The sequence below is a fragment of the Coregonus clupeaformis genome, chromosome 27 (genome assembly GCF_020615455.1).
Source record: "Coregonus clupeaformis isolate EN_2021a chromosome 27, ASM2061545v1, whole genome shotgun sequence".
NCBI lineage: Eukaryota > Metazoa > Chordata > Actinopteri > Salmoniformes > Salmonidae > Coregonus > Coregonus clupeaformis.
The window spans coordinates 37,732,322-37,869,125 of NC_059218.1; the positions used below are offsets into that span (position 1 = coordinate 37,732,322).

The following is a 136,804-nucleotide window of genomic DNA, read 5'->3' on the forward strand; positions in this document are numbered from 1 at the left end:
TTCTCCTGGTCCATCCTAATCTCACCCCTGGAGATGATGTACCCGAGAAAGGATGCTCGTGTGGGCGTGAAACTCGCACTTCTCGGCCTTCACGAACAGGCGATTCTCCAATAATCGCTGCAGAACCTGCCGGACATGCTGGACGTGGTCGGAAGGTTCCTTCGAGAAAGATCAGAATGTCATCCAGGTAAACAAACACGAAGAGACCGATATATCTCTCAGGGACGTCGTTCACCATACTCTGGAATACCGCTGGAGCATTGGTCAGTCCAACGGCATCACCTGATACTCGAAGTGCCCCATCGGTGTATTGAAACCCGTCAACCACTCGTCCCCCCTCTCTGATCCGGACCAGGTGATACGCATTGCGTAGGTCTAACTTGGTGAACACCGTAGCACCCTGTAAAGAGTCGAAGGCAGAACTCATCAAGGGCAGGGGATACTTGTTCTTGACCGTGATGTCATTCAACCCCCGATAATCAATACATGTAAGAAGCCATCCTTCTTACCCACAAAGAAGAATCCTGCCCCCAGGGGTGATGACGAGGGCCGAGCGAGACCGCAGCTAGGGACTCCTTGATGTAGGTCTCCAACGCCTCACGTTCAGGTCGGGAGATACTGTATAACCTTCCTTGGGGTAGACAGCTCCAGGAACCAGGTTGATGGCACAATCATATGGTCGGTGGGGGGAAGTGACAGAGCCTTCTGCTTACTGAAAACTTCCCCCAAATCGTGGATATGTCTCGGGAACCAGGGACAAATCTGGAGGTTTAGCCTCAATCACCTGACTGGTAACCGAATGAGGGCAGGCAGTCTTGAGACAGTTAGCATGACAATCCAGGCTCCAACTTCGTTACCTTGCCCGTCACCCAATCGAACGTGGGATTGTGTTCCTTCAGCCAGGGGTATCCAAGGACCAGAGGAACATGGGAAGACGGCAGAATGAAAAAATGAAATCATCTCAGAATGATTCCCTGACAACCGCATCTTAACCGGTTCAGTCCTCATCGTGATACGTGCCAGACTACTGCCGTTCAGAGTGGTCGCTTCAATGGCTTCGGCAATTGCTCCTTGGGAAAGCCCCAGCTGCTCCACCAACTCGGCATCAAGAAAGCTTCCATCGGCACCTGAATCGATAAAAGCGTTAGCGCTAAGCTCTGATTCCTGTTCACAAGGGTAGCCGGGAAGCGGGGGTCCGACAGAGGTACTGAGAGGTTGAAACTGGCTCGCTAAAAGTCCTCCCAACTTTGCGAGGCCGGGCAGTTTGACGACCGCAGGGGAGCAAGTGGAGATGTAATGTCCCGGCGAGCCACAGTAGAGGCAGCAGTTGGTCCCTACGTCTATGTTGGCGCTCCTCCTTGGTTAACCCGTGCCGACCCACTTGCATGGGTTCAGAATCGGGAGAGAGGACCTCTCCACTAATCCTTGGTGGAGAGAATGATCGACGTGTTCTGGGCCACCACCCGACCCGACTGGGAACTGAGAAGCTGATCGATTGGATGGACCCCATTGCTTCTCCCTCCTTCGCTCACGGACTCGATTATCCACCCGAATAGACAAGGCTACCAAGCTGTCCAGGTCACTAGGCTCCGGATAGGAGATCAACTCATCCTTGAGCTGCTCCGACAGACCCTGGTAAAGGCCGCTTGCAAAGACTCCTCGTTCCACCCCACTCTCCACAGCCAACGTCTTGAACTCGATCACGAAGTCGGCCACGCTACGAGTTCCTTGGTGAAGAGAAAACAGGCGCCTAGCTGCGTCCCTCCCTCGGACGGAATGGTCGAAGAGCTTCCTCATCTCGGCCGTGAACCCCTGGTATGAGCCATGCAGGGATCCTGTCGTTCCCAACGGCTGAAGCCCACTCTAGCGCTCGACCACGCAGCAACTCAATCACAAAGGCTATCCTAGCCTTGTCTGTGGCATAAGAGTAGGGCTGTAGATCGAACACTAATCCACACTGCATAAGGAAAACGGCATCCTCCCAGCTCCCCCTCATATTTATCCAGCTCGGAACCTTGGGCTCACGGAGGACACAACTTCCAGAAGCGGCAGGCGAGATCGGTGAAACCGGTAGTGGATCCTCCACCGGACACTGGCGTTGGTTCTGGACCTCCATCAGGCCGGTAGAAAGGTTCCGAACTGACAACGCGATCTCCTGTGTACCGTGCTATGATGGCCCAACATCTTCTCCTGCTGGGTAATGGCATGGCGAACGGAGTCCAGGTCCGCTGGGTTCATAATTGGCCGGATCGTTCTGTCACAGTTCCCTCAGCCAGAACCCAAAAAGCAGACCAGGACAAGGAGAGTTGAACGAAAGTGAGGGTTTATTCGGATACAAACAAAGGTGCAGAATATTCCAGGGACAGAGCGGGCGGCGTGGATGAGTTGTTGGGGTTTGCAGTGCAAGGTCCAGTGATGGCTCGGCAGCCGCCCGACCATCAGGCGAGGTGGGGGTGAAGGTTCCCGGACGTGTGACTGCAGGTGAAACAAAAACGGAGGTAAGGACACAAAACTCAACAAAAGTACAAAACAACAAAAAACTCACGCTAGATACTCTAACTGATACGCAGATACACCTACTGTTCATGGCTAACGATCCGGCAGGAACTGGATGTTGGGCCAGAGCCTAAGAAAGGTGCTGATTAGGCCCAGGTGTGCAGATTGCTAATGGGAAGCGGTGCGGAAACCAGAGCGCTCCCCGGAGCGTTCCCGAACCCTCGGGAAACTGGAGATTCCGACCAGGACCCGACTCAGACAGCCGGGATCGTTACAGCGTCTCCTTCCTGAGCGGTTTGACGGCTGCGTGGTCCCATGGTGTTTATACTTGCGTACTATTGTTTGTACAGATGAACGTGGTACCTTCAGGCATTTGGAAATGGCTCCCAAGGATGAACCAGACTTGTGGAGGTCTTGGCTGATTTCTTTAGATTTTCCCATGATGTCAAGTGTAACCGGTGTGAAATGGCTAGCTAGTTAGCGGTGCGCACTAGTAGCGTTTCAATCTGTGACGTCACTAGATCTGAGACCTTGAAGTAGTTGTTTCCCTTGCTCTGCAAGAGCCGTGGCTTTTGTGGAGCGACGGGTAACGGTGCTTCGAGGGTGACTGTTGTTGATGTGTGCAGAGGGTCCCTTGTTCAAGCCCAGGTAGGAGCGAGGAGAGGGATGGAAGCAACACTGTTACACAAGCAAAGAGGCACTGAGTTTGAAGGTAGGCCTTGAAATACATCCACAGGTACACCTCCAATTGACTCAAATGATGTCAATTAGCCTATGAGAAGTTTCTAAAGCCATGACATCATTTTCTGGAATTTTCCAAGCTGTTTAAAGGCACAGTCAACTTAGTGCATGTAAACTTCTGACCCACTGGAATTGTGATACAGTGAATTATAAGTGAAATAATCTGTCTGTAAACAATTGTTGGAAAAATTACTTGTGTCATGCACAAAGTACATGTCCTAACCGACTTGCCAAAACTATAGTTTGTTAACAAGAAATGTGTGGAGTGGTTGAAAAACGAGTTTTAATGACTCCAACGTAAGTGTATGTAAACTTCCGACTTCAACTGTATATATGTGTGTGTATGTATGTGTATATATATATATATATATATTTGCGAGAGAAAAAAACATATGGGGGATTGGAAGTAATGCAGACAATTACATTGATGGATGTTACAATCTATCTGCAATATTAAAGCTGATCTACCCCCCAATTTGTTTTTTTAAATAACTAAATATTAAATAATGTGGGATGCATACCAGCAAAGCCACTACACAACACAACACTAAACAATACATGAATTGCACTATAACGGTGACAAACGGTGCCCACAAACTGTTAGGGCCTACATAAAGCTGTCCCAACAGCAGTCTCAACACCTAACCACTGTTACACCTGGCTATCAGCGAAGCCTTGTCTGGCAGCAAAACAGTTCATTCAACCTATTTACTGCCATTTAAAAAAACATAGCTGATATGGCTGACTTGCTCAAACAAATGTGTTTTTTTTACTGAAAATTGAGATGTACAAACTATGGCATAAGGGGACGACAAGCGTATAAGAGGCAATCCGTAATTTCAATGAAGACATTAATGAGCGAGCTAGGACGGACGTAGTCAATATAACTATTTGTTCAGCACTTTTGAAATGCACAGCGACAGAATTCAGAACATGGGCCGTTCTTACAGTGTTCTCCCTGTACACCAAGTCAGAACCATAGGATAAATAAAGGGGGCTTATAAGCAGACAATGTGAAAGTCAGGTGATTCTTGAAATTCTGGAAGATCTTGAATTTCTTGGATGTTCTTGGAGGTCTGTCCCTCCGCTGAGGGAAAAAGCCAGAGCACGTAGCTCATCAGTAGCATTCCCATTGCCATCGTATTCTGGCCAGCTCCATCATCCTCAGCTCCCTCATCTCTAGGTTGTCAGTTTCCTTGTGTACTGTGTTGCAGTGGTTTAGATGATACCAGGTTGATCTCCCCTCTATCCGTACATCCGTTGGTGTAGCCTGGGTGATGATGTATGGTCCCTTTAGCTCTGAACCTTCTTCGGTCACTAGGGTCTCGGATCATGCAGAGTCCTTCTCCATTTATCAACATCGTTCTGTGGAGTGTGTCCTTCTGGCAGCGTACCAATAGGGAAGTTGAGAGTCCCTGCTGCAAAGACACACAGACATAGACACAGAAGAAAACAATGCTCCTCAGTGGCGGTGCCATCTTCCTCCTCTGGGGTTGGAACACTCCTACAGTGGGACACATGGATGCAGTTATCTCTCTCTGCTACTTTCCCCTACATCGAGGTAGCCAGTAACACCTAGTACTGACCTCTCCACCTAGGGTTTGTCCATCTCTTACTTCTGTAATCCTTTACCGCCAGTCTCCAGGGCGCAGACAATGCTCATATTCTCCTGCTAGGTTGGGCAGAGAAGCCTTCATCCGTGGGAAGAAAGTCTTAAGAACATTGTTAGGTGAGACACTGTATGCTACTATACCCTGTCTTCTTATCAGTCAGGAGAAGCCTTGAGATTAGGAAGTTCACATTCTTGCATCTTGTTGCAGTCCACTAGTTTCATAGACAGGCCGCCTCTACACCCTGCCTCCTACCACAAATACATTTGCACATAAAACGTTTAATCTAACCCATAACAGATTAATTACTACTGCTCATATTCTTAATACAATTTGCATATTTACCAAAAAGACCCATGCGACCAGTAATTCCCTCCTTTGGACACAATGCAAATTGTGTTCCCTTAAATGAGCCATGGTCCAGGCTAGGAGCTAAACCGAAGGGCCCGATCTGTTCCACCCCTTCTGCTCCGCCTCAGGATGCCTGGATTGCTGTCCGGGGAGTAAAGCACTCCAGGAAACGGAATCCATCAAATGTTTCGGAAGTGCTACAATTGGGGAGAAGATTCAAGGTCCTGGAAGACCTGGAAGTGCATTCCAATCATACTGTACAGGGTCCCTCCGCTACATCTCTACTGCTGCCGTCTCACTCTCAGGTGGAAGTGCCCAAGCACACTCATCTGCGCTCCTTGCCTACCGCTAGGTCGTCAGTCTCAGCTGCTAGCCCCCCTCAACCTGCTAGGAGGCAGATCACCCGGGAGAGGCTCCGTCATTTACCCAATAAACCCATCTGTAGTCCTTCCGTTCTCGTGGTGGGTTCATCCATGGTCCGAAACGTTTCAATCCGGAAAGCTGAGACTTTCTGCTACCCTGGCGCTAGGATCCCTGACCTAAATTCCATGCTACTGCTACTTATTAGCAAGCACTCCGCCGCTTCAACTGTCATGGTCCATGTTGGGTCAAATTACATTAAACTCCAGCAGTCAGAGAAATTGAGAGACGATTTTAAAACATTGATAAATACGCTGCTGGAATCTGGGAAGCAGTGTGTTGTTTCCGGTCCTTTTCCATCCCCACGCTACACGGATATGTTTTTTAGTCGTATACGCCAATTACACACCTGGTTTAAGGGATACTGCTGCACGATGGGAATTCCTTTTGTGGATAACTTTGCAGCTTTTACAGACCGACCAGGTCTATTTCTTCGGGACAATTTACATCTTAACAGGTATGGCTCCAGCATCCTCTCCACCAACATGTCTCTTACTCTTGCCTCATGTAGAGCCTTTGATACCTGACGTTGTGTATTTTCGGGGGTTGACTTTTGGGATTGTACGCTCCCCTATCAGACTATGTTCAATGCTCCTCTCCCAGTTTCATTAATTAGTCCCTCAATTGCAAATATGGAACAAACTTCAGCTAACAACCTTTCTGCAATTCCTAGATTATTGTCCAATCACCGTATTGCGAATACTACTTACATGCAAGAGGTATTGTTAGTAGTAATCTTGTCCCCATAAAATTGAGCTCTGTCAATTGCCCGAAAATGGTTTATTGCTCATTCAGTGCAGCTTCAGGTGCTACCTTGGATACTCCATCTGATATGAATTCCAGTAGCAATGGCATTGGAATAATTCATTTGAATGCTAGAAGCCTGATCCAAAAGTTGGACTTTATTGAAATTTTGGTCTCACAATCAAATGTTGACGTACTGATTGTATCTGAATCGTGGCTGTGTGATTCTGTGCCTGATTCAGATGTTCAGTTGATTGGGTACAATATTTATAGAGCTGATAGAGTTGGTAGAGGTGGTGGTATCGCGATTTATGTAAAATGCTGCTTAAATGTTTCTGTGTCCATATCAACCTCTGTCCCAAAGCAATATGAATGTCTAGTTTTAAATGTGGTACTTGGTAATAATGCTCATTTAACTCTAGCAGGGTTATATCGCCCCCCCCTCAGCTCCTCCTTGTACTCTATGCAAATTATCTGAAATACTGTCTAACTATGCAAACTCTGAATTACTGATTTTGGAAGATTTTAACCTGGATTGGCTTTCACCAGTATACGATAAATTAAAATATATTTGTACTGAGCTAAATCTAACTCAGCTGATAACTAAACCAACCCGTCCCAACTTTAAGAATCCAGTAAAATCTACTCTACTAGACATTATTCTAACAAATACCCCCCATAAATACACAGCCAGTGGGTTTTTTTCAAATGATATCAGTGACCACTGCTCTATTGCTTGTATTAGAGATACCAGGCTGAAACACTCTGATCCCTGTATAATCTGTATAAGAGAAATTATAAACATTTCTCACAGCAAGCTTTTATCCTTGACTTATATCACTCTGAGCTTTTATCCACTTGCTGCTTTCTGGACCTGGTTTTAGCCCTTGCTTTTTTCTCTTCTATTGTTACCTCTATGTCTGATAAACATGCCCCACTTAAGAATCACAGAGTAAGAAACCGAAGCAGTTATTGGTTCTCTCCTGAATTGTCAGGTATTTTTCTGCAAAAGAATTGGGCCTGGGCCTTGGCGAGGAAAACAGGTACTCCAGCTGATTGGCTGTTTTTTAGGCAATTGAGAAATAAATGTACTGCAGCTGTCAAAAAGGCAAAATCAAATTACTTCCTTAATGCTATGACAGATTCTGCAGGAGATCCTGCAAAATTCTGGAAAACCGTTAATTCACTGAAACGGGGGAATTCTGCTGTTTCTCTTCCTAAGCAAATTATCTCAGACTCCTGTATTCTAAGTGAAAAAAATGATGTTTGTGATGCTTTTAATAAGCATTTCATCTCTGCTGGTTTTTTATTTGAAAAGAAAAGTGGCCATTGTGGTACTGGCCAGTTAGTTGATTTTTCGTCTTGCTTTTCAACTGTTACTCTGAAAAATGGTAACCCTGTTTTTAGTTTCCAGAAAATAACTGAAGCAGAGGTTCTAGCTGCCCTGTGTGCCATTGATACTAAGAAATCCTTAGGCGCTGACAATTTAGACCCGTACTTACTTAAGTGTGCTGCACCTATCATTGCTGGTTCAGTGACACACATTTTTAATCTAACATTAAGCACAGGAAATATCCCTAAGGTGTGGAAAGCAGCTTTTGTTCTGCCATTACATAAGGGAGGTGACGGTAGTGATTTGGATAACTATCGACCCATCTCTAGGCTCCCTTGTCTGGCAAAGATCCTAGAATCTATAGTCAACAAACAGTTACAATCTTTTCTTTCTGTTAACAGTATTTTTAGCCCCAATCAATCTGGTTTTAGATCTAAACACAGTACCACATCGGCCACTATGCTTGTTGTAAATGATATTGCAAATGCCTTAGATGATAGAAAGCACTGTGCTGCGTTGTTTGTAGATTTGTCAAAAGCTTTTGACACTGTAGACCATGCTATCCTTTTGAGTAAGCTGTCATCTATAGGACTGGGCACTGATGCCTGTCGATGGTTTTATGACTATTTTAAAGATAGAACTCAGGCCGTCATGGTCGACGGGGTCAAGTCTGACCCCTTACAGTTACTTAAAGAGGTCCCTCAGGGTTCAATAATTGGCCCACTATTGTTCTCACTTTATATAAACAACATTGGTGGTGATGTCAGATATTGTAAATTCCATTTATATGCAGATGACACAGTGATGTAGTCTATTGCTCCAACAGCGGACCAAGCTTTAATGCAGTTGGAGTCTGATTTAAGGATACTACAGGGGTCTCTTTTACAGCTTAAACTTGTTTTAAACGCTAAGAAAACAAATGTCATGTTTTTTTCTAGGTCTAAACTCTCAATTAGAAACACTTTTGTAATCACTAGCTTGGATGGTACTCAAATCAAATAGGTCTCTGCATATAAATACTTAGGGGTATGGTTAGATGATAGGCTTTCTTTTAAAAAACATGTTAATGAATTGGGAAAAAAGCTCAAATTCAAGATAGGGTTCCTTTACAGAAACAGGGCTTGTCTGTCCGTAAATAGAAAACAAATTGTGCAGGCTACTTTTATGTCCGTTTTAGATTATGGTGATATTATCTATATGCATGCATCGGCAAACACATTAAAACCGCTGGATGCTATTTACCATTGTGCACTCAGGTTTATCACGGGTTATAGTTACAAAACTCATCACTGTATCCTATATCAACATGTGGGTTGGGCCTCTCTATCTGTGAGGCGAGAGCAACATGCTCTCTTGTTTATTTATAAAGCACTTCTTTTAAAACTACCTCCATATACAGTGGGGGAAAAAAGTATTTAGTCAGCCACCAATTGTGCAAGTTCTCCCACTTAAAAAGATGAGAGGCCTGTAATTTTCATCATAGGTACACGTCAACTATGACAGACAAATTGAGGGGAAAAAATCCAGAAAATCACATTGTAGGATTTTTTATGAATTTATTTGCAAATTATGGTGGAAAATAAGTATTTGGTCACCTACAAACAAGCAAGATTTCTGGCTCTCACAGACCTGTAACTTATTTTTAAGAGGCTCCTCTGTCCTCCACTCGTTACTTGTATTAATGGCACCTGTTTGAACTTGTTATTAGTATAAAAGACACCTGTCCACAACCTCAAACAGTCACACTCCAAACTCCACTATGGCCAAGACCAAAGAGCTGTCAAAGGACACCAGAAACAAAATTGTAGACCTGCACCAGGCTGGGAAGACTGAATCTGCAATAGGTAAGCAGCTTGGTTTGAAGAAATCAACTGTGGGAGCAATTTATTAGGAAATGGAAGACATACAAGACCACTGATAATCTCCCTCGATCTTGGGCTCCACGCAAGATCTCACCCCGTGGGGTCAAAATGATCACAAGAACGGTGAGCAAAAATCCCAGAACCACACGGGTTCTAGTGAATGACCTGCAGAGAGCTGGGACCAAAGTAACAAAGCCTACCATCAGTAACACACTACGCCGCCAGGGACTCAAATCCTGCAGTGCAAGACGTGTCCCCCTGCTTAAGACAGTACATGTCCAGGCCCGTCTGAAGTTTGCTAGAGTGCATTTGGATGATCCAGAAGAGGATTGGGAGAATGTGATATGGTCAGATGAAACCAAAATAGAACTTTTTGGTAAAAACTCAACTCGTCGTGTTTGGAGGACAAAGAATGCTGAGTTGCATCCAAAGAACACCATACCTACTGTGAAGCATGGGGGTGGAAACATCATGCTTTGGGGCTGTTTTTCTGCAAAGGGACCAGGACGACTGATCCGTGTAAAGGAAAGAATGAATGGGGCCATGTATCGTGAGATTTTGAGTGAAAACCTCCTTCCATCAGCAAGGGCATTGAAGATGAAACGTGGCTGGGTCTTTCAGCATGACAATGATCCCAAACACACCGCCCGGCAACGAAGGAGTGGCTTCGTAAGAAGCATTTCAAGGTCCTGGAGTGGCCTAGCCAGTCTCCAGATCTCAACCCCATAGAAAATCTTTGGAGGGGAGTTGAAAGTCTGTGTTGCCCAGCGACAGCCCCAAAACATCACTGCTCTAGAGGAGATCTGCATGGAGGAATGGGCCAAAATACCAGCAACAGTGTGTGAAAACCTTGTGAAGACTTACAGAAAACGTTTGACCTGTGTCATTGCCAACAAAGGGTATATAACAAAGTATTGAGAAACTTTTGGTATTGACCAAATACTTATTTTTCACCATAATTTGCAAATAAATTCATTTAAAATCCTACAATGTGATTTTCAGGCCTCTCTCATCTTTTTAAGTGGGAGAACTTGCACAATTGGTGGCTGACTAAATACTTTTTTTCCCCACTGTATATCATCATTAATTTCCACTAGATATACTAATTTTAAAACCAGATCACAGATGTGGATTACATTAGAGACTTCTGTGGTCTCCCCCGAGTTGGGTAGGACTGCCTTCAGTTCCTTTGCACCTTATTTTTGGAACAAACTGCAGATCCAACTTAAGTTAGACACTCTGGTGTCCCTTGCCCATTTAAAAAATGTTATGGAGGATCAATATGATGTTGTCTGTGATTGTTTCTGTTGAATTGTGTTTTTGTTTTTTATGTTTGAAATGTTCTTGTCTGTATGTCTAAAACTGTACATGTCAACATGTTTACACAGGGCACAGCCGTAAAAGAGATCCAGGTCTCAGTCTGTTTTTCCCTGTTAAAATAAAGATAAAAATAAAAATAAAAAAACATGCCGGTTAAACCAAAATAATACATGAAATTAAAATGACAACCTTTGATAATACCTTAACTTAATTGTATCCCATAAGGTAATTCAATGAATAGTAAAATTGACTAGCGACAGGTGCCCCTCATTCAGGACTAGCTCTCTCACTCTGTCCTTGTCATGGTCCGAATCATATATAAGACTATTGCCAAATTATAAACTTCTTCATAATTATCAGTATTATAAATGACCCTCAACTCGGTATAATAAATTACCTTAAATTCCTCATCCTATGTCTCTCGGTTTTCCAGTGTGGGTGATCAAATCACACTAGAAAGTCAGGACAGAGTTCAGAGGTCATTCAAACCCTTCAAAGAAGTGTTTCATTCTATAGTAGACTAATCATTAACAACAGTCAAAACATTTCATACATTTTGTATCCGAAGTGTACAGTAAGTCCTCATTACATTTCTTCTCAAAAGAAATCACGTGTTTACCCAAAACTCACTCAAAAAACAAAAACTTCAGAAAATTCCATGTACCCCTTTAAGATTTATCATCTCTAATGTACAGTGGGGAAAAAAAGTATTTAGTCAGCCACCAATTGTGCAAGTTCTCCCACTTAAAAAGATGAGAGAGGCCTGTAATTTTCATCATAGGTACACATCAACTATGACAGACAAAATTGAGAAAAAATATCCAGAAAATCACATTGTAGGATTTTTAATGAATTTATTTGCAAATTATGGTGGAAAATAAGTATTTGTCATAATTGACGTGTACCTATGATGAAAATTACAGGCCTCTCTCATCTTTTTAAGTGGGCGAACTTGCACAATTGGTGGCTGACTAAATACTTTTTTCCCCCACTGTATCTCTATCAAATGATCCATTAACGGCACCAACTCAGGAAACATTAATGAATTGTTTCCCATCCCTTACGTATGTCTACGTTTGGGTGAGCAAGTTAATATATAAATATTATTCTAATTGTTACTTTATCACCTCTCTAGTAATCGATTACACACACATAAAATTCATCCTATTTTCATATCTTCACATAATCCATATAGAACGTTAGAAATCCTTAGGTACTCACATCAAACAATCCCTTCGTGTTTTTTTAACAATTCTCAATCGACACAAATCAACTTCTTCAAACATACTCCCAGCAGAACCAAAAAACAGACTGTAGTTTCCCGGACACTGACCTTCTTGTCATGGGATCCTCAACGGTTCTCTAACCTTCCGGAAACCCTGTCAAAGTCAAGCCTCCCAGAAATATAGACTTTTCCACTACTCTCTAAAATAACCTCACGCTCTCCGTACCACTCCTTGATATTCTATGACCTAATTCTGTTATATATCGAAACTTCTTATCCAAACTTATATCAAATTATCATACACATTCCTATAACTTATTATGCACCCTTCAGATTAAAATTACTTTCTGCTCTTTGTTCATAAAATAGCCCATGTTGTTTCATTCAATTACTTAACGTCGTTAGCTGACTTTTGCTCCTTATTAATTATATTTCCAGGCCATCATGCGCTCATTAAATCCCATTTCGTGTTGCTTACGGCGAAGGAGCAACGAAGGAGTGGCTTCGTAAGAAGCATTTCAAGGTCCTGGAGTGGCCTAGCCAGTCTCCAGATCTCAACCCCATAGAAAATCTTTGGAGGGAGTTGAAAGTCCGTGTTGCCCAGCGACAGCCCCAAAACATCACTGCTCTAGAGGAGATCTGCATGGAGGAATGGGCCAAAATACCAGCAACAGTGTGTGAAAACCTTGTGAAGACTTACAGAAAACGTTTGACCTGTGTCATTGCCAACAAAGGGTATATAACAAAGTATTGAGAAACTTTTGTTATTGACCAAATACTTATTTTCCACCATAATTTGCAAATAAATTCATTAAAAATCCTACAATGTGATTTTCTGGATATTTTTTTTCCATTTTGTCTGTCATAGTTGACGTGTACCTATGATGAAAATTACGTTAAGTGGGAGAACTTGCACAATTGGTGGCTGACTAAATACTTTTTTCCCCACTGTATATTAACCCCAGCTGTACCAATCTAAATGCTAGGCTGGAAGCAAGGGGAAATAATGTGCGAGTTGAGATGAATGCAAGACATGATTCGAACAGCAACATGAACATGATATTCTTATGGAATCGCAGTGATCATTTTCAGATGGAACTGTTAGAAGGCATAGGTGTGTCTGTGACGGCCAGTACAGCTTGGAACGCTGCTCGTCCAATCAGCATCCACTTTGGATGGTGTATCAATACACCCAGTCACTACAAAGATACAGGTGTCCTTCCTAACTTAGTTGCAAGTGAGGAAGGAAACTGCTGAGGGATTTCACCATGCGGCCAATGGTGACTTTAAAACAGTTACAGAGTTCAATGGCTGTGATAGGAGAAAACTGAGGATGGATCAAAAACATTGTAGTTACTCCACAATACTAACCTACTTGACAGAGTGAAAAGAAGGAAGTCTATACAGAATAAAAATATTCCAAAACATGTATCCTGTTTGCAACAATTTTAATCCCATTTTGTAACACAAGAACATTTAGAAAAGGTCAAGGGATGTGAATACATTCTAAAGGCACTGTATCTTCAAATACAAAAGTATTTAGTCAGCCACCAATTGTGCAAGTTCTCCCACTTAAAAAGATGAGAGGCCTGTAATTTTCATCATAGGTACACGTCAACTATGACAGACAAAATGAGAAAAGAAAATCCAGAAAATCACATTGTAGGATTTTTAATGAATTTATTTGTAAATTATGCAAAACATCACTGCTCTAGAGGAGATCTGCATGGAGGAATGGGCCAAAATACCAGCAACAGTGTGTGAAAACCTTGTGAAGACTTACAGAAAACGTTTGACCTGTGTCATTGCCAACAAAGGGTATATAACAAAGTATTGAGAAACTTTTGTTATTGACCAAATACTTATTTTCCACCATAATTTGCAAATAAATTCATTAAAAATCCTACAATGTGATTTTCTGGATTTTCTTTTCTCATTTTGTCTGACATAGTTGACGTGTATCTATGATAAAAATTACAGGCCTCTCTCATCTTTTTAAGTGGGAGAACTTGCACAATTGGTGGCTGACTAAATACTTTTTTCCCCACTGTATATCACTATCTTATGGTGTTGCAAGCATAGCATGAGAGGATGATATATTTTGAGATTGTGAAAATGTTGTACACTAATATTCTCCCCTCTACTCTTAGATGTGTGAGTGGATGAATACTTGCAAAGGAAACACGGGAATAACAGGGTCAATTACATCTCTACTCATCTTGTTATCTACCCTGCAACTGGCTGAAAATGTAACTTCGGGTAAGAATACTAGAAATGTTGATTATTCAGAAATGTTTGATTGCAATAAAATAACATTAACCTCTGGAATCCAAACTGCTATTAAATAATATCTAAGCATTTCTATTTTTCATGTCTTTCCTCCCAGTCTCTCTGGTGACATGTCTCTACTCTGAGGACTGTGTGCTGACATGTAGCTTCAAACCAAATGAAGAAGAGCTGGTTCACTGGTATAAACAACAAATACCCGTCCATAGTTACTACTATGACAATGACCAGTTACAACTGCAGAATGGACATTTCAATGGAAGGACATCTTTGTTCAAAGACCAGCTTGTTCATGGAAATGCATCTCTCCTACTAAAGAGGGTAGATGTTTCAGATGAGGGCATATATGGCTGTTACACCAGCACCATTATGGGTAACAAGGAAACCTTTGTGGATGTTAAGGTGAAAGGTTAGTTCCTACTGTTGCTGTGTGAGATACAGTGAGCTCCAAAAGTATTGGGACAGTGACACTTTTTGTATTTGTTTTGGATCTGTACTCCAGGACTTTGGATTTGAAGTGATACAATGACTATGAAGTTAAAGTGCGGACTGACAGTTTTAATTTTAGGGTATTTTCATCCATATCGAGTGAACCGTTTAGAAATTATAGCACTTTTTGTACATATTCCCCCCATTTTAGGGGACCAAAAGTATTGGAACAAATTCACAAATTCACTTACATTTACATTTAAGTGTAAATACATGTGTATTAAAGTAGTCAAAGTTAAGTATTTGGTCCCATATTCATAGCACACAATGACTACATCAAGCATGTGACTCTACAAAATGGTTGGAGGCATTTTCTGTTTGTTTTGGTTGTGTTTCAGTGCCCAATAGAAATTAATGGTAAATAATGTATTGTCATTTTAGAGTCACTTTTATTGTAAATAAGAATATAATTTTTATGGTGCACAAAATAATATGAAACAACCAAAACAAACAGCAAAGGCATCCAACAAAATTGTAGAGTCATAAGCTTGATGTAGTCATTGTGTGCTATGAATATGGGATCAAATACTTAACGTTTGACTACTTTAATACACATTTGACTACTTTAATACTTTTAGTCCCCTAAAATGGGGGGACTATGTACAAAAAGTGCTGTAGTTTCTAAACCTTTCGCCCGATATGGATGAAAATACCCTCAAATTAAAGCTGACAGTCTGCACTTTAACCTCAAAAGTGCTGGAGCACAGAGCCAAAACAAAACAAAAATTGTCACTGTCCCAATAGTAAGTAGTGCTTTGTTTCATCATGCGAATTAAGAATTTTCATTTTACACTTTTTTTCAGAGGTTGTTAAAGGTCCAATGCAGACGTTTTTATCTCAATATCAGATCATTTCTGGGTAATAATTAAGTGCCTTACAGTGATTTGTTTTAAATTAAAATGGTCAACAAGAAACAAAATGGCTTCTCAGCAAAGAGCGATTTCTCAAGCAAGAATTTTGCTAGGACTGTCTGGGAGTGGTCTGCGTGAGGAGGGGAAAACGGAAAACTAGCGGTTATTGGCAAAGAGCTTTGGAACTCTTTCTTGTTGGTCTATTAAAGGAAAGTTCCACCCAAAAACTATATTTTGGTATTTGTTTCATTAGTCCATTGTTGATATAGTCCCAATTTTTTTGGCATGTCAACAATCAAGTTTTCAAGTATATAACTTTCAAAGTACAGAAATATAGCCGGTATGGTGCATGCTGCATCATATGATGCAAAACGCAGCATCATACAATGCAAAATGCATCATACCATGTATTTCTGTATTTTGAAAGTTATGCCGCATTCGAAACTAGTCGGAACTAGGAAACTCTGACATTTCTGACTTGCTGATTCGTTGAACATATATAACTACAACCAGTTAGCAAGTCAGACATTTCTGAGATTCCTAGTTACCGACCAGCACGTGAACGTGGCATGATATATTGTATCTTGAAAACTTGATTGATGACATGCAAAACATTCACCATGCAGGCTAATACTCAATCCCACCAAAACAGGCTGAAATTTCAGTATTTTTAAACAAGATCACAGTATTATTCCAACCTCGTAGTGTATAAATATACACTACATGACCAAAAGTATGTGGACACCTGCTTGTCGAACATCTCATTCCAAAATCATGGGCATTAATATCGAGTTGGTCCCCCCTTTGCTGCTATAACAGCCTCCACTCTTCAGGGCTCTGTGCAGGCCAGTCAAGTTCTTCCACACCGATCTCGACAAACCATTTCTGTATGGACATCGCTTTATGCACGGGGGCATTGTCATGCTGAAACAGGAAAGGGCCTTCCCCAAACTGTTGCCAAAAGGTTGGAAGCACATAATCATCTAGAATTTCATTGTATGCTGTAGCGTTAAGATTTCCCTTCACTGGAACTAAGGGGCCTAGCCCGAACCATGAAAAACAGCCCCAGACCATTATTCCTCCTCCATCAAACTTTACAGTTGGCGCTATGCATTGGGGCAGGTAGCGTTCTCCTGGCATCCGCCAAACCCAGATTCGTCCGTCGGACTGCCAGATGGGGAAGCGTGATTCGTCACTCCAGAGAACGCGTTTCCACTGCTCCAGAGTCCAATGGCAGTGAGCTTTACACCACTCAAGCCGACGCTTGGCATTGCGCATTGTGATCTTAGGCTTGTGTGCGGCTGCTCGGCTATGGAAACCCATTTCATGAAGCTCCTGACGAACAGTTCTTGTGCTGACGTTGCTTCCAGAGGCAGTTTGGAACTCGGTAGAGGACAGACAATTTTTAAGCGCTACGCACTAAAGCACTCGCCGGTCCCGTTCTGTGAGCTTGTGTGGCATACCACTCCGCGGCTGAGCTGTTGTTGCTCCTAGACGTTTCCACTTCAAAATAACAGCACTTACAGTTGACAGGGGCAGCTCTAGCAGGGTAGAAATTTGACTAACTGACTTGTTGGAAAGAAGGCATCCTATGACGGTGCTACGTTGAAAGTCACTGAGCTCTTCAGTACAGGCCATTCTACTGCCAATGTTTGTCTATGGAGATTGCATGTCTGTGTGCTCGATTTTATATACCTGTCAGCGACGGGTGTGGCTGAAATAGCCGAATCCACTAATTTGAAGGGGTGTCTACATACTTTTTGTGATGTAGTGTATATAAAACACAGGAAAAATCTATTTTTTTGACTGCACTGGGCCTTTAACTCTTGTGACTTAATTTATTAAACAGAGAACACTTCTTTCTTTTTTGCAGCTCTCATCCAGTCAGTGAGAATGGAGATGACTGGGGAGGTGGTCTCCTGTTCATCTCAGAACATCTATCCTGCCCCTCTGGTGGCATGGTTCACAGACCCATCGTCTGGCCCAGAAACACTGCAGAACTCCACCGTTAAAACCCCAGACTCCAAGGGTCTGTACACAGTGGAGAGCACAGTGAGGATTCTGGGTAATGTCTCTGACCACGCCTACTTCTGCTCTGTCATCTCTGCAGACAAGGCCCAGGTGTGGACCACCTCCATAAAGCAGACAGGTATTCAGATCCTTCACCCATTTATCAAAGTCCACCATAACAATATAAAGGCCAAAAAAAGTTGGACAAAACTAGCCAGTGACACTTGAATGTGTCTCTATTTCAGAGGAATTTATTGGAGAGGCGGGGCGAGAGCTATCCATACCCTGCATCGCTCCACAGAACCTCAAGAACTTCTCCCTTACATGGACCTTCATCAGAACCAATGATCCCACACTCGTCCTCAGCTACGACAGCAAAACCAGACGGATCTCCAACTTCTGGGAGGGCCAGGCTGGACTGGAGCAGGACCAGGTTCTGATGGGAGACGGATCCCTCCTTCTTCACAACCCAGAGAGTCAGGAACACACAGGAACCTATACCTGTACATTCACAGGCTTCCAGAGGAGACGCATGGTCCAAACCCAGGTCAACATCACAGCCAGACGACTCACGGCAGGTAACATGTAGAAGGAACAATCAAAGATATAGAGGATGAACATCAAAAGTAAAATGACCATGATATTTCCAATTACAGGTATAACCAAGGTGATGGCTGATCACATGCTGTGGATGATTCCTGCAGTGTCAACGCTTCTATGGCAGTCCCTGTCGAACTATATACACTGAGTATACCAAACATTAGGAACACTTTCCTTTTTCCCTCAGAACAGCCTCAATTCGTCAGGGCATGGACTCTACAAGGTGTCGAAAGCGTTCCACAGGGATGCTGACCCATGTTGACTCCAATGCTTCCCACAGTTGTGTCAAGTTGGCTGGATGTCCTTTGGGTGGTGGACCATTCTTGATACACACGGGAAACTGTTGAGCATTAAAAACCCAGCAGCGTTGCAGTTCTTGACACACTCAAACTGGTGCGCCTGGCACCTACTACCATACCCCGTTCAAAGGCACTTTGAAAGGCAATCTTTTGTCTTGCCCATTCACCCTCTGAATGGCACACATACACAATCCATGTCTCAAGGCTTAAAAATCCTTATTTAACCTGTCTCCTCCCCTTCATCTACACAGATTTAAGTGTATTTAACAAGTTACATCAATAAGGGATCATAGCTTTCACCTGGATTCACATGGTCAGTCTATGTCAGGACTGCCCAACCCTGTTCCTGGAGAGCTACCGTCCTGTATCTAGCACACCTGATTCTAATAATTAGCAGGTTGATAAGATGAATCAGGTTAGTAACACCTGGGGTTGAAGCGAAAACCTACAGGAGGGTAGCTCTCCAGGAACAGGGTTGGGCAACCCTGGTCTATGTCATGGAAAGAGCAGGTGTTCTTAATGTTTTGTATCCTCAGTGCATAAATAAATAATATATTTGAGGTGTGATTTCACATGGATGAAATAACACTTTGGGAGAGCGGTTAGATGCCAGCAACCTTTTTTTACATGGTAAACAATGGCCAGACACACATTTACTCTCAGGCACAGTTTTATGGCACAAGTTGTATGGTTGATAAGTCTGTGAACTCAATTACTGTGGCCTGGCTTAATGGAGTAATGTGTAATGAAGCAGACAGCAGGAGGTTGGCCTGGGTGGTGTGCAGGTTAATGGAACAACTGCTTGAATAGTTGCACAAAGTGTATACCACAGGCGGCCAGTGGCACCTTAATTAGGGAGGACGGGCTCATAGTAATGGCTGGAACGGAATCAATGGAATGTTATCGACACATCAAACACATGGTTTCCATTAACTTGATTCAAGCCATTATTATGAGCCGTTCTCCCCTCAGCATCCTCCTGTAACCAAGCCAGCCATGACAATGAAAATAGTATATTCTGAATGAGGGGATGGTGGAGAACAATCCACGCTTCTTTTTTTTCCCTCTTTGTTTTCGAATAAAAAAGTAAGAAATCACAAAAACAAGGTGTGAATTGTTCTCCATTCACCCCTGATTCAGAATTGTCATGGCATGCTTGGTTCAATAGCTATTGATGAGAGAAAACAGAATATCCAATATAAAACTAATTTTACCTCAGTGCCAAACCAAACCATAAAACAACCCTCAGAGCAGATTAAGTTCAAATTAAATTGTATTCAATATTCTGGCTTGCAAGGAACATTTACACAATTTTGCACACAAACATTTCATGCTATATATACCAATTAATGATGTATTAAAGCCTGATTAATCAGACTAAACTAATGTCTACACATGGTTAGGCAGGTTAAAGTTTTACTTGCTTGGTTAATAAGTCCTTGTTTCATCAATGTAACAGCCACTTTGACATGGATTCACACACACACACAGCTCATTACACACACACACACACACACACACACAATACTAACAAATAGAGACTAAGATCTGGACACAGACCCTCTGCGATGGCACTGACACATGGACCTGCCACTGTGCTCCTGATCTTTCTGTGGACATTGTCTATGACTGACTCCAAAGGTACAGTATGACTTGACCTCCTCTCTCTCGCTCTCTAAATAGAACAGTATATTTCAGGGGAGAACTGTCTGATCTACTGTAACTAAGCTCTAAGGAGGCGGTGTTATTGGTGCTCTATGTTTATCTCTCGTTTTAGAACATATTTGACTTGTCCATTTGGTGATCCACAGAATGTCCTAACGGCAGGGAGGGTGCTAATGGATTCTACTTTATTAGGACATTCTTTCCCATTTCCATTAAGAGGGTTTTTGTTGCGATGAATGTCGATAAAGTAACTATATGGTTTGTATGTGTATTGATCTTATATTGAATGGAATTTACTGCCAGTACATAGTTTTGAATGAGAATATCAGTAAAACTATCCCAAGCAAAGATAAGAGATATTTATTTTGGAATGACGATTCAGGTAATAGCAAGAAACTAAATGTAGTTACTTGTTCATCTAACCTTCCTGAATGTATTTATTGAACATCACCAGAGAAATGATCGATAGATGCTAATATGTTGTTGTGGACTTTTATTCTATATTGTACATCTAATTATACTTGTACGTAGATTCATGTACATTTTGTCAAGTCTCTGCTGTGAGAAGAGACTACATGTTAAATAACACAAGATAAATGATTTGTTTGGGAGGAAAACATATTTGGGTATTTGCTGTTGGCCATTGAAAGTTTAGAAGGGAGAACATGAATTATGCTGTAATATTCTGAAAAGGCAAGTCGATTGCATGTATTTTACTTTAATCAACATGCTGATATTCTGGTCATCTTACTGTTTGGACATGTTCTCACCATCCATAGATGGTGAGGTATACTGTAAGTGTTCCTCAAAACCACTGCTTTCTGACTTTCAAACATTGCTTTTCAGAGGCTTATGTGACCTGTTTATTCCATGAGGACTGCATGCTGCCCTGTAGCTTTAAACCCACTGGTGCCGTGGTCATCCACTGGTACAAACAGCAGATCCCTGTTCACAGCTACTATTACAACAAGGACCAGTATGGACTGCAGAATAAGAACTTCAATGGAAGGACATGCTTGTTCAACTCCCAGATTGCCCATGGCAATGCATCGCTCCTCCTGAAAAGGATAAAAGTTCAGGACAAGGGAAGATACAAGTGCTACACCAGCACCAGGAAGAGGAACCAGGAGACCTTTGTCAACCTGGGGGTGAAAGGTCAGTGAAAAATCTCCCTATTGTCTCCTAGTTTATTCCTCTTGCATGCAACATTTATTGATGGACAGTTCACACAAACCACTTTCTATTCATCAGTATGATTCCACGTTTCAAATCCTGTCCAGACATTTGTAAAGCATTAAAAAGCTGGCAGGCTTTGATAGCCATGCCTATCCCTGTCTCACTATCCCTATGTTAACTGTGTCCGTTTATTTGTTGTGTAATAAGATAGACCTCTGTAGGAGAGCCAAGAGGAGTGTGGTTAGTCTGTAGTGTTTCATAAAAGCTTAGGCCTAGTATTGTGTATAACACAGTTTTGTGGGACCATGTTTGTTAGTGCCCTTTAATTCATTAGTCTACCCTCATTCACGGTCGTGACTGCAGAAGGGAATAAAGCTGTCTCTATTTTCCACTGTAACACTTGACTGGGCCCTGCCTGCAGTAGTCTACAGGGAACACCATGTTTCCACTGGGACTGTGGCTTGGTCATGTGATAGGACCTTAGGGGGGAGTTGGGGTAAGTTAAGCCACTTTTTACATTCAGCATCACTCCATCAAGGGAAATAAAGTATTATTTCTAACAAAGATATCTACATATATATTTCAGGATGTTGTGTATCCCTGGATATAATCTGAATGCATGTAAACATTACAGTTTTGAAAACATACTGTAGCTTGTCCAAAAAAAGTGGTCTCTTGGCACAACTTAGGGTTAGTCATTTCTGTACTTAATGAAATATTACCGCTAACTTAAAAAAAAACATGTCTATCTTTATATCCCAAACACAATTCAACACAATTACAATAACTTTGTCTTTTAATCATTCTAAGCATATTTTAAAGGCCCAATGCAGCCATTTTTGTTTCAATATCAAATAATTTATGGGTAACAATTAAATACCTTATTGTGATTGTTTTCAATTAAAATAGTCAAAAATAAAACACACATTTTGCTAGGACTGTCTGGGAATGGTCTGAGTGGTGAGGGGAAAACTGAAAACTAGCTGTTATGGCCCAGCGGTTTGGAACTCTCTTTCTTATTGGTCTATTAACTAATTTACCGTCTGGTGATACAGTATCACCAAGCAGGCAAAAGCTCCATCCCACCAAAACAGGCTGAAATTTCAGGCTCTTTTCAAACAGCTCCTACACTAAAATGGCATTATCATAATTTTCACAATTTCACAGTATCATTCCAACCTCATGGTGTGGATATATATACAAAACACAGGAAAATCACGTTTTTGAGTGCACTGGCCCTTTAACACAGGCTTAACACCTAATAAACACTTTGAACTTTTTAAAAAACGCTTTTAACATAGGCCAGTCCCTGGTGTTACCTAATTTCCCAGCAATAATGCCTTGTATTACGCCTGGGAAGAAAACACTTCAATTTGATCAACTTGCCATTGGCTCAATCATTGGCTCAACTTACCCCAAAGCAAACATTTTGATTTTATTAGCCCACACAACTACATGAATGCTCTTTCATGTTACGTTTAGGACCACATATTGAAGCTTATAGATACCCCAAATGAAGTATAGAACAATCTTAAAATGATCTACAGTGGGGGAAAAAAGTATTTAGTCAGCCACCAATTGTGCAAGTTCTCCCACTTAAAAAGATGAGAGAGGCCTGTAATTTTCATCATAGGTACATGTCAACTATGACAGACAAAATGAGGGAAAAAAAATCCAGAAAATCACATTGTAGGATTTTTAATGAATGTATTTGCAAATTATGGTGGAAAATAAGTATTTGGTCACCTACAAACAAGCAACATTTCTGGCTCTCACAGACCTGTAACTTCTTCTTTAAGAGGCTCCTCTGTCCTCCACTCGTTACCTGTATTAATGGCACCTGTTTGAACTTGTTATCAGTATAAAAGACACCTGTCCACAACCTCAAACAGTCACACTCCAAACTCCACTATGGCCAAGACCAAAGAGCTGTCAAAGGACACCAGAAACAAAATTGTAGACCTGCACCAGGCTGGGAAGACAATCTGCAATAGGTAAGCAGCTTGGTTTGAAGAAATCAACAGTGGGAGCAATTATTAGGAAATGGAAGACATACAAGACCACTGATAATCTCCCTCGTTCTGGGGCTCCACGCAAGATCTCACCCCGTGGGGTCAAAATGATCACAAGAACGGTGAGCAAAAATCCCAGAACCACACGGGTGGACCTAGTGAATGACCTGCAGAGAGCTGGGACCAAAGTAACAAAGCCTACCATCAGTAACACACTACGCCGCCAGGGACTCAAATCCTGCAGTGCCAGACGTGTCCCCCTGCTTAAGCCAGTATATGTCCAGGCCCGACTGAAGTTTGCTAGAGTGCATTTGGATGATCCAGAAGAGGATTGGGAGAATGTCATATGGTCAGATGAAACCAAAATATAACTTTTTGGTAAAAACTCAACTTGTCGTGTTTGGAGGACAAAGAATGCTGAGTTGCATCCAAAGAACACCATACAGTGGGGGAAAAAAAGTATTTAGTCAGCCACCAATTGTGCAAGTTCTCCCACTTAAAAAGATGAGGCCTGTAATTTTCATCATAGGTACACGTCAACTATGACAGACAAATTGAGAGAAAAAAAATCCAGAAAATCACATTGTAGGATTTTAATGAATTTATTTGCAAATTATGGTGGAAAATAAGTATTTGGTCAATAACAAAAGTTTCTCAATACTTTGTTATATACCCTTTGTTGGCGATACACAGGTCAAACGTTTTCTGTAAGTCTTCACAAGGTTTTCACACACTGTTGCTGGGTATTTTGGCCCATTCCTCCATGCAGATCTCCTCTAGAGCAGTGATGTTTTGGGGCTGTCGCTGGGCAACTCAGACTTTCAACTCCCTCCAAAGATTTTCTATGGGGTTGAGATCTGGAGACTGGCTAGGCCACTCCAGGACACTGAAATGCTTCTTCGAAGCCACTCATTCGGTGCCCGGGCGGTGTGTTTGGGATCATTGTCATGCTGAAAGACCCAGCCACGTTTCATCTTCAATGCCCTTGCTGATGGAAGGAGGTTTTCACTCAAAATCTCACGATACTGGCCCCATTCATTCTTTCCTTTTACACCGATCAGTCGTCCTGGTCCCTTTGCAGAAAAACAGTCCCAAACCATGATGTTTCCCCCCATGCTTCACAGTAGGTATGGTGTTCTTTGGATGCAACTCAGCATTCTTTGTCCTCCAAACACGACAAGTTGAGTTTTACCAAAAAGTTATATTTTGGTTTCATCTGACCATATGACATTCTCCCAATCCTCTTCTGGATCATCCAAATGCACTCTAGCAAACTTCAGACGGGCCTGGACATGTACTGGCTTAAGCAGGGGGACACGTCTGGCACTGCAGGATTTGAGTCCCTGGCGGCGTAGTGTGTTACTGATGGTAGGCTTTGTTACTTTGGTCCCAGCTCTCTGCAGGTCATTCACTAGGTCCCCCCCCGTGTGGTTCTGGGATTTTTGCTCACCGTTCTTGTGATCATTTTGCCCACGGTGAGAGTCTTGCGTGGAGCCCCAGATCGAGGGGAGATTATCAGTGGTCTTGTATGTCTTCCATTTCCTAATAATTGCTCCCACAGTTGATTTCTTCAAACCAAGCTGCTTACCAATTGCAGATTCAGTCTTCCCAGCCTGGTGCAGGTCTACAATTTTGTTTGGGGTGTCCTTTGACAGCTCTTTGGTCTTGGCCATAGTGGAGTTTGGAGTGTGACTGTTTGAGGTTGTGGACAGGTGTCTTTTATACTGATAACAAGTTCAAACAGGTGCCATTAATACAGGTAATGAGTGGAGGACAGAGGAACCTCTTAAATAAGTTGTTACAGGTCTGTGAGAGCCAGAAATCTTGCTTGTTTGTAGGTGACCAAATACTTATTTTTCACCATAATTTGCAAATAAATTCATTAAAAATCCTACAATGTGATTTTCTGGATTTTTTTTCCTCGTTTTGTCTGTCATAGTTGACGTGTACCCATGATGAAAATTACAGGCCTCTCTCATCTTTTTAAGTGGGAGAACTTGCACAATTGGTGGCTGACTAAATACTTTTTTTCCCCACTGTACCTACTGTGAAGCATGGGGGTGGAAACATCATGCTTTGGGGCTGTTTTTCTGCAAAGGGACCAGGACGACTGATCCGTGTAAAGGAAAGAATGAATGGGGCCATGTATCGTGAGATTTTGAGTGAAAACCTCCTTCCATCAGCAAGGGCATTGAAGATGAAACGTGGCTGGGTCTTTCAGCATGACAATGATCCCAAACACACCGCCCGGGCAACGAAGGAGTGGCTTCGTAAGAAGCATTTCAAGGTCCTGGAGTGGCCTAGCCAGTCTCCAGATCTCAACCCCATAGAAAATCTTTGGAGGGAGTTGAAAGTCCGTGTTGCCCAGCGACAGCCCCAAAACATCACTGCTCTAGAGGAGATCTGCATGGAGGAATGGGCCAAAATACCAGCAACAGTGTGTGAAAACCTTGTGAAGACTTACAGAAAACGTTTGACCTGTGTCATTGCCAACAAAGGGTATATAACAAGTATTGAGAAACTTTTGTTATTGACCAAATACTTATTTTCCACCATAATTTGCAAATAAATTCATTAAAAATCCTACAATGTGATTTTCTGGATTTTCTTTTCTCATTTTGTCTGTCATAGTTGACGTTTACCTATGATGAAAATTACAGGCCTCTCTCATCTTTTTAAGTGGGAGAACTTGCACAATTGGTGGCTGACTAAATACTTTTTTCCCCCACTGTACTTTGGTTTAGATACAAGCATCATGAAACCTCTAACAATACATTAATTTGACTTTTTTTACCTAACTTGCTTACCATTTTTTCCATGTGTTTTTTTACTTCACAGACTCCATGAAATGATGACCTCTCCCTAAATATTGGGTCAAATTATTAATTTTGTGTATGGTTTCCTAGAAACAATGGGTGGCTCAACTAACCCTTTCACTCAACTTACCCCACTCTCTACGATGTCATATATCCATGAATGCCGAAGTTGTCATACTAAAAATGCAATAGAACAGTAGAAAATTACTGATATGCCATGATTGGACATGTAAACCCCTTCTAGAGGGCTAGTAAATTAATGTTATCAATGTTTGAAAAAAACCTCAAGCTTCATACTTTATTCAATACTATCAAGAACAATGTTTTCTCTTTTTCAGCTCTAATCCAGTCAGTGAGAATAGAGATGACTGGGGAGGTGGTCTCCTGTTCATCTCAGAACATCTATCCTGCCCCTCAGGTGGCATGGACCACAGACCCACCGTCTGGTCCAGAAACACTACAGAACTCCACCATCAAAACCCCCGACTCCAAGGGGCTGTACACAGTGGAGAGCACAGTGAGGATCGTGGGTAATGTCTCTGACCACGCCTACTTCTGCTCTGTCATCTCTGCAGACAAGGTCCAGGTGTGGACAGTCTCTCTGAGGCAGCAAGGTATGGATCAACATCCTTGGACGCAGTGTTATGTTTATAAAACCAGGTCTCTCAGAAATTCACAGTGAACTAGCTGTTCTCTCCTTGATATAGTCTCAAATGCATTTTACAAAGAACTGACTAAGCTTGTATTTGAAATGCTCCTTGGAACAGGAACTAGGTAATATAGCTGTGAGCAGCAATGAACGGGGTTAACAGGATGACAGAAAGGACAGAAGATCAGTTGGATAACAAAGCAAGCACTGTACATGTAGGAACTCTTCCTTTATGTACAATCAGTGAAAGCATCACCATGTTTATCTCTCAATAGCACGAGGATGGCGCAAGTGAAGTTTAGTCTAGTGCTGTATGACACGTTTCAAGTTGATAGGCCACTGTAGAGTGGATTTACAGTGATTTAAATGGACCAAAATCAGATTTGTTTTAATTTGTCAATAACTCAGCCATCTTTTGACCAATCCCTTAGCTGTTCTCAAACTAAGTTAAGACATGTACCATAGGCCATTTGGTGTCATTTGCTCCTATGGTTCATGAGAAGATTTCTACATTATTTTAAAAGTATTTTTGCATGTTAGCGTACGCGCTAATATGCATCTACTGGTATAGTGTGGCCATATTTAAATGCATCAATGTTATTTTCTCAAACTCTTTAGGGACTATTGTGATGAGTCCAATTACTAAATTTATAGTCCATGAGATTAAGATTTTTTATGAATATCTTAGGCTTTAGCGTTACATTGTCAAAAAAGTGAATTGTTAAGTGTCCTTATTTTTTAATATGCCAAACTTAACATGGTTCATAATGCTTATGTCTTTGATGACCCTAACATTTTTCAAGTTGATAGGCTATTGTGGAGTGGATTTTAAAAGGATTTAAATGGACATGTAAAATCTGATTCCCTGATTTATCAATAACTGAACCATCTCTTAACCAATCCCTTAATTTTTCTCAAACTAAGTTAAAAGATGCACCAAATGTGGTGTTATTTCCCAGATGGAGCAAAATCTACCCTGCTGCACCTCATGGGTCCTTGAGGGAAAGACACCTACATACAAAGTCTCTAGGTCAAACAGGGCAACGGATATGAGAGTTTATAACAGTACCCGGGTGCTATTATTTTTTACCAAGTTACTCATAGCCTCTAGTTTCTGTGTGCCAAATTAGAAAAAAAAGTTAACAATCTACACTGAGTTTACAAAACAATAGGAACACCTTCCTAATATTGAGTTGCACCCCCTTTTGCCCTCAGAATAGCCTCAATTCGTTGGGGCATGGACTCTACAAGGTGTCGAAAGCGTTCCACATGGACGATGGCCCATGTTGACTCCAATGCTTCCCACAGTTGTGTCAAGTTGGCTGGATGTTCTTTGGGAGATGGACCATTCTTGAAACACACAGGAAACGGTTGAACATGAAAAACCCAACAGTGTTGTGGTTCTTGACACACTCAAACCGGTGCGCCTGGCACCTACTACCATACCCCGTTCAAAGGCACTTAAATATTTTGTCTTGCCCATTCACCCTCTGAATGGTACACATGCACAATCCATGTCTCAATTGTCTCAAGGTTTAAAAATCCTTCTTTAACCTGTCTCCTCCCCTCTACACTGATTGATGTGGATTTAAGAAGTAACATAAACAAGGGATCATAGCTTTTCACCTGGATTCACCTGGTCAGTCTATGGAAAGAGCAGGTGTTCCTAATGTTTTGTAGACTGTGTATGCTTGAGCTATTTGACCATGTCAAGGATTTATTTTTAATAAGAATTCAGACAATAACTATAGCTTTGCTGTGAACCCCTAATTACTGGTCAGTCTGTTCTTTTAGTGTCTCTAGAGAAAACCAACATGTCCGGAGATATAGTGACATTTAAAGAGATGTAAAATATGTGACTCATAAAAATGGTTACCAGCTTAGAATCACTTCCATATGGTTGAATTATATGAAGTTGTTGACAAAGGGGAGAGATATAATTGACACCAGTGGTGTAGTGGAGGGTAAAGTCACTTAAACGCTGTTTACTCACCTTTTTTTGGTTTGAGCGTTGACCCACCTTTTGCGCAAAAATGCATTAAAAGGATAAGGAGCGCTACTTTACTCATCACGAACAACGATCATTGTTTACCCTCCACTACATCACTGATTGACACATGACTTGTGACATGTTTCATCTTGCAGTGGAATTGATTGGAGAGACGGGGCAAGAGCTGTCCATACCCTGCATTGCTCCACAGAACCTCCAGAACTTCTCCCTCACCTGGACCTTCACCAGAACCAATGATCCCACACTCATCCTCAGCTATGACAGCAGAATCAGGCAGACCTCCAACCTCTGGGAGGGCCGGGCTGGACTGGAGCAGGACCAGGTTCTGATGGGCAACGGATCCCTCCTCCTTCACAACCCAGAGAGTCAGGAACACTCAGGAACCTACACCTGTACATTCACAGGCTTCCAGAGGAGACACATGGTCCAAACCCAGGTCAACATCACAGTTACTCCAATAGGTAGGTGCACATTCATTAAATTGATATGTATATGTTCTTTACACTATTCATATAGAGTATATTATTACAAACACGCCAATACAAGCAGATAGTTAATGAGGAATCACAATGTCTGTTTCACAGTGGAGGATGAGCAGAACAGTGAGAGGTCATGGTGGGGCACAGCAGCCTCTGTCGCCTTCTTTGTCTTCACAGTTACTGTGGCCCTTCCACGGTGTCTAAGGCACAGAGGTAAGTGACTACACACCTCTAAATATAATTTTCATAATTATACTACCCAAAAGACATAGCTGTACACCTGATTGTATTTTCACCTATCTGTCCTGTAGGAAAGCAAACAACATATAATTGGAAAGATGGACGACCATTGCCTATAATGAGACCCTCACATGCAGGTAACCATAGCGCAGGGGTATTCAACTCTTACTGGAGTCTTTGGGTTCTCTGTTTTACCTGATAATGAATTACATCCACCTGGTGTCCCTGGTCTAAGTTCCTGATTAGAGGGGAACAATGAAAAAAAGCAGCGGAACTGGCTTTGTGGTCCAGAGTTGAGTTTGAGGTGACTAGAGCACGTGTCAAACTCATTACATGGAGGGCCGAGTGTCTGCGGGTTTTCACTCCTCCCTTGTACTTGATTGATGAAATAAGGTCACTGATTAGTAAAGAACACCCCTCACCTGGTTGCCTATGTCTTAATTGAAAGGAAAAAACAAAAACCCACAGACACTAGGCCCTCCGTGGAATGAGATTGACACATATCAGCTTGTTTTAAACTGTTCTTGAGGAGGATGACTGTGTTTGGTAAAATGCTATATTCTTGTGTTGTAGATACAGCAATAATCATGATTGGGTCAACTTTACACCAACAAAATGGAGCAGGTCTGGATGAAACAGGAACAAATGAACATAGACCACATAGCCAAGGATTGTACATATCTGGACCACATACACTAGAGGGTGACATAACACAGCCATATACTCCAAGACCGGATGAATTGGCAAGCGATGTTCCAGAGACAGCAGGACGTTCTTCACCACGATCACAGTCGCTACTGAGTGAGGAGCTAGATGGTGACACAATCAAACCACAAACACCAGGCAATGATGGACCACAGCCACACACACCAGAGAGTGATGAAGTAGGAAATGGTGGCCCTATACTTGGAAGTTATTCACAAGACCTTGATGCAACAATATCATATGCCCAAGAAGGGATGCCGGGACCATGTACATCAGGAGATGATGAAGAAGTAAGACTTCATCATCTACAGACACATGAGGAGGTCCCGTCAGACCAAACACCAGAGGAGTTGATTCCTCTGGATCAGATGACTCTGAAAGTGGTGCACACATCCAGGACATACCAGGTAGTAATGCACCAGGACCTTACATAACAGGAAGTGGCAGCATGTCATAATGGACTAGCGATTGAAGAGATACAGTACTTCTCACAGTACTGGAGCAGGCAAAGGTCAATGGTCACAGCTGAGGATGGACACATGGCTACATCAATATCCTCACAGAGTCATAGTCCATGTCCAACGCAGGCTGATGTGGCCAGACCTATGAACAATGCAACTATGGTCACCTTATCAAACTTTGGGATGGGTTGGATTTTGGGGGGGAAATTAGCATAAATGCAGTCAAAAATACTATTTAATTAGTTAACATCGCCCTGTTTGATATTTGCCATGAGTATACTGTTATGGTAACCTACATTTTCAGACTAACATTTTAATACATTTATTAAAGATAACTGGGTCAAGTTGTTTCTTTTCCTGACTCCTTGTCTGTTGCTTGGCCATGCTCACAGAGAATGAGACTGCAGGCTGCCCTGTGTTAAATGAGGTCAACGCGTGCACGTTTATCCTAGTCTCACACTGTGGAGGTAACACATCCCATTGGTGACAACTGATCCATGAAATGAAAGGGAATGTTTGACTAGTCAGGTTGCCCTGGTCCTCTGAAGGACGGAATTAAGTTCCCTCATTGCTTAGTAACCCTAATGCAGATTTTGACCAGGAAACGCTGTTAACTTCCTTTTAACCTATCATATATGATAATATCGGATCGAAAGTGAATCTAAGGAGATGACAAGTCTGGATGAAGAACTAATGAAAATATGCTTGTGTGACCCCTGGGTCAGAAGAAAGGGGGACCTTTGACCTACAGAGAACACCATTTCCTGCTTTTGTTCTGACTGCACTGGCCAGTAAGTAATAAACACTGTGTGCGTGGCTCAGGGGTATAGTGATCACAGAGAAAGCTGGTGGGAGGAGCTATAGGAGAACGGGATCATTATAATGGCTGGAATGGAATTAATGGAATGGAGTCAAACGCGTTGTTTCCATGTGTTTGATGTGTTTGGTACCATTCTATTGACTCCATTCCAGCCATTGCACTATAACGGTGACAAGCAGTGCCCACAAACTATTAGGGCCTACATAAAGCTGTCCCAACAGCAGAGCTTTCTTTTCAGCACCATGAAGTGAGTCCTTACCACTGTTACACCTGGCTATCAGCAGAGCCTTGTCTGGCAGTGAAATAGTTCATTCAGCCTCATTTACTGCCTTTAAAAAAAACATAGCTGACATGTCTGACTTGCTTAAACAAATGTGGTTTCTACTGACAATTGGGATGTACAAACTATGACATAAGGGGACGACGAACGGATAAGAGGCAATCCGTCATTTCGATGAAGACATTAATGAGCGAGCTAGGACGGACGTAGCCAATATAACTATTTGTTCAGCACTTTTGAAATGTACAGTGACAGAATTCAGAACATGGGCAGTTCTTACGGTATTCTCCCTGTACACCAAGTCAGAACCGTAGGATAAATAAAGGGTGCATATACATTTGAAGTCCGAAGTTTACATACACTTAGGTTGGAGTCATTAAAACTCGTTTTTCAACCACTCCACAAATCTATTTTTAACAAACTATAGTTTTGGCAAGTCGGTTAGGACATCTACTTTGTGCATGACACAAGTCATCTTTCCAACAATTGTTTACAGACAGATTATTTAACTTATAATTCACTGTATCACAATTCCAGTGGGTCAGAAGTTTACATACACTAAGTTGACTGTGCCTTTAAACAGCTTGGAAAATTCCAGAAAATGATGTCATGGCTTTAGAAGCTTCTGATAGGCTAATTGACATCATTTGAGTCAATTGGAGATGTACCTGTGGATTTATTGCAAGGCCTACCTTCAACCTCAGTGCCTCTTTGCTTGACATCATGGGAAAATCAAAAGAAATCAGCCAGGACCTCAGAAAAATAATTGTAGACCTCCACAAGTCTGGTTCATCCTTGGGAGCAATTTCCAAACGCCTGAAGGTACCACGTTCATCTGTACAAACAATAGTACGCAAGTATAAACACCATGGGACCACGCAGCCATCATACCGCTCAGGAAGGAGACGCGTTCTGTCTCCTAGAGATGAACGTACTTTGGTGCGAAAAGTGCAAATCAATCCCAGAACAACAGCAAAGGACCTTGTGAAGATGCTGGAGGAAACAAGTACAAATGTATCTATATCCACAGTCCTACAGTGGGGAGAACAAGTATTTGATACACTGCCGATTTTGCAGATTTTCCTACTTACAAAGCATGTAGAGGTCTGTAGTTTTTATCATAGGTACACTTCAAATGTGAGGGACGGAATCTAAAACAAAAATCCAGAAAATCACATTGTATGATTTTTAAGTAATTAATTTGCATTTTATTGAATGACATAAGTATTTGATCACCTACCAACCAGTAAGAATTCCGGCTCTCACAGACCTGTTAGTTTTTCTTTAAGAAGCCCTCCTGTTCTCCACTCATTACCTGTATTAACTGCACCTGTTTGAACTCGTTACCTGTATAAAAGACACCTGTCCACACACTCAATCAAACAGACTCCAACCTCTCCACAATGGCCAAGACCAGAGAGCTGTGTAAGGACATCAGGGATAAAATTGTAGACCTGCACAAGGCTGGGATGGGCTACAGGACAATAGGCAAGCAGCTTGGTGAGAAGGCAACAACTGTAGGCGCAATTATTAGAAAATGGAAGAAGTTCAAGATGACGGTCAATCACCCTCGGTCTGGGGCTCCATGCAAGATCTCACCTCATGGGGCATCAATGATCATGAGGAAGGTGAGGGATCAGCCCAGAACTACACGGCAGGACCTGGTCAATGACCTGAAGAGAGCTGGGACCACAGTCTCAAAGAAAACCATTAGTAACACACTACGCCGTCATGGATTAAAATCCTGCAGCGCACGCAAGGTCCCCCTGCTCAAGCCAGGGCATGTCCAGGCCCGTCTGAAGTTTGCCAATGACCATCTGGATGATCCAGAGGAGGAATGGGAGAAGGTCATGTGGTCTGATGAGACAAAATAGAGCTTTTTGGTCTAAACTCCACTCGCTGTGTTTGGAGGAAGAAGAAGGATGAGTACAACCCCAAGAACACCATCCCAATCGTGAAGCATGGAAGTGGAAACATCATTCTTTGGGGATGCTTTTCTGCAAAGGGGACAGGACGACTGCACCGTATTGAGGGGAGGATGGATGGGGCCATGTATCGCGAGATCTTGGCCAACAACCTCCTTCCCTCAGTAAGAGCATTGAAGATGGGTCGTGGCTGGGTCTTCCAGCATGACAACGACCCGAAACACACAGCCAGGGCAACTAAGGAGTGGCTCCGTAAGAAGCATCTCAAGGTCCTGGAGTGGCCTAGCCAGTCTCCAGACCTGAACCCAATAGATCATCTTTGAAGGGAGCTGAAAGTCCGTATTGCCCAGCGACAGCCCCGAAACCTGAAGGATGTGGAGAAGGTCTGTATGGAGGAGTGGGCCAAAATCCCTGCTGCAGTGTGTGCAAACCTGGTCAAGACCTACAGGAAACGTATGATCTCTGTAATTGCAAACAAAGGTCTCTGTACCAAATATTAAGTTCTGCTTTTCTGATGTATCAAATACTTATGTCATGCAATAAAATGCAAATGAATTACTTAAAAATCATAGAATGTGATTTTCTGGATTTTTGTTTTAGATTCCGTCTCTCACAGTTGAAGTGTACCTATGATAAAAATTACAGACCTCTACATGCTTTGTAAGTAGGAAAACCTGCAAAATCGGCAGTGTATCAAATACTTGTTCTCCCCACTGTATATCGGCATAACCTGAAAGGCCGCTCAGCAAGGAAGAAGCCACTGCTCCAAAACCGCCATAAAAAAGCCAGACTACGGTTTGCAACTGCACATGGGGACAAAGATCATACTTTTTGGAGAAATGTCCTCTGGTCTGATGAAACAAAAATAGAACTGTTTGGCCATAATGACCATCGTTATGTTTGGAGGAAAAAGGGGGTGGCTTGCAAGCCGAAGAACACCATCCCAACCGTGAAGCACGGGGGTGGCAGCATCATGCTGTGGGGGTGCTTTGCTGCAGGAGGGACTGGTGCACTTCACAAAATAGATGGCATCATGAGGAAGGAAAATGATGTGGATATATTGAAGCAACATCTCAAGACATCAGTCAGGAAGTTAAAGCTTGGTCGCAAATGGGTCTTCCAAACGGACAATGACCCCAAGCATACTTCCAAAGTTGTGGTAAAATGGCTTAAGGACAACAAAGTCAAGGTATTGGAGTGGCCATCACAAAGCCCTGACCTCAATCCTATAGAACATTTGTGGGCAGAACTGAAAAAGTGTGTGTGAGCAAGGAGGCCTACAAACCTGACTCAGTTACACCAGCTCTGTCAGGAGGAATGGGCCAAAATTCACCCAACTTATTGTGGGAAGCTTGTGGAAGGCTACCCGAAACATTTGACCCAAGTTAAACAATTTAAAGGCAATGCTACCAAATACTAATTGAGTGTATGTAAACGTATGACCCACTGGGAATGTGATGAAAGAAATAAAAGCTGAAATAAATCATTCTCTCTACTATTTTTCTGACATTTCACATTCTTAAAATAAAGTGGTGATCCTAACTGACCTATGACAGGGAATTTTTACTAGGATTAAATATCAGTAATTGTGAAAAACTGAGTTTAAATGTATTTGGCTAAGGTGTATGTATACTTCTGACTTCAACTGTAAGCAGACAATGAAAGCTCTTACAATATTTGATGATTACATTTCTCTAAAACAGGCTATAGGTTACATGTACACCACCAAGTCAGAACAGTAGGCTAAGTTATGACGGGGAAAGGGTCCAAATTATTAGGGTGAGGCACATGGGCTACTGACAGTTTACTACACAACATACACTTAGTATTACTTTCTTAGCTACAGTATACATATCTCCCTGACATATTACATCATTTAAGCAGCAGCATACAATACATTTTTGGACTCACCTTGTTGTGCTGTGCTGACTTGAACAGGAAGGTCATCAAACTGTCATCAAAGTCTGGCATTCTCTGGATTTATGGTGCTTTCATGACAACTGGGAACTCTGAAAAAAACAAGGTTGAATCATGACGTCAGTGATTTTCAGGTCAGAGCTCTAGAAAGAGGCCCGAGTTCCCGACTTGGAATTCTGAGTTCCGAGTTTCCAGTTGTTTTGAACGCGACAGAAGTCATGCTGGATTGACAGCATGGCCAATGTATTCAACTAGCCCATGGTGTTGAATGTTTATCCTTTTAAGCTTGGAAAAGAGACCCTTAAACCCAGACTTGAATTTTCGAGCTCTTCTCGTAGATTTTGTGGTGACTTAGTGTCCCCACGAGTGACAGAACACTGAGCCAATCACGGCACAACTAGAGAACAATACCAACCCCTACACTCCGTATTGTCCAATGGCTGCCATACCACCACATAAACATTTACATTACATTTAAGTCATTTAGCAGACGCTCTTATCCAGAGCGACTTACAGTTAGTGATTACATATATTTTTTTAAATACTGGCCCCCCGTGGGAATCGAACCCACAACCCTGGCGTTGCAAACGCCATGCTCTATCAACTGAGCTATATCCCTGCCGGCCATTCCCTCCCCTACCCTGGACGACGCTGGGCCAATATAAAGCACTGAGCTAGGCTGAAACACCTGCATTTTGGAGCTGCCTTACTCAAGAAAGCAAAAAAGAGACCATGTTTGTATGCGGCTTTATTTACTCAAAGATTTTAAAAAATACATTGTTTTCAAACTGATATGTGACACGTATTAATGCCAAAATAACGTGAAAAACAGGAAACAACAACAACAACAAAACATTATTTTTTTTTTTGCTAAACAGGTGGGGCTCAGATCTCTCACACACACACACACACACATATACTGTACAAACTCCCCTGTGTGTCCTTCCGCCCCTCACAGAGAGGAGTAGAATAAGATGCAAGCGGCAGAGGACTTGACTGAGGAGGTGGAGATGTCTGAAACATCCTTGTCTTGAAACTGGTACCACTGATGTTTGATGGTGTTCTTACAGAAGGCTGTGTAGTAGCCATAATCCAGACCCCCATAGTGATTAGAGACTGCAAACAGGTTGTATTTCTTGAGCCTCTGTTTTGGACCAATGACATACTGGGTCAGGTCCAGGTTCTCCAGAGGGAAGTCAACGTTGCTCTGGAGTTTCCGCATCCCTCTGCCATCGCAGGTCAATCGAAGTAAGTAAACCACTAGGATGGGCGGAACCTTCCAGATCTCCCATTTACTCATGGAGTCTCTTAAGGCTTTGCAGTGACTGCAGAACACCTTGTTATGGTTATCTAGCTTTTCCTCTCTACTGGACAGCTTCAGACAGTCGTGTAGGGAGCACTTGTTAGATGAAGCCAGTGGCAGGTTGCGGTGATCGAAGGTCTCGAAGGTGCGTGTCTTGTGTTGACAGGTGAGACACTGGACAGTGATCTTCAACTGACCGTGGAACAGAGCTACGATGATGGACTCATTCCGCAGCTTGTGTCTGCTCCAGGCCAGGTCGGCTGCCCTTTGGTCATCCAGGTGGTGGTCATTCACTTCCCATTGGTACAGCTTACTAGTGTCACCCTTATTGAGGTCCTCGTGTAGCCCATCTAGGAGGCACAGCATTAACTCCCTTGCATCCCGTGGTTCGTTGCCAGCAAACTGTTCGTTAACCTTTCCCATGGTAAACTTAAAGTCCCTGGGGCTGATACACTTATACAGGCCAGACCACATAGCCTTCATTATCACCCCAAACTCCTCCACTACTTCCCCCTTATGGCCCAGGATATTGGTCCTGTTAATATCTTCCTGGTAGTAGTTATTGGTGAAGTACTCAGCCATGGCTGGGATGTTACATAGACACTGCAGGATGCAGTTCATGTAACAGGTCCTGCTGTCACACAGTCCCGTCAGCATGGCACCCATCCCTCCATCCACAGGGTCTAGGTTACGGATCTTAGCTGCCGACAGCTTGGCGATCTCCATCTTGGCATACACTTCAGGACTGGGCTTAGTGATCTTGGCAGGGGCAGGTTGGGCAGGTGGCCTGGGGAATGCTGTATTTGGACATAGAGGGGGGGGTGGAGAGGGGGCCTGGGGAATGCTTGCCCCAGGGAGATAGAGGTGAACTTTGTTGGTTGGCGCGTGGTAGTAGCGGTAGGTACCTGTCACCGTGTTCAGGAACTTCATCCAGCCATCAGGCAGGCCTGCTACACTACAAATGGTGTCCTCATTCCTCGGTTTGGTCTGCGGCTCCCGCTGCTGGCCGGCCGGCGAAACCTGCAGTTCACGCTCAGGCTTTTGGGCGGGTAGAGGGGGGGCTGAAGGCTTCAGCTCCTCCAAAGAGGGGTAGCAGAAGTTCAGCTGAGGGAGGGTGTTGAGGGCGTGTTGTCGGGGGGGTCTGACTTTGGCGTTGGTCGTGTACATGTGGTAGAAGAGCAACCAGTTCTCATAGCCTCCCTCCAGAACCAGGGGTTCTCTGTGGAGATCTGTGGTGCTGTCCCACTTGTAGAGAGCGTCTTTGAGGCTCTTGAGTGGGGTCCCCAGTCTGAGGTCAGTGACACAGCTGAACCAGTCCAGTAATATGATGTAGTCTACGAACCCCCGTCTCTTCCACTGTTCTCTGGAAAGCTTCCGGCAGCCTGGCCTCGATCTGGTTCACAGTGATCCCTGGGTTGATAGCCTCCTCAGGGATGCTGATGCAGATCTGTGTGGGGACATGGATATGGGACTCCTCAAAGTCCCTGCCGCTACGGTTGTCCATAATGATGACAGTCACTGTCTGGTCCCTCATGATGTGGAACAGCCTGGCAGCTGTGATTCCTCCTCCAGGCACCACAGAGCTTGCAGACCAAGAGAGAAGCTCCTTAGCTTTCGAATCCATGGTGTTATCACTCCAGTCAATCCTCTGTAATGGCTTCCGAGATCAAGATTAACTTTCCCTTTAGAAACGTACAGCAGTGAAGTCAATATAAAATGATATACTGTTAGTGATCCCACTTGTTTCGTAGTAGTAGTTGTTGTTGTTTCGAATCTTGATTTTCAAAAAGATTTAAGTCCTTTTTATAAATTTCATAAATCAGTGAACACGATGTAACTGAAAGTAACAGCCCTGCTCTGTTCTTTACCTTTCCTGCTCATCCAGTTCTTTCTGCCAGCCAGAGCTGGAGCTTTCTGCAAAAACATGTACCTACATGTTGGGTGTGTTCGTGCTGTAAGGCTACTGAAGACGACAACAGATGACTACAGACAGAAGTCGACAGGGGAGGTGCATCTGCGACAGCCAAAAGTCGTATGCTGTAGGGGTTTTCCAACAGTAAGGCTCAGATCAATATGACAGTGTGATAGCTGCCGTTGTTTACAAAGGTTTTTCTTTATAATGTCAAAATAAAAATCTTGCTAAACCCCAAAATTGTAACGACCGCTCTGTCAGTTGGAGGCGAGGCTGTGGGCGGGGCTCGGGACCTTATCCACAGGTTAACTGTCAATTTGTTAGTCTGAAAATGGAAAAGGTGAAGGAATCTGCATTGTAAGTATCCATTTGATGTTCACAAGACCTTCTTTTCAAATACAGGCATTAAGTGAGGGCGGTCATCTGTACATTATATTTTGTGTTTCAGATGCGACCTTACAGACTCCATGCCACAATTCAACAATGGATCAAGTTAATTGAGCAAAAAAAATCTGATTATTGAAAGCACCCTTTTAGTTGTCAGTCATGACTCATGAGTCTTTCATTGAATGGCAACATGTATTTATGAAATATATTTTGGAACATACAATATTTTGCTAGCTACCACAACATTCTGTCAAAAATGTACTTCCAGACCATATATTTACATATATGAATATATGTAGAAATTAGGGCTGTCAAACTATTTTAAAAAATATTGAGTTAATCGCAGGATTTGCTGTGATTAATCCAGATTAATCGCAAATACAGAATTTGCTCAAATTTAGCTGTAATTTAAGATTTTTTATACAAAAAGCATTACAAGAATATTGACGTCTTGATTTTTTCCAAAATAACGGTTATTAAAATCAGGTAAATTGATAAAGCACACTTTCTTTAAACTCAATGTCAACTTGTTTTGACATCCCATTGTTTTCAGCTGTATTGATTATGTATTATTCAGTGTATTTTGAACACTTTCAGACAATGTGATTAATCACAACAAGAAAACAATTGTGCACTTAAATTACAAAAACTCTAGTAACTGATTAACTCTGACAGCCCTAGCAGAAATACATGAAAATGGCCAATTTTGTAATATGCCCATATATTTTTGCACATACAGTACCAGTCAAAAGTTTGGACACACCTACTCATTCAAGGGTTTTTCTTTATTTTGACTATTTTCTACATTGTAGAAAGGCACACACCTGTCTACAGTGCTTTCGGAAAGTATTCAGACCCCTTGACTTTTTCCACATTTTGTTACGTTACAGCCTCATTCTAAAATGGATTAAATAAATACAAATCCTCAGAAATCTACACACAATACCCCATAATGACAAAGTGAAAACAGGATTTAAAAATGTTTGCAAATGTATTAAAAATAAAAAACAGAAATACCTTATTTACATAAGCTATCAGACACTTTGCTCTGAGACTCGAAATTGAGCTCAGGTGCATCCTGTTTACATTGATCATCCTTGAGATGTTTCTACAACTTGATTGGAGTCCACCTGTGGTAAATTCAATTGATTGGACATAATTTGGAAAGGCACACACCTGTCTATATAAGGTCCCACAGTTGACAGTGCATGTCAGAGTAAAAACCAAGCCATGAGGTCGAAGGAATTGTCCGTAGCGCATGTCTGCAGCATTGAAGGTCCCCAAGAACACAGTGGCCTCCATCATTCTTAAATGGAAGAAGTTTGGAACCACCAATCGAGGGAGAAGGGCCTTGGTCAGGGAGGTGACCAAGAACCATGATGGTCACTCTGACAGAGCTCCAGAGTTCCTCTGTGGAGATGGGAGAACCTTCCAGAAGGACAACCATCTCTGCAGCACTCCATCAATCAGGCCTTTATGGTAGAGTGGCCAGACGGAAGCCACTCCTCAGTAAAAGGCACATGGCAGCCTGCTTGGAGTTTGCCAAAAGGCACCTAAAGGACTCTCAGTCCATGAGAAACAAGATTCTCTGGTCTGATGAAACCAAGATTGAACTCTTTGGCCTGAATGCCAAGCGTCATGTCTGGAGGAAACCTGGCACCATCCCTGCGGTGAAGCATGGTGGTGGCAGTATCATGCTGTGGGGATGTTTTTCAGCAGCAGGGACTGGGAGCCTAGTCAGGATCGAGGGAAAGATGAATGGAGCAAAGTACAGAGAGATCCTTGATGAAAACCTGCTCCAGAGCGCTCAGGACCTCAGACTGGGGTGAAGGTTCACCTTCCAACAGGACAACGACCCTAAGCACACAGCCAAGACAATGCAGGAGTGGCTTCGGGACATGTCTCTGAATGTCCATATTTTCAAAAACCTGTTTTTGCTTTGTCATTATGGGGTATTGTGTCATTATGGGGTATCCATTTTAGAATAAAGCTGTAACTTAACAAAATGTGGAAAAAGTCAAGGGGTCTGAATACTTTCCGAATGCACTGTATGTAGCCTACATAGAGTTGAAGTCTGAAGTTTACATACACCTTAGCCAAATACATTTAAACTTAGTTTTTCACAATTCCTGACATTTAATCCTAGTAAGAATTCCCTGTCTTAGGTCAGTTAGGATCACCACTTTATTTTAAGAATGTGAAATGTCAGAATAATAGTAGAGAGAATGATTTATTTCAGCTTTTATTTCTTTCATCACATTCCCAGTGGGTCATACGTTTTCATACACTCAATAAGTATTTGGTAGCATTGCCTTTAAATTGTTTAACTTGGGTCAAACGTTTTGGGTAGCCTTCCACAAGCTTCCCACAATAAGTTGGGTGAATTGTGGCCCATTCTTCCTGACAGAGCTGGTGTAACTGAGTGAAGTTTGTAGGCCTCCTTGCTCACACACGCTTTTCACTTCTGCCCACAAATGTTCTATAGGCTTGAGTTCAGGGCTTTTTCATGGACACTCCAATACCTTGACATTGTTGTCCTTAAGCCATTTTGCCACAACTTTGGAAGCATGCTTGTGGTCATTGTCCATTTGGAAGACCCATTTGCGACCAAGCTTTAACTTCCTGACTGATGTCTTGAGATGTTGCTTCAATATATCCACATAATTTCCCTTCCTCATGATTCCATCTATTTTGTGAAGTGCACCAGTCCCTCCTGCAGCAAAGCACCCCCACAGCATGATGCTGCCACCCCCGTGCTTCACGGTTGGGATGGTGTTCTTCAGCTTGCAAGCGTTCCCCTTTTTCCTCGAAACATAACGATGGTCATTATGGCCAAACAGTTCTATTTTTGTTTCATCAGACCAGAGGACATTTCTCCAAAAAGTATGATCTTTGTCCCCATGTGCAGTTGCAAACCGTAGTCTGGCTTTTTTATGGCGGTTTTGGAGCAGTGGCTTCTTCCTTGCTGAGCGGCCTTTTCAGGTTATGTCGATATAGGACTCGTTTTACTGTGGATATAGATACTTTTGTACCTGTTTCCTCCAGCATCTTCACAAGGTCCTTTGCTGTTGTTCTGGGATTGATTTGCACTTTTCGCACCAAAGTACGTTCATCTCTAGGAGACAGAACGCGTCTCCTTCCTGAGCGGTATGACGGCTGCGTGGTCCCATGGTGTTTATACTTGCGTACTATTGTTTGTACAGATGAACGTGGTACCTTCAGGCATTTGGAAATTGCTCCCAAGGATGAACCAGACTTGTGGAGGTCTACAATTATTTTTCTGAGGTCTTGGCTGATTTCTTTTGATTTTCCCATGATGTCAAGCAAAGAGGCACTAAGGTTGAAGGTAGGCCTTGAAATACATCCACAGGTACACCTCCAATTGACTCAAATGATGTCAATTAGCTTATCAGAAGCTTCTAAAGCCATGACATCATTTTCTGGAATTTTCCAAGCTGTTTAAAGGCACAGTCAACTTAGTGTATGTAAACTTCTGACCCACTGGAATTGTGATACAGTGAATTATAAGTGAAATAATCTGTCTGTAAACAATTGTTGGAAAAATTACTTGTATCATGCACATAGTAGATGTCCTAACCAACTTGCCAAAACGATAGTTTGTTAACAAGACATTTGTGGAGTGGTTGAAAAACTAGTTTTAATGACTCCAACCTAAGTGTATGTAAACTTCTGACTTCAACTGTACATGCACATACTGTATATGTTGTTAAAATATATGTAAATATGTTATTTTCCTGTATGGACTTTCGTCTACAGTCGGCTGCTTTTAGCCTTACAATTCGAACACGCCCATTGTGTTGCACTATGTCAAATATGTCAAATATTTTCACATGACCATCACCTTGTACTCTAAAATAAATTGAACACCTTCTCCCCTCATAGAATTAACTCAGAATAACGTTTACAACCACAAATAACAATAACTGTAGTGACCATGTGTTTATCAACGTGGATATCGGCTTTACTACTTCAGCTGCTTTTGTGGCACAGTCGATGCCACACAGGGCTAAGGGTCAGAAGGTGGAGGGTTGGCTGGCCACCACAGATGAGCTCACTCTGCCTGTTTCATTACACTATGATCAGAGCCAGCTGCAGACAATGATCAGCTAGGGGGGAATCAGATTTTCAACATTTTTATGCCATATTTATAATTATATAAAATATATGCAACTAATTTTCAACCAACAGGTTTCTGTGCCAATGCACCACACAACCAATAAACAAAGCATACCGACTTCGGGCACTTCAATATCATGGTTTGCGTTTTCATCACCACAATAAATAGACTATGTCAATATGGACAAACAGAAAATATATCCCTCCCTACCTTGTAGGCTTACCCAGTATCGAAGGCTTGGCTTGACAATCTCCGAATGTCATTAAACTTTTTGGTGTTTTGTAAAATATTTATTTTTCCATTCATCAATTGGCCGCTGATCAGTTTGGATTAATTGATTTGATTTGTCAGCAAAAAAAATACATACATACACAAAGATTTTTAAAGTGACCTGGGTTGCACATTAAAGTCGGGGACTTATTTCCATTGTGGTCCCTATTTTTGACATACAGTAAATACATATACAATGACATAGATACAGTCACATCACAGAGATAGAGATGATAAAATGCTCAACCTCCAGATGAGTATGAGCGGGGAGTTTAAGTACAATTCATACAAGCTTGTTTGTCTGGTAGCTTATTCTTTTGATATTTGGGGCTGCTGGTGAACCATGATGTGTAGGTATAATCAAAGTGACACTGGACTAATGCACTTGCTAGGTTTCCATCCAGTTGGCGACAGATTTTCATGTGAATATTCTAAAATCTTCATAAAAACAATATGCTGCGCTTTCACGATCAGCTGCAACAGGTTTTTGCACTAAGTACACCAAGTGTTCGGAGAAAATGAAAGCAATCCTGAAAAAGCACTGGCATATTCTGCAATCAGACAAACAAATTGCACACCTCTTCAAGGACCCCCCACTGGTCGTATATAAGCGTGGTCGCAATATTGGGGATAGTTTAGTGAGATCTGACTTTCCCCCTGAGCCAACTCTGACACTCTTGACACCTATTCCACACACAGTGCTATAGCACTACAAAAACCTCCTTCTTCGACACCCACATACAGGTTTAAAAATCCCTGTTAGGGGTATCATCTCATGCAAAACGAAGAGAGTAATCTATCTCATCACCTGTACATTTGGGAAAGCCTACGTAGGACAAATGAAAAGACAATTAAAACAACGCATAGCTGAACACCGCAGCTCAATCAGGTGTAAGAACACAGACTATCCAGTAGCAGCTCACTTTGTTGAAGCTACCCATCCCACCTCCTCCCTCAAATACACAGGCATTGAGCATGTTGCTAAACCAAGGAGAGGAGGTAACATCGAGACCCTACTACTACAGAGGGAGGCCTACTGGATATCCTTTTTACAAAACATTGACCCCTAGTGGTCTGAATATTGACTTTGATCTCAGGCCCTTCTTATGACCAATTATATTTTCTGTGAACAGGTCTTGAAAATGAATGTATTCTTTCTACAGCTTATCAGCGTACACCCAATATGTTCCCCCTGTTGATGATGCTTATTATGCATTATGGTTGAACCAAAAGATTACAGGTAACAAAAACATTTTGTGAAATTGGAAATATTTAAATATATAGGTGAAATTAAATGAAACAATGTATGTTGATGCTAATGTTATGCTAATGCTAATGATAACAATGGCATAATATATTCAATATGCTGTGGCTATTGTCTTTTAACAGCTTCGCTCAATTCATTCTGATTAACCTAGCAATTACGACACACCCATCACTATTGTCATTGGTTGCACTAATTGCACTGTTTGTCTAAATAACCAGGTTCAAGCATTCATGACATTACCCTGAAGAAGGCACAGTGATGCCAAAACGTTGGTGTTTTACCCAATAAATTACTGGGAGTTTATACATAGAGTGTGAGACTCTCTTTATACACAATACACATAACGACAAAGAAAAACAGGTTTTTAGAAATGTTTGCAAATTATAAAAAATATAAAACTGAAATATCACATTTACATAGTTATTCAGACCCTTTACTCAGTACTTTGTTGAAGCACCTTTGGCAGTGATTACAGCCTTGAGTCTTCTTGGGTATGACGCTACAAGCTTGGCATACCTGTATTTGGGGAGTTTCTCCCATTCTTCACTGCAGATCCTCTCAAGCTCTGTCAGGTTGGATGGGGAGCGTCGCTACACAGCTATTTTCAGGTCTCTCCAGAGATGTTCAATCAGGTTCAAGTCCGGGCTCTGGCTGGGCCACTCAAGGATATTCAGAGACTTGTCTCGAAGCCACTCCTACGTTGTCTTGGCCGTCTGCTTAAGGTCGTTGTCCTGTTGGAAGGTGAACCTTCGCCCCAATCTGAGATCCTGAGCACTCTGGAGCAGGTTTTCATCAAGGATCTCTCTGTACTTTGCTCCTTTCATCTTTCCCTCAATCCTGACTAGTCTCCCAGTCCCTGCAACTGAAAAACATCACCACAGCATGATGCTGCCACCACCATGCTCCACCGTAGGGATGCTGCCAGGTTACCTCCAGATGTGACGCTTGGCATTCAGGCCAAAGAGTTCAATCTTGGTTTCATCAGACCAGAGAATCTTGTTTCTCATGGTCTGAGAGTCCTTTAGGTGCCTTTTGGAAAACTCCAAGCGGGCTGTCATGTGCCTTTTACTGAGGAGTGGTTTCCGTCTGGCAACTCTACCATAAAGGCCTGATTGATGGAGTGCTGCAGAGATGGTTGTCCTTCTGGAAGGAACTCTGGAGCTCTGTCAGAGTGACCATTGGGTTTTTGGACACCTCCCTGAACAAGGCCCTTCTCCCCCAGTTGTTCAGTTTGGCCGGGCGGCCAGCTCTAGGAAGAGTCTTGGTGGTTCCAAACTTCTTCCATTTAAGAATGATGGAGGCCACTGTGTTCTTGGGGACCTTCAATGCTGTAGAAATTGTTGGTACCCTTTCCCAGATCTGTGCCTCGACACAATCCTGCCTCTGAGCTCTACGGACAATTCCTTTGACCTCATGGCTTGGTTTTTGTTCTGACATGCGCTGTCAACTGTGGGACCTTGTATAGACAGGTGTGTGCCTTTCCAAATTATATCCAATCAATTGAATTTACCACAGGTGGACTCCAATCAAGTTGTAGAAACATCTCAAGAATGATCAATGGAAACAGGATGCACCTGAGGTCAATTTTGAGTCTCATAGCAAAGGGTCTGAATACTTATGTAAATAAGGTATTTCAGTTTATATTTAATTTTTTATTTGCTAAACTTTCAAAAAAACTGTTTTCACTTTGTCATTATGGGGTATTGTGTTTAGATTGATGAGGGAAATGTTTTATTTAATCCATTTTAGAATAGCGCTGTAACGTAACAAATTGTGGAAAAAGGGAAGGGGTCTGAATTCTTTCCGAATGCACTGTATATACAAAAGTATATGGACATCCCTTCAAAATAGTGGATTCGGCTATTTCAGCCACACCCATTGCTGACAGGTGTATAAAATCGAGCACACAGCCATGCAATCTCCATATACAAACATTGGCAGTGGAATGGCCTTACTGAAGAGCTCAGTGACTTTCAACATGGCACCGTCATAGGATGGCACATTTCCAATAAGTCAGTTCATCAAATTTCTGCCCTGCTGGACTGCCCCGGTCAACTGTAAGGGCTGTTATTGTGAAGTGGAAACGTCTAGGAGCGACAATGGCTCAGCCGCGAAGTGGTAGGCCACACAAGCTCATAGAACGGGAATGCCAAGTGCTGAAGCGCGTAAAAATCCTCTGTCCTCGGTTGCAACACTCACTACCGAGTTCCAAACTGCCTCTGGAAGCAACGTCAGCACAATAACTGTTTGTCGGGAGCATCATGAAATTGGTTTCCATGGCCGAGCAGCCACATACAAGCCTAAGATCACCATGCGCAATGCCAAGTGTCGGCTGGAGTGGTGTAAAGCTCGCCTCCATTGGATTCTGGAGCGGTGTAAACGCGTTCTCTGGAGTGATGAATCATGCTTCCATCTGGCAGTCCGATGGACGATTCTGGGTTTGCAGATGCCAGCAGAATGCTACCTGCCCCAATGCATAGTGCTAACTATAACATTTGGTGGAGGAGGAATAATGGTCTGGGGCTGTTTTTCATGGTTTGGGCTAGGCCCCTTAGTTCCAGTGAAAGGAAATCTTAACGCTACAGCATACAATGACATTCTAGACGATTCTGTGCTTCCAACTTTGTGGCAACAGTTTGGGGAAGGCCTTTTCCTGTTTCAGCATGACAATGCTCCCGTGCACAAAGCGAGGTCCATACAGAAATCATTTGTCGAGATCGGTGTGGAAGAACTTGACTGGCCTGCACGGAGCCCTGACCTCAACTCCATTGAACAACTTTAGGGATTAATTAGAACGCTGACTGCGAGCCAGGCCTAATCGCCCAACATCAGTGCCCCAACATCACTAATGTTCTTGTGGCTGAATGGAAACAAGTCCCTGCAGCAATGTTCCAACATCTGTGGAAAGCCTTCCCAGAAGAGTGGAAGCTGTTATAGCAGCAAAGGGGGGACCAACTCCATATTATTAATGCCCATGATTTTGGAATGAGATGTTCGACGAGCAGGTGTCCACATACTTTTTGTCATGTTGTGTATATATACACTACCGTTCAAAAGTTTGGGGTCACTTAGAAATGTCCTTGTTTTCGAAAGAAAAGCAATTTTTTTGACCATTAACATAACATCAAATTGATCAGAAATACAGTGTAGACATTGTTAATGTTGTAAATTGCTATTGTAGCTGGAAACGGCTGATTTTTAATGGAATATCTACATAGGCGTACAGAGGCCCATTATCAGCAACCATCAGTCCTGTGTTCTAATGGCACGTTGTGTTTGCTAATTGCTTTTTCTTTGCAACTCTGCCTAGAAGGTCAGCATCCCGGAGTCGCCTCTTCACTGTTGATGTTGAGACTGGTGTTTTGCGGGTACTATTTAATGAAGCTGCCAGTTGAGGACCTGTGAGGCGCCTGTTTCTCAAACTAGACACTCTAATGTATTTGTCCTCTTGCTCAGTTGTGCACTGGGGCCTCCCACTCCTCTTTCTATTCTGGTTAGAGCCAGTTTACGCTGTTCTGTGAAGGGAGAAGTACACAGCGTTGTACGAGATCTTCAGTTTCTTGGCAATTTCTCGCATGGAATAGCCTTCATTTCTCAGAACAAGAATAGACTGACGAGTTTCAGAAGAAAGTTATTTGTTTCTGGCCATTTTGAGCCTGTAATCGAACCCACAATTGCTGATGCTCCAGATACTCAACTAGTCTCAAGAAGGCCAGTTGTATTGCTTCTTTAATCAGCACAACAGTTTTCAGCTGTGCTAACATAATTGCAAAAGGGTTTTCTAATGATCAATTAGCCTTTTAAAATGATAAACTTGGATTAGCAAACACAACGTGCCATTGGAACACAGGACTGATGGTTGCTGATAATGGGCCTCTGTACGCCTATGTAGATATTCCATTAAAAATCAGCCGTTTCCAGCTACAATAGCCATTTACAACATTAACAATGTCTACACTGTATTTCTGATCAATTTTATGTTATTTTAATGGACCAAAAATTGCTTTTCTTTTGAAAACAAGGACATTTCTAAGTGACCCCAAACTTTTGAACGGTAGTGTATATATATATATATATATATATATAAAGGAAGAGAAGCTTAGGCCTAACCCCAGAGAGATAGAGATATGCTGGTGGCATGCTACAACACCGACATGCATTTCTTTATGTCAGATGGCTACTGCGTCTGCTATACAGATGTAGACGTACAGAAGGAGGATAATTCGTAAATAAGCATTATATTGTTAGATTATATTAGTAACTCTGGTAAGCCTGAAACAGTCTTCCTCACCTCAAGTTCAACTGTTGGAGTCAGTTGTAGCGCCGGGGCGCATTGCCTTCATATCATAGGCCTGCAGTAGCTAAAGCTTAATAATAGCCACACCATACCAAACCTTCACAAACGTTTCTAAACTTTATTAGGGTAATATCAAAAGTAAATCAAGCCATTGTTTATAGGGAAAATGTGAGCAGAAGAGTGAATTTAATCCAAGGAAAAAACTCACTACCCTTCCCTGTGCCCCCCAAAACCACACAACCCTCCCCAAAGCAAAAAAAAATAAACAGTTTGACAACCCTCCCCTAGTAAATTTCGATCTGTCCCTAAATGGGACCTGTGGAACTCCACAGTAGGCTATAACCTAATGGTGACTCCTTATGGCTGCCTCTGTTCCTATGCTTATAAACCTCCTACTGCTGGGCCAACCTTGTTCATAGTCATTAATGGTTACACAGTATCACTCGAACCTTCCACCATAAGGGAATAATAAGCACTTCATAACTTTTGAGGAACATTTTGTTTTCCGGCTGGCACTGGCCAAAGAAAGTTTTTCAATGTCTTTAATGGGAGGGGGGGGGTTTCCTGTTTACAAAAATCCTTCCGTCCAGAAGAGATGACAATCCGCAAGTTTCATTCCACCGATAATGCCACAGTCTTCTTTTGGACATGGGAATGTTCTGTCGAGAGTCGAGACCCTCATGGCAACGAAGACCCCCCCCAACGAACAGTGTATCGCCCTGTAAAGAGATGCCCTCCTCGTAATCAGATTAATTTGGCATTAATGTCCATTTCGGGAGTTATGACTGAAGCTAGCAGTTCGACTTCAACAATGGTACGTATTTTTCCTGCAACTTTACAAGTGATCATGGTGGTCTGAAGCTATAGCTGATTTTTTTTAAATAACGTTGCTTCCTACACTGTTAGTTATTTTCTCATTTTTAAACAGTCTCTGATAGTAGGCTACAAAAGTTGTAATCCTAAACACTGCGGGTAACAATTGCTACATTGTTTTCCCTCTGAATAATGTGACTTGCAGCAGCAGTTTCGAATGTATGTATTCGAAACATTTTATGATCTGGCTCCAGGGGAGAGCTGTTACTAGGATTCCATTGGAGGAGAGATGTGAGAGACAGCACTCTGATGGTATTTATACTATAAACAGAACTGTATGTCCATGGTCATTAGGACAGGAATGACTTTGAATACATGTGGAGGATGTAACGTTTTACCAATTGATTAAAACTATATAGATCAGGAGCTGACTCTTGAACTCTTGAAGGGAAATTATGGTAGATATAGTGATATATAGTGACCATTTGCCCTGTTGTGTCATTCCCCTCCTGAGCTCATGATGGACTTTCAGACAATAGCCCACTATTAAGATTCACTCTGGACCATGACCTTGTTCCCAGAGCCTAAACACAGCATGGGTGTTTTGACCTGCAATAACACAGCTGAGGGAACACACAATCTGTTTCTGCTTAGGTGGGTTTTTAAAAGAGTGGCAAAGTGGTGCAGAATCCAAGAGATTTACTGTATTAGAGGGAGACAAGTTTTACACAGGCATGCACTTCTTTGGCAATGTTTACTTTGTGAACTGCACCACAGACACTGACCCTAGGCGGCCATTCCCTCTGTGTTTTACTGACCAAGGGAAACGTCTATGTTCAGCGTGGTGTCAGACAGATTTGGGTGATCTGGGGATGTTGTATAAAGACCAGACTCAGCTTGGTAAAGAGGCCACTATTTTCACACTCTGACAGTGTTGCATTCTGGGCATGCATGCCTCTGTATTCTGAACATTCTTGAAATTCATGAAAATGGCCTGACAATACAGTATTAATCACTTTACTGATCCGATGTGCTCCTGGGAATATTAATCACTTTTGTATTGTGATCCACTGTCTGATTGCCATATTAACTTAAAAGTGTTTAACTTCTTGAAGTATCCTGATTTTCTGTGGCTTTAGTTTGTAGTGGGCAATTCCACGGTAACAGAGTAATGCTGAGACTCACTTTAAAATGTATGCCGAACAAAAACCAACAGTTGCAAAGTTAATCAAACCATACAACTCTATGCACAAGGATTACTTTTAACAATTTCCACAGAACATAAAAAAATATATATGTACTTGCAGATGCAAAGTTTGGTAATAGGATGACATTTGTGCTGTTTGTGCTGTCATTCTTTTACCAAACTTTGCATCTGCACTGTTCTTCAAGTAAATGTGTTTTTTGTGTTTTTGAAAAATATGAGTCTCAGCATCACTCTGTTACCGTGGAAATGTCCAAGTCCCAACTGCCCCTGAAATTAGGGAATAATATGATGGTATTACCAGTGACCACATACAGGACGTGAGCTTTCAATGAGAGGAAATGCATGAGTTTTCACAATTGCTGGAGCACAAGAACATACCTAGAAACTAGCAGGAGACTGGAGCAGTGGGATTAACACTTCACATTAGTTTCAGCTCTAATCAATTTCCGCTGGATTATTGTGACTTGTCAGTCTGAGTTTAATAACTTGTCCTCACTCCTCAATTTTACGGGTTACTTGTTTTTTTGCTACTTTTACTGACTCTCTTTTTCTCTATTCTATTGATATTACATTTTTTCAACAATTCTCTCACTTTCTCTTTCTGTAGGTTCTGTCTCGCTCCCCCTCTCTCAAAATCCCCTGAATCTGTTCCTAATTTTCTCTCCTGAACCACTCCCATTCTTTTTTCCCACCACATTCTCCATCCTGATGTAAGGCCGTCTCCCTCTGGAACTTCCTATGACATCCATCTGTTCTCAGAGAGTTGTTTGTGTATGTCTGGGTGTGTGTCTGTGTGTGTGTGTCTGGGTCTACTCTAGGGCTCTGTTGGTTTCTAGGACTCAGACACAAGCAGCTGTACAGAGAGCCAGTCCCAGGCAGAGTCTGATCAGCAAGGTCTATCTACACCCATGGTGAGTACACACACACACACACACACACACAAATACACACACACCAGTGGAGGCTGCTGAGCGGAGGACGGCTCATAATAATGGCTAGAAAGGAGCAAATTGAATGATATCAAACCATTACCAGCCATTACCACGAGCCCGTTCTCCCAAATTAAGGTGCCACCAACCTCCTGTGACACACACACACACTCTTTATTTTGTCAGAGCTCGGGTCTCACAGCAGCACTCCAGGACCCTACCTCACTCTCTCTTTCCCCAAAGAGGCCACCACTCGACCTGATGGAGACTGGAGGAGGCCTGAAGGTGCAGGCGACCACACCTCACCTGGTCGGCCTGGGCAGTGGCCGGCTCAGTGTTGCCATCACACTTATGCCCCTAAATGAAGGTATGCACAGTATATACACACACACATACACACACACACACAAAGAAATAACCCAGATGCATTTATGTAAATAAAGGCCAGTTGATATCTAGAGAACACGAACACAGTTCTGTAGACATCCTGTATTTCCCCAAAGGGAGGCACTGAACTGCAAGTACCCTGGTGTGGGTGTCTCTTGGCTGCTAAGACCCAGGACAATTTGACTTAGCAGTGCTGTGTGAATGCCATAATATCAGCGCATAGTTTCATGCCTTTTAAATTAACCAGTGCTATATTTAGAGGTTCTATGACCAGCACTACTGTATGCATGAAAGAAAGGGGAAAGGGGGATTCCTAGTCAGTTGCACAGCTGAATGCATTCAACCGAAATGTGTCTTCCCACATTTAACCTAACCCCTCTGAATCAGAGAGGTGCGGGGGGCTGCCTTAATCGACTTCCACGTCATCCGAGCCCGGGAAGCAGTTGTTGTTGGGGTTAACTGCCTTGCTCAAGGGCAGTACAGCAGATTTTTCCACCTTGCCGGCTCTGGGATTCCAACCAGTGACCTTTTGGTTACTGGCCCAATGCTCTTAACCGCTAGGCTATCTGCCGTATGTTGATGTTTCAAATGGGATGCTACAGAGACAGTAGCTTTCAATGACGAGACTTTTCTGTGTTTCAGGCGTAACCCGAATCGGCCGACAGGATGCGTCCATACCTCAGGACATCACTATTGAGGGCCTGGGTATAGAGGCGGAGCATTGTCGTATTATAAACAAGGGAGGAGTCATCACCCTTGACCCTGCCGGAAACCTGTGCTCACTTGATGGTGTCCATGTCTCAAAGCCAACATTGCTGACACAAGGTAATACACTTGTAATACACACACTCACATATGCACATGCACGCATACCCACACACACACTTGTCATCAACATACACACATATTAAGTGGTTCATATTCAAACGTACAGACGGATACAAGTATCAGATTGAGGTGAGGTGGAAATAGTTTAGGCTGATTTTAACCCCTCCGGTCTTGTCTAAGGATGTCATCTCCTGTAGAGTTGGGAAACTAAACTGTAAGAATTAATGATTTCCTGTCGACGGTCAGTTACCCATCAGGCCAGGCAGTAGGCCCGCCCTATTGAGATTGGGTGAGGTGCTTGGTGGGGTGAGACTTCACACATGCTGTAACTCAGACTCTCCCTAGGAGTAATACTGGAGATAATCATACACCAACTCCTCCTCCACTATTCAAATGAAATCAAATGTTATTGGTCACATACACATATTTAGCAGATGTTATTGCAGGTGTAGCGAAATGCTTGTGTTCCTAGCTCCAACAGTGCAGTAATATCTAACAATACACAACAATATACACGAATCTAAAAGTAAAAGACAGGAATTAAGAAATATATAAATATTAGGATGAGCAATGTCGGAGTCCAGAGTATAAATATATATATTCTCACTGGGATCTCCCTAGCCTGTGTGGGACCAGGTACGTATTTACAGTGGAAGGGGTAGTAGTCGATAGAGATAGTTTCTATGCTCGCAGTTCCTAGGCACACAAACGCTTCTCAGCAAAGATACTAAGCATGGTACGTATCTGGTATTCGCTCCCCTCCTTCCCACACACTGTATGAAATAACATTCCACATCGACTTGTTCACCACTCATCATCTCTGCATCATTGGTGTGTAAGAGAAAAAATGGTTTGGTGTGTTTAATACTGTGTGTGTCTGTGCGCGTGAGAGAGAGTCTGTGTGAGTCTGTGTGTGTGTGTGTGTGTGTGTGTGTGTGTGTGTGTGTGTGTGTGTGTGTGTGTCGTGTGCGTGTGCGTGTGCGTGTGCGTGTGCGTGTGCGTGTGCGCGTGAGAGAGAGTCCGTGTGAGTCTGTGTGTGTGTGTGTGTGTGTGTGTGTGTGTGTGTGTGTGTGTGTGTGTGTGTGTGTGTGTGTGCGTGTGCGTGTGCGTGTGCGTGTGCGCGTGAGAGAGAGTCTGTGTGTGTGTGTGTGTGTGTGTGTGTGTGTGTGTGTGTGTGTGTGTGTGTGTGTGTGTGTGTGCGTGTGCGTGTGCGTGTGCGTGTGCGCGTGAGAGAGAGTCCGTGTGAGTCTGTGTGTGTGTTGAGAGAGATTTTCAACAAAGACTCCGGAGCAGCGTCTGGAAGTAATCAGCTGGTCTGGGCTGCACTCCAGCGCCCCCACCCCATGATGTAACCGTAGTTGTGAGTGTGATGGAGAGCAGAGCCTGAAGGGTTTCAGCAGTGGCCGAGACCCCTGCCTTCCACTGCCTAACTTTCACTTGTACAAATACACCTCAAACACACACACACACTTACATACACACACACACACACATACACACTATCCCACGGTCCACACTCTGAGAGATGACAGTCATGAATTTGTTAGTTCGTCTCTGTGTTGGACAGTCACTGCTCCTTTGTATCAGTTTAATGTTAGTTATATTATAATGTTAGCAGTAGGTATTAGTGTTTATAGTATCTGTTAACTGTTTTCAACCAAGTGTAGCAGTCAGTTTGGAAGTTGTTGTTAACAGGACAATTGTAGTAGCTCTAACTGGTTAATGTCGTTTTTAATGCCCTAGGGGAAACATACAGTGGTCTACATTATTTAGGTGTGAAATAAACAAGGAAAAAGCACTGATTAGAGACTTGAGTGATGTGCGTAATGTGCTGATGATTTTGTTTTAGACATTGCTCTTTGGACTGTTTTATCAGCTTGGATCGATTAGGGACCGTTCTAAATGTACTGGGGGTCCAAAATAAGGGAGGGGTTTTTTTTGCTTTGGGGAGGGTTGTGTGGTTTTTTATTGGGCACAGGGGAGGATAGTGCATTTTTTCCCTGGTTTACATTCGCTCTTTTGCAGGTTTTACTGTATAATTTCTTCCATCCTAGCCAAATTTGCTGGCGCCTCCCCTATATCAAGGTGTTTTGGTACTTCCCTTATGCACTATGCTTTTCCATGCTAACTTTTACTATACCACAGGTCAGTATATACCAGTCTAACTGTCTATCCTGCCCTCTGTCCACCATTCATAGTGTCAATAGAGAGAAATAGTAATGGTGTCTTTTTGTAGGCACTAACTTCGCCATGGTTCGTTGGACAAGGCCTATGGGTGAAATGAATGGTGTTTTGTAGGATTTTGTTGGGACAAACGCCGAAAATAAGGTCTCTGGCAAACACAGGCTTAGGAGATCTTATAAATTTTGTTCTATGAGATAATCTTCATCTGCTAATTTCACTTTTTGTTAATTTTGAAGAATTTGTAATAATAAAAACATACATTACAGAAAGGCTTCATCATTCATAAAGGTCATGTTAACTGACTGCTATTATCGCAATGAACAAAACTTATAAGATCTCCTAAGCCTGCGTTAACCTCAGACCTTATTTTCTAATTTATTCCAAAACCCAATTCTTTCCCTATTCATTTTCCCATAGGGATGGCTGAACGAACCAGAGGTAACTTATTTCGGGGTTTTAGGACTACAAGATGGCGAGCTCTATAGTGGTAGGTGGACCGTTTGTCAATATCTGCAATAGGCTAGCTAGCAATCATAACACACACAAAAGCATTCAAAGCTGCATCAATTTTCAATATGAATCCACAAGAACAAATAGGAATATCTGATAGGCAGCAGAGAGGCCAGGTGCATCATTGCGCATGAAATAACTATGAGACACGCAGCTCAAAAAGCTCCCCTATTTCAAGTATCCGTCCTAGACTAGCCTACAACACCACAATATACGTCATAATTGCATTATTGTTTTCAAGTGAGTAAAAAATTATACTCTAGGCTGCAGGGAGAATGTCATTGGAATAACGGCGCAAAAGCCCTGTGATTTGAATGTTTAATTCCATTTGGATCAGTTGCGGGTCTACTCTCGACAGTTTATAAGGTCTAGAAAGGCACAGTAGAAGGCCAGTCTGGCTGTATTTTTAATTCTGATACTGAGATGTGCTGTCTGTTGCAGATCATCATTCTCCCACGGTCGTCCTATAATAATGTGGCCACAAATGCACCTGGCAGGCCCAGTTATTCAGGAAAGTTTAACGCGACTCTGCCTATTCAATCTGAGCGGCTATTCCTCACGCACGTACAACCTAAATATTTGTCATTTAACTTTTAAAGTGTATTGTATTTTATATATGGCATAAACACAACCAGACACAATGCTTTAATCTGATTAGGCTACTTAAAAAATATCCTGTAGGCATGCGCACATTCATCCTAAATATAATTCCAGCATTCTCAAAATGGCTTTACATTAACCAGGTTTACATCCGACCGTTTTATGCGAGGAAAGTAGACCTACATGTCGGATAAATCATGTCACGACAGGGAAAGCATGCCATTTATTAGGCTAGATTAAATAAAGTATGATGAACTTCACAGGGTAGTGAAAGTGCACGGTGATGAGCTTGATGCTCCTTTCAATAAATATCGAGGGTCTTATTCTGGTGACATGATGATCAATGCTTGGCTGCAATTTGACAAATACAAATAATCTCACACTTTTGTCCATAATAAATCCTCATCATGTGGGCTATACCCGTACTGTATCTGCGAGCTGTCGGCTAGAGCCCACGTGCCAATAGCCTAGCAGACTGTGCACATTCGCTAAAGCTACGCAAAATGTTTTGTGACAAAACCATCAGTAGGCCTAGAGTTAAAAATACGATGGAAACCCATTTAACTTGTATTTTTTATTCGGTGCATGGGAATTTAACCACAAAAGTTCTTTTTACGTGCACTAAGTATTTACGCACAATGGAAATAAGTCCCCGACTTTAATGTCCAATCTTTGTACAGTGTGTATATATATATATATATGTATTTTTTTTTACTGACAAATAAAATCAATCAATTAATTAATCCAAACTGTGCAGCTGCCATTTGATGACTGGAAAGAGACCTCTGTTTCAAAACACCAGAAAGTTTAATGACATTAGGAGATTGTCAAGCCAAGCTTTGATACTGGGGGCCAGTATAAAAAATAATAATTATGCACTCAGGATAAGAGCGTCTGCTAAATGACTAAAATGTAAATGTAAAAATGGGTAGGCCTACAAGGTAGGAAGGGATGTATTTTCTGTTTGCCAAGATTGACAGTCTATTTATTGTGGTGTTGAAAATGCAAACCATAATATTGAAGCGCCCGAAGTCGATATGCTTTGTTTATTGGTTGTGTAGTGCATTGGCACAGAAACCTGTTGGTGGAAAATTCGTTGCACATATTTTATGTAATTATAAATATGGCATCAAAATATTGAACATCTGATTCCCCCCTAGCTGATCATTGTCTGCAGCAGGCTCTGATCGTAGTGTAGGCCTAATGAAACAAGCAGGGAGAGTCAGCTCGTCTGTGGTGGTCGGCGTACCCTCAGCCTTCTGACCCGTAGCCCTGCGTTGTATCGACTGTGCCACAAAAGCATGCTGAATGGTAAAATCGATATCCACGTTTATAAACTCGAACTGTCTCTTAGGGTGGGGTTACAGCATCCCCCGTTACCCGCCCCCCTCTCCCCCGTCCCACCAAAGCCCCCTCCTCTTCCCCATTTGGCGCGTCTGCGACCACCCAAATCAGCCAACCAGACTTGCGCAGTCCCCAGGTTTGGGGCTCCGTCTGAGAATGGGGAGGAGTGTCTGAGGACTCGTCAAGGTAGCAGAGGGAAGTGTCTCTGTCCCTTTGTCATGCTAATCCAAGGCAGAGGAGTTCCGTCCATCACCAAGGCTCAACAGTTTGAATGGGATAGCACACAAAGGTTAGTTGTCGTCCTCCGAACAAAGACATCTCAGACGTTCTCAAAAGTTTGGAGAAACCTATCGGTTGCTCCAGAGAAGATGCGTCTGTTTCACCCAGCGTTCTCCCACCTCATCTTGCAGGATAATAACTTTTTTAACCAGTAAATAATCTTTCGTGAACTCCTGTTTGGTTTCATTGTTCAATTTTAGGCTATGCATGGTTTTAGTTGGTTATGTCCAGTTTGTGAAGTAGTTGCGCGCAAAATAGTTTTATGTTCTTATTTTATTTTAAAGCGATTGAAATACTCGGAAGTGCATTTTTGTATGGACTCAGTAGTAGGATAAGCCGCACACCTTTTAGGGGACTGTTTAGAGCTAAATGGCCGAGAGTGCGCTTTTCTTAATCATTTTCATATGGTTGCACCGTTTCCCCGAAGTGGTTTGATACTTCTTGCACCGTTTCCCCGAAGTGGTTTGATACTTCTTGCACCGTTTCCCCGAAGTGGTTTGATACTTCTTGCACCGTTTCCCCGAAGTCGTTTGGTACTCCTTTGGAAAAAATAAACAGTAATAGCAATAGTCCTATTTATTTCTAAGAATTATGTAACTTGATCACTCGTGTTTTTTTTATGTGATTGGGAGATAGCATAGATGCATGCAGAAGTCGAGCGGCCTGCGCATTGGTCCCTAATTATGAAATTTTTTCTCCAAAATAACCATGTCCTTAGTGGCCATTATGTGGTTACTCAATTAGACAAAAAGGGATAGGCTACTATTCTCAGAAGAGGCTTTTTAGAGGGGGATTCCCTGAGCCCTGGGTGTTTGGTTATCTGAGGTGCCACACAGCCATTCTCTGTAGCAGACAGATTATTCATAGAGGATTTAGTTGTTGCGAAAAAGTTTTATTAGAAAAACGTATTACAGGTATTATCAGTTATTAATATACAGCCTACTACAGTTGAAGTCGGAAGTTTATATACACCTTAGCCAAATACATTTAAACTCTGTTTTTCACAATTCCTGACATTTAATCCTAGTAACAATTCTCTGTTTTAGGTCAGTTAGGATCACCACTTTATTTGAAGAATGTGAAATGTCAGAATAATAGTAGAGAGAATGATTTATTTCAGCTTTTATTTCTTTCATCACATTCCCAGTGGGTCAGAAGTTTACATACACTCACTTAGTATTTGGTAGCATTACCTTTAAATTGTTTAACTTGGGTCAAACGTTTCGGGTAGCCTTCAACAAGCTTCCCACAAGTTGGGTGAATTTTGGCCCATTCCTCCTGACAGAGCTGGTGTAACTGAGTCAGGTTTGTAGGCCTCCTTGCTCACACACACCTTTTCAGTTCTGCCCACACATTTTCTATAGGATTGAGGTCAGGGCTTTGTGATGGCCACTCCAATACCTTGACTTTGTTGTCCTTAAGCCATTTTGCCACAACTTTGGAAGTATGCTTGGGGTCATTGTTCATTTGGAAGACCCATTTGCGACCAAGCTTTAACTTCCTGACTGATGTCTTGAGATGTTGCTTCAATATATCCACATAATTTTCCTTCCTCATGATACCATCTATTTTGTGAAGTGCACCAGTCCATCCTGCAGCAAAGCACCCCCACAGCATGATGCTGCCACCCCCGTGCTTCACGGTTGGGATGGTGTTCTTCGGTTTGCAAGAACCACCTTTTTCCTCCAAACATAACAATGGTCATTATGGCCAAACAGTTCTATTTTTGTTTCATCAGACGAGAATACATTTCTCCAAAAAGTACGATCTTTGTCCCCATGTGCAGTTGCAAACCGTAGTCTGGCTTTTTTATGGCGGTTTTGGAGCAGTGGCTTCTTCCTTGCTGAGCGGCCTTTCAGGTTATGTTGATATAGGACTTGTTTTATTGTGGATATAGATACTTTTGTACCTGTTTCCTCCAGCATCTTCACAAGGTCCTTTGCTGTGTTCTGGGATTGATTTGCACTTTTCGCACCAAAGTACGTTCATCTCTAGGAGACAGAATGCGTCTCCTTCCTGAGCGGTATGACGGCTGCGTGGTCCCATGGTGTTTATACTTGCGTACTATTGTTTGTACAGATGAACGTGGTACCTTCAGGCGTTTGGAAATTGCTCCCAAGGATGAACCAGACTTGTGGAGATCTACAATTATTTTTCTGAGGTCTTGGCTGATTTCTTTTGATTATCCCATGATGTCAAGCAAAGAGGCACTGAGTTTGAAGGTAGGCCTTGAAATACATCCACAGGTACACCTCCAATTGACTCAAATTATGTGAATTAGCCTATCAGAAGCTTCTAAAGCCAAGACATCATTTTCTGGAATTTTCCAAGCTGTTTAAAGGCACAGTCAACTTAGTGTATGTAAACTTCTGACCCACTGGAATTGTGATACAGTGAATTATAAGTGAAATAATCTGTCTGTAAACAATTTTAGGAAAAATTACTTGTGTCATGCACAAAGTAGATGTCTTAACTGACTTGCCAAAACTATAGTTTGTTAAAAAGAAATTTGTGGAGGGGTTGAAAAACAAGTATTAATGACTCCAACCTAAGTGTATGTAAACTTCCGACTTCAACTGTATACCATTACTTATCAATTTTTTACTTCACACTTTTTTTCTGAAAACTGCGTTGTTGGTTAAGGGCTTGTAAGTAAGCATTTCACTGTAAGGTCTACTACACATGTGGCAAATAAAATTTGATTTGATTTGATTAAACAAAGTAGATGTAGTTACAGTGGAAGGCCAGTCATATAACACTCACACACACACTGAGTAGAACCCAAATGTGTAGGAGGCCTTCTCTGTGAATTGGGATTCCCCAATGGTGTGTATAAAAAAAAAAATCCTCCATATCTGTTTTTTTGCTCTGCCTTGCTGCCCTGTTGTCTGCATGATGACCCCAACTCCTCATATGAGGGAAAGCTGTTTCAGGTGGCCAGAGCAGGGTGAACTAACTCATGCTGATGGATTGCATGTAGCTGACTGTGTAAATGGATACCCCACTTCCTGAAGAACCATCAGCCTGGCGGAGCAGGAAACCTTGGATTATCAGACCCAGAAGACTCAGACCCTGAAGTGTGTGTGTGTGTGTGTGTGTGCTTGTGTGTGTGCTTGTGTGTGTGTGTGTGTGTGTGTGTGTGTGTGTGTGTGTGTGTGTGTGTGTGTGTGTGTGTGTGTGTGTGTGTGTGTGTGTGTGTGTGTGTGTGTGTGTGTGTGTGTGTGTGTGTGTGCTTGTGTGTGTGTGTGTGTGTGTGTGTGTGTGTGCTTGTGTGTGTGTGTGTGTGTGTGTGTGTGTGTGTGTGTGTGTGTTTGGGGGAGGGGAGTTGTATATCTCTGTCATAGCACCAGTCTCAGAGAGTAAATATTGCTGAAATCATCACAACGTCTCAGTGTAGCAGACAGCCCGGCTCAATGACATAGATAAAGGAGAAATGGCATATTGATTCAGGGACACAGAGCAGCCTTCTCAGTCATCAATTCGTTGTCCACAAAAGTGAGGACATTTTTTGTTTCCATCTCAGATGGAGGCTGAATTATTTCCCTGGGATCTGTTTTCCTACTCTGTAAGGTTTCCTCATTTAGCTCCTCAGCTCCAGACAGTATGGGTTAGAGAACAGAGGGTATTTATAGTGTGCTCTATATGCTGACTGGACTGTCTTAAACTACTGCCCTCTGCATTAAACAATGTGTTTTATTTGGACGTTGATGTAATTGGAGAAAACTCAGTAAAGCCCTTTGCTCCAAGGTAGAAACGTTATGTTGTGTGTGTGTGTGTGTGTGTGTGTTTGGGGGTTGGGGAGTTGATTTGAGTTTCAGAATTATTTTTATGGGCGGCTCTTGGTAGGAGTCCATTTTTACATAACCATGGAGTCAATCGTGTGTGTGTGTGTGTGTGTGTGTGTGTGCATGGCTGTGTTCAATAGGCTCTACAAAGCGCTCTGTTGAATGTGTGTGTATTTGTGAGAGAGTCAGTTCTGACTGTTGTTTATCCAGGATACACACTCTGTCTGGGTAAATCCTACTTCTTCCGCTTTAACCACCCTGAGGAGGCCAGACGTATGAAGAGCATGCAGCCCCAGAAGAGTCCTGTCGCCACAATGGTCTACGGCTCAGGTAGGTACCAATCTCTCTCTCACACAACCCTGAAGACTACACTCTTACAGCTATTTCTCTACATTCCCCATTCCTACTGCTATTCTCCCCTGTTCGTCCCCCTTATCCCCTTGCATGAGGAACCTCCAGAAGTGCCAAGGTGTCACTGTGATGGATGTGTGGTAAGGAAGTGGTTCTCAGAGTTCAGAATGTATTTGTTCTCTCGCTCTATCTATCTGTCTCTTTGTCTGCTGGGGGCAAGGGTCATGCTCTGGCTCTGCTTGGCTCTACTCTGCGTTACTTAAGTCTGATGGTTATACTCTTCAGCTAAACGATTACGTACACAGCCAAAGTACTTGGGTCAAACTGCCCATGTAAGGTATAAATAAATGGAAGTCCACCACATCCTCCCCTGTCCGGTGTGAGTTTATCCACTGCTGAGAGAACAAATGACAGCATGTCAGCACAGATAAACAGAGCCTGAGGTCAGCCAGCCCAGGTGGTCTCAGAGCAGAAACCCCGCACTGCATGCTGGGCCGCGGGTGCCGGGTCGGTGGGAGGAAGGGGCGTGCTTACAGAGGTGCTTCCTCAGTGCCAGAAAGTACAAAGGCATTCCGTCCCATCTCGCTCCGCCAGCATTCTTCCATTTTTAGAAGAAGCTTTCCTTAACCACAGACTGTGTTTGTTTTGGGCCCAGAACCGTCTGAAGGACGTTCTTCGCTGGTTTCTCCCTCCTTAGTCAGCATACTACAGGGGCTGATCACTGTTTGGTTACTAGATCCCACTCAGTCTGATTGCCTCAGTTTCTCTCAGCTTATAGGAGTTAGGCTTGAGTATAGGGTGTGTTTTACTCCACTGTTTATAAGGGTGCTCCAAGACAGGATCATATATCCACATTAATGAGAGTTTGATTTCTATGCATCTGATATTTCCACAGACTGTGTAAAGATTAAGCACAGCAATGGCGGCTCAGTGGGTGGCACCATGATGAGAGGCTCCCGATCAAAGGCGGAGCTGGAGGACTTGATGGAGACTCTGCAGCGCAGGAAGAGTGCTCTAGAGGCTAGCCTGAGGGCCAGCGCAGAATCTACCCGTACCTACCTCAGCCTGCCCCCTCCCAGCCCCCTGTCCCCCACGGCCCCCAGGAGTGCCGAGCGCCCCCCCTCCTCCAGAGGCCTCCCCTACATGACCAGTAGCAGCATGCCCCCCTCCCCTCGCCAGGGCGAGCGACCTCTCAGCCCCAAACCGCCATACACCCGCTCACGCCACCAATCACAGGATAGCCTGCTCCTCTCTAGCTCCTCTGATGGGCGTCGCCCAACTGTAGCCAGTTCTCTGCTGTCCATGTGGAATGGTTCCTCTTCCTATGGGGAGCCTGCCCCCCGTCCTCCTCGGGGCCACAGCGGGGCTGCCAGCATGCCCTCCAGCCCTCGTCTAGGCCGCAGGCTCTACGCCCAGGGCCGGAACGGGGACAATGGTATGGACCCTGCACCCCGTCAGAGGAAGTACTCTACAGGGTCACTCAACGGCCTGGGCTCTACCCACAGCCGCTCTCTACCCCGCCTCCACCGGTCGGCAGACTCTGCAGCCCTGTCCCTGCCCCCACGCCACTCCATGGGCTCCCACAGAGGGGAGAAGGGTTCTGTGTCCCTGTCCTCCAATACGAGGCGCAGCCTGTCTCCTCTGGAACGGCCGCCAGACGTAACAGTGCCAGCCACAGCCAGCGTACCGGGTACTCCCCGCAGGGCCAGCCTGGCCTCTCTGGCCTCTCTGGGCTGTGAACTGGAGCATGGGGGTCAGCGGGGCTCCTCACCCTGCCTGGACCTGGGCCTGGGGGAGAGGAGGCTGTCCTTTGGGAAGGGTGGGCTGGGGCCGAGATCAAGAAGAGGCAGCATCAGCTCTCTGAATGGGAAGGAGGAGCTTACAGACTACCACAAGCACCAGAGAGACGAGAGGCTCAGAGAACAGGAGGTGCAGAGACTGGTGAGACAAACACAGCCTTAGATCAATCATTTTACTTCTTGTCTAATGCACTATTCATTATTATTATACCATTATTATTATTATTATTATTATTATTATTATTATTGTTATTATTGTTATTATTGTTATTATTATCATCATCATGATGATCCTGTCTTTATTCGTCAGTCTAGAGTCTGCTATTCTAGAAGGCTCTGATTGTGTGACTTGGACGCCTGGTTTCATTCTGCTAGTTCATCTGGTCCCGTCTCTTTACTAGGGACTGTTATGAAAACATGAAAGTGCTTATAGGGCTTTGATTTCAGCTTTTGTTACTTGAGAAGGCTAATTGGATGTTCTGACTAGTTGTCATCATGTTTCACAAGCTCCCTGTTTAATTGACTGAACACGCTCTCACACTCCTGCTGTAGAGAGATGGAACACACACGGAGCGGTGCGCCATGAACCAGTTGGTCAGACTGTTGGTCAGACTGGTTAAGACTCCTTTGAACTTTGTGTTCCTCAGAAAATCACTTGATTACATTTGAAATGTGGTTTCTCTGGTTTTATTGTGTTTTATGGGTAGTTTATAGGTTGTTTGATCATGCTTTTGGGTGATCACATGATCCCATTGTGTTGACAAAAGACTGTAAATAGATCAAAATACCCATCAATGAAATAATTGGATCCCAATAGCACAGTCTGAGTCTAATGAGTAGTATATTGGCTATAATGTGTGACTGTTAACCACTGGTCCTCTCCCTGTAATGTGTGACTGTGTTAACCACTGGTCCTCTCCCTGTAATGTGTGACTGTTAACCACTGGTCCTCTCCCTGTAATGTGTGACTGTGTTAACCACTGGTCCTCTCCCTGTAATGTGTGACTATTAACCACTGGTCCTCTCCCTGTAATGTGTGACTGTTAACCACTGGTCCTCTCCCTGTAATGTGTGACTGTGTTAACCACTGGTCCTCTCCCTGTAATGTGTGACTGTGTTAACCACTGGTCCTCTCCCTGTAATGTGTGTAGGAGCGCCAGCGGTTGGAGACCATCCTGAGCCTGTGTACTGAGCTGGGCCGTTTGGAGCGGGACCAGGGCGGCTCGGCCATCTCCGACCTGCAGAAGATCAACAAGGAGCTGGAGAAGCTGCAGGTGTCTGATGATGAGTCAGTGTTCTCCGACTCCCCCGGCACCGCCCCGGAGAACGGCTATGGCACCAAGGCCCCTGAGGAGCGGCAGGTCCACCAGCGCCGCCACAGCGGGCACAGAGAGGCCAGGGATGCCAGGGCCCAGTCACCTGCTGTCAGCCTGCGCAGCAGTGTCCCCTCACCCTCCCCTCACCACAGAGCCAGGGTAAGTCCTGGTGACATGTTTAACATTGTCTTGAGACCCGAGGTCTTTCATATCTAAACCTTTCAACACTCAAACAAGCACATCATCTTAGACAGCCAAACATGTGGGTGCGCACACACTCACAGTAGAAAATGAGTGGGAAAAGTATGAAAAGAAAGAAGGAATTCCCCCTTGCCTAGGGGCTTGTTGTTGATCATTACTGGGTTAGGGAGGGATTTATCAAAGCATCTGCATGACACAGTAACTCATTCCGCCATAGCTGTGTGTGTTCACTAATGAAAGAGATGGTGTGAATATAGATACATGCATTAGCCAGTAGAGGAAACTATGCAGCCCTGTGGGGGTTGAGGTATCAGTGTTGTTAAATAATATAATAATAATATGCCATTTAGCAGACGCTTTTATCCAAAGCGACTTACAGTCATGCGTGCATACATTTTTTTTGTGTATGGGTGGTCCCGGGGATCGAACCCACTACCTTGGCGTTACAAGCGCCGTGCTCTACCAGCTGAGCTACAGAGGACCACAAGATATAAGGTTAAAGATATAAGGAGTTCTCCTTATATATCCCATATGTTCACAGTGGAAGTGTATTCAAACACAGAGTACACCTCCATTGGTGCCCCAGTATGTCATGAGGAGCTCAGTCTCTCTGCACCTAACCCCAGTCTCAGTCTCAGAGCCACTATTACAGTTATAGTGGTGCTGTAAAACTGTGGCATTTTTCCAGTCTAGAGCAGTAATGACTTAATGGTGCGTTTGGTTTTAATGGAGGAGTTCTCTGGGGAATACAGTTACAGCACTCTGCCACTCAAACTCTCTGAAAGGAGGGGGAACAGGAAATGACTTTATCCCCAGTAGAATAACCGTGCACACGCGTGTGTAGTGTATAAGAGTGTGTAAGAGAAAAGTGTATTTCTCCAGATGTTTTGTTAATGTTAAAGTACTTATAGTACCCGGTAACTACTTTGTAGCTGATATTAATATTTATACCATTACAATAGATAATCATACAAGCTTTGTGTATTTGGAAAATAAAATCTACTTTACTACATTAATGGTACCAACTACCAGATGAGTATTATATTTCATTCCATGTAGAGAATACATTTCCGCTATCATTTGTTACGGCTGAGGCAGAGTCCCATTAAAGACACTAGTTATTGAACCTTCCAATCCACTCTCTTCTTCCTTCTCATATTCCTAAGTCCTGGTAGTGGAACAGTGGAGCAGCCAGTCACATACCGCCTCTGAAACAGCCCATAAATTCCAGGACTGCTGCCTGCCTGCCATATGAGGCTCCGACTGCTGTTCAGCAGGACTCCTGAAGGCTGCTATCTGGAGGTGGAGCAGGCAGCAGATATGATAGAGGTTGTGATGTGTCAGATACAGTATGTGCGCGGATGTGTGTGGATTAGATCAGGGGCTAATGAGAGGAGCGGGTGTTGACTCTCTGGTGGCAGCAGGGCTCTCTGACTGATAGGAGATACATGAGGCTTGCACAGTAGAGTCCTTCTGAGACAGTAGAGTATTAATCCAGTCCCTGTTCTCCTGAGGGACCTGAGTCTCCGCTGCGTTACAGACACATGGCAGCAGCATTACTCCACCTCACTATCTCTCACAGCAATCGGAGGCAGCTCCATCTAACCAACATACTGTAGCTACCAATCAGAAGGACTTACAGGTTGTTAAGAAAACATAAAAACAAATATTTCCCATTCCTCTGTGTACCATAGCTTTAAATGAGGCATGATCCTGCAGTGGGCCATATAATGTTTTAGACATGACATCATCACAGTGTGGACAGTAACACACATTGTGAGTAGATAGTGGGGTTTTAGGCTGGGTATCTGTAAAGCACTCTGTGACAACTGCTGATGTAAAAAGGGCTTTATAGAATACATTTGATTGGTTGATTGATTGATTGATTGGTTGATAGTTTTGATTGGTTGATTGATAGTTTGTAGTCCCATGGACTGATGATGGCTCTGTAATATCACCAGCAGCAGGCTACGGAGGATGTGCATCTGAAACAGGAAGTGACCCGTATCGAGGAAGAGAGGATCCAGGTGCTGAACAACATAGAGGAGTTGGAGCAGAAGATCAAAGACCTGGACAACCAGATGGATGAATCCATCAGAGAGGTATGCAGCACAACACAACACCACACCACACAGCACAACACCACACCACAAACCACACAGCACCACACAGCACCACACCACACCACACCACACCACACAGCACCACACAACACCACACATCACCACACCACACCACACAACACCACACCACACAGCACCACACCACACCACACCACACAACACCACACAGCACCACACCACACCACACCACACCACACAGCACCACACAACACCACACATCACCACACCACACCACACCACACAACACCACACCACACAGCACCACACCACACCACACCACACAACACCACACAACACAGCAGGGCACAGCAGAACAGAGCACAGCATGGGAGAGTGAATGGAGGGGGCTTCACCCATGCTGTGTGCTTTGTGTGTGTGTCAGTGGGTGTGGACATGTGTGTTTATGAGTTGGGATACTTTGGAGTTAGGAAATGAGTGTTTACAGTGGCTGGGTAATGACACTAGTGGGGGGGGGGGTCGTTTTGGTCTGTCTGTGTCTGGCTTTGAGGAGCTAAGAATACTGATTTAAAGCTGCATTTGTTTGTGTGTATGTATGGTGCAGATGGAGGTGGAGCGGGCTCTGCTGGAGGGGGAGCAGGTCTCTGAGATGGCCCTGCTACAGAGGGAGAAGGAGGTACTGGACCAACTCAATGACAAGATTGGCAGCATTGACAAGACAGTCCTCACAGACAAGTCCCAGGTAACTGCAGCAGACATGTTGTCCATCTCTGTGAGTTGGATGCCATTGCTTTCAGACACAGAGAATGTAAGGCGGAGGGAGAGACAGACGGTCAGGGTACGTGTGGGAGTTGGGATGTCAGTGGTGAGAATCTGAGTTGGAGGAATCTACAGTCCAGCCCACAGATCTAAATACAGTAGGCTGGCCTTCTTCACTTTTCGGCTGCCTCCTTTGTTCCTCCTTTACCTTCACTAACACTCTCTTTCCTCTCTCTCACTCTTTGCTGTGTTGTGGGTGTTGTTGTGTTCTTACTCGCACGCATGTGTGTGCTCTTGTATACGTGCGTGTATGTGTGTGTCCACTGCTGTGCAGGGCAAAGCCCTGCTCGATGCTGAGAGGGTAAAGGTAGAGAGGCTGGAGGAGCTTATGTCTGACTAGAGGGCCCAGCTGGACACCTGTCCCGAGGCGCTCCAGGGTCAGTAAGACACAGCAGCTAACTCCTAACTGGTCCCTCATGCTCCTCAGTTCATATGGATGCTTCTGCTTCCCTCTCTGGCTGCCACTCCTCCTCCTAACTGACTCCTCCCCTTCCCTTGTAGTCACCGTGGGTTTTCCTTTCTGTTCTGTTTCTGTGGCGCACATAGAATCCTCCACTTTGGCCCTTCCCTCCCTTTTATAGATGTCCTCATATCCCCCCTGTCTCACTCAGACAGCTCCCTTCTTGTCCCTGGTTTCACTTGATGGTCTCTCTGTTATGGTTCAGACAGAGATGGCCAAGTATGGAAAGTGCAGTGACATGAAGTATGTGCTAAGAGAGTAGAATGTAGGTTGCTGTTATCTAGCTAATGCATTTTATTGGCATTACAGGATAATGGGAGCTCATTATCGTGGTCTATTTGTCTGTAAAATGTCAATGTATTTGTCTGTCTGTGAGTTTGAATCCTCCATACACGGACCAACTCAAAGCCAGTGCATTCTCAACCTTAAATGATGTGCGTGTGTATGTGTGTCTGTGTGTTGTCCGTCAGGATGTTGAGGTGCTGGAGGCGGAGAGGAAGCGTTTTGATGACCTGGAGTTCCAGCAGCTGGAGAGAGAGAGTCGTCAGGAAGAGGAGAAGGAGGATCAGACCCAGCAACTACTCCGAGAGATAGCAGATTACCAGCGTAGCACTGTCACACGCAAGGAGAGACTCCTGACCCTGAAGAAGCAGTCTACACAGATTACCCAGCAGTCTCAGCGGGAGAAGGACAGCTTCCTGAAAGAGAAGAACAACCTGCTCCTCATGCTTCAGAGGGTAAGAAGGTTTTTGATTACTGGTTCTGTTTTGTGTCTGTATACCTTTACCTTTGTTTGACTGACAGTCTGTGTGTTTCTAGGAGAGGGAGAACCTGGCCTCTCTGGAGAGGAAGTATGCTGAACTGACTGGAGGGCAGGCCTTCCCTAACAACCCTGTTGCCATGAAGGAGGTATGATGTACAATACACTACTCACAGTGCATATGTCTGGCCAGCAGAGGGCAGCTGTCTGTACTAAGAGACTCAGTGCCTGACTGAAATGCCTAACAGAGGTTCCTTTCTAAAAACCTCCCATTTCTGAATGTAAACCGTTTCCATATGTTTTATTCCAACATACAGGTACTGCGCTGATTGTTGTTGAAAGATAAGACACGTAAAACAAAAGCAACAAATACAAAACAGAAAAAAACAACAAAAAATAATGAATAAACCTTAACATTAAAAAAAATGGCACTAGCAAGACACAACACACACCGAGTGGATTAGGTTGTATACATACTATGAAGGAATCAGTTAATATATACATGTACAGTCCATAAAGAGGAAGGGATCATTGATCAGACACAATCCCTAGTCCCACTGAATCTCCATGTTCACAGTTAGTAATGACCATCTGTCCACAAATTGATCATGCTTAAATCTTAATCTAAATGTCATTTTTCAAATGATGTATATTGTTCTTATAATTGACACTCCTCATCTGTTGGAGGTTCTTTCTGGGGCCATCTTAATGTAGAGCTTTTTTAGCTGCAATGAAAAGTATTTGTAACAAATATAATTTCTTCCTTTCTAACACCATGTCCGATTTGGATCCAAGAATGGCTAACATGGGATTACATTTACATTTACATTTACGTCATTTAGCAGACGCTCTTATCCAGAGCGACTTACAAGTTGGGATCTGTGGGTTCTGAAAAAACGACTGACTCTTTTCCACTGAAATTCCCCTCCATGAATTTGCATTGGTAACTTTATGAGCTTCAGAGAATATATCTAACCATGTCTCTTCACTTATCTTGATGAAGTTCACCTTACCACCTTTGTCTAAGAATCAATATGCTATCTTGATCAATGTGTTATCTTGTTTCATGGCTGATAAAGCCCTGTATAAGTTAGTTGTTGGTTTCTCAGTGTATTGATTCTCCTGGACTCTGGCTAAGTATTGTTCTATGGCCAAGGGGGTGCCTTGTAACCTTAACCAGTTTTGGTGTTTGAATAGAAATCTTCTTACTTGTAGATACCTGAAAAAGTCTGACCTTCGTATTTTAAACTCAGAGCTCAGTCTTTCAAATGATTTTAGAGTACCCTTTTCAAATTATTGATGAACATATTGGAGTTTCAAATGTGCCCAGTTTCTAAAACCTGTGTCTAAACGTAGTGACAATGGATGATAACACTGAGATTCCTGTAGGAAGGTTGAAAACTCGCTGCGTCGCTTTCCATTCTTTATATGTGGTTCCTGCCCATTTTCCATGACTCACTCTATATAGTTTCCTCAGTGAATGGGAGTACAGATAGAGGGACCAAAGTCAAGTCAGACTTTTCTATTTCCAGCCATCTTGTACCTGCAGCTTCAGACATACTGTAATGGCCCTAAATTGGGTTGCAAGCCAGTAATGTTTAAGATAGTGCACATCCTCCCTGTTTTTATGTTTATTTTTACTTTATATCTGACCCTGGGATGTCGTCCCTGCCAGATCAATCTGGAGATGAGTTTGTCTAATAGCACAAACAGATTTGGGTGGTGAGATTGGAAGTGTTTGAAAGGGGAACAGTAATCTAGGTAATACGTTCATTCTTATTGATTATACCCTTCCCGATAGGGTGAGGGGCAGCACAGACCAGTGGTCCAGATCTCCTTTGATTCTATCTATCAGCTTGGTGTAGTTGGCTTTGTATAAGTTATCCAGATCAGCAGGTATAGTATTTCCTAGATATGTGATAGCTTCATTCGGCTACTTAAAAGAGAACAATGTTTTTATATAGGGGGTGATATGTGTATTTAAGGCCAGTGCTTCCGTTTTAGTAACATTCATAGACGTTCTATTAGCTTTGAGACAGAGTTCACAGGGTCAGACGTAGCAGACCTTTACTACAACATCGTCAGCGTACAATTATATTTTAACCTTTATTCCTTTAACATGTTGATGTTTCTGTTCTGGTCTGTGCAGCACTTCCGCTTTCTGGAGGAGAGGAGGCGGGGCAGTAAGGAGAACTCCTCCCACCTCAGTGACACTCTGCCCCGTAAGAGGAGCCAGCAGCCCCTCAGTCACTACAGCAGCTCTACCCTGGGCCGTAGCCTGTCCCCTAAGGTGAGCATGGGGGACCAACCTCCCATCCCTGGGCCGTAGCCTGTCCCCTAAGGTGAGCATGGGGGACCAACCTCCCATCCCTGGGCCGTAGCCTGTCCCCTAAGGTGAGCATGGGGGACCAACCTCCACTCCCAGGGCTGCAGCCTGTCCCCTAAGGTGAGCATTTGGGGAACCAGACCAACCTCTCCTCCCTGGGGTCAGCTGGACATAGGACAACCACAGGGGTTAGATCAGCAGTGCACAACTCCCTCAGGGCCTTAATTTCTCTTAATTTAATAATTAATTGATAATGCCAGAGTCCCAGCATCTGATTACTGGAGCTTTGGGTTAGAGAGACACTTACCTGGTCATCTCACTCTCTGTCTGTTGTGTCCGTCTGTCTACTCTGCAGTCTCACCTGCCCCTGTCCCAGAGCTCCAGCTGTGGTAGTATAATCCCCCGGGGCCTCTCTGTCTCTCCCAGAGTTCTGGAAACTCGACGCCTGCTCAAGGGTGAGCCAAAACACAGTTCTGTCTGTGCATACTTCAATTTGTATTTTATTTTTATGATGCCTCTAATTACTTATTGTCTAGAATTTCAATATTAGTTGGAGGAGAGGAAGCATTCTCTTTAAAGTATTATTCTGAACTTTGTTTATTTGTATCTACACTGAACAAAAATATGAATGCAACATGCAACAATTTCTAAGATTTTACTTAGTTACAGTTCATATAAGGAAATCAGTCAATTGAAATAAATAAATTAGACCCTAATCTATGGATTTCACATGACTGGAAATACAGATATGCATCTGTTGGTCACAAATACACTATATATACAAAAGTATGTGGACACCTCTTAAAATTAGTGGATTTGGCTATTTCAGCCACTGACAGGAGTATAAAATCGAGCACACAGCCAGGCCCTCTCCATAGACAAACATTGGCAGTAGAATGGCCTTACTGAAAAACTCAGTGACTTTCAACGTGGCACTGTCATAGGATGCCACCTTTCCAACAAGTCAGTTCGTCAAATTTCTGCCCTGCTAGAGCTGCCCCGGTCAACTGTAAGTGCTGTTATTGTGAAGTGGAAACGTCTAAGAGCAACAACGTCTCAGCCGCGAAGTGGTAGGCTACACAAGCTCACAGAACGGGACCGCCGAGTGCTGAAGCACGTAGCTCGTAAAAATCGTCTGTCGTCGGTTGCAACACTTACTACCGAGTTCCAAACTGCCTCTGGAAGCAACGTCAGCACAAGAACTGTTCGTCGGGATCTTCATGAAATGGGTTTCCATGGCCGAGCAGCCGCACACAAGCCTAAGATCACAATGCCAAGCGTCAGCTGGTGTAAAGCTCGCCGCCATTGGACTCTGCAGCAGTGGAAACGCGTTCTCTGGAGTGATGAATCACGTTTCACCATCTGGCAGTCCGACGGACAAATCTGGGTTTGGTGGATGCCAGGAGAACGCTATCTGCCCAAATGCATAGTGCCAACTGTAAAGTTTGGTGGAGGAGGAATAATGGTCTGGGGCTGTTTTTCATGGTTCGGGCTAGGCCCCTTAGTTCCAGTGAAGGGAAATCTTAACGCTAGAGCATACATTGACATTCTAGACATTTTTGAGCTTCCAACTTTGTGGCAACAGTTTGGGGAAGGCCCTTTCCTGTTTCAGCAAAACAACGCCCTCTTGCACAAAGCGAGGTCCATACAGAAATGGTTTGACGAAATCGGTGTGGAAGAACTTGACTGGCCTGCATAGAGCCCTGACCTCAACCCCATCGAACTGGCCTGGTCATGTAGTGTACCTTAAGGTAGGAGCATGGATCAGAAAACCAGTCAGTGATCTGGTATGACCATAATTTGCCTCATGCAGCGCGACACATCTCCTTCACATAGAGTTGATCAGGCTGTTGATTGTGGCCTGTGGAATGTTGTCCCACTCCTCTTCAGTGGCTGTGCAAAGTTGCTGGATATTGGTGGGAACTGGAACATGCTGTCGTACATGTCGATCCAGAGCATCCCAAACATGCTCAATGGGTGACATGTCTGGTGTGTATGCAAGCCATGGAAGAACTCTGACATTTTAAGCTTCCTGGAATTGTGTACAGATCCTTGCGACATGGGGCCGTGCATTATCATGCTGAAACATGAGGTGATGGCAGCGGATTAATGGTACGACAATGGGCCTCAGGATCTCATTACAGTATCTCTGTGAATTCAAATTGCCATCAATAAAATGCAATTGTGTTCATTGTCCGTTGCTCATGCCTGCCCATATCATAACCCCATCACCACCATGGGGCACTCTGTTCACAACGTTGACATCAGCAAACCACTCACCCACACAACACCATACATGCTCTCTGCCATCTGCCCGGTACAGTTGAAACCGAAGGTGGCCATCGAAGGTGAGCATTTTCCCACAAGTCGGTTACGACGCCGAACTGCAGTCAGGTCAAAACCCTGGTGAGGTCGACGAGCACGCAGATATTCTTTGGTTGTGCAAACCTACAGTTTCATCAGCTGTCCGGGTGGCTGGTCCCAAACGATCCCGCAGGTGAAGAAACCGGATGTGGAGGTCCTGAGCTGGCATGGTTACACATGGTCTGCGGTTATGAGGCCGGTTGGAAGTACTGCCAAATTCTCTAAAACAACATTGGAGGCGGCTTATGGTAGAGACATAAACATTCAATTCTCTGGCAACAGCTCTGGTGGACATTCCTGCAGTCAGCATGCCAATTTCACTCTCCCTCAAAACTGGAGACATCTGTGACATTGGGTTGTGTGACAAAACTGCACATTTTAGAGTGGCCTTTTATTGTCCCCAGCACAAGGTGCACCTGTGTAATGATCATGCTGTTTAATCAGATTTCTTGATATGCCACTCCTGTCAGGTGGAGGGATTATCTTGGCAACGGAGAAATGCTCACTAACAGGGATGTAAACAAATTTGTGCACAAAATTTGAGAGAAATACGCTTTTTGTGCGTATGGAACATTTCTGGTATCTTTTAAAACATGGGACCAACACTTTACAGGTTGCGTTTATATTTTTGTTCAGTGTTGTAACAACATCTCATTATCTCTCTGTCTCTCTCTGGCTTTTCTCTAATTGTCCCTGGATTCCCTGCCTCTCTTCCTACCTACTTCCTGTTTCTCACGGCATGCTAGCTACATGCTGCAGAGATAGACATTCATAGCTTTTCCTCTCCTGCGTGACCTGGTCTACATTTATTTATTTTTTAAATGTTTCTTCTAAATTTTGTATCCTTTTTTTTTGTCATTTAGCAGACGCTCTTATCCAGAGCAACTTACAGTTAGTGAGTGCATACATTTTTCATACTACATTGCATGTTAGTTAACATGGACGGCCACAGGGCGTCTTTCCTCCAGTGTCCATTAGCATCGGTCTGAGCAGTAATGACATGTTCAGCTCTACTCTTATAGTATATCAAGCGGAAGGAACAAGAGCCTTTGGAAACAGGTCTGAGGGGGTTGAATGACCATGCCCATTTCAGTGTTGGAGGGGAATATACTATTTGTGTATCAGCAATACCCTCTGACCAACTGCAATTAAGTTGTGACAGTTAACCAGCAACAAACATTTTAAATGTTTAATCTAATCTGATAAAAGGCTTTATAAAGTATGTCTGTCTGTGTGTCCATCTGTCTCTCAGCAGGCCACAGCCACCTGTACATGAATGAGGACAGACAGAGACTGGTTGACCTGTGTAGCAGGGCCGTGTCTGAGTCCAATGTCTTCCTGGACCCCTTCCACTACGCAGACAACGGCCATGGCTTCGACACGCTCAGCGCGGACAGCTCTGACAGCATGGAGACCAGCATCTCTGCCTGCTCCCCAGACAACATCTCCAGGTGAGAGAGAGAACTGTAGGACCATTGTTCAAGTAGGGCACTTCTTCAAGTAGGACCACTGTTAAAGTAGGATCATTGTTAGCTCAATTTAACATTAGTTCAAAAGAGCATTTTTGTTCAGAGGAGAACTGGGGACATGGCCTGTCAGAGACATGTTATGAATTAGAGAGATGTGACTCAGCATCACTCCATATTAAGTTCTGTGATTAAGCGAAGCGTACAGGAGTGAAGCTGAGTGAAGCGTGCAGGGGTGAAGCTGAGTGAAGCGTGCAGGAGTGAAGCTGAGTGAAGCGTGCAGGAGTGAAGCTGAGTGAAGCGTGCAGGAGTGAGGCTGAGTGAAGCGTGCAGGAGTGAAGCGAGCAGGAATGAGGCTGAGTGAAGCGTTCAGGCGTGAAGCTGAGTGAAGCGTGCAGGAGTGAAGCGAGCAGGAATGAGGCTGAGTGAAGCGTTCAGGCGTGAAGCTGAGTGAAGCGTGCAGGAGTGAAGCGAGCAGGAGTGAAGCTGAGTGAAGTGTTCAGACGTGAAGTTGTGCGAAGCACGCAGGAGTGAGGCAGGGTGAGAGCCCCAGATGGAGGGCTGACCAGCAGGGAGGGGGGAGGCTGAGGCTGGTGCAGAAGGGTCACACACACAGCTGTGCTCTCAGTAAAGGGGCCCAGCTACCTCTCAGAGCCTCGTGGAGATCCAGCCCGTCAGTACTGTTAGTGTGTCGCTGGGATAGTGTCAGGATGCTGAATCTGATGTGAGTAAAGAGCTTGTTTGTGTGCTTGTGTGTTGGTACTGGTGCTTAGTTGTCTGTTGAAGAGAAGAGGCTGTGTTTGTTTAAACCAAAAGCATCCTTTTTGCATCCTTTGTTGTTACAACTTGTGTTATTGTTTTTAATCAAGTACTAGTACTTTGTCAACCATGTTCTTGTCAGAAATAATCAGTTACATTAAATCAGTTGAACTCTCAGACAAAAGTTGATTCTGCTCGTTGGTTATGCTAAAGACACATGGTTCTGTAGACTGTTTTCCATTAGATCTCATGCTCTTCCAAGTGAAACTATTAGATTCATTCTAAATCTTCATGATATCCTGATACAATGGGAAAACAATGTTTATTTCTATATGTCTGCAGAGTATTGGCAGGTAGCCTAGCGGTTAAGAGCGTTTGGCCGGTAACCGAAAGGTCACTGGTTCAAATCCCCGAGCCGACTAACTGAAAAATCTGTCTGTGCCCTTGAGCAAGGCACTTAAACCTAATTGCTTATCTGGATAAGAGCGTCTGCTAGAATGTCAAAATAATGTTGTTTGGTGTGTCATGCTAGTCCTGTACTTTTTTATTTATTTAACCTTTATTTTGACAGGGAAGTCATACTGAGACTAGGGTCTCTTTTACAGATGAGCCTTGCATAAATACATCAAACACATACAATATACAAAATAACAAAACATATATTAAGAAAAACAGACACATTTATCAACATAAGAGGTCTCCGATCAATACTCTGAACTGACCAAGGGGGACCAGAACATTTACTAGTGGGACCCAAACATTTTATTTTGTTAGTGAGGATGCTGAACAACGTGTCTTGGCTATATGTTGTCCAGCTGTCTCACACCCATTTTTATAAGCAGGAGAGGTGTTTTTATAAACAGAAAAGGTGTGTTTTCTACATTACTGATTCCGTACACATAGGACCACCCTGAAAGTGAAAATTGGTTAAGTGTGTGAGAGTGATCTTGGTCAGTCCATACAGTATATACAGGATGTAAAAAATATTTGAGCTAATGTAGTGTCTATACGTTGTACAGAATGTGATGGTATGACTGATGCAGAGGTGCAGTGTTCATGTTAACTTTATAGTAAGGGCCCTGGTCTGGAATTTCACTCACACGTAATAGGTTCCAGGATGGACAGTCCTTTTATAGGTGGGCATGTGTCCTCTCTTTGCTTTGTGTTTACGAAACCTTTTTTCCACAGTGCCAGCACATCCAATGTAGCAAAGATTGAGGAGATGGAACGTTTGTTACGAGAGGCCCAGGCTGACAAGTATCGACTCCTTGAGCACAAGGTAATGAAGCCTTCATAAGTAAAACCATCTCTACCGCCCTCTTTGTGTGTGTGTGTGTGTGTGTGTGTGTGTGTGTGTGTGTGTGTGTGTGTGTGTGTGTGTGTGTGTGTGTGTTGACCATGCTGTAACTTTCTGTGTAGGAGCGTGAGATGGAGGTGCGCCGGCAGGCCCTGGAGGAGGAGCGGAGGAGGAGGGAGGACCTGGAGAAGAGACTGCAGGAGGAGACCAGCAGGAGGCAGAAGATGATCGAGGTGAAGCTACGTGAGAAACAGAGGGCACAGGTGGGAGATCCAGAAAGGGCCAAGATTCATAATACCAATCATTTCAGATGCATGGTCATTTAAATAGGAAATAGCTTTAAAATGCTTTAAAGCAACTATGAAATTTTAAAGAAAAATGTCTAGCAGATCTTTAACTTGAATTTAGCTTTAAGCCATGGGCTCAACACAGACCAGACACCTCTGGCCCTTGTCCCTAGGCCCGGCCGCTGACACGCTACCTCCCTCAGAGGAAGGATGACTTTGACCTCCATGGTCACATCGAGGCAGCTGGACACAACCCAGACAACTGCTACCACCTGGCCATCACAGATAAAACCTGCAGAGGGTTCCTGGTCAAGATGGGTGGGAAGATCAAGACCTGGAAGAAACGCTGGTTTGTCTTCGACCGGAACCGCAGGACCCTGGCCTACTATGCAGGTACCTTCTACTATCTTTCCCTCGCTTTCTCTCTCCTTTTTCTCCTACTGACATTATCTCTCTCTCTCTTTCTCTCTCTCTTCTCTCTCTGTCTGTTGCAGTTGTAAATGGTAGATTAATCAGAGCGCTGCAAGAAAAGCAGCGATGACATCTTAATCAAGCTAAGCTGTTTTACTCTGGAAATCTAGGAAGAGCTTTGATTGAAGTGATGGTTTTGTTTCACCACACATTAACATGGTCATCCTAGCGCTACAGTATTGTGCTCTCTTACAGACAAACATGAGGTCAAGATGAAAGGGGTCATATACTTCCAAGCCATAGAAGAGGTGTACTATGACCATTTAAAGAATGCACACAAGGTAAGGGACAAATGGTATACACATTTAAAGTATTGAAGTATCTGTATTTTATGGTAAGAAACAAGATTTTTCTTAAACTATAGTGACATTGCTTTTCTTTTTACTCCCTCTTTTGCAACTCCCTCCCTCCCTCCCTCCCTCACAGAGCCCCAACCCATCTCTGACTTTCAGTGTGAAGACCCATGACAGGGTGTACTACATGGTGTCTCCCTCCCCTGAAGCTATGCGCATCTGGATGGACGTAATCGTTACCGGGGCAGAGGGATATATGCAATTCATGGTCTAAACCAGTGGTGGCTGATGATTGGCTGAATAGTCGGGGCACGAGGTGGTTGGAGTTGTCAACAAAGCAGCATGATATATGATGCCAAGTTTTCTAACTACCAATAGTTTATTTGAGAAAATATATAAAGAGATCTGTGCATTTGAACAACAGCATAAATACACCTATTTCATTTTTGCATGTGAAAAACCGAATGACCACTGCTACACATGATGCCACTGTTTTGAACAGATTAGATTGTACTATTTAGAATGAGAAGCCAGGTCACGAACAAACGAGAACGTAACAAGCAGAAGTTATGACTGAGCGCACATTTGAGCGCCTCAGGATGGTCCATTAACTTTGTGCTGTTATAATTTATGCTATGAAATCCTGCGATTTCATGGAGCAAATAGCTGGCAAAACAATATAAGCAATGTGGCCTATGCGCTCACGGAATGGAGCTGCTGCTGCTGCTGCTGGCAGTCACTGAGGGGCAGAGTATTATGTAACTGAACAGCTAGTTTTGAACAATATATTTTTTAAACAGGAAAATGTACACATTTATTGCACTTTTATGAGCATTTAAAACATAATTCATGAATTATATAATATATAATGTATATATATTTTTTGTTATACAAATATTTTTGTTGACCAATCACAAGTGGGGCGCCGCCCCTAACACCCTAATGGGCGGGCCGCCACTGGTCTAAACAACCCCCCATGGTCACACATCCTGACCACAGACTCTCAGATGACTAACCAACAGGAAATGTCCTCTCCTCCAGTCCCATCGGTGCCTAATAGACAAAACAAGTTGACTGGTCAGGTTTGAGAACCTCTGTGACCTCAGCACAATACCCTCCTGGTTTTTAGCTTTGTAACCACTTTTTTATTTCCTTCTCACTTCAGTGAGCCCAGCTCTCTCCTCCTCCTCCGGGATTCAGCTGATGTAATGGTAATCTGATACTTCGTAGTCTGGCAGGGAATGACTTCCTCTGGAGGATTGGGTGCCCAGTGCCGCTTGTTCATTCAGAAAGGACTTACTCAGAAGATTCTGATACTTATCGTTTTACGTGTGGAGAGGAACCTTGTGGCACTTTAACATGGTTTACCCTCATGATAATTCAGGACGGTTAAGGATCCAGAGTCTCTGTCTGAGGTGTATTATGCAGTCTGATAGGCTCACGATGTACCAGAGATTACTGCCCATTCAGGATAAGACACTTCTCTTCCATTTTGGCATAGTGAGATTGCACATCGAATCGAACCTCAAAAGTATAATATATTATTCATATTATTTATGAGTAGAATCATAGGATTGAGACTGCCGTTGGATATAATATAATAATAAATGCCATTTAGCAGATGCTTTAACCAAAGCAACTTACAGTCATGAGTGCATACATTTTACATATGGGTGGTCCCGGGAATCTAACCCACAACCCTGGCGTTACAAGCACCATGCACTACCAACTGAGCTATAAAGGACCACCATATGATTGTGGTACTATCGCCTCTACTTCTCTGGGTTGAGAAGAGGACCCGGGCCTGGTTTCCCAAAAGCATCTGGTTCTAACGATGAACTTTTGGGAAACCGGGCCCAGATTGATTAAAGGAACACAAGCTGTCACATCCTTTAAATCATCCAAGATGAGGTGGCTGTTGATTGGTCAACCAAAGCGCTCCCTCTTTTTTCCCTCAAACGCTCCCTCTCTCCGGGGCCAAACCCTCCAGAGTCTGTCTAGCATCTGCACAGACTCAGAGGACAATATGGCCCTCTAGTGGAAAACCCAAGGTGATGCACATCACTGATGTGTGTCCTTTGTACCCTACTGTTGCTCAGGAACATGGAGTTAACAGGGGAAACCCTGAAACACCGGGGACTTGAAGGGTTTGAAAAGTACCTCTCTCAGCACTATGTACCAAAGACGTACATGTTTGTATTTAATATGTAAATCATGTAGATGGCACCTTAAGGCTCCGCAAAGGGTTACTTACCGGGTGTGGAAGGTTTTGACACTGTGTGTATGTGTGGACCTTTCGTTTGTGCCATACAGCTAAAATAAGTTAGCAAAAACATTCCAGGGCACTTACAATACTAGTTCAAATGAAATGTCTTAATGGAACATGGCATTGTGTATTGTGCCTTTATATAAGTTGTGTCTTATGACATGTAGTGTAGTATCATGCTGCCAGTGGACTGAAAGTTTGAGAAGGACTTGCATTACTCCTATTGTAAAGGATCCTGATATATCGGATGTCACCTGCAGATGTCGTTAGCATCAAGATGGTCTGTTTAAGCCATAAGGCCCGAGGAGGTGTGGTATATGGCCAATATAACACGGCTAAGGGCTGTTCTTGAGCACGACGCAACGCAGAGTGCCTGGACACAGCCCTTAGCCGTGGTATATTGGCCATATACCACAAACCCCCGAGGAGCCTTATTGCTATTATAAACTGGTTACCAACATAATTAGAGCAGTAAAACTAAACGTTTTGTCATACCTGTGGTATACAGTCTGATATACCATGGCTTTCAGCCAATCAGAATTCAGGGCTCAAACCACCCAGTTTATAATTTTAGTTATTACACAGTCGCTATAAGACCCGTGCAGTACTTTGATATACTTACTGCTTTTAAAATGACTTTTTGGGTCACAAATAATGGAACATTAATTTATATTAGTTAAATTTTCTTATCTGCTCCTTTTTGGTGTTTAACAAATATATGAATATATGTCAATAGTATGTGCATGTTGAACATACAAATCAGCCATTTGTGTTAAACCAAAAAGCAATGCAATTTCCAGTATTCTGGGGAGATTATATGAAGTCATGGAAAAAATAAAATGCGATTCTACTTATTTGACCTAGGTATCTTAGCTGATGTATTTGTAAATATGACTGTGATAAAAAATGTATGATCATTTTAAGATACTGATGATACTGAAATGGCTCCCTCACTCACCATGAGCTCACAGGTAGCAAGGTCCCTGACTGTCAATGAGGTGACCGGGGGAGTGCACACAAGACCAAAGGTACTTCTCTGACAGTGTTGCGGAGGTGACAGCAGGTTAGCTCACAGGGAATCTTTCACAGTGTTATGAAGAGGTGACTGGCAAGCTCTCTTTGACCAGTTGTCTTTTAATTAAAGCAGGATCCCTTATGTGCTCAGTCTGTGTGACTACACAATATGGGCACACTTTTCTGGTATTTTCCATATGTGTAACAAGGAAAAAAATTCAACAGATAACTGCAACACTTTAATGCATTTTAAATATATATTTGATATTTTTATATGAACAGTGTTATTGTTAATCCTGCATGTTTTTTTAAAGAAATGTATGAATAAATCATATACGTTTACTAATTTGTTTCATGTTACTATTATTATTCCACAATATTTATACTTCAGTCCTAAATATTTTGTAAAATATTGTAACTGGGAAAATATTCAACATGTATGGTCAATAATAATGAGTTGTTGTATTATGTAGATTGTAGTGTAGCCAGTTAGTTATTAAGGTGCTATATGAAATGCCAAGGGTTCTGTTGCCTTTACACTAGCTAACTGTCTTCACTCATGAAAGGGTGACCTAATTTGCAAACTCCTACATGGCCCAGAGTATCCATCTGGTGCACACTAATTAGGAAGGACAGAGACAACACCCATCACAGCAGACTTACTCCGTGTTTCTTCACTGCACAAACTGGATTAAGAGGCAATATCCATGTTTTACATTTCATAACAACATAATAACTACATCAAAAAATGATGTATTTAAAATGTGCAGGTACACTTATGATACTATTATGCAATTCATGAGTGAATAAGTTAATATTTAGAATTATACATCCAAGCATGGTATGATGCATATTATTACAGATATCATCCTATTGATGTGTTGATACGTTGGGTCCCTTATACATACATCTAGACCACTCCTCCCCACTCTCACAGCCCTTTCATTGGTTGACATAGTGGGGTTGGCATGGAGATACTGGAAATTAAGCATGCTAAATTAGGTTCTAAAGGAGTATGTCCTTTCTCTCGAGGCAGAGGCAGACGAACACACACATTCACAGACTGTACCTTGAATTGCCCAAGTGCATTGTGGGGACGGTAAATTGTGTAACACATCTGCGGCAGGAGGGTGGTTTAGTTAGTAGAACTACACTGACTAGCTGATTGAGAATGAAAAGAGTCAGCTTTATGTTCCTGTACAGCCTGATAGAATCTGCATGTCTTATACCATACTAAAATACATAGTTTATCAACATAGTATTCAACATGTAAGCAACATGACTGTAAAACCATGGTAAATAGCAGGCAACAAAGGTTACCGTTCAGGGCATTGTTTACATGTATGTGCTTGTATAGAGACGTACAGTTGAAGTCGGAAGTTTACATACACTTAGGTTGGAGTCACTAAAACTCGTTTTTCAACCACGTTTTTCAACCAGTAGGTTAGGACATCTACTTTGTGCATGACACAAGTAATTTTTCCAACAATTGTTTACAGACAGATTATTTCACTTATAATTAATTCACTGTATCACAATTCCAGTGGGTCAGAAGTTTACATACACTAAGTTGACTGTGCCTTTAAACAGCTTGGAAAATTCCAGAAAATGATGTCATGGCTTTAGAAGCTTCTGATAGGCTAATTGACATCATTTGAGTCAATTGGAGGTGTACCTGTGGATGTATTTCAAGGCCTACCTTCAAACTCAGTGCCTCTTTGCTTGACATCATGGGAAAATCAAAAGAAATCAGCCAAGACCTCAGAAAGAAATGGTAGATCTCCACAAGTCTGGTTCATCCTTGGGAGCAATTTCCAAACGCCTGAAGGTACCACGTTCATCTGTACAAACAATAGTACGCAATAAAAAAGCCAGACTACGGTTTGCAACTGCACATGGGGACAAAGATCGTAATTTTTGAAGAAATGTCCTCTGGTCTGATGAAACAAAAATATAACTGTTTGGCCATCATGACCATCGTTATGTTTGGAGGAAAAAGGGGGACTCTTGCAAGCCGAAGAACACCATCCCAACCGTGAAGCACGGGGGTGGCAGCATCATGCTGTGGGGGTGCTTTGCTGCAGGAGGGACTGGTGCACTTCACAAAATAGATGGCATCATGAGGAAGGAAAATTATGAAGATATATTGAAGCAACATCTCAAGACATCAGTCAGGAAGTTAAAGCTTGGTCGCAAATGGGTCTTCCAAACGGACAATGACCCCAAGCATACTTCCAAAGTTGTGGCAAAATGGCTTAAGGACAACAAAGTCAAGGTATTGGAGTGGCCATGACAAAGCCCTGACCTCAATCCTATAGAAAATTTGTGGGCAGAACTGATAAAGCATGTGTGAGCAAGGAGGCCTACAAACCTGACTCAGTTACACCAGCTCTGTCAGGAGGAATGGGCCAAAATTCACCCAACTTATTGTGGGAAGCTTGTGGAAGGCTACCCGAAACGTTTGAACCAAGTAAAACAATTTAAAGGCAATGCTACCAAACACGTATTGAGTGTATGTAAACTTCTGACCAACTAGGAATGTGATGAAAAAAATAAAAGCTGAAATAAATCATTCTCTCTACTATTATTCTGACATTTCACATTCTTAAAATAAAGTGGTGATCATAACTGACCTAAGACAGGGAATTTTACTAGGATTAAATGTCAGGAATTATGAAAAACTGAGTTTAAATGTATTTTGCTAAGGTGTATGTAAACTTCCGACTTCAACTGTATGTACCGTATTGTATAAGCACAACATGGAATAGATCCATCTGCTTCCTGTGTAATTCTCATCTCCAATTTCAGGAGGCCTTATAAACATGCATAATGAGCTTATCACTGACATTGTAAACCCTCCCTCATCTTTGGTAATGGCTTCCATCTGTCCCAGTTTCATGTATGCATACAGTGACTGAAGAGAGAGAAAAACACTACTACACTCAAACTACAGAGACTCTAACTGATCTGTGCTCATTATAATCCAAGATTTTTCCTCGCCCCCATCATCCACATTTCCAGTGAAAATCCATCATTATCCCTCATTAATGCTTCTATTGTCTCTGTGGCTGACCTCTGACCTCCCTGCTTGACATAGCTCTAACACTCTACAGGCTACTCCTTTCTCCCTTACACCATCTCACTACCAAACAGTCTGCCAGCGTAGAGATTCCATGTTCCTATCTATCGCATACTCCACTTCATGTTATCCTGAACGACTCCACTCAATCCTTCTAAACAACTGTTACTTATACCTCATTCTCTCCCACCCAGCCTCTTTCATGTCCTCCTGCTTGCCTTGTGGATAGATAGAGCCTGGGGAGGATATTGTTATTTTAGCAGGGAGAGATGTTTTCACAGTCCTGATGTCCAATTCAGTATCTGATGCAGTGAAATCCTTGTGTTTTTCCTGTGAAACGGCGACTGCTCTCTTCTCTTCTCAGGGCTTCTGGCTTCACTTAGTGAACAGAGCTGTGTTTGTGCAGCCTGCGTTGCGCTTCATCTATAATTATAAACTGAGTGGTTCGAGCCGTGAATGCTGATTGGCTGACAGCTGTGGTATATCAGACTGTATACCACAGGTATGACAAAACATTTATTTTTACTGCTCTAATTACGTTGGTAACCAGTTTATAATAGCAATAAGGCACCTCGGGGTTTGTGGAATATGGTCAATATACCACGGCTAAGGGCTGTATCCAGACACTGCGTTGCGTCGTGCGTAAGAACAGCCCTTAGCCGTGGTATATTGGCCATAAACCACACCCCCTCTGGCCTTATTGGTTAAATATCCATCCTTTGTTTCTCTCTCCTTTTGCTAAACGACCAGCCCCCCGATCACCAGGTCAGTGGGTTTAGAGCATGGCAGAATGCTGCTCTACCGAGATTGGACCCTCCCAGCGCACAGTCATCATCATAATGCCTAGAGGATATGGTGAGGAACCGGCCAGGAGGTTAGTTAAAGGACCGGAAGACAGGAAAATGCTTCCTTCCCATGCTGTCCTCTCTTCTTCCCTCCCCTCCTCTGTTCTAATGGTGTCAGGCCTTACATAATGACACTGCAGTAGAGACTGTTTTGAGGTGGAATGGTTTGTCACCACGCCATTGAGGCCTACCCTCACTGCTGATACTGTCTTACTCATGCATACTGTATGAACATACACGTACTATTCATCCTCAGGACCCACATTGACTTATCCTTCCCTGCTGCCTATTCATCTTCAGGACCCACATTGACTTATCCTTCCCTGCTGCCATCTACATCCTCAGGACCTACATTGACTTATCCTTCCCTGCTGCCTCTACATACTCAGGACCCACATTGACTTATCCTTCCCTGCTGCCTATTCATCTTCAGGACCCACATTGACTTATCCTTCCTTGCTGCCTCTACATCAGGGCTGCCCAACCCTCTTCCTGGAGATATACTGTCCTGTAGGTTTTCAGTCCAAACCTAATTTAGCATATCTGATTCAGATAGTTAAGGTCTTGTTGAGCAGCTAATAAGTAGAATCAGGTGTGTTAAATAAGGGTTGGACTGAAAACCCACAGGACGGTAGATCTCCAGGAAGAGGGTTGGGCAGCCCTGCTCTACATCCTCAGGACCCACATTGACTTATCCTTCCCTGCTGCCTCTACATCCTCAGGACCCACATTGACTTATCCTTCCCTGCTGCCTCTACATCCTCAGGACCCACATTGACTTATCCTTCCCTGCTGCCTATACATCCTCAGGACCCACATTGACTTATCCTTCTCTGCTGCCTCTACATCCTCAGGACCCACATTGACTTATCCTTCCCTGCTGCCGTCTACATCCTCAGGACCCACATTGACTTATCCTTCCCTGCTGCCGTCTACATCCTCAGGACCCACATTGACTTATCCTTCCCTGCTGCCGTCTACATCCTCAGGACCCACATTGACTTATCCTTCCCTGCTGCCGTCTACATCCTCAGGACCCACATTGACTTATCCTTCCCTGCTGCCTCTACATCCTAAGAGATATAAATCAGGTAGATGCACCCGCACATGAAATGAAGTTACACAATGTTTCATTTATCTCGGCTTAAGATATGGATAGCAATTCCCTATGTGAGAATTGATAGATAGACACCGTGGGTCGAGGACTGTGTATGCATATCCCTACGGCATCTATTCAGATGAAGCTGCTTCAGACACTGCTGTGCTGTTGTTATACAAACACCTCATCATAGTCTCACATTACTGAAAACAGCAGATGCGAAATGGATCCTTGACATCACACTCAGAGATATCTAGGGTTGTTTTAAGGTGACATACGTACAGTGTACTCACATTGTTTTATTGATTAAATAGGAAACATAGATCATGTATAAACACAAATATTGTCCTCATCTGAGCATGACTACTGCTATTTTAAACTTATTTTATACTTATTTTACCAGGTAAGTTGACTGAGAACATGTTCTCATTTGCAGCAACGACCTGGGGAATAGGTATATATAGGTGGGCTTGGTAAAGGGATGCACCCCTCCGAAATCTGAAGCGTTCAGCATCTACTCTGTGTAACTCCATCTTCACAGGGTCCGTTATGCAGGCTTGCCCCCTGTCCAAACCTTCCATAGGGGCCGTCCCATCCACAATGACCTCCATCCAAAGCAACAGTCTTTCCCAAAGTACACAGTGTGATTGAGTGTTATTTATGAGCAGGCAGGTAGGCAGGCTCTGTATGGTTCCACACCGTGTAAAACACACATGGAGGAAAGTAAGGGAAAGGAGGAAGAGTCCTCTGGCTCATATTGCCGTACATCCAGAGATGTTACAGGATACTGGTTTGTTTGTTGCATTTATTAAGAGGTGTGGACCCTCTCTTGGCACGAGGGCTACAGTATCACTTATCAAAAGGAAAATAAGACAGGATTTTTAGACAGTTGTTCAAAAAGAGGGAGTAACAAAAGATAAAAACTATTGTAGAAAAAGTTGATTTTTCACTCTGATAGTCTGTAGGAAAAAAGCACCCTTAAGAATGTCTCTCTCTTCCATGTGTTGTTGCTTCTGACCTTGGTATGCTACCATACCGTGTCCCCTTTAATGATACATCCCAAAGAAACGTTGTTGTGACCGTCCTCCTCAACCATCATTCTATTCCAGGTTGAGATTAGCCCTGAACCTTGGCTGAATGTATCTGTCAAGTTGGCACAATACAAGGGAGCCACGGTCATTGCTCTGGTTCCTATGGGAGATGTGTTTTTCTGCTTGAGCCTCAGCCGCCATGTTAGTGTTGCTCTGAAGCTGTTGTCGGTGTGGATAAGTAAAGAGACGACAGCAATGTGGGATAGAGAGCCATTTGAGAGAGTCATGAAGATGAACCAGAGACAAAAAAATAATTGGACTGTCTTTGTAAATATACAGGGCAAAGGGTCTCCATGTGATAATATTAAAATAATGATTTTGGGTGAACGCAGCCATTTGGATGTTTGAAGCAGTCTCTTAGCTTTATTTTCTGATTTGCGCGCTGGCAGCTGTGGTGGCTGTGAGCTTATTGCCGATCCTGCGGACAGGAACCTTGGACAAAGGTATCTTGGAGCGCGGGGGCTCCTTAGTTCCTTGGGGGACAGGGATATTGGACTGGACTCCCAGCTTGACAGGGATCTTGGAGTCACGGGGGATACTTCTGTAGACTGTGGGTTGGCGGAGGTGGCGACTCTCTTCCGGGCTGTGTTTTACAGGGGGTAGGCTGGCCTCAACTTCAGCTTCAGCAGAGGAGTTACTAATTGTGTCCTTGCTGACTCCGTTCCGTAGGCTAGGGCGTTGACTCCCCTCTTCGTGCCCTGTAATAGGTGGGTCCCAGCTCCCCTTGTTGTCAGTGGGCTGACTCTCACGGAGTGGCAACTTGCCCACCCTGCCTCCACCGCAGACAGGGATCTTACTGAGCCATGCTTCCCTCACTGGGGGCGTCTTCTTCTCTGTGGGGGGCCCCTGGGGGACCATGTGTGTCTCATTCTGTGTAACATGGAGTTTCTCTTCTCTATTGGGTGAATTGTTCCTGGCACCCCACACATCCATGCCGTTTCGACTCGTCATGTCCTCTCCTCTATTCAGAGAGGCATTGCGCTCACCACCCTCCACCTGAGCAGAGGCAAGGGGTGTACCATGCAGAGGGGCAGGGGTGAGAACAGGAGAGGGCACAGAGGAAGGGGTAGAGACAGGCGCTGTCTTAGACATAGGGACTGGAGTTGTGGTAGGGGCAGGGGTAGGGAAAATAGGAGTCTTAGACATAGGGACTGGAGTTGTGGTAGGGGCAGGGGTAGGGAAAGTAGGAGTCTTAGACATAGGGACTGGAGTTGTGGTAGGGGCATGGGTAGGGAAAGTAGGAGTCTTAGACATAGGGATTGGTGTTGTGGTAGGGGCAGGGGTAGGGAAAGTAGGAGTCTTAGACATAGGGATTGGAGTTGTGGTAGGGGCAGGGGTAGGGAAAGTAGGAGTCTTAGACATAGGGATTGGTGTTGGAGTAGGAGCAGGGGGAGCCTTTGAGTCAGCTAGAATTGGAGAGGGGGTTTGTACAGGAGCAGGGCTAGTGAATGAGGCTGGCACTGGAACCGGGATATAGGGCATTTTAAATGCTGAGTTCGGGACAGCCGTAGGATAAAAGGATGTTAGGGAAGGAGGTGCGGTAGTGGAATCCAGACAGGGGACAGAGCTAATTTTGGGGGGTGGGGCAGAGATAACAGTGGCTGATGAAAGTGTGTCAGGGGTGGTTACAGGAGCTGGCTTGGCCACTGGGGCGGGGGCAGGAGATGGGGTAATTACTGGGGTTGGTTTAGATACAGGAGGTGGGGTAGGAGGTGGGGATGGGGTTACTACTGGAGCAGGAGGTATGGATGGGGTTACTACAGGGGCAGCAGGTGGGGATGGTGTTACTACAGGGGCAGGAGGTATGGATGGTGTTACTACAGGGGCAGGAGGTATGGATGGGGTTACTACAGGGGCAGCAGGTGGGGATGGTGTTACTACTGGAGCAGGTTTGAAAGTAGAAGTAGCGGTAAAGGGTGGAGTGATAGGGGGAGAGGTAGCAGTGATGCCAATAGGGGCAGGGCTTGGGGTGCATTTTGTTGTTGGTGGAGGGTAGGGTTTTGTTAAAGGGGTGGGGCTTGATTTAGTGGTAGGGCTAGTGATAGTTGCGGGCGTAGTTGAGGGTTTGGTTGTCGCAATAGGGGTAGGTTCAGGTTTTATCGACCAGCTGGTAGGTTCAGGTTTTATCGACCAGCTGGTAGGTTCAGGTTTTATCGACCAGCTGGTAGGTTCAGGTTTGGTTATGGGGGTAAAAGTGGAGGTAGGTTTGGTAGTACGGGCAGAGGAAGGGGTAGGTCTGAATGTAGAAGTAAGCATTGGGATAGGGGTTGTACTAGATTTAGTAGCAGCAGTAGGGGCAGGGATTGGTGTAGGCGAAGGGGTAGGTTTAGTAATAGGGGTAGGTTTGGCTGAAAGAGTAGTTGATGAGGCTTTCTCTACAACCACAGCTCCCTTGGTCCCAGGTCCGGTTCCGACAGTGGTGCTGGCTTTGCCCCACTCTGCCTCCACTTCAGCAGTGATGTCTCCACATCCGGTCAGTGAGTCAAAGCTTATCAGAGAGGAGATGTCTGCAAGCAGCAACCTCAGACGATCCACAGCAGGATCCAAGGGTGGTGGTTCAGTGGTGGGCAGAGGCGGTGGTACATCCTCATTAGATCCAGTGACACTGTATGTAGCCGCTGAGAGAGCCGTTGTCTCTGGTGGGCTAGAGGCTGAGCTCTCCTGCACTGTGGGGCTTTTGGATGAAACAGGGGACTCTTGTCCAGGTTCAGGTTCTGGGACATCCAGGATGTGAGGCGCAGGTCTGGAGGTGAAAGTAATGTCCTCCTTGATGATCTCCACGCTGTTTGTACGGGACGACATGAGGAGGGGGCTCGGAGGGGTATCGGCCTCATCGCTGGCCTCCTCTCGCTGGTTCCATCCCATACTGCCGAAGAGACCCTTCAAGCCCCGACGCTGGCGTACAGTTGGCTGAGACTCTGTATGGAACCTTCGGTCTGCTCCTCCTTGCCGGCTGCGCTGCAGCTTCATCAGGAAGCTGAGGGATTTGGCGGAGGTCATTGAGGAGGTGGAGGGATGGCCGGCAGAAGGGATGGAGGGATCTCCATCATCACCCAGGGGCTCCTCCTCTGGTTCCTGCTCCTCTCTCTGACTCACCTCTGGTTCCTGCTCCTTCTCCGGCTCCTTGTCCTTCTCGAGCTCCGACTCTGCTGCCGTGGACTCTGTTAATCCGTCCACTGTCTTGCTCCTGTCGATAGGTGACTTGTTGTTCCCCTCGCCTTTGCCACGTATAGAGAAGATGCTGCCTGGCTTGCGCTTCCCAAACAGCTTGAAGGCTTTTCTGATTTTTCCAGGAGGCTGGGGATCGCACGGCGGGGTTTCGCTACTCTCCGACTGCACATCCATTTTGAATCTCTATATATTCCTGTCTGTTGTTCTCCTCCTATTTCGTGCTCTATTTGTCTCACCCAGCTACAGCTAACTGAACATTTCCCATTATTCTCTCGTATCTTACCTTTCCCCCGTCTCTGCAGACAGGCTATGCTTCAATTGCTCACAGTATGTTTCTCTCTCCTCTCTCTCTGCTTTCTCTATCTCTCCCTCTGCCTATCCCTCCCTCTGTCTTTCTCTCCCCTCCAGCTCTTTCTCCTCTATTTCTCCCTAACATGCCCCTCCCCTCTCCCTATCCCCTCTTTTTCTCTGGCTGCTCCTGCAGGTCTCCATGGCAACTGAGGGGCTAAGCAGCTTTCGTCAGTGATGGAGCAGAGCCAGAGGCTGTCATCGTCCCACCCCAGACACAGCTCTCGTCTTTCTTACTCTTTCTCTATCGCTGATACCCCCCCCTCTCCTGTGTTGTTACATATGTATTTTTACCTGTTTTATGTTGATGTGTGTATGTCTCAGTCTTTGCCTGTAAATGCAGCGGCATTCCTGTCTTGTTAAGCATGTAGGGCTATATTTATTCATTCGTTTTGAGAGTGCATGTGGCATGTAAATGCTACCTCCCAACACAAACCCCCACTGCCATGACCTCTCCAACAGCTCCAACAACAATCAAGATCAGGGAGGATGACAAACAAGCCTTTCATATTAATGACATAAATCCAATTGAATAAAACATGGAGCCATTCCTGACAGATTCATGTCCCACATATAGGATTTGTGTAAATCTGGGGAATTAGGATTTGAGGGGAATGTGGAATTTGCGAAATATTAAAGCTCTAATGTACTTATGTTGCACATTATTGCTAAATAGCATAGAGCTGGGCTGGGCTGAGCATTTACTCTCTGAGAGGATATTTCCTTCTGTATCGCCTGGAAGCAGAGAACCAATTTTCTCTCACTCTCTCACACAAATGAACATACACGAACAAACACACACACACACTTTCTAATGGAATTCATTATGCACTCCACTCAGAGAGCTTGTTGCCATCCTATCCAACACTGTTTTTTGAGTGTGATTCCACCCTCTTCCATCTTCATTATCTTGCCTCACTTTTGCATAGTTCCTCAATTTCTGTTTTTACATCTGTCTCTCTCCTCCACTCCTTTCCATCTTTACATTTGAGTCATTTAGCAGACGCTCTTATCCAGAGCGACTTACAGTTAGTGCATTCATCTCAAGATAGCTAGGTGAGACAACCACATATCACAGTCATAGTAAGTAAATGTTTCCTCATTTAAGAAGTTCTAAGCAAAGTTAATGCTAGAAGCAAAAGACAAGTGCAATGTTTTTACTCCATCACTATCTTTCCCATCCACCTCTCTACCCTGTCTCCATCTTTCCCATCCACCTCTCTACCCTGTCTCCATCTTTCCCATCCACCTCTCTACCCTGTCTCCATCTTTCCCATCCACCTCTCTACCCTGTCTCCATCTTTCCCATTCACCTCTCTACCCTGTCTCCATCTTTCCCATCCACCTCTCTACCCTGTCTCCATCTTTCCCATCCACCTCTCTACCCTGTCTCCATCTTTCCCATCCACCTCTCTACCCTGTCTCCATCATTCCCATCCACCTCTCTACCCTGTCTCCATCTTTCCCATCCACCTCTCTACCCTGTCTCCATCTTTCCCATCCACCTCTCTACCCTGTCTCCATCTTTTCCATCCACCTCTCTACCCTGTCTCCATCTTTCCCATTCACCTCTCTACCCTGTCTCCATCTTTCCCATCCACCTCTCTACCCTGTCTCCATCTTTCCCATCCACCTCTCTACCCTGTCTCCATCTTTCCCATCCACCTCTCTACCCTGTCTCCATCATTCCCATCCACCTCTCTACCCTGTCTCCATCTTTCCCATCCACCTCTCTACCCTGTCTCCATCTTTCCCATCCACCTCTCTACCCTGTCTCCATCTTTCCCATCCACCTCTCTACCCTGTCTTCATCTTTCCCATCCACCTCTCTACCCTGTCTCCATCTTTCCCATCCACCTCTCTACCCTGTCTCCATCTTTCCCATCCACCTCTCTACCCTGTCTCCATCTTTCCCATCCACCTCTCTACCCTGTCTCCATCTTTCCCATCCACCTCTCTACCCTGTCTCCATCTTTCTCTGTCCTCTTTTCCGCTTTATTCATTCAGACTTCAAGTACTACTTTCACTAGAACACTTTAGGGAGAACAGCATGCCAAAAAAACAACCCACACAGTTACAGAGAACCAGCCACACACTGATATACACACAGAGATGCATACCCCCACATACCCCCAAAGCAGCAGTTACAGTAAATATTCACACGCTTATTTCATTTTTATGCTGCCACCCAGAGGGCTACAGTACATAGTCAGTAATCTGAATACAAGGACCACTTCCAGTATGTTTAAAATCTTATTTAGAAAATCGAATTATGGGATGACACTACGCTCTCTCTCTCCCCTGCCTCACCCTTCACCCTTTAGAAATATTTTCCAACCAAAAGGGATGTTAGTTGACACCGGCAGGTCACATTATGGCTCTGGGCAACTTCTGGGAAAGGTATCTTATCAGAGCCTAACACGCGGCAAAAAGCATTAAGACTAGTGACTGGTGTTAAATGTTTAACTGCTTCAAAGTCACAAACCCCATTGAGTTCTGTTCTTCTCATAGACTCTTGTGTGTTTGTTTATGAGCATTTCTGCCTGTCTGCGTGTGTGTGTGTGTGTGTGTGTGTGTGTGTGTGTGTGTGTGTGTGTGTGTGTGTGTGTGTGTGTGTGTGTGTGTGTGTGTGTGTGTGTGTGTGTGTGTGTGTGTGTGTGTGCGTGCGTATGCGTGCATGAATAACTTGTGTATTTGTATCGGCACTCATTTTGTACTGGTAGCCTGTTGATCAATTCTGTTAAGTTTACTTTGTTTATCTGCTATATTCTCATGGTTACGGGCAGACTTAAATAAGCTTTAGTCGGGTCATGTAGGCTACTAACTAGTCTGCGGGTGTCTTTTTCAATAGCACTGCTGCCCTCTGCTTCTAGGCAGGAGCACTGTACTTTGGTGAATCCGCCAGAGGGGGAGAAAAGGAAAGGCAGAGGTGAGGAGAGTCAACAGCAACAGATTATATCGTTGATAGTGAGTTTTACATACGCCATGAGGAGAGAGTCATATTTCACCTTCTAGCGCTGTGATGCTATCTGTAGTTGAAGAAGCTGATCCAGGCAACTCAGCCAATAAATGGATATATCTAATAGCTCATCTCAGCTTGAGTAAGGCTGTAGGGTTTGACCATGTGAAGTTGGGGCTAACATGTGACAAATTATAATCTTTTACAAATAGACCTCAGAAGAAAAAAAAAAACGTGCATATTCAAATAAAATAAACAGTAGGTACCTGGCACAGCATATCTTATGTCTTATCTCCAACCAAATATGGCAAGTTTGGCAACCAGGTCATAAACTCTGACACATGAGCTGAATGAATAATAATGAAACATGTTATCCATTCTCATGTAGTCTAACCACAATGGAGAAGTTATGTTATTAGGCCAGGGGTATTCAACCGGGGGTCCGCGACCCCCTATGGGTCCACGAAGGTACTGCAGGGGGTCTGCTAAAATATATAAAATACAAACATTTCTTTCAGTGTTTATTTTTTTATATATCGCTAGCAACATACCTACAGTAGAAAACATTATTTCTCAACTCATAATATTGAGCAAATTACGCTCACTGGAGTATCTGACATAGGCTTTGAAAAAGCACCCGCGAATAGGCTACCAGTGTGGGAAGTGCCGCTGGCTGCTGGTAAGCTTTCTTGACTTGGACTTAGGCCTATATTGGCCTAAACAACTGCTCTTATTGAAAATGGGTTTGGAGTTACCTTTCTAGATAATAGGCTATGTTAGAGTTTACACTTCCTCTTCTAATTAGAATGTGGGAGGTCAAAATAATGAAAAACGATCTTCCAAATCTATTCATTTTAAAGCGTTGCTAACTTCTTCTTGCTATTATCATTCACCTGATGATAAGACAAGACACGTGAAAAAATAAATAATGATGGGGGTCTCTGTGTCACCGTATGCCTGGGAGGGGGTCCCTTGGCAAGAAAAGGTTGAAGACCCCTGTATCTACAGCAGGGAAATAATTCTGCAGCAACAGAATTATTATGTGGATTATAATTAATGGACATTTTTTGTAGGGGTTGATAAATGTTCCGTTAGGGCAAATCAAGTCTGACATTTTTAAGTGGAAATTACAAACTTTAGCCTTTTTAAACCATGAATACAAGTAGACATTGCAATACTAACTTATTAGAATCACCCACCACCACACAATTCGGCAATTGAATAAGATTGTCAATTCACGTCCAGTCTCCATGGCCTACCAATTCACAGCTGTACAGATGTGTTATGAATTCATCTGATGGAGAAGAGGCGTTCATTGTTCAGTGAGAAAGGAAGAGGCGAAGCGAAAGGGTTGATGCCGCGTTCACAACAACTGGGAACTCGGAATAATACAGGTCAAATCATGACGTCAGTGATCTTCATGTCAGAAAGTTGGAGCCCTAGAAAGAGGCCCGAGTTCCCGAGTGGAAATTCGTTCAAAACGATTTTTCCCAGTGAGAGAGAGATTTCCGAGTTCGGAGCTCCCAGTGGTTTTGAACGCGGCAATACTCCGCCCAAAATCTGTCCACGAAGTGAGGAATTCTTGAATGGAGGTCAATGTAATTGCTAATTTTCTACGCGAGGCTTTTTGATCGAATATAAGTTTCGTAATGGTTAGGTTGTTACGAATGCACTGATATAAGTGGACGCACGTGACATTTCGGCAACTTGGAAAAAAACGACTATATTTATATTGAGTTGTGCGCGTTCACTCGCGTATCTGCCCTCTCATTGGCTAGAATGGTCCCACCTGATATTGACTCCTCCCGTCTGCCTTCCATCTTTGAGGACATGTATTTCCATTGTTCAGTCATTTGTTAGAGCGGTTACTCGACTATCTTGTCAATATAATATATAATCTTTGGTTCAGTGAAAAAGCTGGAGCTTTGACGTCACACCACTATTTTCCGCAGGATTAAAGATGGCGCCGCATCATGTACTGAAGTGCTGTCAGCGGAGTTTAGCTTGGATACCTGTTATTTTCATCAACCTGGTCGTTGGCTGGTCTTATTATGCATACGTCGTGGAACTCTGTATCTGTAAGTATAAAATGATCGTTTTTGGATGGTTAACGGGGTTTGTTTCCTCATTGAAAAAAAGTTGCCTGACTGCTTGCTTGCCCAGCTGGGGGATGTGTAGGACTCGGGGAAAAACTACAGAAACTTGGTGGGACGAAAACAGGTCGATAATGTCATGTATGGCTCATCGTCATCATAGTCCAAGTGTGCAAATGATTAGTTACAATGTAACACTCGATAGTTGAGTGAAATACTACTTTGTTGCGGATAGCCAATCATGCTCATAGATAGAAGCAACTGTTCCTAGAAGGAAATAGAAAGACACATTTGCAGGTAACTACACTGAGTATACCAAACATTAGGAACACCTTCCTAATATTGAGTTGCACCCCCCTCTCAGAACAGCCTCTACGAGGTGTCGAAAGCATTCCACAGGGATGCTGGCCTATGTTGACTCCAATGCTTCCCACAGTTGTGACAAGTTGGCTGTCCTTTGGGTGGTGGACCATTCTTGATACACACAGGAAACTGTTGAGCGTGAAAAACCCAGCAGAGTTGCAGTTCGGTGCGCCTGGGACCTACTACCATACCCCATTGAGACACTTACATTTTTTGTCTTGCCCATTCACCCTCTGAATGGCACACATACACAATCCATGTCTCAATTGTCTCAAGGCTTAAAAATCCTTATTTAACCTGTCTCCTCCCCTTCATCTACACGGATTGAAGTGGATTTAACAAGTGAAATCAATAATCATAGCTTTTACCTGGTCAGTCTGTCATGGAAAGAGCAGGTGTTCTTAATGTTTTGTATACTCAGTGTATGTCCCAGATTGGAATAGAGAGGTGATTTTGGAATCATTTTGATGTCAGATCTCTTATTTTATTTAATCACATCTGCTGAAAACGTTCAACTATGGAAATTGTTTTTATCTGACCTTTGACCTAAATGATCTATTATTTTGACATTCTTTAGCCTAGGTCTCATTAAGGCTGTGATTCTATATTGGATTATGTGCCAATAATCTTCAGAGCCATTTGATATGAGGCTACTCTAGCCTCAAATACTCATATATAGTCCTCTGTAGCTCAATTGGTAGAGCATGGCGCTTGTAACGCCAGGGTAGTGGGTTCGATCCCCGGGACCACCCATACGTAAAAATGTATACACACATGACTGTAAGTTGCTTTGGATAAAAGCGTCTGCTAAATGGTTTATTATTTATTATTATTATTATATTCCCATACAGCTGACTCCTCATGTGAACCTCAATGTGACTAAACCTGTTTTAGCCTGTTTCTGTGGTACTGCTGCTGATGGTACAATGACATGCATGTCAGTCAGTCAGTGAGTGGCCGTAGTCAGGGGCATCCCTTCAGCAGTGCAAACAAAGCATTCTGTGATGGGTGGGTCCCCCGCTGGTAGTGCCAGGCTACTGCTGGGGGGTGAGAGGAGGGGGTCTGTAGATGTGAGCATAGTACTGCAGTACTGTAACTCCACAGACGCATCAATCAGATGCCCTCTCTAAACTCCTCTTCTCTCTCTCTCTCTCTCTCTCTCTCTGTACTTCTTTGTCTGTTTCAGTTACAATCCCAAATAATGCAGAAAAAAGTAAGTAACATTCAGAAACATTTGGTGCTTTCAAGATTGTCTTGTATCCACACACAATCTTGAACCCACACAAACTCTACTCATGAGTTCACATGACACTAATATATACTGTTGTGATTTAGACATGGTAAACAAAATACTTGTTTTGTATGGGATATAAAATTCATATTTATGTTCAACTCATGGATATACTTGCATTGTATTTGATAATTGCATTGTATTTGTAACTGATATGAATGGTGTCTCTTATCCTTGCTCCTGTTCTCCAACAGTATCATACCTGGTTGTCTTCCACCTGTTCTTCATCATGTTTATCTGGTCCTACTGGAAGACTATCTGCAGCAGGCCTGCCAGCCCCTCTAAAGAGGTATACAGAGTAGGGCTGACCCCATTTAGTCCACTGGTCGATTGTTTGGCCGGTAGGCTGTTGGTCGACCAAGTTATTAGTTTTGTCGAGCAGTGGCATATATATATATATATTTTAAAATGTATGGCACACGAGACACCTGTCTGATTTACGCCTGTCTGAGTGGACTAATCCATTGCGGAGGCACACCAGTATCACCAGTAGTACATTTACCATTAATTACCAGAATTTCTAATCTACAATGTTTGTTTGGTTATGGTAATTTCTGTTAATGCATTCAATATATTATTATTAGTCTTACCGTTGTCATTGTTGGAGTGGTCACGTTGTTTGCAGAGCGCACAACGTAGGCTACACGTGTGAGAAAAGGGTTTAGTTTTATTTCATTCCATTTACGAGTTTTGTTTGGAACGCTCTTGTCAATCTTGAGTAAGGACACGCACCTGACTACGCATAGAAGTATGCTTAGTCTACCTGGCCTGTGCGCAAATGTAAGCCTATAAATATGGCCATTTGGGGATCTGATACTATTTCTGATTGGCTTAACTCACCATCACTGTGGAGCTTCTCAAAGTAATTTTTTCTTCACCTCAAGTAAACAAAGTCTGTTTTTACAGCCATTGAGAATGACAATAGTTCCTCAATGTAGCCTATTTGAAAATCTTTCCAGCTCTCTTCCTTTCGATAACCGCTCCACATGAATGGGGAAAAATATGGCATGCTCTTATCCAGTGGAAACGTCATAAAATAGGCCTACCTGATTACTTCTTATCCCTTGCGCAAATATCCTACAGCTGTGTATGTCTGTCCTGAGCTCACTGGCGCAGGAAACTGAGGGCCCAGAATATTTTATACAATGTTGATACAATGTTTCAAGTTCCATACGTAGCCAATGTGATTTGTAGGATATTTATTTTTATCAGGTTATTTTTACATATGGGCAATGGCGATAGAAGTTGCTTTTAGATTTGTATCATTTTCATTTAGACATAATTTTGATTAACCACATGACATTGATTTTGAGATACGAAGACTTTATTATAAATGAAATGAAGCTGTTCCACAAAAATATGCATATGAAAATCATAACTGGCACGCAGATCAGTAGAAATGGTATGATATCTTAGCACTCCATATGGAAAAGGTTGCCGACCGCTGGTGTAGCCTATTACTGGCAACTTCAGGAGGGTAATGGAAGAATCTCGGCAGGAGGAGGGTCGGGTCGGGAACAGTTTTTTTTCTTCTTCTGGTTAGGCTATATTGATCTCTGGCTCCCTCTTTAGTCATCTGTGTGTCTGAATTTTTAATCTCAGTGCTTAAAGCATCAGACAAACTCAGTAGCCTACATATAGTTGATTTTATTCAAACATAGGGTGTGTCTACATGTGGAAAAACAGACGACTCTCGGTCGGCCAAGATTTTAGTCGGGGACAGCCCTAATACAGAGTGTGTATCTGTCTTTGTCGGTAGTACTAACTCTGCCTCCTGTGAGATGCTACACCACAATGCCACGTGGCCAGGGGAGTAGGCACTGGGCCGGGCGGTTCCCAAGGCACTCTGTAATTACACTGTACAGCACATGTTCACACAGGAGGGGGTGGGTGTGTATGTATGTGTGTGTGAGTGAGCATATGGTTGTGGTTTTGAAAGGGGGGTTACTCTGTCTCAATCTCAAGTTACTTGTTTCACATTTCAACTGGGCCCTAATTTCTAGATACATGACTACGGTAATAACTACGTTCTAACATACTTGGTGAAACACTCTCTGTTCTCCTGTCAGTTCTGTCTGGCCAAAGTGGAGAAGGAGCAGTATGAGAAGGAGGAGCCAGACACTCAGCAGGACATCCTGAAGAAAGTGGCCGTAGGATTGCCTGTCTACACACGCACAGGGACAGGAGGTGAGAATGCAATAGAGTCGAGATATAGTTTGAACACACACGCCTTGGATTTAAAGCTGATGATGATTGAGCAGGTGTATTGGTGTGTTCTCCACAGCTGTCCGGTACTGTGACCACTGTCAGGTGATCAAACCCGACCGCTGCCACCACTGTTCCACCTGTGACATGTGAGTTCAGTTAGTTCTGTCTCTGTGGGGTTCAGATGAGATGCACCATGGGATTTTATGTGGGGTCTTTTTAGGTGCTTCAACTCCAAAGTAATATACTATTTTCTCCTCCTTCCCTTGTTTTTTGTGCTCTGTCTCTCTCTCTCTCTCTCTCTCAGGTGTGTACTGAAGATGGATCATCACTGTCCATGGTATGTAATGCCTCAGTCCATTCTTGTAATATAGATGCTTAGCAACAGTACACTCCTTTTGTGTGTGAAGTTCTTTGTTCATACTGACTTGATAGTGATCGGATCAGTGGAGAGTTTAATCCTCTCCATTCTACTGCATCAGCATATTTGATCTGTCTGCCCTTTTTATTTGATGAAGTCACTGTTTGGTCTAGTACAGTAATATAAAAGGGATTACTCAGCTCTCAAACAGATCATTCATCACTTTATTTTATAGAGATTAGAGAATAGAGGCAACTAGTGGAGAAAGCAGCACAAGCCACATTTATCTCTCTCTCCCTCTGTTTCTCTCTCAGGGTGAATAACTGTGTTGGATTTTCGAACTACAAGTTCTTTGTCTTGTTTCTGGCCTACTCCATGCTGTATTGTGTGTTCATCGCTGCTACCGTCCTGCAGTATTTCATCAAATTCTGGACAGTAAGTACTACTGAGTAATACTGTGGCTGCCTTTCATTTCTTCCCTAGCCAGAGCTTAGTGGTTGAGTGTAAACACTGACAGCAGTAAGATCCCTGATCGCATGTTCCAATTAGCCAATACCCAAATCCTCTACATAATCCACCTCAAGCTTGAGCAGTCTGCATGTCAGATTTTTATTTGTATATCTAATCACTGTAAAATAGTTGCACACTCAATTTCTCCACTAACAATCTGTCTCTAATACTTTGCCTAAAGCATTGCCGAAGGAGATCTGTTGGGGATTGTTCTCAGGTAAAATGCAAGATTGTCACTATTTGATCGTCATGGTTAGTCAAAAAGTAAGGTTGCGCTTCTTTGATAAGCCTATTGCCACTAATGGTAAGTCACTGTAAGGTTGGATAGAGAAGCTCCACCCATAATGGCATTCACAAGACTTCTGTCTCTCAGATGTACAAATTGCTGTTGAGGGATTCTCTTCAGTATGTGTCAAACACTGTTGTCTTGCAGCATAAGCTGTTGTCTGTTCCTCCTTGTGTGTTAAGACTGGGCTTCTGTCCTTGTCTGTGTTGTATGCTGCCTTGCTTGTGACAATGAATGTCCACTGTCATCTTGACCAACTGAGGCCCAGTGTGGAGTTGGACAGGATTGGTTGTTTAGCATGTCCTATTTTGCATATTGAAATCACAGACAACCAAAGGTCTGTACTGTATTTAGTACCTTCTGGAGCCATTCACTGAACAGTCATGTAGGCTAAGCTTCTGCTACTACAGAATGAGGTCGTCCATTGTCACTTATAACTGACTGATGTCACATCCTGTGTGTCTGTGCAGAAGGTTAACATTACTACTGTATGCTTCTGGTGAAAAGTATGACATCACTAATGGCTCTCCTCTCTCTTCCCTCTCAAGAATCAGCTGCCTGACACTCACGCCAAATTCCACGTGTTGTTTCTGTTTTTCGTGGCGGCCATGTTCTTCATCAGCATCCTGTCGCTTTTCAGCTACCATCTCTGGCTTGTGGGAAAGAACAGAACCACCATAGGTAGCTGCCATGCCTCACCATGCTGCAACACAAAACATCTCATCCACTATTGTCTTTATTGTTTGTTATAGTATTAGTTTATGTATTCTTTTATTTATTTTTATTTTTTAATTTAGAGGCTTTCAGGGCTCCTGTCTTCAGAAATGGCCCAGACAAGAATGGCTTCTCTCTGGGCTTCAGTAGGAACATGGCGGAGGTGTTTGGAGACCAGAAGAAGTACTGGATGTTTCCCATCTACACCAGGTGAAAACACCAAGTTGACTATCCACCTATTTTGTTGGAGCTTTAGAATCCAGAAAATCACATTGTAGGATTTTTAATGAATTTATTTGCAAATTATGGTGGAAAATAAGTATTTGGTCAATAACAAAAGTTTCTCAATACTTTGTTATATACCCTTTGTTGGCAATGACACAGGTCAAACGTTTTCTGTAAGTCTTCACAAAGTTTTCACACACTGTTGCTGGTATTTTGGCCCATTCCTCCATGCAGATCTCCTCTAGAGCAGTGATGTTTTGGGGCTGTCGCTGGGCAACACGGACTTTCAACTCCCTCCAAAGATTTTCTATGGGGTTGAGATCTGGAGACTGGCTAGGCCACTCCAGGATCTTGAAATGCTTCTTACGAAGCCACTCCTTCGTTGCCCGGGCGGTGTGTTTGGGATCATTGTCATGCTGAAAGACCCAGCCACGTTTCATCTTCATTGCCCTTGCTGATGGAAGGAGGTTTTCACTCGAAATCTCACGATACATGGCCCCATTCTTTCCTTTACACGGATCAGTCATCCTGGTCCCTTTGCAGAAAAACAGCCCCAAAGCATGATGTTTCCACCCCCATGCTTCACAGTAGGTATGGTGTTCTTTGGATGCAACTCAGCATTCTTTGTCCTCCAAACACGACGAGTTGAGTTTTTACCAGAAAGTTCTATTTTGGTTTCATCTGACCATATGACATTCTCCCAATCCTCTTTTGGATCATCCAAATGCACTCTAGCAAACTTCAAACGGGCCTGGACATGTACTGGCTTAAGCAGGGGGACACGTCTGGCACTGCAGGATTTGAGTCCCTGGCGGCGTAGTGTGTTACTGATGGTAGGCTTTGTTACTTTGGTCCCAGCTCTCTGCAGGTCATTCACTAGGTCCCCCCGTGTGGTTCTGGGATTTTTGCTCACCGTTCTTGTGATCATTTTGACCCCACGGGTGAGATCTTGCATGGAGCCCCAGATCGAGGGAGATTATCAGTGGTCTTGTATGTCTTCCATTTCCTAATAATTGCTCCCACAGTTGATTTCTTCAAACCAAGCTGCTTACCTATTGCAGATTCAGTCTTCCCAGCCTGGTGCAGGTCTACAATTTAGTTTCTGGTGTCCTTTGACAGCTCTTTGGTCTTGGCCATAGTGGAGTTTGGAGTGTGACTGTTTGAGGTTGTGGACAGGTGTCTTTTATACTGATAACAAGTTCAAACAGGTGCCATTAATACAGGTAACGAGTGGAGGATAGAGGAGCCTCTTAAAGAAGAAGTTACAGGTCTGTGAGAGCCAGAAATCTTGCTTGTTTGTAGGTGACCAAATACTTATTTTCCACCATAATTTGCAAATAAATTCATAACAAATCCTACAATGTGATTTTCTGGATTTTTTTCCTCAATTTGTCTGTCATAGTTGACGTGTACCTATGATGAAAATTACAGGCCTCTTTTTAAGTGGGAGAACTTGCACAATTGGTGGCTGACTAAATACTTTTTCCCCCCACTGTATACACACACACACACAGTTGAAGTCGGAAGTTTACATACACTTAGGTTGGAGTCATTAAAACTCGTTTTTCAACCACTCCAGACATTTATATATATTTGCGAGAGAAAAAAACATATGGGGGATTGGAAGTGATGCAGACAATTACATTGATTGAAGTTACAATCTATCTGCAAATTAAAGCTGATCTACCCCCTAAAAAAAAACAACGTATTAACGTATTCTACAAAAAACAATATCACTCCCTATAAACACAACCCTATGGAACAATCCTTGGATAGCTTTTCAGAATTCACAGATAAATTGTTCTCTCTTCTCTCCTTTCTCTCCGTCAGTCACGGGGATGGACACAGTTTTGTCACCCGGTTGCTGACCTTAGATCCTGAGCAGATAGCTGTGGGCCTCCAGATCAACGGCAAAAGGTTATTTATGGATTCTCGGGCTGATTTCTTTCATTCCTGATTCAGTAAAATGATCTCACTTCATTTATTAATTTTAATCTCTTTCTTGTCCTCCAACAGCTCTGTAGATGGTCTGACAAGCCCCAAGCATGTCCTTGGCAACAACATTAACCACATTGAGGACCATCAGGATGGTATGTAGCTTTCCCATAGATCCCCTGTAATGTCAAGTAGCCCTGTGTCTGTGTGCTGTCTGAACCTTGAACCATTGTGTTTCAGACGTAGCCCAGACGGTCACTGTCACCATGGAGAGTGAGTCATAGACAGGTAAGCCTATGGATGAGTTCTGCTGAAATGCGCGCGTTTCCTGCAGACCTTAGAGAGGAAACTGATGACCACCAGGTGGCTCAAACGGCCAGTTTAGACATCTGCCAAGAGACAACTGAGCCATTAACTGTGATGCCTTCCAACCAGCAGCATCTTTGTCTCTACAGAAACCAGCCTTTTTATCATCACCTGCAGTACCCCTAATACCATGGACAAATGTCAAGTAACAGCTCTCGTATAGCCATCATCTTCTCTATTGTTATTCTTACGACCACCAAACAGCATCCCTGTTACGACGGACAAAACCTGGACTGTCATGGACACTACATCTGTCACCAGAGCATTCATCAGCTTTCAGTTTCCATCCTCACCAAACACATGCAGACGCGTCGTCTTTGTTGCTAAGCAAAGACACACAACAATCTTTATTTGTATTTTTTGTAACTATTATTAATCTCTGGAACTGCTCTGTTATTCAAGCCAAAAAAAGAATGCTCTTTGCACTAGATTAGATAAGTGCAGAACCGTTATACGCTTCTGTTAAATCAGTATTCACTTGCTTTATTGGGAAAAAAAAGGAAGAGAGTTCACTGTGTCTTAGCACAGAAAATCTGTTACTGGTTTTGATTTGATTAAACCAAGGGGATCCAATGTTGTCTTGAAGCCCTGAAGGTCATGAGCACTAATGTCTCAGTTGATTGTAGCGTGTGTACTATATGCACTTTCCACTTGAACCCTGTGGCGGGCGCTAAGCATATCCATTGATGTCAACAGGACAGTTGGTTTATACGAACCACGGCTTTGTAGGACCCTATGCCTCTCCCAAAATCCTGCTCTGCATCATTGTAACTTAAATGTGCATTGTGCCTTCAGTATAGTATGGAAGAACAAAGGTACAGTGCTATAGTAGACCTTAGCATGGCGTGATAACTTTACAATTTAGACAGATGGAAGTGGAACCCGGAGAGCATTTATGTTTACAATTTTACGGGCCAAATACTAACTCCTGTTTTGCAAAGTTCCATGCAAGTCCACCTTTGACATCAGTGATGATATACACTTGAGTGTATAAAACATTAGGAAAACCTTCCTAATATTGAGTTGCACCCCCTTTTGCCCTCAGAACAGCCTAAATTCGTCGGGGCATGGACTACAAGGTGTCGAAAGCGTTCCACAGGGATGCTGGCCCAATTTGACTCCCAATGCTTCCCACAGTTGTGTCAAGTTGGCTGGATGTCCTTTGGGTGGTGGACCATTCTTGATACACACAGGAAGCTGTTGAGTGTGAAAAACCTAGCAGCATTGCAGTTCTTGACACACTCAAACCGGTGCGCCTGGCACCTACTACCATACCCCGTTCAAAGGCACTTAAATATTTTGTCTTGCCCATTCACCCTCTGAATGGTACACATACACAATCCATGTCTCAATTGTCTCAAGGCTTAAAAATCATTCTTTAACCTGTCTCCTCCCCTTCATCTACACTGATTTGAAGTGGATTTAACAGGTGACATCAACATGGGATCATAGCTTTCACCTGGATTCACCTGGTCAGTCTGTCATGTTCCTAATGTTTTGTACACTTAGTGTATGTGACAAGTTGGTTGCTTTATGTCAAGAATTTGGTTGTGAGTCAACACACACACACACTGTTTTTTCAGAGGTGTGATATCAGAGGGATTGAAATCATTAACATTGGACAGCATTGTTATTCTATGAAGTATTGGTTTTCAAGGTTTCTTTTAAGTTGCAGTTTTTCCATTGTTTATTTAGCTATTGTCTGCATTGCCATGTGTTGTTTTCAGATATGTAGCTTTTTTTAAAGGGAGTTTATGAAGATTAAGATATCTGTGAATTCATCACTTTCGTAGGCGAGAGGGACCTTTTGACATCAAACAATTCATCTCACTTTCCTGTGAAATGTGTCGAAGTAGAGTTCTATCTTTGAGAATAAGGAATAGCTATTTGTGTTTACTTTATGCAAAACACACTCCTTCAATTTCTGACTTCTCAATCTGATGTGAATCTAACTTTGTTGATGTCCAAAGATGGAGAAAAGGGGAAGGATTTGAACAAAAGGTTTTTTAAAGCACAACATTTTACATCACAAATGCTGCTTTCTTTGATGATGATTATAGCTGTTTTCTTATTATTATTATTTGATTGTTTTGTCTGGAACAATGTACAATGTTGAACATATACAGCAATATTTAATGTGATGAACCAGATTTGTTAGTCCCTGGGAAAGTTACTGTTATGCAGTAATACATCATGCCAGGATGCTCGTAGACCACCAAGAGGAGGCCAGAGTTAGGCATTCCAACCTCTCAATGGACTAATTCTTTATTTCAGAATATTTGCGATCGAATTTCTCAATTTCCAACTGACTATGATCCTTGTGGTTTTTATAGGAGAGTTGTTTGGAATGTGAAAGCTGTTTGTTTACTGGATGCATATACGTTGGTATAACACCCTATCGTGGAGGAATGTACAGTGAGAGCATTGTGACTTTAACCCGAAATCATCATAACTTTCTAATTTTAATCACTTTTGAAATGAATGCCATCAAAGTATTTTGCGCTACATTATATATATTGACGGTAATCATGGACCAATTTCCTGTTGTTTTAAAAATAATAATATCTTAGTATTTTTTATTGAATCTGTTTTGCATGTTAAGTATTTTCTCACTATATTTGTACTACCCTGTCAGCCAGTTTTGGTTGTTACTGTTAATATATATATATATATATATATATACTCAATTTGGAAATAGTTTGCACAAAGTTAAATTAAATGTTTTTATTTTATTTTGTAGATGAACACAATGTATTAATGTGTACATTTAACAATAAATGCTGTTTTCAGTGCATTCAAATACTTGATTAATGGACTCCTACATTGTTAGAAACAATATTGGTTTCTATTTTTAGACTTGATACCCTAGGACTAGATACAGTGGCTTGCGAAAGTATTCACACCCCTTGGGATTTTTCCTATTTTGTTGCCTTACAACCTGGAATTAAAATTGATTTTTGGGGGGTTTGTATGATTTGATTTACACAACATGCCTACCACTTTGAAGATGCAAAATATTTTTTATTCACCAAAACAGGTTTCCCTCAAGATTTTCCCTGTATTTAGCGCCATCCATCATTCCTTCAATTCTGACCAGTTTCCCAGTCCCTGCCGATGGAAAAACATCCCCACAGTATGATGCTGCCACCACCATGCTTCACTGTGGGGATGGTGTTCTTGGGGTGATGAGAGGTGTTGGGTTTGCGCCAGACATAGCATTTTCCTTGATGGCCAAAAAGCTCAATTTTAGTCTCATCTGACCAGATTACCTTCTTCCATATGTTTGGGGAGTCTCCCACATGCCTTTTGGCGAACACCAAAAGTTTTTGCTTATTTTTTTCTTTAAGCAATGGGTTTTTTCTGGCCACTCTTCCGTAAAGCCCAGCTCTGTGGAGTGTACGGCTTAAAGTGGTGCTATGGACAGATACTCCAATCTCCGCTGTGGAGCTTTGCAGCTCCTTCAGGGTTATCTTTGGTCTCTTTGTTGCCTCTCTAATTAATGCCCTCCTTGCCTGGTCTGTGAGTTTTGGTGGGCGGCCCTCTCTTGGCAGGTTTGTTGTGGTGCCATATTCTTTCCAATTTTTAATAATGGATTTATTGGTGCTCCGTGGGATGTTCAAAGTTTTGGATATTTTTTTATAACCCAACCCTGATCTGTACTTCTCCACAACTTTGTCCCTGACCTGTTTGGAGAGCTCCTTGGTCTTCATGGTGCCGCTTGCTTAGTGGTGTTGCAGAACAGGTGTATATATACACTGAGATCATGTGACAGATCATGTGCCACTTAGATTGCACACAGGTGGACTTTATTTAACTAATTATGTGACTTCTGAAGGTAATTGGTTGCACCAGATCTTATTTAGGGGCTTCATAGCAAAGGGGGTGAATACATATGCACGCACCACTTTTCCGTTATTTATTTTTTAGAATTTTTTGAAACAAGTTATTTTTTAAATTTCACTTCACCAATTTGGACTATTTTGTGTATGTCCATTACATGAAATCCAAATAAAAATCAATTTAAATTCCAGGTTGTAATGCAACAAAATAGGAAAAACGGCAAGGGGAATTAATACTTTTGCAAGACACTGTAGTGCCTTTACAACAAGGGTAGGGACTGCTGAGATGAGAGGACTGAAGGCAGGACAACGGGAATAAATGCACATATGTGTTTTTTTGTACCCCAAAGTTACTTTGTACCTGAACATTACACAATGGTTATCTTACTGTACCTGCATTTAAATATGTACAACTGTTCCGCTCCTAAACGGCAACAGAGGCAGCATATTTTCACTGGATCAGGATGAATTATCTAATGTTATTGATCTGTTTTAAAGACACTATAGAAAGACAGGTTTTTAACATCCATGGTATATGTTCCTTAGCCAGCCAGAGCATACCTTTGCTGTCTGTGCCATAATTTATTAGGTGTGCCCACAAAACATGCATGCTGTGAAACTCACTACATAGGTTTAAATGAAAACCCGCTGACAGAGGAACAATTCTCACAGTCTACGCTACAATTCAAGAACTTTACTACATTTTGGACACAGTCTGATTAACATTTTTGTTGGACTGTATAGGGTGAGAGCAATGTGACAAAAGCCAAACCAAAAGAAGCCACTGTCATGTCATGAATCACTTGGCAAATCTTTGGCAAACTTGAGGGCAAGGTTTAGCAATATAAGACTATTCACACACATCGTGGGGTCAACGAACGAGGTGTCAGTGACAGATGCAAGCAAGCAGGGAAGATCACAGCATTCACTTTTGTTACACTCATTAAGATAACACTATTTGTTCAGGACGAATTGTTTGGCTTGGACAAAAAAGTGGCAGTTTTAGACGTTTATCTCTGCAGAGTTATGGCATTGAAGTGAAACCAGTTTATATCTCAAGGACAGTCCCCTGACAGGAATGTGATTTATAACCCTGATGGGATTGGAAGGGACAGTGTGACAGTGTCTACTGTGGGGGAATGAACTCTGCCATCCACCTGACTCGCTGAGTGTGTGCGGATAGAGAGAAATGTGTTAGAAGCCCATGTCTATGGAGAAGCCACACATGACTCGATCTACAGGTGTCTTTGTGGGCAAAGCAAATTTAGATTTAAATGCATGGCTTCTTTCTTATTCAGATGTGTTTCATGTTACCTGTCTTTCTCTGTCTCTTTTTCTTTCTCTCTTCCTTTTCTCTGCATCTCTTACTGAACCTCTCCGTTTGGCTGTAATCCATCCAGGTCTGTTTTTGGATCATCTTCCACCTTCTCCCTTCACTTAATTTGTAACCAGGTAACCTGATTAGACCTAATTGTCTCATCTTAAATACTAAAATCATGTTTTTCTTAGCTCAAATGCAATTATGCAGTTCAGTGATGATGAGACCACTTACAAACCCATCTATATTTAGCTATTAGCTACATCCCACTGCCAGAAAGTATTTATTCTAGCTCCTGTATGTGGGGACAGAGTTATAGGGATCCAACAAAATCGATTTAGCTGTAAAGGGATTGTTTATTGATTTGAAATGTGTAGAATAAAAAAAAAGAGGTTGTAGCTATCCTCAAGCATCTTGCTGCTCTCACAGTACATACCATTACACCACTGGTGAATGTTTTCATTACTAAAAGTTACACATATACACAACATATACGAAAAACACAGTGAAGGCAATGAAATAGTGACATTAACGGTGAGACAATAATTCGATTGGCAGAATGATTAAATTAAATGGCACCAGATCATCAGAGAGAGAGAGAGGTGATACTCTGTATGTAAACCCACAACTTTTAAGATTGATGGCTGAACAATAGGATACCCACTGCGCAAAAACGGGTTGAATCAACGTCATTTCAACAACAAAACATTAATGTGATGACATTGAATCAACGTGGAAAGCTGATTGGATTTGAAAAAAGTAATCAAGGTAAGGATTAGTTTTAACCTAAATCCAATGACATGGTGAAATGTTTTGTTGATTTTACGTTGAATTCAGGTTAGCAAATGGAAATCAAAACTAGAAGTTGAACTGACTGTGGGTATTATTTTCTACTTGGATTCATTTGGTAATATCTTAACTCTAGCATGCTTTCCCAACTCCTTTTATTCCTGTATATTGGCTGGCAAGAAACGATACACCCCAATCAAAGTTCATTCTCCTGAAACATAAACCTGTGCTGAATCAAATAAAATTGGTAGCCGAGGTACAGGAGCCGACTGTGGGTCATTGGGCTTCCCCTGATAAGAAAGGTTGCTCAATAAATGCAGTAGTTCTAAGATTTGAATGAAAGACAATTATCTGCCATTGTCTATGCGGAGGTGATCCCACTGACTAGTAGGAAAATCGGCAGTAGGCTATTCACCGAGCAGACAACTTACTCATACCCTGATTCATCAGTCAGAAGTTAATTGCGGGGGAAAGTTCAATATCTATTGCTGTCTGCTTCCTCGCACCTCCTATAACTGCAGTCAGTGGGCAAGAGACACATCTCGGGTAGTTTATTTTCTGCATATTTTTCACAACCTGGCGCTGAGTCCTTACATTACCTACTTCAACTGACTATGGATGTGGAAGAAATTCTCAACAGCACTATCCATCCGACCTGTTTAGAAGAACCTCCGCTGGCTATCGATGTCATAAAGCGTGAGTTACCCAGATTACCTTATCTATCAATTTGTAGATAGTGTTTAATTATGAAGTTGTTATTGTGAAAGCGAATTTCACTACGAATTGTACAAAACACTTTTTTGGGATGCAGACTGTTTCTTTTGCATGTCTGACTTCATTGACTTAACATAGCCTACTCATTGATATGTGCAATAAATAATAATAATAAAATTATAATTCAGTCTTGGTCTTATATCATTCATTTGCACCTGACATGTCAAGCATCCCAAGGCAAGACAGAAGTTACAAGTATCATAATATAGTAGGGCTATATTAGAAGTGACATTCAAACAGTTAGGCTATATAATTATTTTCTCAAATGTGTGTGAGAACTACACCGTGGCCATTGGCATGGCATCAATGTGACTGATTGGGTCTCGGGCACACAACAGGACTTTATTAGCCCTTTGAGCTAAAGCTCAGGTGTTAGCTCTGGAAGTATTCAGGTATCAGGCTAGGTAACGTTGTTGTTTACCAAACCATCTCTGATACACAGACAAGCCCCCAAAAAACAGATTCTGAGTGAATTTGTGCTCCAAATGAAGGGCTATAGTCTGTGATAAAGGCTGATTAGAGGGATAGCATTGTCTGTGCTCCTAGTATGTTGGATTAAATCTCTTTCACTCTGCCCATCATTAAATATCCATGTGTAGGCCACAGATATGCATATTTGGCTTCTCCACTGAGTAATTTTTCTGTTCTGAGTAATATGATGGCTCATTTGATATGAATGATAAATAACTTGCATGGCCTTTCATCCTTTGCATTCAGTCAACATCTCTTTAAGAGTGGTTTATTGTTTCTGTAGATAGCATTGATCTCAGTCCATATTAAACAAATCAAGGATACATTTAGACAGCTGGGTTTTCACAGGGCCGAGTGAAGTATTGTTGGGATCTCATCAGCACTCAACCTCAAAAGAGGCTGAATAAAAGGGTTAGGCTTTGGATGCTGTTTCACAAATGCTGTTTTGTCCATGGGGATTTTGTCAGGCCAAGAGAGGATGTTGTTGCTAGGGGCTGCGACTTAGATAGATTACAATAAATGGTCTAGTAATGGATTTCTCAATGACCTTTACAACCTCTCTCTCTCTCCCCCTCTGATCTCCTTACTCTCTGTCCCTTAACTAGAGCTGGATGTCTTTGGCGTGGCTCTGTACTCCATGCTGACCCTCATGTCTACCCTGTCCCTGCTACTATACCTGGAGGAATGTGTGTTTATCTATAGAAAAGTCACATCTCCTAAGAAGACAACTATTATGTGGGTCAATGGTGCTGCACCGGTAAGAACTGAGAACTGAGACAGCAGTGTATCGCTGTGGTTATAGCTAGATTGCCTACATGGAGAGATGACATCACAAACATCTGTTTGGGTGTTAAGGTCCAATGCAGCCATTTTTATTTCAATATCAAATCATTTATGGGTAACATTTAAGTACCTTACTGTGATTGTTTTCAATTAAAATGGTCAAAAAGAAACAAAAATAGCTTCTTAGCAAAACATTTATTTTGCTAGCACTGTCTGGGAGTGGGAGGGGAAATCTGAAAATTAGCTGTTAATGGCAGAGAGGTTTGGAACTCTCTTTCTTGTTGGTCTATTAACTAATTTACTGTCTGGTGATACAATATCACCAAGCAGGCCAAAACTCTATCCCACCAAAACAGGCTGAAATTTCAGGCGGTCTTATCATACAGCTCTTACACTAAAAGGGCATTATCATAATTTTCACAATTTCACAGTATTATTCCAACCACATAGTGTGGAAATATATACAAAACACAGGATAATCACATTTTTGACTGCACTGGGCCTTTAACTTTTAGCTAAGCTGTAAATGAGAATGTCTGTAATTCTGTGATCATACAGTATTTTATTCATCACTTTATATGAATGAGAACCATGTGGATGAATGTGATGACTAAAAGTAACGTTCTGTTTCTGTCTCAGGTCATTGCCACCATGGCTTGTTTTGGGATGTGGATACCAAGGGCTACCATGTTTACAGATATGACCTCTAATTCGTAAGTTTCCTCTCACCCACACTACTTTCTGCTCTCTCTCTCTCTCTCTCTCTCTCTCTCTCTCTCTCTCTCTCTCTCTCTCTCTCTCTCTCTCTCTTTTTTTCTCTCTCTCTCTCTCTCTCTTTTTCTCTCTCTCTTTTTCTCTCTCTCTTTTTCTCTCTCTCTCTCTCTCTCTCTCTCTCTCTCTCTCTCTCTCTCTCTCTCTCTCTCTCTCTCTCTCTCTCTCTCTCTCTCTCTCTCTCTCTCTCCCTCTTTCACATACCCTCCTATGAAGGCATAAACTATTTCACTATACTGCACTAACTAGATGCAGTGCTCTTTCACCTGTAGTAATGAGCTGACAGGGAGCCATAGCAAGGAGCAATGACATAAATGGGAGGAGGATTTTTATGAATGCACTCAACTATGTCACCACAGTTTAACCACTCTCTTAATCATTACACTATGTTAGAGATCATCCCCAGAGAGCTGGGAGCCTAGGGGGAAAATGCAGGAAATTACACTTTTAGCTAGTTGAAAAGCGAAGCACGTGCGTCAAGTACAGAAAATGCGGGCTAGACATCCGGCAAAACAATACGCATATGCATCTGGTTGGCATAAGGGCTCGATTTAATCCGTATCGCAGAAGATCCGTACTATAGCGCAATTTAAATTGAGTGGTATAGCATGATTGTCATTTAGCGTTTACCGTAAATGCAGTCTCCGCAAATGCGGGAACATTGCCTTTAAATGTCCTTTAAATATAAATTGCGCTATGCAGCAGATCAGAGATCAGCCCACATACCCAGAGAGCTGGGAGGAAAAAATACAGGAAATGACAAAAACAAACACAACAAAAACTTTTTGGGACACAAACAAAAGTTGAATGGGCAGACTAACTGGTTTTGAAGGTTGGTGACACACACTTGTTATATGTGTACAATGTATCTTACAATTTACAAGTAAACCCTCTCCTTTTCTCTATAGGTACTTTGCAGTGGTGGTGTATAAGATCTTGGTTCTGATGATAGAGGAGAGTGGGGGTAGTGAGGCCTTTCTGAAGAGCAATGCCCAGAAAACCTTCAAGATCAATGTAGGACCCTGCTGCTGCTGCTGTCCCTGCTTGCCACGCGTTCCGGTCACACGGTAACCGGGGGGGAGGGGGGAGGGGGGGGTTATAGATAATCATTGTCACATCCCACTGGGCAAAAACTGGTTGAATCAACGTTGTTTGAATTAGCAAAAAGTAATCAATGTAAGGGAATTGTTTTATTTTTTTCGCCCAACTTTTAGCTTAAATCTAATGACATGGTGACCTTTTTTGTTGATTTCACGTTGAATTCACGTTAGTTGACAAGTCATCCAAATGTAAATCAAAACTAGATGTTGAAATGACATCTGTTACCAGTGGGATAATGATTCATGCTCAGGTCACTCTTGGGCCAGAGGATTCTTTGTGTTGGTAATGTTGAACACAAGTGGTTAGAACATGTTAATAACTCTGGTCTGTTTTCATTCAGGCGCATGTTATTCTTGCTGAAGCTGGGGGCTCTTCAGTATGCTATCTTAAAGACAGTCATCTCAATTGTGTCCATAATATTGTGGACCAATGGCAACTTTGATCTTTCTGATGTAAGTAATTGTCCTCCTTTCTGTGAAAGTCTTCTCAGCAACAACAAACATCCCCTTTACATCTTAAGCTTCAAACTGAACGTGGTGTCATTCCATTGATGTCCACTATGCAAAGCCTACCCTCTTTAACCTATCTCCATGTCTCAATGTTTAGCTGGAGATCACAGGCACGACTATTTGGATCAACCCATTTATAGGTGTTCTCACCATCATCTCCCTCTGGCCTGTCGCCATCATGTTCATGAACATATGCAACACACTGCGCAGCATCAGGATCATACCTAAGTATGCCATGTACCAGGTGAGTCTGACCATGTCCTACTGCACAAACCAGCTAGTCCAGGAACTGCCTGCTCAATGACATTGATGAAATTACATCAGCTTCTGTCATTTCCTTAGTCCTTGACCCTTGAGCTTTTAGGAATGTTGTGTACTGTCTGATTCAGTCTGGCATTGTTAATTCCTGCATCCTAATATTCTATGCATCTCCATGATGCCGCTGGTCACGTGTCCATAGCTGGTGCTGGTGCTCAGTCAGCTGCAGACGGCCATCATTAACATCCTGGCCTTGGATGGAACCATCGCCTGCTCCCCACCCTTCTCCTCTACTGCCCGTGGCACCAGTAAGTGACAGAACAGGTCCAAACGAGAGCCATTACTTGATTAATATGAAGTCCATGTCCACCAACCCTGTCTGTCTGTGTCTGTCTGTCTGTCTGTCTGTTTCTGTCTGTCTGTCTGTCTGTCTGTCTGTCTGTGTGTCTATGTGTCTGGTCTGTCTGGTCTGTCTGGTCTGTCTGTCTGGTCTGTCTGGTCTGTCTGGTCTGTCTGTCTGGTCTGTCTGGTCTGTCTGGTCTGTCTGTCTGTGTGTCTATGTGTCTGGTCTGTCTGGTCTGTCTGGTCTGTCTGGTCTGTCTGTCTGTGTGTCTATGTGTCTGGTCTGTCTGGTCTGTCTGGTCTGTCTGTCTGGTCTGTCTGGTCTGTCTGGTCTGTCTGTCTGGTCTGTCTGGTCTGTCTGTCTGGTCTGTCTGTCTGTCTGGTCTGTCTGGTCTGTCTGGTCTGTCTGTCTGGTCTGTCTGGTCTGTCTGGTCTGTCTGGTCTGTCTGTCTGGTCTGTCTGGTCTGTCTGTCTGGTCTGTCTGGTCTGTCTGGTCTGTCTGTCTGGTCTGTCTGGTCTGTCTGGTCTGTCTGTCTGGTCTGTCTGGTCTGTCTGTCTGGTCTGTCTGGTCTGTCTGGTCTGTCTGTCTGTGTGTCTATGTGTCTGGTCTGTCTGGTCTGTCTGGTCTGTCTGTCTGGTCTGTCTGGTCTGTCTGGTCTGTCTGGTCTGTCTGGTCTGTCTGGTCTGTCTGTCTGGTCTGTCTGGTCTGTCTGGTCTGTCTGGTCTGTCTGTCTGGTCTGTCTGGTCTGTCTGGTCTGTCTGGTCTGTCTGGTCTGTCTGGTCTGTCTGGTCTGTCTGTCTGGTCTGTCTGGTCTGTCTGGTCTGTCTGGTCTGTCTGGTCTGTCTGTCTGGTCTGTCTGGTCTGTCTGGTCTGTCTGTCTGTGTGTCTATGTGTCTGGTCTGTCTGGTCTGTCTGGTCTGTCTGGTCTGTCTGGTCTGTCTGGTCTGTCTGTCTGGTCTGTCTGGTCTGTCTGGTCTGTCTGGTCTGTCTGTCTGGTCTGTCTGTCTGGTCTGTCTGGTCTGTCTGGTCTGTCTGGTCTGTCTGGTCTGTCTGGTCTGTCTGTCTGGTCTGTCTGTCTGGTCTGTCTGGTCTGTCTGGTCTGTCTGGTCTGTCTGGTCTGTCTGGTCTGTCTGTCTGGTCTGTCTGTCTGGTCTGTCTGTCTGTGTGTCTATGTGTCTGTCTGCAGTGTTGAGTCAGCAGCTAATGATCGTGGAGATGTTCATCATTACCCTGGTGACCCGGGCATTGTACCGCCGCACCTACGACCCTCATCCCTCCGACCCCCACGAGACTGACAACAACCAGAACACCAAGATCAGCCTGCAGGCCCCACAGGAAGAGCACGCTGCCTGAGAGATTGGGGAGAGAGAGAGAGTGGTGTGTGTGTGTGTCTGTGTGTATGTGTGTGTGCGTGTGCGCGTGCAGGAGTGTGTGCGTGTGTGCGTGTGTGTGCGTGTGTGCGTGTGTGTTTTACTTGTATATTCATTTTGTTTTGATGGTGTGATACTGTATATTCTGCTGTTGTAGTTGTCAGTTAGTCTTGTATGAGATGAAACTTACTGTATATTAAAGGTTTACCTGCATTATGCTGAATATAATATTAGAACATATACCTCAAACAACATGTCTGTCCCATCCATATTTCCTCAAGTTGCCTTGGCTCTCAACACGGCTATGTAGAGTTGGGTGTGTGAGGGTGTTGGAAAGAGATGGAGAAGTTTATAAACAAAAATGGGATAATGGGGGATTAAATATGTATTTTGTATTCATATCAATAAATATAGTGGATTACAACTATGTGCATATATTTTGTTGTGTGTTACGTTCAAAGGATTATACTGCAACCCATTGATAAATTACAATGAAGGGAGAGGTTCTGTCAGCCAATAAGGTTGCACGCCATGCTTCAACGCTGTCTTGTCACGTGCGTGGCAATAGACTCACGGTAGTCTACTTGCGAATGTATCAAATAATGGGGGGTGGGGGTGGAGCGGAAGCGTACGATAAAGTGGATTCTGAATCCAATGGCGGTAGAATCAAGGAGAATTGGAGTATTGTCTAAAAGAATGGAAAACGGAGCAAAGTAGTGTACAGTTATGAGAATGTCCCATCGTATCTAGTAGGAGTACGGTTTGTTAATGAGGAGCAGCTGAGCAGATTACCAATCTTGAAGAAACCATTTGAGATATCTAAACTGGTGGAGAGAGTGCTGGGTAAAGTGAAGGCTGTTAGGATCACGAAAGGCGGGCCTGTTTAGATTTTTTGTGCGGATCAGAAAGAACGTGCTCACCCTATTTGATAAGTTTGAAGTGTCGTGTGTGTCTCTTCGGAACAGGGCACCCCTCAAGGGGGTTATATCTGGCGATTTTGAAGGGATTAAAAATATTCCTGGAGTGATTGATGCACGTCGAATGAATCGTGTGGTGAATGGTGAAAAAGTGGTCTATCTGTTCTTTTTATTTATTTTTTATATAGAGTCTCTCCCTACTCAAGTGCAGTTGGGGTAAATAAACTACAGAGTCAGCGCATTTATCCCAAGACCAATGCAGTGTGATCATTGTAACGCTTTTGGTCATGTTTCAAGTGTTTGCAGAAGGGAGAAGCCGAGATGTCCAAGTTGTGGAAAAGATCATATCATGTGTTTTAAAAGTGAGGAAAATGTGACATGTTGCAATTGTGGTGAGGGGTGCATGAAGCTATATCTTTCGATTGCCCGATAAGGGTGAAAGAGAATGAGGTGGCCAAAGTCAGGGCTGTCCAGAGCATTTCATATGCAGCAGCTGTTAAAAGGGTTGAGGGTTTGAATGGTGTTCCTGAAGAGTCCATGATGGTGGATAGGCCTTCACTTCAGGCTGCAGGGGATGTCTTTCACCATCAGGACCCTGACATTTTAAAGGTTAAGAAGGTGGCCTTTATAGCTATGGTGATTAATGGCACTGCCAAGCTGGAGAGAAGGTCCAGGGAGATAGATATTGTGGATGTGGCAGAGTGTTTCTTGGGACTGAAAGATTTCTCGGCGGAGGAGTTACATGGAATATTGTCACAAGCCGTACCACCCTCTCAGGCCCTAGAGCCTGAGAAGGGAGATATGGAGATTTGAATGAGGGAAGAAGTGGGAGTTTTGTTTTGTTTTTGTCAATGTACAATTTTTTGGGGGTGGATTAAGTTAGTTTCCCTATCACATATGGATTTTCTTTTGACCTTGTTTTGGTTTTTCAACCTGTCCAGTTGGTGGCGGCAATACACCTTTTGGGGTTGTAGTCTGCCATAAAACCCACAGAAGAAGAAGAATGGGGGGAGCTACTGTCAAAGGATGGGAGCTCGACATGTAACTAGACAGGGTTGTTTGGAAATCATTCTCATGCCATCAACTGTACTCATATTTTTCTGTGTGTGTATATGTGAAGTCCTTCCTCATTGGCTGTATCATGTTGTATTTACACTGAGTGTACAAAACCATTATCAACACCTGCTCTTTCCATGAGATAGACTGACCAGGTGAATCTAGGTGAAAGCTATGATCCCCTATTGATGTCACTTGTTTAATCCACTTCAATCAGTTTAGATGAAGGGGAGGAGACAGGTTAAAGAAGGATTTTTAAGCCTTGAGACAATTGAGACATGGATTGTGTATGTGTGCCATTCAGAGGGTGAATGGACAAGACAGGGTATGGTAGTAGGTGCCAAGCGCACCGGCTTGAGTGTATCAAAAACCGCAACGCTGCTGGGTTTTTCATGCTCAACAGTTTCCCGCGTGTATCAGGAATGGTCCACCACCCAAAGGACATCCAGCCAATTTGACACAACTGTGGGAAGCATTGGAGTCAACATGGGCCAGCATCCCTGTGGAACGCTTTCGACACCTTGTAGAGTCCATGCCCTGACGAATTGAGGCTGTTCTGTGGGCAAAAGGGGGTGCAACTCAATATTAGGAAGGTGTTCCTAATGTTTTGTACACTCAGTATATATGTTCCAGCAGAACTGTCTGTGTTCATGTTTCTTCAATGACTGTAGAATTTGATGCGGGCCACAGTGGAGCTCCATGAGAACAGTAGTGCTAGACTCCCCCCAGTAAATGCCATGGTGATGCTGGGAAAGGAAGACCTCTCTATCAAGGTCTGTTAGTGACACAGACTGGTCTTTTTGGATGACCTCATGGCCTAGAAAAAGGTCCTCACACACACATGTTCTCTCCCCTCAGATCAGTGACAGAGGAGGGGTGTGCCCCTGAGGAAGATTGACAAGCTCTTTAGCTACATGTACACCGCGCCCACCCCAAGCCTGGAACCAGGCACTGGATCTCAGGCTGCACCACTGGTAACCATTGGAAACATCCCAATGTGTGCTGACTGTGTATTGACCCACAGTGTTTTCTCTGTCCTCAGGCTGTCTTTGGGTATGGTCTCCCCATCTCTAGACTTTATGGATGCTACTTCCAAGGAGACCTGAACCTCTACTCCTTGGAGGGGGTGGGCACAGATGCTGTCATATATCTGAAGGTACGTTACAGACTTATCTTACTATTTTTACTTACATATTGTCGTCATCATCTGGCTGTGGTTTCACATGTGTTTGTCTCTGACCTCCAGGCTCTGTCCTTTGAGCGTCTCCCGGTCTTCAACAAGTCAGCCACCAGACCGGCCCTGAGCCAGACGACTGGAGCAACCCTAGCAGTGACCCCCCAAAATACTCTGAGTCTGGCCCTCAGGCAACGCTGCATGCCATAGGTCATTGTCCAATCACATGGCAAACAGATTAAGTTACCGCCACTCCTACACTGAGGCACAGAACTGAAGCACAGAACTGACTGTAATATTGGCTCAACAGGTAACACTCTCTTCTTTCCAGTGAATAGCACATCAGACATGTAAAGCTAAAACACAGTTCGAACCCAGTTCATCTGGTCCTCCAGCAATCTCCCATGATCTCTGTGTTAATGTCCTGAACATATGTGTATGTTTATGTTGAATCATTATGTGCTTCCCATGGTCAATGCTATCTGGACTTTATTATTATTTCCTTGTTTGCTGCTATGTTATGATTGACCACAGTTTCCATAGTAGCAGATTGTTATCATTGACAACAGTTTCCATGGTAGCAGATTGGGGACCTCCTGCGTCAGATAGCGTGACTCTGTTATTCGGTCTTACTAGTGTCGCGTGGGAGGGATGCCACCTGTCGGGAGATCACCTTTTCCTCATTGCAAACCTGACCTACAGTGACAGTATACTGTGTAAAACTAGAAGACTGGTTTGTCATGTTATGGCAGTGTGCAATGGTTTTCAATAGATAAAGGGATCCGGTTAGTATGTATGTGTGTGTGAATAAGTGTTACTCAGGATGCTAGTACAGTACATTCGGAAAGTATTCATACCCCTGGAGTTTTTCCACATTTTGTTACGTTACAGCCTTATTCTAAAATTGATTAAATTGTTTTTTTCCAAGGTAGAGGAGGTATACAGAAGATAGCCCTATTTGGTAAAAGACCATATCCATGTTATGGTAAGAACAGCTCAAATAAGCAAAGAGAAACGACAGTCATTACATTAAGACATGAAGGTCAGTCAATATGGAAAATTTGAAGAAGATTCTTCAAGTGCAGTCCCAAAAACCATCAAGCGCTATGATGAAACTAGCTCTCATGAGGACTGTCACAGGAATGGAAGACACAGAGTTACCTCTGCTGCAGAGGATAAGTTCATTAAAGTTACCAGCCTCAGAAATTGCAGCCCAAATAAATGCTTCACAGAGTTCAAGTCCACAGACTCATCTCAACATCAACTGTTCAGAGGGGACTGTGTGAATCAGGCCTTCATGGTCGAATTGCTGCAAAGAAACCACTACTAAAGGACACCAATAAGAAGAAGAGACCTGCTTGGGCCAAGAAACACGAGCAATGGACATTATACCGGTGGAAATGTGTTCTTTGGTCTGGAGTCCAAATTGGAGATTTTTGGTTCCAATCGCCGTGTTCTGTGAGACGCGGTGTGGGTGAACAGATGATCTCCGCATGTGTAGTTCCCACCGTAAAGCATGGAGGAGAAGGTGTTATGGTGTGGATTTTTATTTAATCCATTTTAGAATAAGGCTGTAACGTAACAAAATGTGGAAAAAGTGAAGGGGTCTGAATACTTTCCGAATGCACTGTATGTCAGTATTTGAATGCTTGATATTGCAAAATGGTACTGTACATTTATAAGAGATTATAATCACTTTGGATGCTTAAGAAATGCATGGAGCAATATTGGAAAACTTTGAGACGTACAGTGAGGGGAAAAAAGTATTTGATCCCCTGCTGATTTTGTACGTTTGCCCACTGACAAAGTAATGATCAGTCTATAATTTTAATGTTAGGTTTATTTGAACAGTGAGAGACCGAATAACAACAAAAAAATCCAGAAAAACGCATGTCAAAAATGTTATAAATTGATTTGCATTTTGTTTTTATTCTGTCTCTCACTGTTCAAATACACCTACCATTAAAATTATAGACTGATCATGTCTTTGTCAGTGGGCAAACGTACAAAATCAGCAGGGGATCAAATACTTTTTTCCCTCACTGTATCCTACTTTAGATTGCTTTAAAAACAATTGTACAAAAGGCCTCAAATGAAATGTATATTTGAGTAGATCAACAGTTTTTATTGCATTACAAAATACTCTCAGAAATAATTGTCTTTTGTTTAATATTTCATAAAAACTATTTATTTTACAAATAAAATGACAGATTTTATATTTTTTACTGTATATCATAGACAACTGAACGCATATTTAAGCATGTTTCTATTAAGTATTTGTACGAAAATAAAACCTGGTTTAGACAGTGAAATAGTGGTATTATTTGTATGTATTTGTGTGGTACAGGAATCAGAAGTGAGAATGTAGTGTCAACTAATGGAGTTACCACAGTGCATTCAGTTACCTTACGACATACACAATCAAATAACAAAAATATGGTAGACTGTGGGCGACATTTTACACACAAAGTGCACAAAGTAATCATGTACAGGTAACTGCCAAAATAAAGGAAAAAGCAAAATAGTTTCTTAAAAGGGTGTCGGCCACCACGAGCCGCCAGAACAACTTCAATGCACCTTGGCGTAGATTCTACAAGTGTCTGGAACTCTATTGGAGGGATGCAACACCATTCCTCCATGAGAAATTCCATAATTTGGTTTTTGTTGATGGTGGTGGAAAACTCTATCTCAGGCGCTGGTCCAGAATCTCCCATAAGTGTTCAATTGGGTTGAGATCTGGTGACAGAGACACACCCACACACCCTTTAAACCCCCTATGCTCCCTTGAGACCCCTCTTTCAAAGTCACTGACATCTTTTCTTCTAGCCATGGTAGCCAAAATAATGGGCAACTGGGCATTTTTATACATTTACGTCATTTAGCAGACGCTCTTATCCAGAGCAATTAGGGTTAAGTGCCTTGCTTAAGGGCACATCGACAGATTTTTCACCTAGTCGGCTCGGGGATTAGAACCAGTGACCTTTCGGTTACTGGCACAACGCTCTTACCCACTAAGCTACCACATGACCCTAACCATGATGGGATGTTTTAATTGCTTAATTAACTCAGGAACCACACCTGTGTGGAAGCACCTGCTTTCAATACACTTTGTTTCCCTTATTTACTCAAGTGTTTCTTCAAGTGTTTCCTTTATTTCGGCAGTTACCTGTACACTGAGTGTTTGAGTGACAGTGCCGTCTCTACTTCTCGTCGTCATCCCCCTCACTCGTGCTGCTGAGGGAAGTTGTGGGACGAGCAGATGCACCCTTGGGGTAGGAACGAGGACAACGGGAGGAGGGAGAGGAGGGAGGGGAGGGAGAGGAGGGAGGGGAGGGAGAGGAGGGGGGCGATGGGGAGCGTCCTCTGGTGGGGCTGCTGCTGGGGGAGCCACGGGGCGAGGCGATGGGCGATGCGTAGGGTGACAGGGCCTGGAGCATGCGCCCACTCTTCTCCTGGATCACATGCTACTCAGAGAGGGGGAGAAAGGGAGAGCATGATATGTTTTGTTATTGTTTGTCCAACTGAGTGTTGTTTTTCTTAAACTACTTGTTCATATTGTCTAGTCACTTACTTCGAGGAATTAGATCATTACTAACCATCTTCCCCTATTGACCTTTAACGCTTCCTAACATAGTATCTATCTATTGTGGGCTAAAGGTAAACTTACCCACGCTCCACCTGGACCAAACGACTCCAGGAAATTGCTAATGAACTCCCAGGACTTCTCCTCCCACTTGTGGATGAGGTCTTGGCTCTTCTCCTCCACTGAGTGCACAAAGTGCTTGGACTTCTCCTCCACTGTCTTCACTGTCTCCTTCATACGATCCACCTGGTTTTGCAGACGGATTTTCTTCTCCTGCACAACAAGTCAGACGTGGTTGGCTATAGGGAATCAGCTAAAGATCTAGTGTTTTGTCAACTACAACCACCGATACTGAAACAACCATTTCACTTCCTCAAATACAAACTATTTTAACAGATGGTTATTCCAACTTAATTCATTGTTCTAAGTTAATTAGGTGATGTCATTCTTACCCTGATGAAGCTAACGTTGAGGTCACTGGCTGTGTAGCCTCTCTGCAGGTTGCGTCGGACATAGAGGTCGTAGTCTCTCACTATCCTGGTGATGAGGTCAGATGTAGAGATGCCATCTGTCCTCTGTGTGGCCACAAACATCCCTAAGACCCAACAAAGAGAACACCGCTCAAACACAGTCAAGATGACACAGGTAGCGGCATATAGTAGGCTGTAACTTGGCAAACGCACACAGACACAATCTCGAATGGCTACAGGTTAATGTCTGTTTCAGAGCTGATCAGTTACTTACCTGCTTCCTTGATGTGTTTGTAGACATCCTCTGACCCAGCAGAGGTGTATGGGATATCATCATGCGCTACAAAGTCAATCTGGGGAAATCACAGGATAGCACTAAGGTGATTTTATAATAGAAAAACAGGACATGGTCTTTCTAAATCTATATCAGATTTTAGGGCTGATTGTTAGTAATATTGAGTGATGTACAGCAGCGGTCCCCATCCTTTTTCAGTTACTGTACCACCAAGTAGATTTTGCTCTGCCCAGATTACCCTTGAAGTACCCCCTCGTGCATTTGACCAGTAAGCCTATGGTCTCATGAGTCTTCTCAAGTACCCCCTATGGATAGGTCCTAGTACCAATAGGTCCTAGTACCCCATGTGGATAGGTCCTAGTACCCCCTGTGGATAGGTCCTAGTACCCCCTGTGGATAGGTCCTAGTATATGTACAGTATATGTGACCTTTATCCAGAAGTGCTGACCTTATGTTTCTTCAGGAACTCAGGGCTGAGGGTCCAGGGAGCATCCCGTACCACCTCATCCACATAGCGACAGTGTATCAGGGCTTCGTAGCGCTCAGACTCTGTCATCACCGTGTAGCCCTTATACCTGTGTGTGAGTTCATCACTGCAGACTGGTAGGACAGACACACAAAAGCCTAATTTACACCTTGCGCCGCTAACATGTGAGTTTTGTGATCTGATCAATATGATCCAATCACTATCTGTGATCTATTTTAAAGGCACTTCAAAATTCAAAGGGTATTATCTACCTCCCACTATGAGATGTGTGTTGGGGAACAGGTTCTTGGCTTGCATCAGAGCACGAGCGTGTCCAGAGTGGAAGAGGTCAAAGATCCCATCAGCATAGACTCGGACCGGCCGGATTGCTACAACAAAAGAAAAATGCAAATGTTATGTCTCTCTTTGTGTTCTCCCGGTCTTCACGTTCACTTTCACATCCCTTCCTCTGTTGACTGCCTCTTACCTCTTCTTATCCTTCGTCCCAGGTAGCCTAGCGGTTAAGAGCGTTGGGCCAGTAACCAAAAGGTTGCTGGTATGAATCCCCGAGCCGGCAAGGTGGAAAAATCTACTGTTCTGCAAGGCAGTTAACCCCCAACAACAATTGGATGTCGATTAAGGCAGCCCCCCTCATCTCTGATTCAGAGGGGTTGGGTTAAATGAGGAAGACACATTTTGGTTGAATACGTTCAGTTGTGCAACTGACTAGGTATCCCCTTTTCCCTTGTCATTCCTCACTAATCCTAGCAGTGGTGGTCACACTGACCTCTGATCAGTCTGACTGACCTGTGATTGGTCTGACCTGGTGAGACCATAGAGTAGATGACTGACCTGGCGTGCCTCTCTTGGCTTGGGCGATGGTCAGCTTTTCATGAGGGATCTCCGACTCATATCCTGCTTCCTTGGCAAATAATGCTGGATCCCTCAGAGTCTGAGATGGAACAGAAAGCATTACAGATGTAGGATCTTAATTTGATCACTATTTTGTTGCTGAGAAGTTTCCAGCACAGCAGAAAATGCAAACTTACATTTACATTTTAGTAATTTAGCAGACGCTCTTATCCAGAGTGCATATATTTTCATACTGGCCCCCCGTGGGAAACGAACCCACAACCCTGGCGTTGCAAACGCCATGCTCTACCAACTGAGCTACAGGGGACTATGTAGTAAATAATAAACTTGTAGTTTATTCGAGGTTTAAAAAGGCTTCTAAAGTTTGTAATTTCCACTTTAAATGTCAGACTTTGCCCTAACGAAAAAAAAATTGATCAACCCCTACAAAAACATTTCCATTAATTATAATCCACATAATAATTCACATTTCCTGTTGCTGCAGGGTTATTTTCCTGTTGTAGCAAGCTGGCTCAAATTAAGATCCTACATCTGTAACTGACCTCATGGGAGGGGATATCGGTACATAAGTAAAGGCTTGTATGTTCACAGTTATGGAAGTCATCAGGGCTTTAATAAACGTTTGGATATATAAGGGATTTCTGGCTTCATGCACGTTTCCCTCTGCATGTGAGAGCTAGTGGGTGGGTGTGTATGTGGTTACTAGGAATGATCTGTAGAGTTGTCCGTACACTTTGAACCCTGAACTGTTTGAAATCTGCCCATGATTTGAGAAAATACTTTAACAAAGAGTTTAAAAAAAAATTCATGCTAAAGATCAAGAACGTTTTCATTGACGGTAGAGCTATACCATTCCCATAATGCTTTAACATTTACTGTGACAGTATCATAACATTTATTGAGGAATCATTTGTAGCTGCCTATGTTATACAGCACACTGGTTATCACCTACAACACATGCAAGTACAATGGCCACCACGGCCGCCAAGAGGCAATTTTTCCAATGGCTCCCTTTCTGAAAATGTCCAGGATCCTAAACTGTACTAGTGTACCAAGTTTCATGCTTTTATGAAAAAGTGTACATTAATAATAACTAACTATTTTCACATATCGCCTGGACTATTAGTAACTATAGCTTAAATATAGAATAATAGAAAATGTAACATTTGCTGAGCCTGACTGACTCACCTTGCAGGATCCCCCCCTGCGTTGATGTTGGGGCTGCTGGGACCCACTGCTGGCTCTGGAGCCGCGTCTCCTTCCCACCATGCTGGATTGGATGTTCTGTTGCCTTGTTTCCCTGTCGACTGGCGCCTCATCCACCTGGTCGTCCTCCAACCCTGTCAGTGTTACACTCCTGCAATCTATGAGGGAGTTTTAAAGTTTGCATGTTGCTGGCTGGTCTGACCCCGGTGACGTGAAAATATAACGTGCAAAGTTCAAGCCAAGTTGGTATGAGTATTCGGGCACTTCAGGCCACATCTTTCATCAGCTCTGTAGAAAACACAGGGTGGATCAGGGGTTCCCCATGTAGGCCTAAACAAACCTTTACAATCTGACTGTCCTTTTTTTGGTGTAGGCCTAGCTCATATGTTCATGTCCTCATTCTGTTATCAGCCTCATTATTGGCTCATCTATTAGATGAGTTTCATGAATTAGAAATTGCCCCTAAAAATGATCTGACTGGGGCAACCTTTTGGCCCAAACATAGTAGTGGGACAAGCTGTTCCAGTGGTTCATGAGGCAGCCTCAAGGTGCCTATCTATCAACTCCACTGATTATACAATGTTTAGTGAAAGCTCATTCACTCAAACAACGCCATTAATGGGCGATGTGACACGCCTTTGATCGTAAATCCGCTTTATCAAGATTCCCAAATCACCCCATGGACATTGACACTATGCCCTTATGCCTGAATCAGCAGCACATGGATGTTTTTTATTTTATTAGCCCACTGAGCTACAGGCCTTAGCTCAAGGAGCTAACAAGTCTTCAGGCAAGGTTAATCATTACATTTTTACATTTTAGTCAATCAGCTGATGCTCTTATTTAGAGCGACTTACAGTGGTGAGTGCATACATGGTCCTGTGTGGCTCAGTTGGTAGAGCATGGTGCTTGCAACACCAGGGTTGTAGTTTCTATTCCCAATGGGGGACTGTTATGAAAATGTATGCACTCACTACTGTAAGTCACTCTGAATAAGAGTGTCTGCTAAAATACATTTCATACTTTTCTTTTTTTTGTTCATACTGGTCCCCAGTGGGAATTGAACCCACGACCATGGCGTCGCAGGTACCATGCTCTACCAACTGAGCCACACAGGACTATCATCAATCATCACGCAAGCATGGCTCATTGAACCACCTCTGTTTTGACCTCCTCTCCTGCAAGAGGGTTGTGGTCAATTCCAGTTCTGTTGTTGAGGTTGAAGCATGTTAATCATCGGTAAGGCCCGTCAGAAGTTCAGAACACGGTCTAGGATGATGGGTATGTGTAATCAGGAGGGGATGTCATGGAGGTACTATTGTAATTATTCTGCACTATAGCCTATTTATTGCCTTACCTCCATAACTTGCTACATTTGCACACACTGTATATATATTTTCTGTTGTATTTCTGACTTTATGTTTTTTTACCCCATATGTAACTCTGTGTTGTTTTTATTGCACTACTTTGCTTTATCTTGGCCAGGTCGCAGTTGTAAATGAGAACCTGTTCTCAACTGGCTTACCTGGTTAAATAAAGGTGAAATAATTTTTTTTTTAAAAAGGTAGAGCTATTTGTGGGCCCTGAGCTCCAGCTCCAGCATACTGTAAGACAGACCATGACTTCATACCTTTTTCCTTGAGAGCTTGTAATTCAGTATTTATGTGATGGATGATGAAATAACAATTTCTGCAAAGTTCAGGCCATATGCATCTGTTATTAGTTAAGTAAATGTGCCCGTTCCAAGTGTAAATCTTGTCTCCCTCCATTGACGTTCCGTACCAGTGGAGGGCAGTAGAGTACTAGTGTACAGCTCTGCAAGAAAAAAAAAAAGAAAAAAAACACAAAGATATAAGACTGGTTGAATGTTCATTGAAATCTTGAGACTTCAGAAAATACATGGATAATGAAACAAAGCATCTAGTAAGAGTTGGTCCTGACCATTGGTGCTGGTCCCTGCTGCTGCTGCTGACATGACCGGGTTGTCAGTCAGTCTTGGTGGGTCTGGGGGTGACATCACCCCAGTGGACACCTGTTCTGTAGTGGGGGGGCATTTGGTAATACCATGAACAATCCTTTTATCTGCTCTATTGGGTTGGGGGGCCCTGAGAGGGAAGAATGGGGGGTCAAACAGCTGCACGTCTCTCCTTGATTAATAGATGGCTTATGGTGGACAGACAGTACTGGGGTTGCTGAGCCTGGATCAAATGGGAGAAATCAAGTGCTCTGGTCCTCATTATCTGACTGGTCGCGCTGTGTTAGTTCAGTGTCCTCAGTAAAGCGTTTGGTGGTGTTATCAGATCAGATCAGATTAGATAACTGAACATTGTCCATCTTTTCCAGCTTTCTCAATTAACAGCTTAGCGCTCAAATCAACAAATTGTGTTAACTTAACAGCTGGGCCATTTAGCTAGGTTCCTAAATGTTCTACTAGCTTATCCAATTAAACACAACTATTCAAGGTTATCAAATGAACAATGAGAGGATCCTGTTGGCCCTCTCCTCCACAGAGTCCCCTCCATACCCTTCCATGCCTCTCCATACCCCTCCATGCCCTCCATACCCCCCCATACCCCTCCATGCCCCTCCATACCCCTCCATGGTCTTTCATACCCTTCCATATCCCTCCATGGCCCTCCATACCCCTCCATACATCCATACCCCTCCATGCCCTCCATACACCCCCATACCCCTCCATGCCCCTCCATACCCCTCCATGCCCTCCATACCCCCCATACCCCTCCATGCCCCTCCATACCCCTCCATACCCCTCCCTCCATGCCCTCCACCCCTCCATGCCATAGTCAGGGACAGGCAGTGACGACAGGACCTTTCTTGAGAAATGTGAAACTTTAAAACTAGACAGCGCCCAGCTCTCAACAATGGTGCTCGTATTTCGGCCAGCCTTGTTCACGGTATGGCTTAATGGCTCCTGGGGAAGGGGATCTGTCCCTCAGGACCAATGTGTGATTTTAGAGAGGGAGATGTTGTTGAAGGAGATGCTAGGCTTCAGACAGACTGTAGGTCTCTGTGGCCTGTTGATCATTTGACTGGCTGTCAGCTGGCTGTCAGAGTGGCATTAGGTCTGTACCTCTGAGGATAGTTAGTATGGGTTATCCACTTCCAACCCGCAATCACATGAATCATTTTTATTGTATGGTATTGTATAGAGGGATTTACATGTGTTGAAGTAACGATGCATAGAAGGGAGGGTTTGTATGTGATTTTGTGGCCACATGCATCCATATGATTGTGGCAGTGCATAGGTAGCCACAATTTCTACTTTTCTACTGGAAAATCATGTTGCCAGTATTTATTTGATATGGCATGGCCACACATGAATGGGGTCAGACTCATTAAGGATTGGGCTGTCGCTTAATGAAGGTTATTGGATAGTGCTGGTGCTTGTATGGTATGAGGTGGATGTATAGGTTATACCACATTGGTAGGAGGTGGAGTGATGTCTGTGTGTGTTTCTGATGTGCTGGGGTATGCACCAGGCAGCACCCTCATTGTCAAGATGTTTGTTCAGCAGATTAGTATTTATTATGGGTCCAGGCCCGGCCAGGGGAGGGGTATGTTTGGGATGAGGTAAGTCTTGATTTACAGAGGTTTCAGGTCCAGAATGCTGGCTTTGCCGGCTGCTGAAGTGATTTCAGGCGGCTGTATTAAATAAGAGGTGGGATTTCTGGGGACTTAAGGGTGCAGAGCAGGGTGAGTCTCAGTTCTATGATCACAGCACTGAGGCACGCCCTGGTTACTGACCTTCAGGTGACATCAGAGTGACAGAGGCATGCTCACAGAGGCGGAGCTGTAAACGGGACAGGAAGGAAAGGGGAGAGAGAGGGATAGACAGTTTGAAATAATGTTCAGGGAAAACATTTACATCCACCCTTTAGGATATCACTGATTTAAATAAACCAATTATTACAACTGACATAGAGAAAAGCAAGGTAGGAGAAAAGCTGATCGTAGCAGTTTAGTCAAAGTATGAATTTGGTATATTTTATACATATTTAGGAACAACACAATGTATATAGTTTGATGACCATACCCCCCCCCCCCCTCTTAACACACAGCAGGGATCATCAACTAGATTTTTTTCTTGAGTGGATGGTCAGGGGGCCGGAACACAATTACAAATAATTTGTAGACTTCAAATTGACCGCAAGAAGCCCAAACAGATATAATATTGGACTAAAACATAACAATTTCTAACTTTGCTTACAGGTGTCAATTTGAAGGGGGGGGGGGGGCAAATAAAGTCACCCGCAGGCCCATGGGCAGCCAGTTGGGGAACCCTGGCATACAGTATGTAAGCGTCTATGAATATCCCATGTTTTGGAGACAATGGCATTCAGTTCCCCATTGGATTTTTGTGTGAGTGATGAGTATTTCCTTGTGTGCTCCTTGAGTGGTCATCACTACTTGTATTTGTGATAAGTATTGACATATTGAATGCACCAAGCTGTCTGTTTAAAATACTAGCACACAGGTCAGACACCCATGCATACCCCACAAGACATGCCACCAGAGGTCTCTTCACAGTCCCCAAGTCCAGAACAGACTGTGGGAGGTGCACAGTACTACATAGGGTTATGTGACACGCGTAGAAACTAACTTCATGCCGTTCTATGTTTTCATTGGCTTGAAATGTGTCTGTTGGCTTGCGTTTAAAGTCGAGCCCCTCCAACCTCCACCCTGGGGAGCATTCCTAGGCCATGGTCAAACTACTTGTCTTTCACTGACACCCCCCACCCCAGTCCCTCAGCTGTCAGTCCTGTCAAAACACTGTCTCACCCTCTGGCCCCGGGGTCAAAGGTTAATGAGCTCTGTGACAAACTCAACACAGAGAACAGCACTCAGAAATCTAGGCCTAGATTCAATCAGATCAAGCGTTAACAGGCGATAGCAGACACCCACATAGCGGATGTTTTGGCAGTGTCAGAGGTGGAACTGCGTTGGAGCCGTCAAATTGGTGAGCAGCTGCTCTTGCGATCATTGTCACGAAGCCACAGCCACCCCACTCGTGTTAGAAGTTCAGAACGAGAAAGTGTATAATCTAGAAATAATTACACTCAAATTGAAAAACCATTCAACTAAATAATGAGGATTTCGATAATCCTAATCAAGGTGTAGATTACATCTCACATTCTAGTGTTCGAACTTGTAAACAAGGCTGCATGGGTATTCTGTTCATGCGACTGCCAATGGCAATGTCCGCTTTAGGTATAATGCCAGGAGCCGTTTGTGGATTTGACAGCTCTAAGGCAGTTCCACCTCCGACACTGCCAAAACAACTGCTATGCGGATGTTGGCTAAAGCAGATCTGATTGAATAGAGCCCTTAATTAGACAAGTGGAACTGTAGCCTTGTAGTCATCACTGCTCTCTCATAACTGCTCATTCATTAGGGGGGATAGAGATTTTTTTTGTCATCTCTCTGTCTCCCCTCCTTCTCTCTCTCTCTCTCTCAATTCAATTTCATTTTAAGGGGCTTTATTGGCATGGGAAACATATGTTTACATTGCCAAAAGAAGTGAAATAGATAATAAACAAAAGGGAAATAAACAATAAAAAATGAACAGTAAATATTACACTCACACAAGTTCCAAAAGAATAAAGACATTTCAAGTGTCATATTATGTCTATATACAGTATTCTAATGATGTGCAAATAGATAAAGTACAAAAGGGAAAATAAATAAACATAAATATAGGTTGAATTTACAATGGTGTTTGTTCTTCACTGTTTGGCATTTTCTTGTGGCAACAGGTCACAAATCTTGCTGCTGTGATTGCACACTGTGGTATTTCATCCAATAGATATGGGAGTTTATCAAAATTTGATTTGTTTTTGAATTCTTTGTGGGTCTGTGTAATCTGAGGGAAGTATGTGTCTCTAAATGGTCATACATTTGGCAGGAAGTTAGGAAGTGCAGCTCAGTTTCCACCCAATTTGTGGGCAGTGTGCACATAGCCTGTCTTCTCTTGAGAGCCAGGTCTGCCTTCGGCGGCCTTTCTCAATAGCAGCTCACTGAGTCTGTACATAGTCAAAGCTTTCCTTAAGTTTGGGTCAGTCACAGTGGTCAGGTATTCTGCCACTGTGGACTCTCTGTTTAGGGCCAAATAGCATTCTAGTTTGCTCTGGTTTTTTTCTAAATTCTTTCCAATGTGTCAAGTAATTATCTTTTTGTTTTCTCATGATTTGGTTGGGTCTAATTGTGTTGCTGTCCTGGGGTTCTGTGGGGTCTGTTTGTGTTCGTGAACAGAGCCTAAGGAGCAGCTTGCTTAGGGGGCTCTTCTCCAAGTTCATTTCTCTGTAGGTGATGGTTTTGTTATGGGAGGTTTGGGAATCGCTTCCTTTTAGGTGGTTGTAGAATTCAACGGCTCTTTTCTGGATTTTGATAATTAGCGGGTATCGGCCTAATTCTGCTCTGCATGCATTATTTGGTGTTTTACATTATACACAGATAATATTATTGCAGAATTATGCATGCAGAGTCTCAATTTGGTGTTTGTCCCATTTTGTGAATTCTTGGTTGGTGAGCGGAACCCAGACCTCACAATCATAAAAGGGCAATGGGTTCTATAACTGATTCAAGTATTTTTAGCCAGATCCTAATTGGTATGTCGAATTTGATGTTCCTTTTGATGGCATAGAAGGCCCTTCTTGCCTTGTCTCTCAGATCGTTCACAGCTTTGTGAAAGTTACATGTTGCGCTGATGTTTAGGCCGCGGTATGTATAGTTTTTTGTGTGCTCTAGGGCAATGGTGTCTAGATGGAATTTGTATCCATGGTCCTGGCAACTGGACCTTTTTTGGAACACCATTATTTTTGTCTTACTGAGATTTACTGTCAGGGCCCAGGTCTGACATAATCTGTGCAGAAGATCTAGGTGCTGCTGTAGGCCCTCCTTGGTTGGGGACAGAAGCACCAGATCTTCAGCAAACAGTAAACATTTGACTTCAGATTCTAATAGGAGGAGGCCGGGTGCTGCAGACTGTTCTAGTGCCTTCGCCAATTTGTTGATATATATGTTGAAGAGGGTGGGGCTGTGTGTGTTTTTTGCCAATTTTAACTGCACACTTGTTGTTTGTTTACATGGATTTTATAATGTCGTATGATTTTCCCCCAACACCACTTTCCATCAATTTGTATAGCAGGCCATCATGCCAAATTGAGTCTAAAGCTTTTTTGAAATCAACAAAGCATGAGAAGACTTTGCCTTTGTTTTGGTTTGTTTGTCAATTAGGGTGTGCAAGGTGAATACGTGGTCTGTGTTACGGTAATTTGGTAAAAAGCCAATTTGACATTTGCTCAGTACATTGTTTTCACTGAGGGAATGTACGCGTCTGCTGTTAATGATAATGCAGAGGATTTTCCCAAGGTTGCTATTGACGCATATCCCACGGTAGTTATTGGGGTCAAATTTGTCTCCACTTTTGTGGATTGGGGTGATCAGTCCGTGGTTCCAATTATTGGGGAATATGCCAGAGCTGAGGATGATGTTATAGAGTTTAAGTATAGCCAATTGGAATTTGTAGTCTGTATATTTCATCATTTCATTTAGGATACCATCAACCCTACAGGCCTTTTTGGGTTGGAGGGTTTGTATTTTGTCCTGTAGTTCTTTCAATGTAATTGGAGAATCCAGTGGGTTCTGGTAGTCTTTAATAGTTGATTCTAAGATTTGTATTTGATCATGTATAGGTTTTTGCTGTTTGTTCTTTATCTCTCTCTCTCTCTCTTTCTCTCTCTCTTTCTCTCTCTCTTTCTCTCTCTCTTTCTCTCTCAATTCAATTCAATTCAAAGGGGCTTTATTGGCATGGGAAACACATGTTTACATTGCCAAAGCAAATGACAAACAATAAACAAAAGTGAAAAAACAATCAGAAATGAACAGTAAACATTACACTCACAAAAGTCTCTCTCTCTCTCTCTCTCTCTCTCTCTCTCTTTCTCTCTTTCTCTCTCTGTGTGTTTGTCTATCCATCTTTTTCTCTCATTCATTAATTATGTCTCTCTGTCTCATTCACTTTGTTTCTCTCTCTCTCTTACTTCTTGGTCTCTGAATATCATCTCTGCCCAGCGCCATGTGACCATCCTAAGAAGGTGTGGAGACTGGAGGCAGTAAACCATGAATGAGAGAGCTGTGTGGAGTATGTAGCCAAACTGTTCCTGTAGACAGGTAGAATAATCAGGAGTAATGCCAAACTGTTCCTGTAGACATGTAGAACAATCAGGAGTAATGCCAAACTGTTCCTGTAGACAGGTAGAATAATCAGGAGTAATGCCAAACTGTTCCTGTAGACATGTAGAACAATCAGGAGTAATGCCAAACTGTTCCTGTAGACAGGTAGAATAATCAGGAGTAATCAGAATAATAACTCACAGCTCTGCTGCGGTGGTCTCCCACCACCGGGGAAGTCTTCTAGGACAGTGTTCAGTGACTGTGCTCTGAGGTGATAATAACGGTGCTAAGTCAACCCACCTGTTAGAACAGCAACAGTCACACAGATCATTCAGTTCTTTTCATGACCCCAGACCACAGCCACTTATCACACGCTGAGTAGAGCACCGCCAGATCACAGTGCAAGCAGCAGACTGTCTGATTAACTCTAGTCATGTTTGCACAAGGTTGATAATGATGAATTTAGATTGGAATCTGCCTCTTTATTTATGGAGATTATATTTTTCCAGTTTTCCCTCTAATCTCTTTAAACTGAGACTCATGACCCCTGCCATTATGACCATCCATATCCAATCACCTAACCTCAGAATCCAAGCTGACCTTGCGAGGAGGAATGACAAGCAGAGCGATAGGGCTGTTCTGGCAATAGATAAGGCCTCTCCTCCCTCCCTCAGCTTCTAAAAGGGGACCCATAAGCCGTTCTGTGGAGTCTCTCCAAGACGAGCGTCACACAGAAATAGC

The 136,804-nt window shown here is 43.3% G+C and overlaps 6 protein-coding genes and 1 pseudogene across 12 annotated transcripts; 4 read left to right on the forward strand and 3 right to left on the reverse strand.

Annotated features, from left to right (window-relative positions):
* Positions 1 to 36,679: 36,679 nt before the first annotated feature.
* Positions 36,680 to 39,014, reverse strand: LOC121541236 (ubiquitin carboxyl-terminal hydrolase 8-like). Its single transcript, XM_041850214.2, is given in 2 exon segments — positions 36,680 to 38,464; positions 38,466 to 39,014. Coding segments are annotated over 2 exon segments (1,974 nt in total). The 5' UTR covers positions 38,721 to 39,014; the 3' UTR covers positions 36,680 to 36,745.
* Positions 39,015 to 50,080: 11,066 nt separating this feature from the next.
* Positions 50,081 to 80,947, forward strand: LOC121541914 (pleckstrin homology-like domain family B member 2). 4 transcript variants are annotated; one of them, XM_045208185.1, is made up of 19 exons: positions 50,081 to 50,181; positions 52,206 to 52,298; positions 52,503 to 52,683; positions 53,346 to 53,528; positions 62,444 to 62,563; positions 63,480 to 64,525; positions 65,535 to 65,858; positions 67,862 to 68,002; positions 68,586 to 68,723; positions 69,731 to 69,997; positions 70,080 to 70,169; positions 72,170 to 72,310; positions 72,702 to 72,801; positions 75,963 to 76,161; positions 78,124 to 78,214; positions 78,355 to 78,495; positions 78,693 to 78,912; positions 79,186 to 79,271; positions 79,417 to 80,947. In XM_045208185.1, the coding sequence occupies exons 2-19, from the start codon at positions 52,296 to 52,298 to the stop codon at positions 79,555 to 79,557; spliced, it is 3,612 nt and encodes a 1,203-aa protein (XP_045064120.1). In that variant the 5' UTR covers positions 50,081 to 50,181; positions 52,206 to 52,295; the 3' UTR covers positions 79,558 to 80,947. The 4 variants fall into 4 exon arrangements, with proteins under 4 accessions (XP_045064120.1, XP_045064121.1, XP_045064122.1 ...); XM_045208186.1 differs by having other exon boundaries at positions 75,966 to 76,161; XM_045208187.1 differs by having other exon boundaries at positions 67,865 to 68,002.
* An 8,093-nt stretch (positions 80,948 to 89,040) lies between these two features.
* On the reverse strand, positions 89,041 to 92,022 carry LOC123481993 (APC membrane recruitment protein 2-like). Its single transcript, XM_045207941.1, has 2 exons — positions 91,057 to 92,022; positions 89,041 to 89,673 (listed from the first exon to the last, which is right to left on the reverse strand). Exons 1-2 carry the CDS (start codon positions 92,020 to 92,022, stop codon positions 89,041 to 89,043), a joined length of 1,599 nt encoding a protein of 532 aa, XP_045063876.1.
* A 3,024-nt stretch (positions 92,023 to 95,046) lies between these two features.
* On the forward strand, positions 95,047 to 105,994 carry LOC121541915 (palmitoyltransferase ZDHHC20-B). Of its 4 annotated transcripts, none has more exons than XM_045207983.1 (14): positions 95,047 to 95,125; positions 97,108 to 97,233; positions 98,798 to 98,824; positions 99,097 to 99,191; positions 100,972 to 101,089; positions 101,187 to 101,256; positions 101,415 to 101,447; positions 101,783 to 101,903; positions 102,160 to 102,195; positions 102,813 to 102,945; positions 103,062 to 103,188; positions 105,034 to 105,120; positions 105,220 to 105,293; positions 105,379 to 105,994. In XM_045207983.1, the coding sequence occupies exons 2-14, from the start codon at positions 97,116 to 97,118 to the stop codon at positions 105,420 to 105,422; spliced, it is 1,083 nt and encodes a 360-aa protein (XP_045063918.1). In that variant the 5' UTR covers positions 95,047 to 95,125; positions 97,108 to 97,115; the 3' UTR covers positions 105,423 to 105,994. The 4 variants fall into 4 exon arrangements, with proteins under 4 accessions (XP_045063918.1, XP_041707239.1, XP_041707240.1 ...); XM_041851305.2 differs by lacking the exon at positions 95,047 to 95,125 and having other exon boundaries at positions 97,021 to 97,233; positions 105,379 to 105,426; positions 105,594 to 105,994; XM_041851306.2 differs by lacking the exons at positions 95,047 to 95,125; positions 102,160 to 102,195 and having other exon boundaries at positions 97,023 to 97,233.
* Positions 105,995 to 111,615: 5,621 nt separating this feature from the next.
* Positions 111,616 to 118,257, forward strand: LOC121541237 (organic solute transporter subunit alpha). The gene is made up of 8 exons (XM_041850215.2): positions 111,616 to 112,146; positions 113,301 to 113,452; positions 114,118 to 114,191; positions 115,158 to 115,316; positions 115,691 to 115,802; positions 115,957 to 116,103; positions 116,320 to 116,425; positions 117,647 to 118,257. Exons 1-8 carry the CDS (start codon positions 112,065 to 112,067, stop codon positions 117,811 to 117,813), a joined length of 999 nt encoding a protein of 332 aa, XP_041706149.1. The 5' UTR covers positions 111,616 to 112,064; the 3' UTR covers positions 117,814 to 118,257.
* A 2,558-nt stretch (positions 118,258 to 120,815) lies between these two features.
* Positions 120,816 to 121,219, forward strand: LOC121541326 (annotated as a pseudogene).
* A 2,711-nt stretch (positions 121,220 to 123,930) lies between these two features.
* On the reverse strand, positions 123,931 to 128,013 carry LOC121541238 (choline-phosphate cytidylyltransferase B). The gene is made up of 8 exons (XM_041850216.2): positions 127,853 to 128,013; positions 126,644 to 126,743; positions 126,064 to 126,180; positions 125,774 to 125,925; positions 125,305 to 125,383; positions 125,013 to 125,155; positions 124,645 to 124,833; positions 123,931 to 124,441 (listed from the first exon to the last, which is right to left on the reverse strand). Exons 1-8 carry the CDS (start codon positions 127,931 to 127,933, stop codon positions 124,178 to 124,180), a joined length of 1,125 nt encoding a protein of 374 aa, XP_041706150.2. The 5' UTR covers positions 127,934 to 128,013; the 3' UTR covers positions 123,931 to 124,177.
* Positions 128,014 to 136,804: the final 8,791 nt, after the last annotated feature.

What these genes read in the sequence shown, in the direction of transcription:
- LOC121541914 (XM_045208185.1), top strand. An exon ending in GCCAACATTGCTGACACAAG is followed by an intron (nt 53,529 to 62,443) that starts GTAATACACTTG and finishes TTGTTTATCCAG; the next exon opens with GATACACACTCTGTCTGGGT. An exon ending in AACTCGACGCCTGCTCAAGG is followed by an intron (nt 72,802 to 75,962) that starts GTGAGCCAAAAC and finishes TCTGTCTCTCAG; the next exon opens with CAGGCCACAGCCACCTGTAC.
- LOC123481993 (XM_045207941.1), bottom strand. Translation starts at nt 92,022, where the DNA reads ATGGATGTGCAGTCGGAGAGTAGCGAAACCCCGCCGTGCGATCCCCAG. An exon ending in GGACCAAGGGAGCTGTGGTT is followed by an intron (nt 89,674 to 91,056) that starts GTAGAGAAAGCC and finishes GCCTCTGCTCAG; the next exon opens with GTGGAGGGTGGTGAGCGCAA.
- LOC121541915 (XM_045207983.1), top strand. Translation starts at nt 97,116, where the DNA reads ATGGCGCCGCATCATGTACTGAAGTGCTGTCAGCGGAGTTTAGCTTGG. An exon ending in CCCAAATAATGCAGAAAAAA is followed by an intron (nt 98,825 to 99,096) that starts GTAAGTAACATT and finishes GTTCTCCAACAG; the next exon opens with TATCATACCTGGTTGTCTTC. An exon ending in ATTTCATCAAATTCTGGACA is followed by an intron (nt 101,904 to 102,159) that starts GTAAGTACTACT and finishes CTTTGCCTAAAG; the next exon opens with CATTGCCGAAGGAGATCTGT.
- LOC121541237 (XM_041850215.2), top strand. Translation starts at nt 112,065, where the DNA reads ATGGATGTGGAAGAAATTCTCAACAGCACTATCCATCCGACCTGTTTA. An exon ending in GCAACTTTGATCTTTCTGAT is followed by an intron (nt 115,803 to 115,956) that starts GTAAGTAATTGT and finishes CTCAATGTTTAG; the next exon opens with CTGGAGATCACAGGCACGAC. An exon ending in CTAAGTATGCCATGTACCAG is followed by an intron (nt 116,104 to 116,319) that starts GTGAGTCTGACC and finishes ACGTGTCCATAG; the next exon opens with CTGGTGCTGGTGCTCAGTCA.
- LOC121541238 (XM_041850216.2), bottom strand. Translation starts at nt 127,933, where the DNA reads ATGGTGGGAAGGAGACGCGGCTCCAGAGCCAGCAGTGGGTCCCAGCAG. An exon ending in AGCCAAGAGAGGCACGCCAG is followed by an intron (nt 126,181 to 126,643) that starts GTCAGTCATCTA and finishes CTTTTGTTGTAG; the next exon opens with CAATCCGGCCGGTCCGAGTC. An exon ending in CAAACACATCAAGGAAGCAG is followed by an intron (nt 125,156 to 125,304) that starts GTAAGTAACTGA and finishes GTTGGGTCTTAG; the next exon opens with GGATGTTTGTGGCCACACAG.